The sequence below is a fragment of the Diabrotica virgifera genome, chromosome 6 (assembly GCF_917563875.1).
Source record: "Diabrotica virgifera virgifera chromosome 6, PGI_DIABVI_V3a".
NCBI classification, from domain to species: Eukaryota; Metazoa; Arthropoda; class Insecta; order Coleoptera; family Chrysomelidae; genus Diabrotica; species Diabrotica virgifera.
The window spans coordinates 79,277,503-79,421,681 of record NC_065448.1 but is presented as its reverse complement, the minus strand read 5'-3'; the positions used below and the strand labels follow the sequence as shown (position 1 = coordinate 79,421,681).

At 32.3% G+C, this 144,179-nt stretch overlaps 2 protein-coding genes and 3 long non-coding RNA genes across 8 annotated transcripts; 2 read left to right on the top strand and 3 right to left on the bottom strand.

Annotated features, from left to right (window-relative positions):
- Window positions 1-39,585: 39,585 nt before the first annotated feature.
- LOC126886460 (uncharacterized) lies at window positions 39,586-40,652 on the bottom strand. Its single transcript, XR_007698625.1, has 3 exons — window positions 40,551-40,652; window positions 40,222-40,488; window positions 39,586-40,158 (listed from the first exon to the last, which is right to left on the bottom strand). It is a non-coding gene; the product is annotated as an uncharacterized LOC126886460 (long non-coding RNA).
- Window positions 40,653-46,145: 5,493 nt separating this feature from the next.
- Window positions 46,146-143,332, top strand: LOC126886455 (zinc finger MYM-type protein 1-like). 3 transcript variants are annotated; one of them, XM_050653402.1, is made up of 5 exons: window positions 46,146-46,255; window positions 46,332-46,620; window positions 49,052-49,174; window positions 108,089-108,214; window positions 140,646-143,332. In XM_050653402.1, the coding sequence occupies exons 2-5, from the start codon at window positions 46,506-46,508 to the stop codon at window positions 143,060-143,062; spliced, it is 2,781 nt and encodes a 926-aa protein (XP_050509359.1). In that variant the 5' UTR covers window positions 46,146-46,255; window positions 46,332-46,505; the 3' UTR covers window positions 143,063-143,332. The 3 variants fall into 3 exon arrangements, with proteins under 3 accessions (XP_050509359.1, XP_050509357.1, XP_050509358.1); XM_050653401.1 differs by having other exon boundaries at window positions 46,149-46,259; XM_050653400.1 differs by having other exon boundaries at window positions 46,148-46,620.
- On the bottom strand, window positions 60,970-84,701 carry LOC126886457 (GILT-like protein 1). Its single transcript, XM_050653406.1, has 4 exons — window positions 84,565-84,701; window positions 71,138-71,275; window positions 70,143-70,337; window positions 60,970-61,338 (listed from the first exon to the last, which is right to left on the bottom strand). The coding sequence occupies exons 1-4, from the start codon at window positions 84,628-84,630 to the stop codon at window positions 61,081-61,083; spliced, it is 657 nt and encodes a 218-aa protein (XP_050509363.1). The 5' UTR covers window positions 84,631-84,701; the 3' UTR covers window positions 60,970-61,080.
- LOC126886461 (uncharacterized) lies at window positions 63,608-66,598 on the bottom strand. 2 transcript variants are annotated; one of them, XR_007698627.1, is made up of 3 exons: window positions 66,326-66,598; window positions 65,833-66,129; window positions 63,608-65,420 (listed from the first exon to the last, which is right to left on the bottom strand). It is a non-coding gene; the product is annotated as an uncharacterized LOC126886461 (long non-coding RNA). The 2 variants fall into 2 exon arrangements; XR_007698626.1 differs by having other exon boundaries at window positions 66,330-66,597.
- On the top strand, window positions 94,983-97,121 carry LOC126886459 (uncharacterized). The gene is made up of 3 exons (XR_007698624.1): window positions 94,983-95,484; window positions 95,545-95,741; window positions 95,804-97,121. It is a non-coding gene; the product is annotated as an uncharacterized LOC126886459 (long non-coding RNA).
- Window positions 143,333-144,179: the final 847 nt, after the last annotated feature.

Genomic DNA, 144,179 nt, shown 5'->3' with positions numbered 1-144,179 from the left:
CCTAGTTGGCTATGGCTTTGACACTAAATTTAATTAAACATTAGACATTGCATTATTTTTATAGTTCCAGTTGCTTTGTTACCATTACTAATATAATATTTTGTAATGAGGAACTGATTAATAAAGTTTTTGTTCTAGGAGAGTCTAACAAAAATGTACTACTTGCAATAAGAATTTATCATCTGCAACTCCCTGATAGACGACAACCAAGAAGAGAAACTTTTCAAAGTTTACTAGAATAGTTTCGACGTACAAAGACACTAGTAATGTACGAGACATTTAGATTACGAGAACGTTCATACTAATATGCAGATTCTCAGTGACACTAACATCTAAATAATTTTAATCATTTACAATAGTTTTTGTTCGATCAAATTTCTCGTAATCTAAATGTCCAGTTCGTTGAAACCGCTCTAGTAAATTTTGACAAGTTTCTCTTTTTGGTTGTCATCTATCATGGAATTGCTGATGATAAATTCGTATTGCTAGTAGTACATTTTTATTTGTTATACTCTTCTAGAACAAAAGACATCTGAATCAGTTCCTCAATAGAAAAATGCATATTAGTAATGGTAGCAAAGCAACTCGAACTTCAAAAATATTAGAATGTTTAAGCAAAGCAAATGTTTAAGCATATTTAGTGTCAAAGTCATAGCCAACTACTTAGACTATTGTATGTTTTTATTAATATTAAACACACCATTAATCATCATCATTCTCTTTGCCTTATCCCTATGCGGGGTCGGCTTCCTGTAAACCCTGTGTACTAAAATTAAACATTTCGCTATATTATTAATTTTTAATAATAATAGACTATATCAACAATCACTTGAACATAAATGGGGTTTTTGATACCAAATCAGTACAATTCTACAGGATGTGAAGTTTGCTACAAAATTAATAAAAAACCGTAATTATCTTATAAACTACCCTGTATAATATTACAAAACTTCATATTCTAAGAAAGAAGACATCGAGCAGAGCAGAATCCAAAACTGTAAAAATATATAGGGTGTCCCATTTAAAAAAACGAAGTTACAATCAACTTCCGGTATAACCGGAAGTAGCAAAGAGACCAAAATATTTTCATTAAATACTTCATACCTCAAAACCCCTGTATTCCCATTTTTATGATTCTCTTACCTTTAGTTCTTGAGATATTTCTAATAGGCCCTTTATCTGCCTCACCCTGTATAGCATCTTAATTTTTAAAAACAGTACTTCTTCGTTTGAGGAAATTTTGAGGATTCTCTGGCAGATCCACATTTCTAACACCAAGTTTCCACGTTTGATAAACGAAGTTGAATTTTGAGTTTTATTTGAGAATCGCATAGCAGTCTTTTGATTTTTTCGAACAATTTTCTGGCCTGTTCTATTCTCGATCTTATTTCTAGATCAGGATTTAAGCTGCTATCGATCCGACTCCCCAGGTACTTAAATTTATTGACCTGTTCTAAATTGTGCCCGTCACTTTGGTTTTCCTAATGTTTATTTTCATGTCGAATGCTTACAGATTGAGTTGGTCCTGTCATGAGTCGTTGTAGACCCAAATCGGAATCCGCAATCAACACCGTATCATCGGCGTATCTGATGCTGTTGATGTTTACGCCATTCACCTTGACTCCACCCTTGGAATCCTCCAGTGTCTCTTTAAATAGAAACTCGGAATAACGATTAAATAGCAGGGGTAACAAAACACATTGTTTAACTTCCCTCCCAATTTCTACTTCTGCAGACGTGGAACAGTCGATCCCAATTTTGGTTTTGGTTTCAGTAATGTTTTTTTAACTTCCTCAACATAAATAAAACAAAATAAATGCTGGTGAGTAAAACTCAAAAACCTGCCAGACAATTGAAAATAAAAAACCAATTAATTTAACACGTAGACTCATATGTACAAATACCTTGGAACAGTCGTCAACTCGAAATGGGATTAAACAACCAAAATACTATCTAGAGTGGAAAAAGTGAGAGCATAATTTAACAACATGATAAATATATTCACCCTTTGCGACCTATCTCTCCCACTAAAAATACGGCTCTAAAATGCTATGTAGGTATTTCCAGTCGTGATGTATGACGCAGAGGTCTGGACAATAAGGGAAATACTAATGAAAAGGCTAGAGGCATTCGAAATGTGGTTGTACCGACGTATCCTGGACGACTCACATCACCAACGTAGAGGTATTGCGCCGAATGGGAAAACAAAAAGAAATCTCTTTCACAATTAAGAAACGGAAACTTGAATACCTCGGTCATATAGTCATATTATGAGACATGATGAATATTGTATACTACAACTGATAATACAGGGTAAAATAGGGAGCAATCGCGGACCCGGAAGAAGAAGAACTCATAGCTTCAAAACTTATGCCAATGGTTTGGACTAATATCGATCGAGTTATTCAAAAATGCCGCAAACAAACTTAAAATCGCTATGATGATAGCCAACTTCTAGCTATCGAACTAATAGTAGATCGTGTCTTACTCTATCAAACGCTTTTTCGAAGTCTATGAAGCATAAAAATGTATCTTTCTGTTTTGGTCATAGCATTTTTGGGCCAGAACTGGTAAACTGAATAGGGCTTCTCTCGTTACCATAACGGCTCTGAATCCAAACTGATCGTCTCCGATTATTGTTTCGCACTTTTTGTAGATTCGGTTATGTACGACTTTTAATAGGACTTTTACTGCGTAACTCATAAGGCTTATCAGACGGAAGTCGAGACAGTGTTGTGGGTTTGGCTTTTTTGGTAGTGGGATGAATATTGATTCTAGCCGGTATTTTTCCTGTATCATAAAAATGCGATTGAATAAAGGAACAAATATTTTGATGTTTTCATTCTTCTCCCAATGACTGAAATTGTCTTAAGTGCCGCCCCTAACTTCATTTTCGTCAAACAGGTACACTTATGTGTCTAATATATAATTATTGCCATAGTATATTTCAAAGTTACACTTGTGTTATCTTATATATTTGACTGAGTAGTTGTTCTATTTTAATATTAAGACTCATTGGAATGTCAACTACATTTCGCGCCAAAATTAACGCATAATTTTAAAATTATAATCTCTGTCGTAATTAAAAAAACTGTTTGTTCTTTTGTTCGATGAGGTTACTTAGAACATCTGAAATAAAAAAACTTTTCTTTTCTTACGAAAAATATATTGCCATAAAACTAGCTAACATATACAAATACTAAATGACGGAATTGAAAATTTTTAGAGTTCAAGAAAATTAAACTAGAAGCGAGTATTGCCTCTTTTGGCATTTATTACTGCTTGACAACGATCTCTCATACTGAGAATTACCGTTAATATTTAATCTTAATCAGTTTGATCTCAAATTTCAACTAATCGCAATAACAGTTGATCTAATGTGTTTGGTGCATTGAGTAGTTATCGTAGTCGGCTCCCTACGATGCTCCAAACATGTTATATTGGGTTGAGGTTCCAAACTTGGGTTATAACCAAAATTGGGTAAATCGTCATGTGTGGCTTGGCATTATCTTGCATAAGCATAAAATTATCTCCAATAAATGGTGTAAATGGTACTACATGCTCTTCTAAAATGTCTGTAATGTACCCGTATGATGTAAGCCGACCATGATCTATTTAAACTAACTCCATACGAGCCTCCAAATTAATCTCACTCCACATCATTACTGAGCTGCCACGATACTGTACAGTGTTACAGTGTGCGTAGCGTTCCCCAGGCCTTCTGTATACTCTGTTCCGCCTGTCATCAAAAAAATGACAGTACAGATAAACAGATTTAACTGCAACCATCAAGGTCACTGGCACCGCATTAACGAACGTCTGCCGTGTCTTCTTTTTCCGGTTGCAGATAAATCGGTTTTACTGTACCTCGATTCGTCGGTGGAACAGTATTCTTCCCCAAACATTATTATTCCAAACATGTTCAATATTTGCCTTCTATGTCTCTGATCAGTAATGGGCCAGTGGGTACCCTTCCAGGGCACAGATTGTTTGCGGCAAGTCTTCTCATTATCGGATGTTGGCTGATTCTAAAATTATAACGATCCAAAAATTCATGTTGTAGAAAAGTACTCGTTACAAAACTTTGTCTCCTCAGTGTACGAAGTGTCAAAAACCTGTCTTGATTAGAAGTCGTAATCCTTTTACGGCCTTGACCGGATCATCTCGAGTTACTTCCAGTAACAGTAAAACGTGATAAGGCCCTTGTAATGGTCGACTTAGTGGCATTCAACCGTTCAGCGAGTTCAACTTGACGGTATCCTTCGTCACGAAGAGTAACAATTTTAATACGGTCACTTTCTGACAAATTTCGATTTTCTTGCTGCTGGTGGTTCATTTCAAAGGAAAAACAATAAACTCTAAACTTTGGACATTCATCACAACGTATTCCAAGCCAACTAAATCAAAGTTAAAGTGAAGCACAACTAGCATGTTTTTAATTTGTTTGCAAAAAATTACCAAAACACCACAATTTTTTACCGTTCTTTCGATAAATTTTACAATATACCGGAGGCAAGAATAATATCTTATGACAAAAATCGAAACATTAAACTTATTTGATTCATCAGGATTTTTAAAATTATGCGTATTTTTTTCTCGCAGTGTATTACTCAAAATAACTGTTTAATAGTTGACTATAAGTATCAGTAAACTGCTTGTTTCTGCTATCAGTAAACTGATTGTAAAAAAACAGTAACTACTAAATACGTATAAGGAAAAATATAACGCTTAGCCCTGATATAAAAAAACAAGCTCTGGTTGATACTGTGAATGTGAATTTTTCAGAAAAACATATTACTGCATTATATTGGTAAACTATGGTAGTACACGTAATATTTAACTGAAAAAATCGTAATTTTTTCAATGTTTTGAAGGTTTCGTTTAAAATCTTATAAACATTTGATTAAATCCAATGTCTTGTATATCTATTTCTTGAATTAGAGAAGATTTGCATTAACTTTAACTTATAATATCTGTTTTCGTTACATACCATGTAATTAAATTATCTTCTAGAATTAGGCGTTATTAATTATTATCAAAGATTTTCTCTGTATAACCATGAAATTTCATATACTGGTACATTGAAAGCTGTTATATCAAAGTAAATTGTAAAATATTCTTGTTGTTTGATACCTAGATTTCTAGATGAAAACAAAAGAGTTATAATGACCAAATTATATATATTTCTTAACACGAAGAATTGGTTGACACGAACTAATGTCTGTTTTTTTATGTTAAATACGAAGTAGTCCTTGTGCGTGTTGTGTTTAAAGAGAAAAACGAGAAAGTTAGGAAATAAGAACATGTCGAATGAATGTCGTGTAGTATTTGTGAAATTTTGATCTGAAACGTTAGATTCTGGAAATATTATTTATAATATAAATGGTTTTTGAATAAAATCTAAAAACACTACTTGCTTGTTTTATTTTGTGAATTATCCCTTATTTTAATTTGTCGGTCGACCACCTAGAAGATGGACTGATGCATATACATAGACATAATAATACCTACATGGACCACAAAACAGGATGTTTGGTAAAGAATGGGCCATAGCTTAACCGTATATTTCTGAGGTTAAAATAGGTCGATTTAAGCTAACTTACCTTAGTACGAAAGTTGATAATAACAGGGTGTCAAAGTTAAACTGTTATTTATTTTCGAATATTTCCTGACAAGCATGAGATAACACGAAATTTAGTAAGTAGGGGTTTTTGGGACGAGAAATTAAATTTTCCACCAAAAATTGTATATTACCCAGAGGGCTCCACATACGTCTTTCAGCGCTCATTTAATACATTCAATTTTTTTTATCCCCCATTCTACATAATTTTGAGATTAAAACTTGTATTCCCCATTCCCCTATTATTTTTACCTAAAAAAGGTATACTACATTCATCTTACTAAACTCGACCGTTTTCGAGATAGACGCATTTTAAATCTACGATGCAAAATTCAATTTTTTGCATTTTATTTTAGTGACTCAAAAACCATTTAACATATCCTTGTCATACTTGGCAGCAAGTGTAGGTACTGTACACTCTTGCTAAATTATGTTAAACAAACGTTTCTGGCTACTACCAGTGGCGTACGATAGGGGAAAGAGAATGGTTGACCCATCCCAAATTCTACGCCAATGGCGGAGTTGCTATTTTAGTGCAATTTTTAGATTCTCCAATACTTTCTATGCAAATAATATACTCTTCATTCGTAACGATAAAGTCATTAGTTTTCGAGATATTTGAAGTTAAAACGAAGTGGCAGAATACATTAATCAAAATAACTGTGCCGTTTCATTTTTAACTCCATATATCTCGAAAACCAACGACTTTATCGTTACGAATGAAGAGTACATTATTTACATACAAAGTATAGGAGAATCTAAAAATTAGGTTAAAATAGCAGTTCCGTCAGTGGCGTAGAATTTGGGAAGGGTCAACCATTACTTTCCCCTGTCGTATGCCTCTGGTAGTAGCCAGAAACGATTATTCAACATAAAGAGGAGTGCATATAGATTTTCACTTCGGAAAAAATCAAACAAGATAGAACTTTTTGTAATTTCATTAAGAAATGTTTAATAAACAACATATCAAAAAGTTCTACTCAAGAAGTGGGTGCTTCATTTTTTATTAAACAAATGAACTACGAAATTAGATGTTTTTTTAAATAACTCCGAAAATATAAATTTTATAAAAAAACTGACTTGACCATTGAAAAATTCAGAAAATTTTACGAAAAAAACCTTTTACAAAGAATTTTCTAAAATTAAATCTATATCTTCTATAATTTTTTATTTATAACGCTAATGTCACCCTTCTCACAAACATTGGCGCACTGTAAACTAACGTACGGCGAAGTGCACGGTTGAGTTATTTTAATGTAATTCTTTAACTAATCGATCAAATGAAATTTTACAAATTGAACATGAAAGAAGAATAATTAAGCTATCTTATGGTTATAATAGAAAGAAATAAAATGTATGGGCATAAGTACGGTGTGGGCGGAAAGTGAGCCTTATATGAATTTTGTTTAAAAATGATTTAAAAATGTGTAACTAATACGATTTTTCTTATAAAACTCTCAATTTTGCACAACTTACCTTTCAAGCACCTTACTAAGTGATGTTTCATTCAAAAAAAATCTCAAAAATTTCATTCAAATGATGTGACGTCTCAAAAATATAATTTTTGAAATCTTCGTAGTTTTATAGAATTACCACCACTTTAAGACGGTATTACTCAAGTTTGAACATATCTATTACAGTTTTATAAGTGCTTTTTGAAAGCTTAGGATGTAGTCTTTAAAATGCACTAAATTATTTTACTTTAGAAATGAAATAAACTGTTTCTTTTTGAGAAAATTAAGAAAGATAACCAAAAAGTAATACAAAAACCGAAAATTACCAGCTAAAACAATGTTTATACAAAGTGATCAAAACTTTTTTGTACCTAAAATACATTTAATAATAAGCTTCAACAATAATAAATGTTCAGCAAAAATTTTTTTTAGCTCTAATACAGTATGTCTGCGTAACTTGGAACCTATTGATAACTTTTTTATTATCAGTTTTACGAAAAAAAGTTATTCTTTATAAAATACTCTGCATCGTATATAATCTAAGATGCAATCATCAAATATCAAATTTAATTAATGTTATACGAGGTATGTCAAAAAATATGAATTTCACTCAAGAGTAAAGTACCTTTACATTTCACAATATCGAAAATTGTTATTAAGAAAAGTTGTTTGAAATTAAAAAATTAAAAAACACTGCAATTGTGGAAGAAACCGTCTCCAGGAGGTGCGAAATGTGAATATAAGTGAGAGAACGGTTAGAAGACACCTCAATGAAAAAGGAACAATGGCAAGAAGGCCGGCAATTCTTCCCGAATTATAACCCAGATACTGTAGGGATCGACTATTTTTTCTCGACATGAACACTGGGATATACAGGATTGGAGCCGAATCCTCTTTACTGATGAATCGCGGTTCTGTTTGAAGTCTGGCGATGGCCGTAAGAGGGTTTGGAGACGGAGAAATTAAAGATATACCTAAGCGTGTATGTACCAGAAAAGAAAGTTTGGCGGTGGTGGTGTCATGGTTTGGGCTGGAATCTCATTTAAAGTTCGAAGTGAACGTATTTTCATCAACGACTCCCTGAATGCTCACCGATCTATAGAGAATGTTTTGGCAGAAGCAGTAGTTCCATTTGGTCCATTTATTGGGGACAATTTCGTCTTTATGCATGTAGTCCTGTCGCCAGGGGGGGGGTACAACGGTCTCCTTAATTCAGATGGACTTACCCAAGTTTTTTTTTATGTATTTTGACCCGTAGAACAAGAATTTTTTGGGTAACAGTTAATCCGGATGTCGATAAGATTGTTATAAACAAAGAACTTGAGGAATTACATAGCAGCGATTTTTAGCAAAACTTAATATTTTTTTGTATTTTTTGGGTGATTCTCAGCAAAAAATGGTCTTATGGGCCATTCCACGAACATACGCCTGTTTTGGATTACTTCGACAACGAATATTTTACTGTGCAACATAATAAGTACGAAAGTAAATGGCGCTAATAATTATTCCAATAAACAACAATGTAATTTGCAATTTACTTTCGTTCTTCTTATTTTGCAAAGTAAAATATTGGTTGTCGAAGTAATCCAAAACAGGCGTATGTTGGTGGAATAGGGTATACATGTTTTTTCGTAGGATGCTTAGTTTTCGAGATAAACGCGGTTGAACTTTCAAAAAATCGAAAAAGTGCAATTTTTGAACCGGAATAACTTTTGATTAAAAAATAAAATAACAATTCTGCTTACTGCATTTGAAAGTTCTAATCAAATTCTATCCGTTTTGATTATTTGCATTGCTAAAAATTAAGTTTTTAGAGTGCCCAATGCATGCGTTTTAATGTACGTAATATACTAGAAATTCTGTATGCGCGCCTACTCCTTCGATTTCAAATTAGAAATGCATTGAAAACATCATTCAATCACTATGTGTTTATAGCTTTGTTAAACAATAAAAAAATTAATTTTTAGCAATGAAAATAATCAAAACCGATAGAATTTGACTTGAACTTTCAAATGCGGTAAGCAGAATTGCTATTTTATTTTTCAATCAAAAGTTATTCGGGTTCGAAAATTGCACTTTTTCGATTTTTTGAAAGTTCAACCGCGTTTATCTCGAAAACTATGCATCCTACGAAAAAACTTGTAAAAACATTTTTGCTTAGAATGGCCCAAAAAATACAAAAAAATGTTTTGTTTTGCGAAAAATCGCTGTTAAGTGATTCCTCAAGTTCTTTGTTTATAACAATCTTATCGACATCCGGATCGACTGTTACCCAAAAAATTCGTATTCTACGGGTCAAAATACATAAAGAAAACTTGGGTAAGTCCATCTGAATTAAGGAGGCCGTTGTACCCCTACTGGCGACAGGACTAATGATAATGCACGGCAGCATACTGCAAGAATCGTGACAAATTACTTGGGGGAAGTTGGAATTAATACTTTAGAATGGCCACCCTGCAGCCCTGATCTGAATAGCATCTAACATATTTGGGAAAAACTTCATTGCAGGGTTAGAAATCGACCAGGCTTGCAGAACTTTAAAACATGCTTCGTGTTACTCGTTTTTATTCAAAATTTGTTCCTGTCCCTTTCAAATAATCGTATGCAAACGGTTATTGATTTTTTAGGGCATAATACCCGATAGGTATTTGTTCAAGTTAATTTGTAATTTTTATGTTTGTAATTCGTTTCGATATTACACTATTTTTTTGTAGCCTTCTAATTAAATAAGTTTGCTAAGGAATCAAGCAGTAATGACCATTTTTTGTTTCAAAAATGAAAGATGTTGAGTATATATACAATATGAAATAGTGCAAAAAACTTTAATTAATTTTTATTTTCGGAAATTTATAGGGTGGCCACTTTTTTTGTCGGTCAGTGTATTATTTGTATTGTACCCGGTACTTGAAAATTATTTGACATAACATTATCTTTATCATTATTATTCAGAAAGTGTAGGTACTCTACGTACACCCTACTAAATTATGTTAAATAATGGTTTCTGGCTACTACCAGAGGCATAAGACAGGGGAAGTAAATGGTTGACCCTTCCCAGATTCTACGCCATTGGCGGAATTGCTATTTTAGTGTAATTTTTCGATTTTGCAATACTTTCTATGTAAATAATATACTCTTCATTTGTAACGATAAAGTCATTAGTTTTCGAAATATTTGTTAAAACTCGAAAACTCATGACTTTATCGTTACGAATGAAGAGTACATGATTTACATAGACAGTATTGGAGAATCCGAAAATTGCACTAAAATAGCAATTTCGCCAGTGGCGTAGAATTTGAAATGGGCCAACCATTCACTTTCCCTCATCGTACGCCACTGGTAGTAGCCAGAAACGTTTGTTTAACATAATTTAGTAGGGTGTACGTACAGTACCTACGCTGGCTGCCAAGTATGACAAGAATATGTCAAATGGTTTTTAGTAACTACAATGAAATGCAAAAAATTGAATTTTGCATTGTAGATTTAAAATGCATTTATCTCAAAAACGGTTGAATTTAGTGAGATGAATGTAGTATACCTTTTTTAAGTAAAAATAATAGGGGAATAAAAGTTTTGATCTCAAAATTATGTAGAATGGGGGATAAAAAAAATTGAACATATAAAATGAGCGCTGAAAGACGTATGTGGAGCCCTCTGGGTAATATACAATTTTTGGTGGAAAATTTAGGTTTATTGTAATAGGGACATTACTAATAGGAAATATTCAATAATAAATAAAATAAAAGTTTAACTTTGCCACCCTGTATTTCGGTTATTACCAACTTTCGTACTAAGGTAAACACTGGCGTAACAAACTCAGTCGCCCCCCCCCCCCGGAGAATTGGAAATGGGGCCCCTTTCAAAAATTACTAAATGTGGCTTGTGTAACAAAAACGTATATGTGTTAGTGTATTCATGCACTGTTTATAACAACTTACATTTTTGATCTTTATTTGTATAGGATAAAACAGAACAAAAATTAAGAGCGTAGACGCAAAATTTCGTGCCAATGCTTTTTAAATGCATATTTTTTACGAATCCTGAGAAAACTAGTAAGTATTTTTGAAAAGTTTAAAAGCAGAATGTAAGATTACATTATTACCGAGGGCCGAAAGTCCCTGAAAAGTTACAGTGGTGAAAAAAAAAGAGAATATTTAGTATGATTTTTAATTTCAAATATCTCCTTCAAAATAAACTTTTTGTTTATTCTAAGGCACTTTCAGCCTTCGGTAATAATATCTTTCATTCTACGTTTAAACTTTTCAAAAATATGTACTACTTTTCTCAGGATTTGAAAAAAATGCATGCATTTAAAAGGCATCAGTCCGAAATTTGGCGCCTACACTCTTTAAATGATTACATTATTACATAGTATTATTCTATGAGATGAACAATTTTCTTCGTGCACTGCAATCAGCAAATATATCTACAATTTTATTAATATCTATCTGATGGGCAACTTCGTTTTCAAATACTTATATAAGCTCTAGAGAAGATAACCGTGTTTCTAACAATGTACTACGAAGATATGGTTTTATTAATTTAAGTTTAGAAAAAGATCTCTCTGAACTAGCGATTGTGACGGGTAAAGTTGAAAACAAGATGTACGTATGACACACTTCTGGTATGCAACCAATAGTGCAATGAAAATCTATAAGAATAATTTTGACTGCATCATAAATAGAGTTCACCGATTACAACTATGTCCTTAATGATTTTCTGACAAATTGCAGTTGCTCCAAAAACTCATTACTTAAACTTACGACTGGCAGGTACGCAGCAACTAATTTAACTGGCTTCTGCAAAAACTTCTGGATCCGATTTGAAAAGATATCCAGTTCTAGGATCTAAGACTTTAAAATCGTTGTTCACTTTGTAAATACTTATAAATCCAGCTTGAATTTGTTCAATGACTATACATCGAGATTTCCAAAAAACAAGCCTACTCCATAATATATAATATTTTATTTCTTCTGGGTTTGAGATGCGTTGACCATGTAATAATTCATCAAAATGCTTCTTTATTCTACCAAACCAAACCTTTTGATTTTAAAAGTACAGGGAAAGCCACAGTTAGTAGCAACATCTTTGGATTCTTATAAAAATTACGTATAGTTTTGCCTAAAGATTTGGTAAAAATCCTTTACAGTTATGTAAAAGTACTACTTTATTTTGTAAAATAGGTGCGAAGTGCGAAGACAAATTCAAACTGTTCCATTTTACTTTTTAAATTATTAGCTGTCATTCTCTACCCACGATCTGTGGTAGTAAATATTATTTTAGACAGTGTTTTTAAAATTGATGTCTAGTTCTGCTTTACACCAAGCACAGTTTGAAATCAGAATGACCACCTAGTCACCGATAGCGTTTTTAGAGTAAGCGATTTTGGTTGAAAGTTTTTCTGCATTGATTGCTAAATCGAATCGAGAGAAGTTTTTGAAAATTTCCGGCACTAATTAAAAACGTTGCGTACGCATGCGTAAAATAATATATCAATAACACATTTTTACATTATATTAGACGACAAGATGGGGCCCCTGATATATTGGGGCCCCTTGCAAGCTTCATGCTGCGGGGGCCTCTGTTACGCCCCTGAAGGTAAATTAGCTTAAATCGACCTATTTTGCGTAAAGCCCTCGTAAAGCGATCTCGAGCACGTGACAGACAAAAATGGCTAGACCACTCAATCCTTAATATTGGCGTTACAACTCGATGTACAGAGCGGACCATACCTTGCCTAATCTACAGGTTATTTTATCTACGCCTATTTTAAGCGCAGGATAAAGCTAAGGTTAAGCTATGGCCCATTCATTACCAAACACTCTGTATAGACAACACGCTGCAAACTGCAATCTAGAATTGTTCATCCAGTACGACAGAGAAAAATTCTCTTTCATAATTCGGCATCTCTTTCTAATCGGCTAGGTTTATTCGCGATGTGAAGTCACAATGACGACCTCTAGTGGATTTCGGTGGAACTAGCTAGCTTTGAGGGTGTTTTCAATGTCAAACGATGAGCGCACATGCATTTGAAACAAGTACCTACATATAGACAAGGCGAAAACGGCGGGTTCGTTGGAAAAAGTATTCCTATGAGATTTTTGCATAATAGCATTCGTGAGACATCCCAGAATAAGGTTCAAGAAGTCGCCCACGCGAAAAGTGGTCCAAATTTTTTTGAACAATTTCTTTTTGTTCAAATTGCAAAAATCAATATTTTCGGTCCGGGCAATTTATTTAAAACTTTTTAGACCATTCTGGACAAAAAATATCTCTTATAATTTTTCTCTAAAGTTGACCTTTTTCGAGTTATAAGCAATTTAAAATTGAAAAGACGAAAAATGGCGATTTTCAAGACTTAATAACTCGGTTAAAAGTTATTATTATGAAAGACAGAAAGTGTCTAAATCAAAGTTTAAAGCCCCCCTACAAGATCCTGAAGAAATTTTTGTCATTATTTTATTACTAAGCTATTATTTTTAAGTAATAATAATGAGCGGTAAGATCGTATTGACGCGGCTGTAAATGTGAGTGCGAAAGAGGATGCCATTCCGGCAGTCCAATCGTGCATCTTACTCGCACTCACATTTTACAGCCACGTCAATACGATCTTACCGCTCATTATTATTACTTAAAAATAATACCTTAGTAATAAAATAATGGCAAAAATTTCTTCAGGATCTTGTAGGGGAGGGGGGGCTTTAAACTTTGATTTAGTTACTTTTTGACTTTCATAATAATCACTTTAAACCGAGTTATTAAGCCTTGAAAATCGCCATTTTTCGTTTTTTTTTTTAATTTTAAATTGCTTATAACTCGAAAACGATCAAGTTTAGAGAAAAATTATGAGATATGTTTTTGTCTAGAATAAATAATCCAAAAAACCTAAAAAAAAATTGTCCGGGCCAAAAAATATTGATTTTTGCAAGTTGAACAAAAAACATTGTTCAAAAAAATTTGGACCACTTTTCGTGTGGGCGACTTCATGAACCTTATTCTGGGATGTCTCACGAATGTGATTATGTAAAAAAATTTCATGGGAATATTTTTTCCAACGAACCCGCCGTTTTCACCTTGTCTAATAGGTAATATTGATTATTTATTTTTATATGTATTAAATTAATTATCGGATAATATAAAATGATTAACATGGAATCTTCACGTTTCAATAAAAGTTGGCGTCGATGTGCGTTCAGCGTTTGACATTGAACACACCCTCAAAGCTAGTTCAGCCGAAATCCACTAGAGATACAAGTAATAAGAACCCTAATCTAAAAATTAAAGAATACAAACACTCTTAAGCTATGATAGATTATGAGAAATCTTTGACTCCATCCATAGAAATTTGGGCAATCCAGCAAGAATAGGGTTGATAACCAATATACCTAAAAAATTATTAAGTCGCAAGTAAAGACAGAAAAATAAAACTACAGAGGGGTTAGACAAGGAGATTCTATCTCATTCAATCCCAAGCTATGTACTTTAGACGTAGAAGATCTGTTTCGAACTTTAGAATAAACCATAAAGGAGTGACGATAGACGAACCATCTGAGATTTTTAATCAACTAGTGATACCAATCATGATACTATAAATAACAAGATAATATATTGCACATCCGGAAGTCGTGACGTAACTGGAGACCGGCAAGTTCGTAATGGTTCGTAATCATTCGTAATGTCCGATTACTTTGAATTGTTCGCGGTTGTATTTTATATTTTATCTTTGACAGTTATTTTGACTGGAATCTCGACACTAAATTCTTTTCGAATACATTGAAGTTTAATGTTATTTTGCTAATTGAATAATTTCATCACATAATGCATACAAATCCCATTTAACTTTAACAAGAATTCAAATTCAACTTCCGGTCTCCAGTTACGTAATCAATGCGCGAACTCGGACGTATTTGAGCTATGGGAAAATACTATCTCTTTATTTATAGTATCATGATACCAATTACAACAAAAGTTTTTGACTTCGATGTTATTAGTTTCGAGTATTCCAGTTTTTTAAATCAGTTATCACATGGATGACGTAACTGCAAAAAAGCCATATTGCTCAAGAGAGAAAATATTTAAAAAACGATTTTTAAATATTTAAAATAGGGATTAAATGAGGAGTAATTATCCAGAAGCATCGGTATGGCGTTTATTCTTAAGGCCGCGTCTCACCATCAAATAATTTGATCAAACAGTTTGAGCAAACTGCGTAAGTACGTCAAAGTGACGTCACAATTGCAGTTTTTTTGAAATTCTAAGAATCTGTGCTCTCACTATCAGTCTAGTTTGATCAAATTTTTTGTATTGAGTTGTCTAACTTGTTTGTACTTTATTTAAAATTAAAATTTTTCATTATTATCCACAATGAACACTCAGGATGTGACGTCACTAACTGTCACTTTGTGTCACTAACTGTCAAGTTTGATCAAATTATTTGATGGTGGGACGCGGTCTTTACAATGATGACTTTTAGTTTCATGCCTATTGGTTCGAATTTCTTGATCTTAATTTAATCCTCCCATTTTCAACCCTATTTACAGTCGCGTCATTATTCATCTGAAACAATGGTGCGTATTTCAATAACGACGCACCTGCTGTCACAATATAAAGAGGGACAATAGAACCACTCTCCGAAAAATTGGAGGTAAAATCTTTAGTCGCGCATGGCGACCGCGCAATGTTGGCAGTCGCTTTTACTCCACTCTCGCATTACTAGTCGCATAGAAACGTACGGATTTTAACAGGGAAAACCAGAGATATGTAAAGAAAATAGATCAGGCAATCAGGCTAGTCATATGCCATTCAATGCATCGGGGTGTAACGCCGATATCAAGTACGGTGGTCTAGCTATCTTTATCTGTCGTGCGAGTGTGAGCGTATCTACCAAGAGGTGGGAATAACGGAAAGACAGTGACACACAGGCGACGGCCATCATATGCTAGAGAGAGAAAGCTAAGAGCCGGTAGAGAGAGATAGATAGACCACCGACCCGAACTGTTCCGCGTTACGCTATTTTTCGAACTGGCCTAATCTATTCTGTTATATCTATGGGGAAAACCCGCATCCACCACTGGTGGATTACCAATTGCGTACTGCCGGTATTACTTCTTGAGATCAAAGCGCCTACAGAAAAGTGATTTTACTGTGGAACCTCTATATACTGTGGCTCTGTAGTGGCTCAGCACTACAGTACACAGTATTTTAGAAGTTAGTTGCCTACGCAATAAACAGGAACTTCTTCCGGACCGGCGACAGCTTTCCCATCCTCTTTCCCGGATTATTTTAAGGACAATGCAACGATTCTGTCTAAATCCTTACCCACTACTTTGCGCCGTGTAATTTGGGTTGTCTATATAAACTTAAATCGGCTAAATGGGCCTTTGAGTTATTTAAAAAATAGTACATACAAATTGGAATAAAATAGAAATGGGAAAATTATTAATTTATAGATATTACAAAGAAAAGGTATCTAAATGGTTTTCGAGCAAGTCATGAAAGAATTTTATAAATAATAAAATTTTGCTATATATTACCTATAACCACTTTAAAAAATTCACATTTAGGCATGAATAAATTAAATTATGTAGGTATACTGAATTCGCTCTACCGAGATTCACTTTAACATATTCGGAATAGGAAACATACAACACAAAAATTCCTACCTCACACTATTAACTGCTACTGCTAAAATCAACTTAGGGCCGGTACTTTATGTCTCGATTAACAGCCCGTTAGTTAACGGAGGTTTGATCGGGACCTCTTTAGGGTCTCTTGCGTTGTAATAAATGCAATTACAAATTACAAGTATTATTATAATTATAATAATAATTATAATTGCATTTATTACAACGCAGTGGCGTAGCTAGCGTGGGTGACACCCGGGGCGGTAATCGATGGTGTCACCCCAAATCCTAAAAATAAATATTGTTAAAATCAACGAAAATCCGATAATGTTTTGAATAATGAAAAAATTAAGAAGTATAATTAACGAAACTGCAGTAATACATCATCATCATCGTCTAACCGCTATCGTCCACTGCTGAACTTAGACCTCTTTTAAGTTTCTCCATGTCTCCCTATATTGAGCTACCACTATTTAGTTCCCAGAAGTACTATATAATAGTTTATTTACTTTTTTGGTTTACACTATGTGAATGAATTAAAATATTTTTTTAGCTTTACTAGCGAAAAGTTCTGAAATCACATTTTCTATATTTATGTTTTGCGTTGCTTCATGTTCGATAGTTAATCATCATCATCCAGCCTCAAAAGTCCACTGCTGAACATAGGCCTCCTCCCCTCATTTCCACCCCCATCTATCCTGCTCCTCTCTGATCCAGTTTTTTTTTAGCTTTCTTAAGTCGTCAGTCCATCTTGTAGGTGGTCGACCGACGCTTCTCTTGTCTTCTCTTGACCTCCATTCCAGTAACCTCTTCGTCCATCGCCCATCTGTCGTTCTGGCTATGTGTCCTGCCCATCTCCACTTCAACCTGGCTATCCTTTCGATGACGTCAGTCACCTTTGTTCTTCTCCTGATTTCTTCGTTTTTGATTTTGTCTCGGATTGTTATTCCTAACATTGACCGCTCCATTCTCCTAACATTTACTGCTCCGTTCGATAGTTAACAAACCGAGGTTATTTAGCCTTGTTGACGTCATTGTTTCTCGCAAGTAATTCTTGATTGATTTTAGCTTCCCAAAACTTCTCTCACGAAGCAACCGATGCAAAAATCGTCATAAACAATTTTAAGGCGACCAAGTTTTAGAGAGATTCCATAAAATCCCATTCCACAATGAATTTTAAAAACTCTACAGCTAACCATTTAGATGCTGTAATATTGGCCGCTTGTAAAAGTCTTCTGAGCCTTGGTATTTCTAGCAGGAGGTTTTCTTCTGATAACTCTTATGGTAAAAGTCACAAAATGTTGAAACAGCTAATTTCAACTGTTCACTGTTCGTGGAAAAGCAAAGTGTGTCTGCACAGCCTCGAACAATGAAGCCATATGAATGGACTGATCTGGTTTCGAATTTAACATTGAATGTCAAAACATTTCAACATCATATTATCTTTTTGAAGTTCGGCTCGAAGTGTAATAAGTCCTATATAGGTAGCTCACTCACCATCCATTCGTTTTCTACGTCTAATTAGTTTTTAGGTGGAAATGTCGTCCTCATATTTTGTCGTTGCAAAATCTATGTATGTATTACTTTATTTTATAATATGATTACGTTTTTCTTCAATATAAAGACGAAGTGCCCCTATTTTAGTCGCTGATTGATCAATGCCTTTAATTATACAAAGCGGGCATAAGGTTATGTGCGCACCTCTGGTGTATAAATTTTCTTGTTGATGAGAGAATTTGTAAATTGAAGGAACAACACTATAAAAATGTTCTGCCATTACTTTAACTGCAGCCAGCATAGTGCGCAGTGACTTGAGAACTCCAACGCGTTGTGGAAAGTCGCTTAACAGATGTTTTGCTGTGTTTAATAAGCACTTCCTAGCAGCTAATGGAAACACATAAAAAAACTTAAAAATTGCTTCTTCAGTTCTGGAAAATGTTACACAAGATGTGTTTTGTGCAAAAGAGTGCTGGCCACATAAATTAATTAAATGATCAATAGATCCGAGGAAAATTGCCTTTTTGATTCTTGCTTTAATAATAGCTTGTATTCCTCCAAGTACGCCGCTCATAACAGCTGCATTATCGTATCCCTGTGAACGGTACTTCATAATATTTCTACATCATCAATTTCAAGCTTCTTGAGAATTTCGTTACTTAGATTAACTGTTTTTTCCTTTTAAAGGAAAAAAATCCAAGAAATGCTTCTTTGACCCCGACTTCTCTCGGTTTCATCACAGTATAAAGAGGAACAGTAAAATTTCTTCTATGTAGGCACTTTGATCTCAAGAAGTACTACCGGCAGTTAACCTGTACGTTTCTACGCGACCAGCAATGCGAGAGTGGTACTCTAGCGGTCTAGCGACTGGGAACCTTGCGCGGTCGCCATGCGCCTTTTTTACTTCTTACTTCTTTACTTCTTTTTACTATTTTACTTCCAAGTTCTAGTGTACCTATTTATATTGTGGTTTCGTGTGTTCACAAAATAATATCGAACTTTAGATTGATACGTGAGTAAAGTCACAAAGTAATGATTTATTCTTGTGTGATCGGGTCTCTCGGGTGTCACCCGAGCGGGTGGGGCGGACTGCCCCCCGCCCCAACCCTAGCTACGCCACTGTTACAACGCAAGAGACCCTAAAGAGGTCCCGATTAAACCTCCGTTAACTAACGGGCTGTTAATCGAGACATAAAGTACCGGGCCTTAGCCCCGTATTCATAGTCGGTACTCAAGTCTGAGTCGATGCTTAAGGTCGACCTTGAAAAAATTTGTATAGAAATTTGTATAAGAATTTGTTCAAGGTCGACCTTAAGCATCGACTCAGACTTGAGTACCGACTATGAATACGGGCCTTAATCTTTCATTAAAAAAAGAAGAATTATTAGAAATAGTGGGGAGTGTCTACTAATCTCATAAGATTTTGTGGAGTTTATTTCTACAAAATATTTTTATTTTGTACAATAAATAATTTTCTCATTTGTTATCAATACTTTATAATGGTGTAAATAAATAATTATTGATTGGCGTAAGGTTTATTGTATGTCTGTTTACTATTATTATATTATTTATATTGGTTATGAGCAGGTGCGTTGGTTGTGTAGTAATTTCCAGTCACTTCTGAGAACTGAACTTCCCAAAAAAGAAATTAGGGAGTTTTTGTGCACACAAATACGTAAACGTAACGCATCTTTTTGACATATACGCTTGCGCATTAATGGTTGAACTCCCGTATCGCGATACGTATTACCTAAGGTTACGGGCTGGTACGTTAGGTTCATACGCATCCCTATCGAGCCGAAAGTCACCGAATGCACACGAGGATCTTGCCCGATTAGCTACCAAATGAACATTTCATCAGAGTACTATCCGTTTATAAACATTTTAAGGTTATATTGGTTATTGGTTTAGTCTATTTGAGTAAAATTATTCTGTTTGTAATTGGAAATTGGAACTTCATAATAGATTTAAAATTTTATTGTTTTTAAGTTGTCTATTAATAAAGCAAAACAAACAAATCTTGTATTAATTTAAGAAATACAGTGATCACCACAATTAATTTCTAGATAAACAAATGACCTAGTTTCAGTAAAATTTTCAAATAAATATTACCACACTATTTACATTATACCTACTGGAATTCTGATGTAGGTATACAATAATTTACAACTAAAAAGTAGGTATAAACAAAAATAAAAAAATTTTAACCTAAGGAAAAATAATATTTTTATATTTAAATAGAAGCAATTAAAACCATACAATTTCATTATTCATTTATCTTTTTTTACATTTGTATATTAATTGTATATTGTGTGAACATTGTTTTATTTTTTAATGTCAACGGAATTTAAAAATGACTACGATTTGCTTTACGTTACGTTAAGGCAGTTACAAAAACTACCTATTTTAACATTCATCCTCTACGACACGTTAGTTGCTTTACGTATACGGAGATGCGTACGTTACGTAGCAACAAAAACTCCCTATTACTAACAGGGAGTTTTTGTGCACACAAATACGTAAACGTAACGCATCTTTTTGACATATACGCTTGCGCATTAATGGTTGAACTCCCGTATCGCGATACGTATTACCTAAGGTTACGGGCTGGTACGTTAGGTTCATACGCATCCCTATCGAGCCGAAAGTCACCGAATGCACACGAGGATCTTGCCCGATTACCTACCAAATGAACATTTCATCAGCGTACTAGTTTATAAACATTTTAAGGTTATATTGGTTATTGGTTCAGTCTATTTGAGTAAAATTATTCTGTGTTTGTAATTGGAAATTGGAACTTCATAATAGATTTAAAATTTTATTGTTTTTAAGTTGTCTATTAATAAAGCAAAACAAACAAATCTTGTATTAATTTAAGAAATACAGTAGTGATCACCACAATTAATAACTAGATAAACAAATTACCTAGTTTCAGTAAAATTTTCAAATAAATATTACCACACTATTTACATTATACCTACTGGAATTCTGATGTAGGTATACAATAATTTACAACTAAAAAGTAGGTATAAACAAAAATAAAAAAATTTTAACCTAAGGAAAAATAATATTTTTATATTTAAATAGAAGCAATTAAAACCATACAATTTCATCATTCATTTATCTTTTTTTACATTTGTATATTAATTGTATATTGTGTGAACATTGTTTTATTTTTTTGAATTTCAACGGAATTTAAAAATGACTTTACAATTTGCTTTACGTTACGTTAAGGCAGTTACAAAAACTACCTATTTTAATATTCATTCTCTACGACACGTTAGTTGCTTTACGTATACGGAGATGCGTACGTTACGTAGCAACAAAAACTCCCTAACGTCATCAAAGAGAATTTTGATAGAGCGAATTCAGTATATGTAATACCCGTAATACCTTTTTAGATGTATGTACATACTTAAAAATGAAACTGAAAAGTTATTACTATAAAGATTGATCTGTGGCTATGCTTGACTTAAATAAAACAACGATTAGATAATATAAAAAATCACAAATTTTATTAAATTTGGGAAAGTATAGACTCAAAATTAAAAATCAATTGATGAAAAGTCACTTGAAGGTCGGTGAAAAGCTAGGGCTGACTGTTTGAAATGTAGGTTTAGTTTTAGATATTATGTAAAAAGAAGACGAACATTCGGCTAACTTCACTTGTATCATGTCCATCTTGTATCTTGTATAAACCTTATATAAATAGAATATAAATAAACAGGAAGGAGTGTGTCATATATCAACAACACCCAAGGTTCATAAATGGTATAGGGACCTTGAACAACACCTAAAATTTCTAGCGGAACCGGCCATCTTGAACGTCTGTGGATGACTCATAAGTTTTTGTCAACGAGGTAGAAAGTGTTTGTGTATTGGATCAGCTGTGTGCATAGGCGTACCATCTGGTAAAGCTCCTGTATATGCAATCAATTAACTGAAGTTATTAGTATAATAAAATTTTATTTAACTGAATTTTCAACAAAATATTATATTAATACCTATTTTCTCTTGATCTATAGCTGTTTGTTTAACATCAAAGATGTAATAAAATCGTTAAGAATTTCTTTTCTTTCCTCTTTCAAAGGTACATCACTGGAGATAGAAAGCAAATCTGACAGCTGATCGCCATTTGCAACCTCCTTCCTGGCTCGGAGTCATTTCGCATTGTACTCCTACCTAGTTTCTTTATATTCTAAGGTATAAACATTCTAGTTTTAGTTCCCGTGTGAGTCGGACGTGTCAATTCGCGGTGTGCAAGTACTTGGAAAGGGAAACGAGAAACGACCGTGCGCGAGTCGCGGAGAAATATTGCAACTATCTTAAATAATTCATATTGTCAATTGAAATTGTCAAATTGACGTATATTTCATACCTTCTGTCATTGACTTAGAAAAATTATATATTGCTCCACAATATTGATATGATATGCAATTATTATATAAAGGTAAATTTAATTAATTGTATTTTGCTTGCAATACTGCATTTTAATAACGGATTTTATTTACTACATACAATTGTTTACGTTTGCTAAACATAACCTGCATCTTATTTTTTTCTTCTTATTATTTTTTTGAACTATGGCCTTGACAATTATCCAGCAACCAGGACTAATATAATTGGCCAATATAATTAAAAGTGCGAATAAAAGTACAGAGCGTAGAAATAGAGGTCGCTTTGCCGAACTTGCACGGTCCCAATAGCCGGTGCTGACGAGTAATCTAAACGCTTTACTAATACGAATAATAAGTATCGATAATTATTCAAATAATATATAGACTAATAACTCGCGTTTTTGTTTCTATTTTTTAATTAAATGAGTACGGACACGGGCGGTAAACCGCCCCCTGAACCTGATGGACCTCCCAATACCACCCTTAGTAGTCCAGATGTTGAAATGGAATCCCCTAGCAATTTTAAAGGTTTTAGTAAGGCTGAACTCAACCAAACTGTAAGTACTTCCGATCCTATTAAATCTAACGATGACAAACAAAAAGAAATTTTTAAGTATACCATAAATGACCGTGGACCGTTCCATATATATGTTGAAAATAAAGATAGCGATCTTAAAGGGAAACTTAATGCATTAAAAATTGGTGACATTATTCTTACAAAATTCCCAGAATTAGATAATAAAATAATTAGTATCGATACAATTGGCAGAAATAAATTAAGAATTAAATTTACGGATTCTAAAAACGCTAATTACCTTATCGACAAGAAAGACGATCCGGTTTTTGTTAAAAACAATTTGGATGTTTATATACCTAAATTTATTATTATTAGACAAGGTGTTATACGGGATGTCTCAACAGAATTCTCCGATGAATATCTTAAAAATAAAATTAAAAAATTCCAAATAAATTCTAATTTTGAGGTAGTAAACGTTTCTAGAATAAATAGAAAAACGGTTACCGATGATAAAATAAATTATGTTCCTACTAAATCGTGTGTAGTAAGCTTTAAAACACAAGTACTGCCAAAATACGTTACTATAAATAAGGTGTTGAAAGAAATTGAACCATATCAACAAAAAGTCCTGCTTTGTTTCAACTGTTTGCAATTTGGCCACCAGGGGAAGCATTGTAGGAGTAACCCCCGTTGTAACAATTGCCAGAAAGACCATAATACAAAAGAGTGTCAGGAAACAACATTAACCCCAAAATGTTTTAGTTGTATGGGAGACCACTTCACAACAAATCTTAAGTCATGTCCAGAATTCAAAAGACAGAAATTAATTAAAGAATGCATGACTAATAGTAATATTAATTACCATGATGCCAACAAACAAATTCCCCGCAAATATTATGCAGACGTAACATCAAATAACATTATTAAAGATTCTCATCAACAAAATTTGCCTTCTTCTAATTACCCTCTTGTTAACCAAAGTTTAAATAGCTCTTCTGTTACTCGTCCATTCACATTTTCGGCCAATAGTAATCATAATAAATATACAGTCGTCAAATCTTCTAAAGGCAGCAAAAGGCAGAGACCAAATAGTCCTGTCTTGACACAGTCAGATCCAGAATACACATTTAACTTTAGACAATCAGGAACTAATATTCCAATTATAAATAGCCCTTCATATAAAAATAATTTAAATTCAAATTCTCACACGCTACAAACAGAGTCAAACTCTGATATTTTAGATATAATTTTTACTATTGTTACCGAACTTTTTAAAAATTTTAGGGAAACTAATAATCCCAATGTTACTAAACAAGACTTACAGCAAATATTAATTAGTAAACAATTATTAAACGTGCACAATATACCAACTACTTCGTCGTCTTCTCAGCTATAAACAAACTCAACATTTTACAGTGGAACTGCAGATCTGCAGTTGGCAATAAAGAAAACTTAGAATATCTCTTAAATACAACAGAAACTACCATAGCAGCTTTGTCAGAGACCTGGTTCAAACAGGAAAGGTTTTATAACTTCCAAGGTTATAATATTGTTCGGTCAGATCGTATGGATGGTTACGGTGGGGTAGCCATACTAGTAAAATCCAATAGATTATTTTCAGAAGTCGTAGTACAGAAACTAGCAAGAATGATGTGTACATGCATCGAAGTGAAACTTCTACCTAATAACAAAGCAGTGTACATATTGTCAATATACATTGTGATGTATGTAAATAGGTAGTATTTGGAAGGCACTCAAGTTGGTAATATTGTAAGAGTGACGTGACAGTGACAAGGACAGTGAAACGGAAATAAAACCATTCTGAATCTAGACACGATAGATACAAGTTGTTTCATTATAACCTATCCTCCAAAGTTAACCTAGGAACCCTACCACGTGTTACATTATAACATTACATGGTGCCGAACAAGATCGAATACGTTAAGAAAAGATATAAGTGCAATGGAATTCAAGGCAGCTATAAACTCGATGCAAATGTCAGGTAACTTGTATGAAAATTGGAAATTCTTCATACAAAGATTCAAAAACTATTTACAAGCTACAGAATTAACAAAGAAACCTGAAATAACCCAGTGTGCACAGCTATTACAGTTAATAGGGGACGAAGGGTTCAAAATATATAACACGTTTAAGTTCTCAACAGAAGAAAAAGACAAGTTAGAACTGTTAATAAAAAAATTTGAAGCACATTTCAAGCCAAAAAGCAACGTGTCAAATGCAAGGTATTGCCTGTTCACCAGAAAACAAGAAGAAGGTGAGTCAGTTGACAAATTTATAACAGATATTATAAACAAGGCAAAAAATTGTGAGCTAGAGAATTTGGAGGACAGTCTGATTAAGACTTGCATAACTTGTGGGGTAGCAGATGAAACGATGAGACAGAGACTATTAGAAGAAGATGAGATGAGCTTGGAAAAAGCAATCAATCTGTGTAAAAGTATAGAAAGTTCGAAAATCCAGTCTGAAAAAATGAAGTCAGAGGAGGTGCACTACATAAAGAAAAGAAACTTCAATAAGAAATATGTAAATAGAGAACAGTGGGAAGACAGAAGAGTGAATCCAACTCATTCAAAGTCCCAAGACGGCCAGTTCAATGGTAAATCTGGAAGCAGTTCAGGGTGCAGTAGGTGCGGAATGGAGCACAGAGGCCAACCATGCAAAGCATATAAAGCTAAGTGTAATTTATGTAATAAAATAGGGCATTATGCAAAAAAATGTTTTCAAAAACAAATTAAGTATGTAGATGTAGATGATTCAGAATCAGATGATTTGTTTATAGGCTTGGTAAATACTAAAAATAGCAGTTTTGATGATGATTTCATGATAAATTTTGAAGTTAACAAGCGTAAATTAAGCTGTAGATTAGATACAGGGGCAATGGCAAACGTAATATCAATAAATAAGTTAAATTCTCTAGAAGTTAATGTTGAACTACAGAAAACAAACTGCAGGTTAACGACATTTTCGGATGAAACACTTAGGGTCATTGGAAAATGTAGTTTAGAATGCAAGTATAAAGATAACATGTACAACATAATGTTTTATGTGGTAGAAATTAATTCACCAACGGTATTAGGTCTTCCTACATGTAAAGCTTTAAATATTTTAAAAAGAATCAATACTATAGAAAAAATTGAAAATAATTTGAATTCTAGAGAAGTTACATTTAAAAATGATTACTCTGATGTGAAAAAAATATTTAAAGAAGTTTTTTCAGATATAGGCTGCTTGGATGAGCCATACAAAATCATGCTAAATGAAACTGCACAACCAGTTATACATCCTCCAAGAAAGATTCCACTACAATTAAAGGAGAAACTAAAACTTGAATTAGCTGAAATGGAGAAAAATGGAATAATTGAGAAGGTTGATGAACCTACAGATTGGGTCAACTCGATAGTCTTGGTAAGAAAACCAAAAAGTAATTCCATAAGAGTTTGTATAGATCCTAGAGACTTGAATAAAGCTATCAAAAGAGAGCACTTTCAACTCCCTACGATTGATGAAATAGCTGCAAATTTAAAAGGTAACGTTTATTTCAGCAAGCTTGATGCCTCAAAAGCATTTTGGAGCATAAAGCTTGATGAAGAAAGTAGTAAATTATGTACTTTTAACACTTGCTATGGTAGATATAAATTTTTAAGACTGCCTTATGGCATTAGTTCAGCAAGTGAAGTGTTTCACAAAAGATTCAGTAAAATATTTAATATGGAGGGTGTAGAAACATATATTGATGATTTAATTGTTTATGGCTCATCAAAACAACAACATGATAAATGTTTATATCAAGTTTTAGAAAGAGCTAGGATAAATAATGTCAAATTTAATTATGAAAAATGTAGTTTTGGTGTAAAAAATGTAAAATTTTTAGGATTTAATTACAATAAAGATGGTCAAAGTGTTGATAGTGATAAAATTAAAGCCATTCAAGATATGAAAAAGCCAGAAAATAAAAAAGACATACAGAGATTATTAGGAATGATAACGTATTTGTCTAAACACATAAAAAATTTGTCAGACTTAACCGCACCTCTTAGGGAATTAATTAAAAAAAATGTAGAATGGCATTGGTTACATAAACATGATGAATGTTTTAGTAAAATTAAGGAAATAATTTCAAAAAGCCCAGTATTAAGACATTTTGATATAAATGAAAAGTGTTTAATATCGGTTGACTGTTCAAAAGACTCAATAGGAGCTGTACTCTTACAAAAAGGTCAACCAGTAGCTTACATATCAAAGGCTTTAACTTTAACACAACAAAATTATGCACAAATTGAAAAAGAACTTCTTGGAGTTCTGGTGGCATGTGAGAAATTTCATAATTATATATATGCTTCCAAGTTTGATATAGAAACTGATCACAAACCATTGATATCCATAGTAAAGAAACCCTTAATGAATGCGCCACCACGACTTCAAAGAATGTTATTTAAATTGCAGAGGTATGACTATAATATGATGTATAAAAAAGGTAAAGAACTATATATTGGCCATGAGCCGATGGGTAGAGGGGATTTGACAGCTTTCGCCAGCGCTGTTAGTGGCAGTTTTGTGCATTTATCTGATAAATTTAAACGGCGCGCCATGGGTAGAGGAGAGGGGATTTGACGGTTTTCGCCACAGCTGTTAGTGCAGCGTTGCCACATTTAGTAGATTTCTACATTTTTGGTAGATTTTTGATATTTTTTAAAAAATTCTAGTAGGCAATATTTTTTAGTAGATTTTTGGTATATTTCAACATTTTCTTATGACTAAAATAAAATTTGCTTTTTAATAGTATTTACCCCATTTCTAAATTAATTTTTAGACATTTTGTTACAATTTCCCAATGTCATTACCGAAAATAAGATTCAGGGGTGGGATTCTGTGTACAATCGCTAACACCGCCGACCGCTTTCTATCAATGTCAATATATTTGAATTTTTAGTTTTAATTCAAATATTTTCTTGTTTTACAAGTGTCACTTCAGCATCAACTAGCAAAACTAGAAAATAATTCAATTAAAGCTAAAAATTCAAATATTTTCACGACAATTGACATCGATAGAAAGCGAAGTGTAGATATCTACAGTGCACGAAATCTAGCCCCAGGACGTAGATGATGAATATTAAACAGAAATGAAACTGGATTCTGGTGTAACAAACTTGCAGATTTCAAGTAGCAGTGCAATCAGTACCTATTTCAGGTGTTATTGAAGAGTTCTGGTATTCGGTGGTCGGTGAGCCTGTTAGAAGCTAACGATGGAAAACTAAAATGTCTATGTAACTTTGCAAAACAACAAATGTTGTGTTTGCGTGTTTCTAATGTAAAATGCGAAATAATTGTTTGAAGACTGTGATCCAGATATGCAGATGTTAAAATCAGTGGATGACAAAATATTATATACAAATATTAAATATGAAACTGATAAAAATTAATTATAGTTGGTCATTTTGTTCCCCAGTTAAAATATAAAAAAGTTTGGTTTTTGTTTACAAACAGTCATATTAATTTCTAGTTAAACTCCCTCTGTGGCTCAGTGGTAAGAGCGCCTACCTTTGGATCGAAAGGTCCGAATGGTCGTGAGTTCGAATCTCACCAGGGTAGAGAATTTTTCGTTTATTATAAATTAATAAATGAAAATAGTTTCTATCCTTGTGGGATCGGTACCCACTGGAGGGACTGCAGACGTTCGGATACAATTAGCGTCTCTGCAAAGACAATGACATCGACTTTGCAAAGTAACAAGACACTTACTCAACACACACACTACACATAACACTAGCTACCTAATTGGTAAAATCCACTGTACCATCACCATGCCAATGCCCATTATAGTTGTCGAGGCATTAGCTAAATAAAAAAATTTTCTAGTTAGTCAGCTGTTATTTTTATTATAAAAAGTCATAAATTATATGATATATTAATAAAGTTTTATAGTATATTTTAGTTTTTGATAAGTAGATTTTAGTAAGCTGAACTTGATTTTCTAAATAAAATGTGGCAACGCTGTGTTGGTGGCAGTTGGCAGTTTTGTTTTGTGCATTTGATAAACTTCACAAACTGAAATGGCGGGTAATATGGATTTTTCAAAAAAGAAAACAAGATATTGCAGCTGTTGTATTGATTCATGTAAAAATATTGAATATAACAGTACTGGATGCAGTTATTATATTCGGAAACATTGCGTACATGTCCTGTATCAACTAAATCCTTTCCTTTTTTGGTGTTGCTGATTGAAATTGGATATCATGGGAAATAAGACTGAATCCAGTATAATGTTTAATATCCATTTTGATAGAATTCAAACAAATTACAATTCATACAAATTACAAATTTTAATAAGCAAAGCAGTAAGCACACAAAAATAAACAGAGGTAACCTTTAAAATGTTAAATAATTCATATAAACTTATTCTTTTCTCAATGGTCTCTTGCGTAAGCAGTCATCCAGTCTCACGAACTTATATATTAAATATTAAAATTATAATGAATAAAATAAAAAAAACATAATTAATTTTACTATTAATTCTGTGTATTCGTTTAGTAATCAAGTTACAATAATATTTCAGTTCATAATTTGTGTCTTTCTAGATAAGTATCTATTTTTCTCGTTTTGTATATTTCACATACATAAATTTTATCAGAAAAGTATAAGTTTCAAACCGCGAGATAGCGCTACCGTCGAAACTCACAGCCAATAGCTGATACGCTATCGAGATATTGTTCGGAATTGCCTGTAATAAAGAATGATTTAGATATTGAACTAGAATCACAAATTTGTTTAGTAAGATTAAACATTAATGTTTCAAACAATCAACTGCAAAAAATCAAAGAAGAGACTAGCAAAGACAAAACTTTAATTGATCTAAAGACTTTCATAAAAAAAGGTTGGCCAAAAGAATTAAATAATGTACATAAAGATTTAAAAGCATTTTTTAAGATTAAAGATGAAATAACCTTCTTTGATAGTTTGTTGATGAGGAATAGTCAAATTATAATTCCTCATGTAATGAGAAAAGAAATGTTAAAAAGAATTCACTATGGCCATCAAGGAATAAATAAATGTAAAATGTTAGCTAGACAATCATTATATTGGCCTTCCATGACAGTTGACATTGAGAATGAAGTTAAAGGTTGTCCAATTTGCTCACAATTTGAAAATGCAAAGAGAGAACCTTTGACTCCACACAACATCCCAGAACTCCCCTGGGAGGAAGTTGGCTCTGATATATTTTACATAGGTCAAAAAAGTTATTTAATGGTGGTAGATTATTACAGTAAATATCCAGAAATTTGTCTGTTGAACGATACAACCAGTTCAACTATAATTACACATTTAAAATCGATATTTGCTCGTCATGGAATACCAAAAATGAATGGGTAAAGGGTGAATGAAACAATTGTGGAAATTTATAAATGTTTATTTAAAGATTTGTTAAAGAAAGTTATGTTTATTTTGTCATTATAAAAAGAGGGGGATGTTATGTATGTAAATAGGTAGTATTCGGAACGCACTCAAGTTGGTAATATTGTAAGAGTGACGTGACAGTGACAAGGACAGTGAAACGGAAATAAAACCATTCTGAATCTAGACACGATAGATACAAGTTGTTTCATTATAACTATGGAGACCTACACAGAGGAGAGGAATCGAGATAGGACGACCTTGAAATTTTTGTACACAATTTTGCCTGTTTGCTTGGTTTCTCGCTAGGGCGGCGGTGGCGTAGAAATAGATGCTACTTTTGCATTGGAGTGAATGTGAAAATTTCGAAAATAATTAATTATTCGTAGTTAATATAAGATTATTGGTTTTGGTGGTTAATATTATTTAAATATGAGTGCCAAGAAAGCTTACACTAAAAGAACTTGCTTCGTACCGGGATTTATATCGAGTTATCGTTCCGATAAAAAATTCAAAAGGGAACTTAACGAAGTTAATAAAGACTTTTTATAAAGATTTGTCTTTATGTTTTTTATAACGTTCGTGGATTAAACCTATTCGTTTGTATGTTATTTCCTTCGGTGTAAATAAAATTTGTGCCTATTATTGGTTTTTATTTTAACCTGAAAATTATAGTGATAATAGTAGGACGATCTTGAAAGTTTTTCTGTCGAAACAATGCATTTTTTGAGGCAAAATATTTCACAAAAATTAACATTAATTTTATAAAAGTCAGACTATCGTCTGCGTAGTTTATAGACATATATTTTTATTAACTAAATTTAAACATCTGATAGGTAAGCTTTCAGAATATACATAAATGAAGTATTCAAAAAAAAGCAGTTTAAATTTTGATAAAAAGAATAATTAAAAAAAATTGATCAATAAACTTCAAATTATTTAAATAACTTTTTAAACTTTTTAAAAACAATTACGTACAGTTAAGTCAATTTTTTCAACTAACAAACTTTTTGATATCAGTTACAAAGATATTAAAAAATTAATTTGCAGTTGAAATACCATTGGTATATAAATGTGGCAGTTAGATAATGTGACAAAATATTTCCGCTTCAAAATAAGCTGTCCTACATATTAAAGTAATGACAAATTTAAATTTGATGTCACATCTCCATCTACAATGGTATATAAAGAATACACTTTTTACCACACGTCGATATGTTATAAGGTTAAAATAATTTATTTTTGGCATAAAACATATTCAGCTACAATCCACCAATAAATTAATGTCTAATTACGCTAAAAACAAAAATAAAATGAGTTAAATATTAAATAAGTCCATAAGAGCTAATGTATTTGTAGCACCTATTCGAACACTTGCGCCTCTAGCGGCGATTGCTGAAAGTTGAATTAGAGGTTGAAAAGTTAGCCCACAAACGATGCATTGCGTTTCCACTCCTTCTTACAGGTCTCCATAATTATAACCTATCCTCCAAAGTTAACCTAGGAACCCTACCACGTGTTACATTATAACATTACATACATTAAACCAAAGACTCGGATAGAAGTAAGAGAATGGATAAAATTTTTCGAAAACTTACCACGACCTTTTATAATTGCTGGAGATTTCAACGCTCATCATCTTTCTTGGGGTTGTGAGTTTAATGATGTCTATGGTGTTTCTTTGCTCAATGCTATTAATCACTGCAATCTTGTGTATCTCAATGATGGTGCACCCACACTTGTTACGTCAGGTAGAAAAAGTGCCATTGATCTGTCTATTTGTACGCAAGACATAGTACATTTAATATCTTGGTCAGTCATACAGGATCCTCATGGATCCAATCACCTTCCTATATATATGAAGTTTAATAACTCTGACTCAGGCTTACAAACCTATGGTCCAGTTCACAACATATGGGTTCTTAAAAGAGCCAACTGGAATCGGTACACGACAACACTAGAGGAAATAAGCACCGCATGTAACTACAACAATTTCATAGACACGATAAACTCAGCTGCAAACATTTGTATCCCGAAAAAAACAATAATAAGAAATAAGTACTGGAAGCACAAACCAAAACAATGGTGGAATGAGACCTGCAACAACATTGCTCATAGGAGAAAAGAAGCTTTCAGATTATGGAAAGAAAACCCAAACATACAAAATTTACTTGAATTCAAACGAGTTGATGCCATCGCAAAAAAAACATTCAAAGAAACAAAAAGAATTCAGTGGAGGAAATATGTTGAGAGCCTAAATCAGACAACTCCCATCACTGAACTATGGAAAAAGGTAAATAGTTTTAAGAATCGTAAGCAGCAGAATAAGTTACCTATTGATCTGGAAGCGAATTGGATAGAAGAATTCCATGCCACAATCTCACCAGACTGGGCAAAAGAATGCATAGAATACAATCAGTTATCTTTAAAAAATGTTCCCAGAAACAACTTGTACTTACTTGAACGTTTTGAGATGTGGGAATTAGAAAGATCGTTGAAACTATCTAATAATACTTCACCAGGCGAGGACAATATAACTTACTCCATGCTGTTTCACCTCCCATTTAAACATAAAAAATCTCTGTTAGAAATCTATAATAGTATCTGGACTGGTGCAAGTCCTATTCCGGATAGCTGGAAGAACTATATAATATTACCTATTAAAAAGAAAGACAAACCGCTAGACCTCTCAAGTTCGTACAGACCTATATCCCTGGCATCTTGTATTCTTAAAACTCTGGAAAGAATAATAAAGAATCGATTAGAACAATGGCTAGAATTTGAACACATCCTACCAAACTCACAATATGGTTTCCGGAAATGTAGGTCCACTCTCGAAGCTATTACTGTTCTCGTTACAGATATACTGACAGGATATACAATAAAGAAACATACAGCTGCAGTTTTTATTGACCTTTCCTCGGCTTTTGATAACGTAAATTTAAACATTTTGTGCCATAAGCTGACATCAATAGGAATACCTCATGAAATATGTTCATTTTTAATTTCACTATACTCCGATAGACGACTTTCACTAAAATTAAACCAAAATCTTCGAGGATCCCGAACATCGAATTTAGGACTCCCTCAAGGCAGCATACTCAGCCCGCTACTTTTTATACTATATACAATGGACTTCGAAGTAAATTTGAATAACGTGAATATGATACAGTTTGCTGATGATATAGTTATCTACACCAACGGTACTACTATTTCAAATTGTCAGAACATTTTAAACACAAACCTATGGTCAGTTAAGCACTGGTTAGATTCAAACAACTTAATTCTTTCTGAAAAAAAATCTGAAGTGTGTATTTTTACTAAAAAAAGGGACATAACTCAAGTACAGTTACAACTGGGACCATATCTTCTTCCAATCAAAAATTGTGTTAAATACCTTGGACTCTATTTAGACAGAAAATTACTGTGGAAAGATACCATCCACCATGCAATAAAAAAAACCGAGAACGCTATGAATATTTTGAGAGCATTCTGTCATACCAAATGGGGAGCAGATCCAAATACCGCTTTACTGTTCTATAAAACAATGGTTAGAAGTATATTAGACTATGGCAGTCACCTATATGGAACAGCAGCACATATACTACTCACCGAAACAAAATAGAGACCCAGAAAAACACAAGTTTGAGAATATGTCTTGGTTATCTTAAATCTATCCCAATAAATATTATAGAAGTCGAATCTGTAGAACCTCCACTATCTTTCAGAAGGCAGCTAATTAGTCATAAATTTATGGCTAAAGCCATATCCAAAGAAGCCAGCTATCTTCGTAACATTCACGACCTCACTGTCCTAGTACTCACCCATCCATATTGGCACTCAAAAGCTACTCCACTCCTAGTAAACAGCTATACCACACTGGCACAAATCTCTAACTCCCTGTCTATCAACAAAACTATACCTATCTACACCGAACCTCCCCATGTTTTCTTTTCAAAACATATAAAAACATACTACCTGGACCCAAAAGAAAACTTTCTAGAAACCATTAATGGAAGATGGCCTGAACACCAATACATATATACTGACGGATCCAAGTTGAATGGAAAAGTAGGCTGTGCCTTTTATGACGCAAACTCTTCCCAATATTACAAGTTCAAGCTACCAGATGAGTGTTCCATATATACCGCCGAAACAATTGCCATAGCAAATGCATTTAGATACGTCCAGTCGAGAAACACACAGAATCATGTTATATTCACTGACAATAAAAGTGCAGTTGACCGAATAACAAACTTGAAATCATCGAAAAACCTTACTAACATAGAGGCAGAAATATTAAAACTGAACTTTGAAGCAACAAAACAAAGGAAAACAATAACTGTAGTGTGGATTAAAGGGCACTCAGGAATAAAAGGTAATGATGCAGTGGATACACTAGCCAAATCAGCCACTGACACAGGCTACCATCTAACCACCAATATTGTTCCATATACAGATCTTACCTCCAAGTTTACTTCACATTTAAAACAATTGTGGCAGCAAGAATATAATTCATCAGTCACAGGGCTTAACTATGTCGGCCACCAAAATAACATACCATTGAAAAGCTGGTTTCATGAATTAACCAAACGAAACTTCATTGTTACAATAAACAGAATAAGATCTAATCATGCTATGACTCCTTTGTACAAATATAAAATAGGACTGGATGAAAACCCATATTGTCCATGCGGAGAAGTTGGTGATATGAACCATGTAATCCTAGAATGTTCAAGAAATAAGAAGAGCATAGAATCATTTTTCGAAGAAATGGTAAATCTCAAATTCTGTTTGCCAACCAGTCTAAATTGTATAATTTTTAGTAATAATATTAACTTATATCAATGTTTGTATAATCATTTAATTCGTTGCAAAATGAAATTGTAAAAAACTAACACCATTGTAAGCAATTCTGCGATACAAAATATTATTGTGTGTTCACGAAAAAATTAACATAAAAAAAAAATAATTAAAAAAAAAAGTTAAAAAAAAAGTAAAATAATGATAAACAAATAAAAAAAAAACAAAAAAAACAATGAAAAAAAAGGAAATAAAACTAAATAAAATACTACATAAATAAAGCATTTAAAAAAAACAAAAATATAATTAAAAAAAATATACATATAAAAAAATGCACTAAACAGAAACACACATTTTACTAACACAATAACATTTATCCTAGGGTGTGAGAATTTGAAAAATCAATTTATTTATATTGGATCAAAAAAAATGCTCCCTTTATATTTCATAAATAAAAAATAAGTCTGGCTAATTGGTTCATGCCAAAGCCAATTATTAAAAAAAAAAAAGGTATAAACAGTAAGGTACGATTCATTACAGGGACCCGATCCGTCAAATGTCCGTAAACTGCGCATGTGCGAGGTGACGGAGTGTGAATGTGTCAAACCCTGGTCAAACCACAGTATCATAGATAAAGGATAACAAATTTTACAGAATACATCACCCAATGTATTCTGTGTTAATACTGTGGTTCAACACTTCAACTGAAATTTTTAATTAATTAAGGTGCATTTAAGGGGTATCTTATCTTGTAGTCGAAGATTTATTATTGTACTTTAATCTTTGATATTGTTATGTGTTTGTGTGTCTTTAAAAATCACAATATTTTTATTTTTATTATTTTATAATTTTATTATTTTATAACACAATAAAAAAGTTTATTAATAAAAAATTTAAAATATGTATTGTGATTATTTACAAATTTAATAACAATTTAACTACAAAGATATTTTATTCATATAGGTACCCCTAATTAAAAAAAAGTATTGTGATTATTCACTAATAACTACCAGGATATTTCATTCATCTACCATTAATTCCCCTCTGCTATTAGAGGGTACTGCAAATTTGTAAGTGCTGCACAAACTTGAAAAATAAAGCGAAGTTAGAATATTATCATGAATTGAAAAACATTTAATTCTTCTGATTGCTTGTTCTACATGAATTCTTCCTCTGGTCACTGTCCCAATACAAGAAGTTACTTGTTCTTTAGTAAACTGTGGTATCGTTTTAGAAATGAAGTGATAAAAACTAACATCTGGTGGTAATACGTTAGCTAATAAAAATCCCTTATCTGCAAGAATTAAATCACCAGGCCTCATTTGATTCACAATACCACCATCCTGGACATTTTTTTTGTTTGATGTAAAAATCACTACAAAACGTTACTACTCCATTAGGAGCTATTGCAAACAAACCTTTCAAACTATTTGTGTTTATAAACCTATAAGTTGGTTTTTGATGTGCCATTAATGTTGGTTTTTGGTATGTCACTTCTGTACAATCCACAATATCGACGGCGGAAAAACAGGACCTTGTAACTGAAAAATTTGTATAAAATGAGTTATTTGGTTTTCGCTTTAGAATAAGGCCCGGTCTTTTCACCTCCGAATAAATATTTATTAGGAAGTTTATCCGGCAGATTACATGTAAATCTGTCAAATAAACGTCCGAATAACTTTTCGGGTGAAAAGACCGGGCCTAAGTGTATTAGCACCTATTAAACAGCGGTTACAGCTGGGAAAATTTCCAGAAGGCTCTCCCAGCTGTAACCGCTGTTTATTAGGTTAAACTTATTTATTTATTTTACGGGCAAGCCCAATTCTACAAAAATACATAGTGTACAGAAAAAAAAACAATAACATAATATAATATAAAAAACAGACATACAGAAATATAAATACAATATTAGAAGTAAATATGTACTATGAAATAATATCATAAAACCAAGTTAACAAATTACAAAACCAAGTTAACAAATTATTCTAAAGTGAAAACTGAAATAACTCGTTTTATACAACTGTTTCAGTTGGAGGTCCTGCCTTTCTACCGTCGATCTGTAAAAGTGCTGTAAACTAGTAGGTGGACATAATTTATTTTTAAGTTGTGATGGTATATTTTTTATTAGCTGGATGAACAAAGTTTCATGCATAACGATTAACAATGTATACATAATATTTGCAATAATCCCTCTACTGCAGCCAGGTATGTCTGCAACAAATTTAAACGTAATTGCATCAATGTCATGAATAAGTTTATTGATCTTATTTAAAGTTATACATACTTCTTTAAGCACGATTGGGGAAAACGTTGAGGATGAATTTTTATAAAAATGACAGTACGAAGTACATGCACACACGGACAGTATAAAGTTAGTTCCTAAATCTTTCAAGTTAAGGCTATGGGTACATAATTCGCAAATATTTTACGTGTATCCCTACTTTTTCTGTCTTTACACGGCAAATTACGTGTAGTAAAATTCACACTGGTGTGGATATGTAAAAATTACTAGAATGTCATTCTACTTGAAAATGTCATAATTAATTTAAAGAGATGGCTTTTGAATGTTCTTGGATAACTGTTATTTTTATAATTGCAAATTATTAATTCAGTTAATAAATGTGATAATTTTTTCACTAACTATATTTTCAGTGATTGTAATAATTTATTTGTACAACAAAAACTAATAATCAATCGAGAAAAGAGGAAAAGTGTTAAAGTGATTTTTTAATAATATGTTGTTATTTTGGAACGCTTACAATTTTGAACATCTCTAACAACAAAATACTTGGATCACAGGATATATCAGGGCCCGGATTACGTACACTCGATACGCATCGTATCCGCCATGTTTTACTGTAGCGCCTTATGGGAAAACATGGCGGATACGATGCGTATCGAGTGTACGTAATCCGGGCCCTGATGTATTCTCTGCTTGGATCTTCCACAAATAATGCACAATAAATAACTTTTTATTAAGTTCACATCTTAAATCAATTATTTATCAAATACACTACATATCAATAATATTTAATCAATTTCTCAAAATATTCCCGATGCAATGTCAAATATAGTATTTTTACTACAAAAACGATATTACGTAGGTCAACATTTTTGACGTAAGAGAACTGTCAAAACATTAGAATGTGACTTTTCATTATTGCCGTGTTTATAATAAACATAGCAATAATGAAAAGTCACATTCTAATGTTTTGACAGTTCTCTTACGTCAAAAATTTTGACCTACGTAATAACGTTTTTGTAGTAAAAATACTATATTTAAAATTTTCACTGATTGTCAGTGTCTGACTGACAATATATGCTGACAATATTATATTCGGTTGAGTGCGTTGTAAGACAAAGACAGATTTGGAAAATATTACCACGGCATTGTGTTCATTTTTTTCAAATCCTGAAAAAACCAATAAATATTTTTGAAAAATTTAAACGCAGAATGAAAGACTAAATTATTACCGAGGGCCGAAAGTCCCTTAGAATAAATAAAAAGTTTATTTTGAATGAGATATTTGAAATTAAAAATCACACTAAATTTTCTCTTAGTCTTTTCACCCCTGTAACTTATTAAAATAAACATTATAGAAGTTCTCAGGGACTTTCGGCCCTCGCTAATAACGTAATCTTTCATTCTGCGTTTAAATTTTTCAAAAATACTTATCAGTTTTCTCAGGATTTGAAAAAAATGAATCCCCATTTGAATAGCATTGCAGCCGAAAATACGTACCGATCCTCTTAAGTAGATATCAATACAAATAAAGTGTGAAAAAGATATATCAGTGTTTTTAGTAAATATATTTGTATTTCTTGGTCTTTGGATTCGTCTTCTTCGGGAATATGATAATAAGTATTAAAATATGTTGAAAAGAAGATTAAAAATAATCTTAATATTATTTGTAAAATCATGTCAAAATAATTCATTTTCTTATCAATTTAACAGCCATAACACACTGACTTACACGGTTGTCATGATTGATAACTATAGTCAAGCAATGTTGGCCGCTGTTATATTTTGGATAGGTAATCACTTAGGAACGTCTTATGTTGTTGCTTTGCCTTACTTTTTTTGAATTTTTGGTATTTTAATAAAAAAATTGGTAAGTAATAAGTATTAAAATTAGTTTAATATGTAAATAAAATACAAATAAACTGTTTAAAATATGTTTATTTCATTGAAATCATATAATAGAAGTATATAGTATTTTTACTACAAAAGCGATATTACGTAGGTCAAAATTTTTGACGTAAGAGAACTGTCAAAACATTAGAATGTGACTTTTCATTATTGCCATGTTTATTATAAACATGGCAATTGAATATAGTCAATAATGAAAAGTCACATACTAATGTTTTGACAGTTCTCTTACGTCAAAAATTTTGACCTACGTAATATCGCTTTTGTAGTAAAAATACTATAACTTCTTAGGTGCGTACAAAATAAAACACATTCTTTTTTGTTAAAACTGTGATATTTCACCCATCCATGATAATATTACACAGTATATACATTAGTTATTATTCCCATGTACACTTCCACTAAATTATGATCATTCTTGATATGCTGAAATGGAAATCTATATTTGACAAATTATCTAATTTTAGTTTCAGCCGAGTATTCTCTTATTCAAGAAAATACATTTCTGTGTCTTGTTGTGCACTACTTGATGTGATACCACTTGAATGAGATGATTCTGGTTGACTTTCAAGTGGTAATTAAGATGTAGAGGGTCTAGATCTACAATCCATTAAATCATCCATTGAATAAAACCAAAAAAAACAGTGGTAAACATTTCTGAGATGTAATGTTCGTACTTGTAGTTTCACACTAAAACAAAACAAATAATATTTTATAGTTATCAAAAAAGACAATAATACATTATTATTGTACCTGTGATACACATTTTTTTTATAAAGACTTGTTGTTTTTATAAAGACTTGTTGTTTATAAAGACTCCTTGTTGGTCATATCATATTGCTTTCAATTTTATAAATTACACAAAATCAAGGATTTACACACAAGATAGTGCTACTGCATTTCTTCAGCATCTTCACCAGTCTTATTTGAAAATATGATTAGAGAAGATTTTCTTTATCTTCTTTATAAAAGTAGCAGGAACATAATATATGAGTAGTTTTACTCTGTTCTGCAGATTTCCTAAAAATATGGTGTCATTATACCCTTAATTTACAATTTTACAATTAAATAATAACGTGTACAAGCTATATTATATTATAAATATTCCATTCCACTCATCTATGATTCCATTTCTACAAACAAAAACAAAACTTGACGTAATCAAGTACAGTGGAACCTCGATAACTCGGATTAATCGGGACCGCGGCCGATCCGGGTTATCGAAAATCCGGGTTAGCCGGAGAATATAGTAAAAATTAATAAATAACCTCCATTACAATTACAAAAACATGAAACACATATGCACAGTACACATCTAAATTACGTATAGTTGTATAGAGTGTAGAGTTTTGTTCATTTCTTGGTAAAAAACTCAGTCATACTGTAGAGATGTACCGACACCATAATATGGTAGGTCTGGATCCTGCGTACAAAAAAAAATGATAAATAGCAAGCTGAAAATTTGTTATTAGCTTAAGGGTGTCTAGTCGGACAAACATTAATATATGGGAACACTGGAACAGGGGAAGTTTTAACTGTGGAACAGGTTAAAAATTTGGAACGGTCAGACCACGAAAACGGCACATGTATTTTTTCCGACAGAACAGACTTAAACTCTCCGAACAGAGATTAAACTCTCATGCAAAAATCAGACTGCCATTTTCGTGTTCTGACCGTTCCAAATTTTTGACCTGTTCCACAATTAAAACTGCCCCTGTTCCAGTGTTCTCATATATCAAAGTTTATCCGACTAGACACCCTTAAGCTATTAATAAATTTTTAGCTTGCTATTAATCAACTTTTTTTTCATACGCGGGATCCAGACCTATGGTAGCATAATATCATATTATGATGCTGCAATAAATTTATTTTAAAGATTCGTCTTTATCAATCCTAAATAATGTTTCTAGTTTCTTTTCCATTGTCACTGCAACATTTTTACGTTTTGTTACCATTACGTAGACAAAGCAAACACAATCTGAAGCACGATTACATTACAGAACGGAAGTGATTAATAGGCTGTACTACACACAATACAAGAATTTTTAAATAGTCACGTCTTTTTTAAACAATGCTAAGACAGTTTGACATAAATAAAGAAAAAGGAATACAGACAGGTGTCTGTTCTTTCCGATAAGCTGAGACGGTCGCTCTGGCTGCCGCCGTGTGCATGAATCATTTTTACTATTGTACTTATGTGTTCAAATTACACAAATACACATTATCTCTGAAATATTATTTGGCCTACATACATTTTTATTTGATAAAATTGTTAAATTGTTTATTTGTTAAATTTTTGTCTGATGAAAATCGGTCCGGGTTAGCCGGACTTCCGGGTTATCGGGGGCCGACTTATCGGGGTTCCACTGTATATTCAAATGGGAAAAAAGTACAGAACATTAAAACTTGACGTCTATCTCTATCAAATGTCACTGTCACAAATACCACGTGTGAATTTAACTGACACTGACAGTTGACGGATCGGGTCCCTGTAATAGGGCTTTTCATCGACTGTCATTTGTTTCGAGCTTCTGTCAAATGTCGTATAATCCGTGTATAATAATTAATATAAGGTTTGTTCCAATATGAACTTTTGGACGGTCCAGAAACCGTCACGAAACTACTTGTACCGTTTGTTGTGCGCATGTTCGTAATTGTATCGCCCAGTTATCGTCCCATGACGGTAATCATATATTTGTCATTTTTGTTGGTGACAGCTTGTGTGCTTTTAGTCGATCAAAGGCTCAAAAACTTTAAAGAATTAAATCCTAGTGCGCAAGTCAGTCCAACCAGCACATTATGCATTTGCCCGATTACTGAAATGATCATCACGAAACCGTCACTGAAAGATCACAATTCTTGTTGGAACAGTGGGAAGGACGATCCGATGACGATCATATTTTTGTTGGAACGGATTTTGTTTACTGCGCAGAAGCGTTACCGTTTCGTGACGGTTCTCGGTCGTGTTGGAATAAACCTATATACGGATTATACAACATATGACAGAAGCTCGAAACAAATGACTGTGAATGAAAAGCCCTATTAATCGTACCTGTAAACTAATTACAGTAATTACTAGTTTTATTATATTAATTTATAAAACAAATTTAATTAGTTGTTTAAACTCTAGATTTTAATTGCGAAGCGCATTCAATGAATCATATGATTTGCTTATATGTATACTCATGTGTGAATGATCATGTGACCGTTAAAATTGTTTTTAGAAAAACGCTGAAAAGACTATTTAGTGATAATAAAAATCGATATTTACTGCAGTTACATGATATTTAATATTAACATAGTATTGGATGTGGCGGAATGTAGACTCTTTGTAAAATTACCATTTGAACAGTGATAAAATTACCAGATAAAATTTCCGATTCAATCATTTCTACTGTTCACAGTTCTGTGTTTGCTTTTTGAGTAGGTATTTCATTTTCTTGACAACGAAAATGTTCGGTGTGGAAAGAATTAATAAGTGCGTGGAATGCGGAAAAGTGGATACACGTAAACATGATTTAAAAAGACAGTAAAAAGTTCGCAGTAGGCAACCCAAATTACACGGCGCAAAGTAGTAGGTCAGGATCTAGAATCGAGTCATGGCAACACTGCCAACCACCTTTTCGTTATGTCATTGTCATTCATCTTGTTTTGTGATTCTTTTGTGTATTCTTTTGTGATTTGTAGAGTAGATCCTTTATTCGCAAAATTCAATTCCAACAGAGGGCGCTCCAAATTTCAAAGATGGACGACAACGCTAGGAAAACAATTCATTTTGTCATTTGAATTCACAGTTCTAAAACGTTAAATTAAAATCATTTACAGGAGTGTTTTGCCAAAGTAACCACTAAGTTTTGCAACTAAGACATCTTATAAGTTAAAGACGACTCAAAATTATGTTTAATCTGTATGCATTCATTAAAATTTGATGCTAACTACTGATTTGTTTTTACCTTTTTTTCATAAAAAAAATCTGGCCCTCGATAATCACACAGCGTTCTAAAAATTATTAATCTATCTTAGGATTTCTAATTTTGTTTTTAATTTAATTAATAGGTGCACTACAGTTTATTTTACACCGGCAGATAACAATTTTTAATTAAATAAAAACTGGAAACTTGGAAACTAAGTAGGTGAATTTATTTTATAATAATTGTGTTCTGGAAATTACGAAGTGGTCGGGATATTTTTCATAACAATGTACATTATATGTACAAAATATATACTACATTTTATTCATTTATTTAATTTTGCAGTCGCTTAAACATTAAAAAATACTACGTTTAATACAAACGCTAAATTAATAAAATGTGTGGTTTGGCATCACGGTTATTAGACTTTATTACGGTTGTCTTGTCCGACGGTGGTGGGGAGACTTATATTTTTGACTTTACGTCACAAGAGTTTTCATTCCCATATTTTTAAATTATTTTCGATCATTGAATGTGTGTTATTGTGTATATATGTGTATTATTTGTGTTATTATGAAATAATAAGACAAATAGTACACATTTTATCTTATACCGAGTGGTGAGTCGTAAAAAGGGCCATAGGAAACTCAATGTAAAATTCTGAATTGTTGAATTCCTGCTTCCCTAATTATTCTACATCAAAAGTCATGAGAGAATACTTGTAGAGAATTAAAATCTGTATTAAAATCAAAAGTTAAAATTGTTCTACGATTTAAATGGATTCCAAAATTTTGAAAAATATGATACATTTGCCACAATAGGTATGCGTGTAAAAGTAAGGCCACACGTTACTATTTAACTGACAGTGTTCACACCATTGACTGAATAAAAAAATCTTTATTATTAATCCTTTCTCCGCAACTGAGGGTATCTTATCAACTGTATTGTTTTTAAACAATAGATGATAAAATAAAAATATTGACAGTTCAAAAATGTGAACATTATTGCATTGTGTGTGGCCTAAGTTTGGGCTGAAAACTAAAATGTATTACATTTTTACAAAATTTTGGAATATGTTTAATTACGTAGACCAATTTTAACAGTTATTTCCAATACAGATTTCAATCCTCTTCAAATAGTTTCTAATGTCTTTTGATGTAAAATAATTATTAGGGAAGCTGGAATTCAACAGTTCAGAATTTTACATTGAATTAATGCAAAACTTTGACGCATGTCAAAATTCTCAATGTGTTTTAATTGTATTCATTTTTTTCGAATCCTGAGAAAACTAATAAATATTTTTGAAAAATTTAAACTCAGAATGAAAGACTACATTATTACCGAGGGCTGAAAGTCCCTGAAAACCTCTATAATGTTTATTTTAATAAGTTACAGGGCTGAAAATAAAAGAGAAGTGTGATATTTAATTTCAAATATTTCATTCAATAGAATCTGCTTGTTTATTCTAAGGGGCTTTCCGCACTCGGTAATAATGTAATCTTGCATCCTGCGTTTAAATTTTTCTAAAATACTTGGTTTTCTCAGGATTCGAAAAAAATCATATTACGATTCAAACAAAATTCAAATGACAGTAAACTCTCGTGATGTAATCTCACCCTTAATGTTCATTGGTTAGTCGATTTAGGCAACCGCAGTAATGTCATGTCTAAGAACCGTGGTTTGGCATTAGTTAATTTAGGTCATTACGTAGAGTATAATAGGAATGAATACTGAGGAACACTGCAATTGGGACCGTGCAAGTTCGGCAAAGCGACCTCTATTTCTACGCTCTGTACTTTTATTCGCACTTTTAATTATATTGGCCAATTATATTAGTCCTGGTTGCTGGATAATTGTCAAGGCCATAGTCCAAAAAAATAATAAGAAGAAAAAATAAGATGCAGGTTATGATATGCAAACGTAAACAACTGTATGTAGTAAATAAAATTAGTTATTAAAATGCAGTACTGCAAGCAAAATACAATTAATTAAATTTACCTTTATATAATAATTGCATATCATATCAATATTGTGGAGCAATATATAATTTTTATGCTTCAATGACAGAAGGTATGAAATATACGTCAATTTGACAATTTCAATTGACAATATGAATTATTTAAGATAGTTGCAATATTTCTCCGCGACTCGCGCACGGTCGTTTCTCGTTTCCCTTCCAAGTACTTGCACACCGCGAATAGTTTTTTTAAGTCGAAATTATTGTTAATTACAACATAAACTGACCGCAAATATGTACACAAGTTAATGGCGCAAAGTCAATGTTTTCCTTGAGTTGATGCTTTTCAATTTCGCCACCAGGCGTCGCCCACTTTGCGGTTCCTCGCCAATTTGCTGTCATGTCATGTCAGGGTTACCATGTCTAGGGATTTTCCCCGAATCTAGGGATTTTTTGAAGCTTTTGGAGCTCTGGAGGGATTTTTTTTGAAATCTAGGGATTTATTAAACTGTGCTAGCGCCATTTTTTGTTGTTATTAAATATCTTTTTGTTCAAATATTATTATTATTGTCATTATTTATTGTTCCCTGACATAAATATTCCTAAGTAAACATTAAAACATTACCTAATCAATGATTAAAGTGGATTAAACATAGTGTTTAATAGGTTATAAATTAAATTGACAGCTGTCATCTGTCAATTTCTTCTTTTTTAGGTCAAATTAATACGATTTAGGGATTTCTAGGGGAAATTGAAGCTCCCGTCTAGGGATATTCTGAAATTTCATCTGGCAACCCTGTGTCATGTCATTCATAGAAGATGATGTCATTTTTGCTGTGGTTTTAAATTCCAACGGTTTCTTTTTTGTTTTCTTTTTCTTTGCATTCTTTGGTTTCTTTTTTGCATTCTGTCAAATTAAGTGTGTATGTTTATTTATATTTGCATTTTCATTTCTTCCATATTACAATAATTATAATATACACTTTACATTACAGATAGATTCTTTACCATTCCACTCTGGTTGTGAGGTTGGGGTACAAAAAGATATAAAATCCCCTTTCAACTTTTAAATTTAAAGACTCTGATGTTCTGATCCAAAAATTCAAATAGTTATAGTGTTTATCGACCTGTAAAGTACTTTTTGTTTTTATCCAGTTTACTTGTTAGTTATGGAATTTAATATAGAAAAGGAAGAGTTTGTTAACAATGACCAAAAACATCAGAATCAGCTTTCCACATCAGCAGATCTTGCTAATTTGAAGAGTGAACCAGAAGATAATTCAGGTAAGACAATAACAATAATTTAGTAGGTATAGTGCAGTCAGTGAGGGTATTTGGCTCCGAATTCCATCCTACTGTGTCAATTGACTTGATATTTTTACTGTAAGTGGGGAATAGCTCAAGAAACAAAGTCTATCCTATATCAGATGGCTATAATGAGGAGGAGAAAACCTCCACACATGTCCTCTGGGAATGCTTGCATTGGCCTATCAGAGGTGGCAGATCCTGGGATCAGCATATATGCAGCCAAGCCAGGTGAGGGAGTTGCCTTCTAAGAGACTTGTGGCTTTCTGTGAGGCCATAAGGTGTCTGGGGGATTAGATGTTCGGGGTGGCATCGGCAGGAGGAGCTCTGATTTGCAAATCCTGCTGATTCAACAGACATGGGAGCCCAGTGCAGTCTGGGCCCAAGAAACGTCGAATACCAGGTTCTTATGGACCTGGTCCATAAGATAGGGGTAATACAATGGACCCACCATAGGAGGTCTAGGTGTCTGAAGAGCTCACTAGTGAGCCCAGCCCGAAGTACCATAACCATATCCTATGGCGCTTATATCTTGGGGATGGTTCCCACGCCTTCTCGGGTGTGGAAAATTTTTTGGTCCAAATAACCACAGAAGTGACTAGAGAACCTAATTCTAAGCAAAAACTGTTTAGAATTTTTTTTGAAAACAGTACTTTTTGAGTTACTCGTGGCTGAAAATTTGCCATTTTCATTGAAAAATAACACCTTTTCGGACGGTTTTTTGGAAATACAGTAGAACCCCAATTATCCGGGTGAGGATTATCCGTGCTGCAGATTATCCGTGCTGCGGATTATCTGTGCTATGATTTTCTATTACTTAAGTTGCGTTTTTGAGGTTTTAACAAAATAGCGTCATCGTAAATCACTTGACGGAAACTCTATATGGCGAAAGAGAGACTAATAATGAAAGATTTATTTTTTTCCGTTATTTTTTATGGTAGGTACATATGTATGTGTATACGTACATATGTATTATACATAAGAAATACATGTTCGGATTACCCGTGCTTTTCAATTATTCGTGCCACCCTTCGGTCCCGAGGAGCACGGATAATCGGGTTCTACTGTACCTTCAAATTATACATCTAACAAAAAAAAAACTATAAAATACTTTTGTCGCTTATGAAAAATCAAAGAGATTTGTTTCTTCAGAGATCTTCTGTTCATAATACAAAAAGAAATATGGTAGGTGAAAAAAGATTTTTTTGCACATACTCAAATAGGTGTATTCAACTTAAAATAACAGAGAAATGATTGATTTTAATGGCATAATGCTACTTATATGAAAAAAGTTACAAAAATGTTTCTTTTTTTTTTCGTTAGGTGCATAATTTTTAAGGTATTTGCAAAAAACTGTCTGAGAAGGTGTCATTTTTCAATGAAAATTGGAAATTTTCAACAACGAATAACTCAAAATGTATTGAGTTTTCAAAAAAAAAAATATACTTACAACAGTTTTTGCTCAAAATTAGGCTCTAGCAACTTCCGTGGTTATTTTGTCAAAAAAATTTTCCATCCCTGAGGAGGGGTGGGAACCAACCCCAAGATAAAAGCGCACATTAGGATCAGAGCTGGGCAATACCTGGGTACAAGTACCCGAATTTTGTATTCATTTTGGGTACATTTCATATATTTCATACATTTGGGTATTCATGCATTTTGGGTACTCAGTACCCAGTACCTGAGTACATTTTCAATAAAGTACATATATACTCGGTACTCATACGCGTAGCGTATGGGTAAAATACCCGGCACCCACGTTTATTATACGAGTACATTTTCTGAGTACTTTTTGAAAGTCTAAACTTGTCGCTGCATGTGGGACAGCAAATTAATAGTAACACGCAAAAACGCCGTTTTCAGTATCAGTCCATTCGCAAAGTCAAGCAAACGCCTATTCTCTTATGCCATAATAATGAATAGCCCTTCAAGAAATGCTCTGAAGAACTGATGAAACTTTGAAAAATTAGTTATCTTAAAAGCCAATAAAATTAATCAGTGAGTGTGTGTGGTGTTATATTGATTACAGTAAAACCTGTGTTACCAACCACCTGCTCAAATGGGCCACCTGTCCTTACGGCCGGTTTCAAAATTCCCCAAACTAATTATACCTATGTATATTCGCTTATTTATGACCTGCTATTTACCATTATAATACGGATACGGCCAAATAATCACATATTTTTAAAGCCCATTTTATAGAAATTGAATGTGAATGTTGGCCAAAATAATTTTGTCTATTTATTAGGATAGGGTAGACTTTAAATTAAGAGGTAAGTAGAGGCTATTCTCAAAATTTCATTAAATTCCATGCAGTAGGATAGAATTCGGGGGTAATATCCTGTTCTTGCTCTCATTGACAGGCGTAGTACTAAATAATGTGATGTAGGTAATTCGTATCTTTTATTAGCTATGGAAATAAAAGCTGAAATTAAGGAAGATTTTATTGAGGATCATCCTATATATGTGGAAAATCAGCTTTCAACATCAACAGATCTTGCTGATTTGAAAAATGGACCAGAGGGTAACTCAGGTAAGACAATCAAAATTATGGTAATTACCCGATCAAAGAATACCAAACTTTCGAAAACCTCAAAAAAAATAAAGAAAGAATGAAAATTTGCAGATACGTAGTTGAAAGTATCTATTATTATACAGGGTGTTTCATTGGGAAAAACATATGTTAACTGTAGAAAGAGCACACTTAGGCGTTCTCAAAACTACCATACTTAATGGGTCTTACTTCATTAATAACAAAGATACTGGGTGTTTTATCTATTTTGCCATTTTTTATTTGGTTCCTAACTTTTTAACCACACTGTATATCTATACAGTACGTAAATCGTTCTGATGGACATAGGGCATATACATTGAGATCATTGTGGCAACTGCGCTAACCTGTGCTAGTTGAAACTTCTGTTCGAGTACGAGTTTCTGGTGCAATAGAACTGTTAGAACGAATAGAATGAGTGATTTTGAATGCAAGGCAGTCCATTAATAAATCAAAAACAAAGATTATGACTGATGAATTAATAATTTTACTTTAATTTTTAAAATATCTTTTATTTAAAAATTAATTTCCAAATTAAACAGACACTGTAGGTCTACTACAATGTCATGTTTTGACGTTTATTTGTATCACCCGAAATTAATTGTCAATTTTGAGGTTAATGCCCCTTAATGCTAACAACTATATTGTCATTGAGAGAGCGAAGTTGCCACAATTATCTTAATATAATACAATGTATGTATGTATTTATGTGCCTAAATATATATAATGTATGTTCCCTATGTCCAGCTGAACGATTTACGCACTGTATTATATTTGCCACGCAAATATTCTTTAAGGTATACAATCAATTAATTTATTTGCAATTGTAAAAAATCCAGGTCCGCATTAAAAAATATTGGAAAAATGTTCCGACCCAAAAACAACACCCTGTACTTTAATTTTTTTTTAAATGGATATTTGAAAAGTGGATGAAAAACTAAATTTAGTGGTATGTTTTGAATTTTCGGCAAAATGATTTTCTGGTAAAATTTTGAATTTGAATTCAGAAATTATGCGAATTGCGAGAGCTGGAAGTAGAAAAAAAAAATTGAAATATGACTTACAACTTGTTAAACACACTGTATATTTATTTTATATTTAACACCGAATATTATTTAAGGTGCCCATTCAATTAATTTATTTACAATTATAAAAAATCCAGTGCCGGATTAAAAAATATTGGAAAAAGGTTCCGACCCAAAAAACTTATATGTATACTTCCTGTCATAAAAAACTGGTACACTTTTTTTCCCAATGTAAACCTGTGTTCAGACTGGATACAATAGTTCGTGAATCACTTCGTTGTTGCCATAACAGATAAATTTGTTTTCATCAAAACACAAAGGCTGACAAATTGTTCTCCTGTAATACATATTAGCAATAGGACGTTGTTCTATAAGATGTAAATATTTTTATATTTACAAATATTTATTTACTTCAGTAGTGCGATAGGTAGAAAACGATTTTTAAGAAATTGTTTTCGTTTCGACCATTGGAGAAGATGGCGCTATTCGCATGACCACCGCTCGAGTGGGAAGCTCTCGGAGACGTTCTGGTGGCTTTTGTGTGTTGGTTGCATTCAGATATCCGTGGCTGACGATTTCTAATGAGAATGAAATGCATTCTGCGGTTCTGCTTTCAACCAAAACACAAAGGCTGACAAATCGTTCTCCTGTAATACATATATATGTATATATCCCCTGCCCTATAATATATTAATCAGCAGTCAAAAAGACAACCGGATCTGTTTCGGAAACTACAATTTACTGTCAATCATCAGGTCTTCGGTAAAGGTCCACTCAAAATGATGTCGGTTCAAGAGTATAGTAAAATAGACGGGTTTATAGCGCTTGTTTATGCTATGGTTCTGTCTAGTCGTTTTCAATTTCATTACAAATCGAAAAAGTGGGATGTATGTATATTGAGATGGTTGGGAAGCAAACTACTGTTTTTAAATTTAAGAAACTAATTGTAATATAAATTGTTTGTAACTCTGGTGGTATTGTTTTTAAAGTTATTTTTATTTAGAGAAAAGGACCTTTTTTAAATTAGGAACCATTTTTATATAACTACGATATAGGCAAAATTGACTATGTCGGACAGCAAAATTGACATAGTCATGACGTAGACCATGTCAATTTTGCCAAAATATGTCAATATGGTTATAAAAAGAGTGGTTCCTAATCGAAAAATACTCTTTTAATGGATATTTTTTATAAAGCTCCCAAATGTAGCTCAATCTACAATTTTTAAACTTTAAGTTTGTGTAGAGTCTTGTTTAGTGTTGTCCCGTTTTTTCTGTATTCATATCTGTTTGTTTCTGTATTCATATCTGTATTCGTATCTGTTTATAACCTCACAATTCTGTTCCACAATATATTAATAAAATATGGCTTTAGTTATATTTTATATCTTTACAAAACCACCTTAGACACTATTCACACCTGGAATATTTCTTTTCCACTTAGTGACCCATATTACATCAAGGTCATTTACAAAAAAAGTCAGTAAACAAATAAATTACGCATATTTCTAAAATATACCTTTACAATAAAAAAAAACTTTGAAAAACAACATTACATAGAGTTAGACTAACAATTCACAATAATTAATTTTCTTGAATATTAAAAAAATAATTTTCCTCCCAACTATCTCCTCAAGGTACATCCCACTTTTTCGATTTGTGATGTAGTTAAAAACTATTAGACAGCACCATAGCCAGTCTTGGCCGGTCAGGGTCGGCAGTGCCGACCCACACATTTATAGATACAGTTTCAGCGACCAAATTTCGGAACATACGCACTGACGACATGTACAGTTGAACTGCATTTAACATAGTGGACCAATATAAAACTTTGACACACAGAAATCCATACCACGTTGATAGACATTGTATAAAATTATCGTTCAACTATCTTTCTCCTTTGAGGACTATCTGTCCCCTTTGAGGAGGTGCCACAGCCCATATCGCTGCCCAAAGTTAATGTTGCCAAGTAATAAATATAATAATCCGATTTGCGGATCTTTCTGAGAGTTGTGTCTCTTTCATAATATCTTCGTAGCAATCGGATATTTGCCTATATTTTTCAGTGTAACTACCAATCTACTACAACAGACTAATAACAAAAATATACTTAATGGTTTGTAGTTATTTCCTTTCTTTCCTGTAAATATTTTATGGTTAAGCGGTATTATACCTTGTTTGAAATAAATATCTAGAGAAATGCGATTGACAACACTGCCCAAACGTCTGACTGCTTATTAGAAAAGGAACGATTCTTGTGGGCTGTCTAAGGAAACTTGCATATTCGCACAGCCCCAAGGATTATAACCAAACCGATAAGTACAAGCCGATTGCATATCTAACTTTCTACGCATACGCAGTACGAATAGAATAGATTATTATAAGTTTATGGATATGTACTTAAAACATAATTTTCACCTAAAATACATCAAAATTTTAATAATTCTATATAATAGGTAGGTACCTAAGTATACATTAACTCCTTCAGTCATATTCGTCGCAGATCTTTACATAATTATATGAAACTTCGTAAAAAGTCATGTTAATAGATTAAAATCTTTACCATTTATAAAAGCATACAGTCATACAGTCTTTTTCTATTAATTTATAAAATCAACTTATTATTTACATGAAATATATTGATTAATACTGACAACTAATATTTATAAAAATATTCATTCATTTTAGAGAAAACACTTTAAATAGAGGCCTTTTAAGGCCTTAAACAATAAAAAAGTTATTTTTACAATAAATAATGCAATGGCAAAAAACAGCCATGTTGGACATTTCGCGGGCTATTTTGCAACAACAAATTAACGAAATTAAACTTGCCGTAGCTCAAATTGTGGCTTTTTTAAATTTACTACAACTTTCTATACAGTTTTTCTCTAAAATGAAAGTTTTTTATAAATGTTAACTGTCAGTATTAAGAGGAAACAGTAGCGATCAACAGGTAGCAAAAACGCGTTCCAAGATTGCGGCTGTAATTTGGAATATTTTTTCGAGATATTTGGCACACGTATTCGTAATATAATAAAGAATGGCGGTACAGAGCCCAATTTGAAAAATATATTAATATGTGGAAATTACTCTGTAATTAAATACAATATTAAAAAAACGCGCCTGTACCGCCATTAAGAAGAACAAAAAAATACACTTTCTTCAAATAAACTTCTTTATCCGATGCCTAGATTTTGTGTCATTTTGGAACTACTAAAATTTTTTATTTCATTAGTAGTTCCAAAATGACACAAAATCTAGGCATCGGATAAAAAAGTTTATTTGAAGAAAGTGTATTTTTTTGTTCTTCTTAATGGCGATACAGGCTCGTTTTTTAATATTGTATTTAATTACAGAGTAATTTCCACATATTAATATATTTTTCAATTTGGGCTCTGTACCGCCATTCTTTATTATATTACGAATACGTGTGCCAAATATCTCGAAAAATATTCAAAATTACAGCCGTAATCTTGGAACGCGTTTTCGCTACCTGTTGATCGCTACTGTTTCCTCTTAATCAGGATTTCATGTAAAGTTGTTTTTATTCGCGATGTTAAATCACAATGACGACCTCTCGTGGATTTCGGCTCAACTAATATTTAGGGTGTGTTTCTTCTTTTTCTTAGGGGCGTTTTTAATGTCAAATCGTTGTCAAATTTTGTAATTTCAAACGCACGAAAAAATATTAATTGTTTATTTTTATAAATAATTGGTGGATATAATAATTATTAATATGTCGATTCGGTTATAATCCTTGAGGCTGTGCGGACGTGCAACTCTAAAGGAAGTGGTTTTCTGACGATTTTGACTAGTTACCTGTTTAGTTGTTAGTCAGGTTATGACTCCTGGGCCCTGATTCTAAATCAAATTTCGACCAAAAACAAGTCGCTTTCAATATGGCGACTGTCGAAATTATTTGACACGGAGATGAATGAATGGCCAAAAGCGAGGTTAGGTTTAGTTTAGATGTGTTTTGTTTATTTCTTGCAAGGAAAACTAAATCAAAAGGTATTATAATATAGCTGGGTTTAATTGAAATTTGCTTGTTTTGAGGAATTAGATAGAATAGTATTAAATTAGAAATATAATAATTGAGAATGTCCACAACATGAATCATCAACTCAATGAAAGATGTGAGGTAATAATCTGGGAAAATTAGTAAAAAACAAGGAAAATTAATTACCAGCTATTTTATTGCTGGACATGCTGAAATCAAATCTTAAGATTTCCTATATTAGTAATATAGCTGTGCAAAGTCCACAGAAAGTGTGCTATTTTGTTTATAAACAAATTAGCGCTCCGAAATCTTTTTTTTATTATTGCTCTATAACTCCGAAAATTTTAACTTTAAACCAAAACACTCACATAAAAATTGACAGTAATTTAATTCTGCACATTGATAATTTATTCCAATTTCCTTCGACGGAAATTTTCTTCGGAAAATTCGGGTTTTCCAAACAAAATCTTTAATTTTCAACTAAAATTTGAGGGAAGTAATTATTTATCAATAATTAAATAATTTGGTGACAGTGACATAAATCTTTTTTGTTATGAGTGTCTTGAAGATATGAAAATTTGTATGTACAAAGAGGACCGGAATTAAAAGGTATCTAATGGTTCAAAGATTAAAATCCTGTTGTTTATAACTCTGTCGCAAATGCCGGTCAAATTTGACCGGTTATACCTGGAATCACTCCTCGCAATTCAATTTGTTTTTCTTCGAAAAGGACACAGAAGCCGTGCTCTTTTCAACAGCGTTAACTTAATTTAATTTAATCTAATATTTTCTGAGGGGTTCTATTTGTTTATAAGCCAAAAAATTGTTTCTTTATAACATTCCTGAGACCGCTCAAATGGTCCAATTTCAATCCTGTAAGGTACGTTGAATAGGTATAGTGCTTTTTTATATGAAAATCATAGTTATTCTGGTGTATCATAATCTTTCTGGTTATTATTTCGACCGAAATTTTTTAATTAACATTTTAATTATTGCTAAACTATTGGTTAGATTGTCGCCGGTCTCCTGATATACAGAGAGGGGCTAAATTATGGAATAAATTCATTTTCTCTAAAATGGACGATTTTAGAGAAAAATCCCGAAACAGGTCGATTTTTATATTTAAATTAAATTTCTTGGCATATATTTCAAACTAGTGACGTCATCCATCCGAGCGTGATGACGTAATTATTTTTTTAAATAGGAATATGGGTTCGTGTTGTAGCTCATTTACAAAGGCGTTCAATTCTCTATTCAGTATTATAAACATTAATATCAATATTTATACAGGGAGGCCAAAAAAAATTTTGAATTAAATTAATTGACGCAAGAAGAAGAATGCATGTAATTTATTTAACTCAAAATACATTCTATTGCTGTCAGAAAATAGAACAAAATGTTTATTTTGCAAATAAACATTGCTTTTAGCTTAAATTAAAAGTTCAAACTGCCAATAGGTAGGAGGGAGGCTGTTTGTGATTTAATTTAAGCGAAAAGAAATGTTTATTTGTGAAATAAACCTTTTTTTCTATTTTCTGACAGCAGTACAATGTATTTTGAGTTAAATAAATTACATACATTCTTCTTTTTGCGCCAATTAATTTAATTCAAAATTTTTTTTTGGCAACCCTGTATAAATACCTAATGATATTAATGTTTATATTACTGAATAGAGAATTAAACGCCCTTTCAAATGACCTACCACACGACCCCTATTCCCATTAACAAAATTATCGATTACGTCATCACGCTCAGATGGATGACGTCACTAGTATGAAATATATGCCAAAAAATTGTAATTTAAAAATAAAAATCGACCTCTTTCGGGATTTTGCTCCAAAATCGTCCGTTTTAAAGAAATGAATTTATTCCATAATTTAGCCCCTCTGTATAATCTACTATAATAAATCTTTCATGTCTTCAATTATTTAATTATTGATAAATAATTAGGTACTTCCCTAAAATTTTAATTGAAAATGGCAGATTTTTTGGGAAAACTCGGATTTTCTGAGTAAAATTTTTGTTGAAGGAAATCGGAAAAAAAATAACTTTGTGCAGAACTAAATTACGGTGAATTTTTATTTGAGTGTTTTTGGCTCAAAGGAAAAATTATAGGAGTTACAGACCACTAATTGAAAAAAAAAGAAGATTTAGGAGTGCTAATTTGTTTATAAATAAAATAACACACTTTCTGCGGACTTGTCATACCCCATATTACTAATATATGCAATCTTAAGATTCGATTTTAGCAATAAAATAGCTGGTAAATAATTTTTCCCAAAAATGGTACTATTATTTCGATAATTTTCCCAGACTATCAACAAAATCCAAGAAACCGAAGCGCCAACCCAAATTCTGAGCAGTCTCAACATGATAAGGTTAATATCCCCAGTTGCTGTCATGGCGGTGTCGAAATGAAATTGCGACTGTCGAAATGAATTAGAATCAGGGCCCTGGCCGGCTGGCCCTCTGGAGCGATGGCCGTGTTGCCAGGTCGTAAAAAAATATTGCACGAGAAATAGTACTACAAAGCATGAGATGTTTTTATTTTTTGTTTGAAGCATAGGATTTATTTATTCAGTAATATTTGCAGGTTATTTGTTTACTAGCCTAATTTATATCGTGAAATTCAGTATAACAATGAGTAATTTGCCTTAAAATAGCAATTTAAAAAAACCAAAAATGTTTAATGTGTTACGCTTAATGGCCAAGCTGAAATAAAAAAAGAACTATAATTAGTCTGAATCCATTATTGCATCAGTTAACAATGCATTTAAAGCATCAGTTAATAAAATAATTGTAGACAGAATGACCGCCAATATTCGAAACGAATAGGCACTAAAAGAAGAAGAAGATTAATGCATGTTTTTTAATTGTAACTACCCTGCTCTAAACTTCAATAATTAATACTTAGCTAAGTACAAAGAAAGTACCAAACCAAATAAGACAATTTCGTTTGGTTTTCGACTATAATCTGTAATACTGTGATTCATACATAAGAAAAGAGAATAGGGATTCTCCGAAATACACCGATATTGAATTTGCCTATCGAATTTCATGACATGCGAATCTTCTCATCAAACGTGACATAAATAGATAAAAAAGGGAAATTTACCTCCGATTGGCAACACCGCTGAAATTTAAACAGAAGCAGCGTGGTCACAAATTTTTGTATGTAATAGGTGGGGCCAGGGCAACTATTTGGGTGGAGTTTAATTTCGACTTGTTCCCGAATGAGTTCAGAATCCAGCAGCCCAATGAAGTATTGGATTTTTGTATATATAATTATTTAAAATCTTTTGTTGGCCAACCGCCTAGAGCAGAATTGAGCCGAAGTACACGTAAAGTCAATGTTCCGAAATTTAATAAATGTATCTGTATAGATTTTTTTAATACTTGTATCTGTGAAGTAAAAAAAATCTGTCAGATAATACAGACTAAATTTTATTCATGGTTTTTAAAAGGATTTGATCAATCCGAGCGTTAAGTGATCCCTGCGCATAACATACTTCTCAAAAAATGAATGATCCGAGCCATTCATCTGACTTTTCGGCTAGCCGACCCCAACTCATCCGTAGCTTGACGATTTACACGTAAAACTCAACGAAATAACAAGTCTATGAGCAAGCGAACATACATTCTCTCCGTAGGCATTAAGCGGCAGGTACGGCACATTTAAATCTGCCGGTCGGTGTTTCATTTGGAAGCATCGGCAGAAATTGTCAAAAATAATCACGCCGTTTTACGTCGTTTAATTGATATTGTAACTTTTTAAATTGTCAGGAATTATCATTTAGTGGATATGTTGGATCGAAGCATTTGTTAAAAATCAAAGTAATTATAGAGAATTAATAAAATTGTTTTAGAAATATTTAGTTTCTGATTCGAAGTGTATTCGTAATACAGAATGAACTAATACATATAATCAAATAGTTACATTTTGAATAACGTTATTGAATCTGAGATTTAGAAAACCATTTGCTTTTCGCTGGAAGTAGATGAAACTTCTGATTATCATGTCATTCACAATTATCAATTATTGATGTTCGGTACGCGTTACGTGGTAATATTTATGAGAGGTTTTTAGGTTTTAGAGACGTGAGTAAAAGCAATAAGGCAGAATATATTTTTGGTGTTTTAAAGAACAGATTAAAATTTTTTGATATCAAAAATAAATTGGTTGGGCAAACTGGGGCAATCTTATGACGGCGTTGCTGTGATGTGTGGTGAATTGAATGGTCTCCAGGCAAAATAGTCCTGTCGCCAAGGGGGGTACAACGGCCTCCTTAATTCAGATGGACTTACCCAAGTTTTTTTTATATATTTTGACCCGTAGAATACGAATTTTTTGGGTAACAGTTGATCCGGATGTCGATAAGATTGTTATAGACAAAGAACTTGAGGAATTACTTAACAGCGATTTCTCGCAAAACAAAACATCTTTTGTATTTTTTGGGTTTTTTTAAGAAAAAAATATTTCTACAAGTTTTTTCGTAGAATGCATAGTTTTCGAGATAACCGCGGTTGAACTTTCAAAAAATCTAAAAATTGCAATTTTTGAACCCGAATAACTTTTTATTAAAAAATAAAGTAGCAATTCGGCTTACCGCGTTTGAAAGTTTAAGTCAAATTATATCGGTTTTGATTATTTGCATTGCTAAAAATTAATTTTTTTATTGTTAAATAAAGCTATAAACACATAGTGTTTCCCGTGCCTAATACATGCGTTTTAACGCATGCTACGTAGAAATTGCCTCGCTTGCACTTGTAGCTACTCTACCTACTCGTTCGATTTTAAATGAGAAATCATTGAAAATATCACTCACGCACTAGGTTTTTATAGCTTTGTTTAACAATAAAATAATAAATTTTTAGCAATACAAATAATCAAAACCGATATAATTTGACTTAAACTTTCAAATGCGGTAAGCAGAATTGCTACTTTATTTTTTAATCAAAAGTTATTCGGGTTCAAAAATTGCAATTTTTCGATTTTTTGAAAGTTTAACCGCGGTTATCTCGAAAACTATGCATCCTACAAAAAAACTTGTCAGAGCATTTTTTGCCTAGAATTACCCAAAAAATACAAAAAGATGTTTTGTTTTGCGAGAAATCACTGTTATGTAATTCCTCAAGTTCTTTGTCTATAACAATCTTATCGACATCCGGATCAACTGTTACCCAAAAAATTCGTATTCTGCGGGTCAAAATATATAAAAAAAACTTGGGTAAGTCCATCTGAATTAAGGAGGCCGTTGTACCCCCCTGGCGACAGGACTAAAAGTTAAGTTAAAACTATTGCATCAGAAGCTTTATTTACTCACTATTATGAGCATATAATGAATTTAGTTTTGCATGATACGTGTAAAAAAATAAAGAATATCGTATTTTCTTGCCAGTTTAGCTCACCTAAACGGATTACTGCTTTAGAACAAATTTATTTCGAAAAAAAGCAACCAGTTTGTCAGACTCGACGAAATTTGAAATCTCGGTTAGTTTTATCTAAGCAGATTATCTCTGGTAGTTTTAGTATCTGTAGCAGATTTTCGTGAACAGCTTTTGGAAGTTTTTGATTTTATTATCGAAGGCGACGATTTTGAAAGTGGCGATACCTCGATCCGTGAAGCAATCGGTTTGAGAACTTTATTAAATAATTACTCTTTTAATATTCTTTTAAATATTTTTAAGACAGAGTTTGCCCAAGATATTCATTGTTGTTCAAAATCAGTCAACTGACATTATTTATTCCAAAAATAGAATACGAAAGCTGGTGCAAAATCTCAGAGATTTTCGTAATGATAGTAGTTTCCAATATATACGCAGTGACGTTTTGGATTCGCTTGATATTTCCGAACCATCCCAAAAAAGACAACGACATGATACATATCTCGAAAAACGAGTAGGTACATATATCTTGAAATTTTGGATACCTACTATTATATGCAAATAGATACTCGTTTTTCGAATTTTGAAGATTTGCAAATTTTTGACCTCTTTGACGATTCAAAATTTAAAAGTTACCTTCGCCAAAGAATTTCCAAGATATTTATTATTACAAGTTAGGTACTTAAAAATTATGCCGATCCAAATATTTTCAGAAAGTGGGATAAGTTACAAAATATGTAGATATGTATAATTCTATGTAGTAAGTGCTGCAATTCATTACAACAAACTTTTTGTTTATTAATTATTTTTTTTTATTCATTACAAACAAACAAACAAACAAAATTTCCCATTTGAATATACTTGATTACAACAAACTGTTCATCAATTTTCTTATTACCACCAATTTCTGCCTCAAATAAACGGGATTTATCTTGTCTCAAAAGAATCAACACGTATTGTCGGAACACCATGAAACAAGAGAGAATGTCAAGTACATCAAATAAAAAAAAAACAAAACACAACAAAATCTATGATGATTTAAGCCTTTTAGTTTGATGGTACATATACCTATATGAGGAGACAAAAAAAACCTTGCCGACCCTGCCTCTAAGGCCACCAGCCGCCACTGACCATAGCATAAATGAGAGTACGCTTCTATTTTACTATATTTCTTGAGCCGACATTATTTTGAGTTGACCCTGACCAAAGACCTGAAGATGGAGAGTAAATTGTAGTGTCTGAAACGGGTCCGATCGTCTTTTTTACTCAATAAAACATACTTTAAGTCTGAATTTAATTTTTGCAAGCCGTTTTTAATTTGGAATAATATGTTTATATCAAAACATAAATAAAAATAATTAACAACTGTTAATGTAGCAATATTTAATGTATTATACTTCTAAAAGTTTGCCCGATAAGCATACGAATGAATACAAATTATTCACGTGCTAAAATTTTATAACGGTGAATAAAATCTTTCTATAATTTTATATTTTTTTGACACACTGTAGGTTTTTCACCTTCTATAAAACTACAGGTGTGCTGAATAAAAGCTTCTACGGTAAATATATCTTGATTACTTTCAAATATATCAAAAAATCTGAAATCAGGACTGTAGTATGGATTAGGTATAGCCTTAGCTTGTTCGTCTGCAAATGACAATAATACCTCGTCCCCAAGTGAGCCATTGACACATTGTTCAATATCATCGTAAGGTAAATTGCTGTCATCGGCACACTAAAAAAGTAAAATTAAAGTAAGACAAAAGTAAAAATAGAACAATAATTATTGTTTGTAAAGGAATTGCGAAAAATTTGTAATAGTATATGTGTTACAGTTCAAGTTGATTCTCAGTTAGAGTTGACTGTTCCTAGTTCGAGTCAACTCCAACTAAAACGAGCAGTAAAAGTTGATTTGAAAAATTTAATTCAACTTTTACTAGTTTGAGTTGACTATTCCTGGATCGATTCAGTAAATGTTGATTATACCTCACGTGCTTTATTGATGACTGTGCTGTGCGTCTCTTTGTTTGGCCGTTTCAACTACTTATGATTTGAACATATAGGCCAGGAAATGAAGCTGAAAAAATGAAAAAACCTCGCAATTTTTTCGTCCAGCATCCATTTGTGCAAAAAATTTGGGATTAGGCTCATTTTACTATCTAGGACATTTTCTATATTGAGCCGTTGTACGCTTTTGGTTTTTTAAGGGTGATAACTAGCCCTAATCATTGTAAAAAATTATAAAATAACATTTTAAACTTTAATATGGTCAACATTTAGTTTTTATTAGTTAAATCATCATTGTTTTATGCTTTAGGATATAATATTAAAATATTTCAACTCTTAAAACCACCCTTGTTGGAGATATATAAAAAAATATTTATCCTAAAAGAATGATTTCGGCTTGCATGGATTTGCATAAAAATTTGGGATTGGGATCATCTCACCCTGTACTTCATATTATATATCATGCCCAAGGATGATGATGATTTTTAGGGGTGTAAACTACCCTTTATTGTCAAGAATTATATAAATACATTGTAAACCTTAATATCGGTAAAATTTGGTTTTGATTGGTTAAATAATGACTGTTTTATGCTTTAGGATATAATATCATAATACTTCAAACCTTAAAAATCACCCTTAATAACATTGCAATTTTTATAAGTAATTTAATAGATCTATACAGAAAAAAAGTAGAATTACGTACAAAAACATTTATTTACACGAAAATACGAATTTACAAATACATATAGTTTTTTAAGTCATCTTCATCGAGATCGATGTCATCTTCGTCTTTTTCTATAACTGGTGGGCTATCTTATAGCTATAAGAGCTAGAGACCGACCGATTAATCGGCATCGGCTTCGGTCACCTTCGGCCAATATTTAAACCTTCGGCCAAAATTCGGCTTCGGCCAAAACGAAGCCGAAGGTTTCGCCGAAGGTGGAATAATAAAGTGCTCTGAGTATACACTAACTATACTATATAAATAATCTCTAAACAATATGCTTCGGCGAGCCTTTGATACTTTGAATAGTATTTACACCCTATTTTATACCCTAATAAACTAAAACGTTTTACAAACTTTCAGGTAGTAGGTAGGATATAAATTTTAACAATAGGCCAAGATGTCTCAAAGATCTTCATTTGAATATTTCTCACGTAGTAAAATTCTGAGAAACTATAATAATTTTATTGTATTTGTTAAAACTCAAGATTACTGGTATTTTGACTACCTAAATATTAATGGCAAAACATCGACCATCGACTATCCCGGGAGAGATTAAATGTCCAGCAAACGACGGCACTGTTGCCAGATTTACCTTTTTCCTTTTAGCGGGAATTTTAAAATTAGTCTAATGCCACTTTGGTTTTAAAAGAGAGTTCTGTATTCTTAAATTTATAACCTTACTTTTACAAGTAATTAGGATTATTTTATTTACATGTAAAAGTATTGTACTGTGTCATAATTTAAAACTCGTGTTACAGTATTTTGAAAAAAAAAATGAAGCTCAAAAGAAATATACTTATACAGTACAAATTATTTTAAGAAATATACTTATACAGTACAAATTATTTTTTAATGGGAATGGAAATTTACGATTTCAAAGGTGAAAATGTGTTGGGATAATAATATAGATGGACACTTTTTTATTTTAGTATTAAGTTGTTACATAATTATTCAGAATATTAATAAAATTACTAGTAATTTGAATTAGTTTTAATATGTATGATAATAGTATTAATTCTCATCATTTATCTGGCTAAATAGCTAAGCGCTAAAGCCGCAAAATAAAAAAAATTGAAAAAAACATTCTTAGCGAGGGCAAGTTAATAAATTCTATTTTCTTATTGCAGTCATTTTGTGACGGCTTAAGAAGTTACATAAATGATGTCTTTAGGCTGTGCAATTTTAACTGTAGAAAGACATCTTTATGACTTGTATTTACATGATATAGGGCTTTTCACTCAGTCATTTGTTTCGAGCCTCTGTCATGTGTTGTCTAATATTAATATATCTATGTCATATGTTATTGATATTGCCAATGATACAAACCAAAGACGTATGACGTAGATATATTAATATTGTGACACTTGACCGAAGCTCGAAACAAATGACAATCGATGAAAAGCCCTATTCAATAGGGCATTTCATTCACAGTCATTTGTTTCGAGCTTCTGTCATGTGTCACATAATATTAATATATCTACGTCGTACGTTATTGGTATATACCAATGATACAAACCAAAGACGTATGACGCAGATACATTAATATTATGTGACTCATGACAGAAGCTCGAAACAAATGACAATCGATGAAAAGCCCTATTGGCGTCTGCATATCAGGATCCGGTAATACTATATTATTTATCTATGATCAGGATATTGCTGGGTGTACACAAGTAAACAACACTTTTTTGATTAAAAGGTTTATTTCATTAAATCAAAACTTACATGGATACAATTTAAATAAGATATTTTTTCTATTTAAGGCAATATAATATAAGATATATAGTTTAGTATAACTCTCCTACATTAACAAGCTTTAACACATTCAGTGGCCATGACGTATGGGTAGCATCACGAAGGTTTTACGGAAGGTACTGATGACACATAAGTTATGTGAGTAGTACTGTGTAACTAAATAAATGATTTAAGTATGTGGTACCAGCCAAGTGGAGCTTGTTCGAGATGGGCACCAAACATGTTAATCTGGTCATGCACAGAGACTTATACTATAATATGTTATATCTCATATTGCTCACTATTGTAATGAGTGAGCCTGCATACACGAACTATAATATATTATTATGGTTCTGTGTATGCAGGCTCACTGATTACTACTGTAGTGAACAATATGAGATGTAATATGAGATATACCTATTATATATTATGGTATAGCTCTCCATGAGTGCCAAGTTTTAAACTTAACTGATAACAACTAATGGATACCCTTTTATCCAAAATTTTATGAAAATTTTGAAAGGTCATATTGGTATTAATTCCACAACCCCTTCCTATAACAATAGACCCATTGTTGGATGTTATTGCAGTAGTTCTACTGGAAATACTTACTAAAATTGTATGTATCTGCATCACTTAGAAGTCTACCCAAAAAGCTATTAATACTCTCTAAACCATCATTAATACATCTTGTATACATAATAGGATTTTTTCAGAATCAGATATTTTATTAAGATTTACTTACCATGACCTATCCATGTGCTAGGCACTTAACAGTCTATTAGGAGGAATACCCATTACATTTGACGAGGCGTTGTAAAAGGTGTCGCTTATGCCTGATATGAAAACATTTGACTATACATATAATACCAACACAGACATGTATTTAAAAAAATTGGTAAATTAAAGTAGGTATCTTTTCTATTTGAAAATAAAAAAGCAGTACAAAATCCATTCCCAAATTCATCTTTTACTAATACTGTCATAAGTTCAAAGTCATAGGAATTGAGCACATGAGTTCCATCGATTGCGATAAAGGATTTACCAAACTTAATTAACATTTCCTTTTGGCACAGTATTAAGGAAAATAAGACAAAAATCATAAATGTGAAATTCAGAATGAATATCCATTAGTATGCCCTGTTGTTTGTAAAATAATATTGGACATGAGTCTGTAAGCATTCACCCCAAAAATAAACACTGGTTGCATCGTCATTGTACATATACCCATCTTTCAAATCAATGCCATAAGAAAGTTTAATGTTTGTGATATCTTTTCTTGTAAGTAAATTAATTCTTTTTAATTCGCCTCCTATGCTATTATGCTATCCTGAACAGTCTGAAGTTTACTAAAAAAGTAAAATATAGGTATAGGAGAATCAAACACACTAGTTTGAAATTGTAAACTGTAGTAAATATTCATGAGTAATATTTAAAAAGTGGTTTAGTGGTAACATTCTTGTTTTAAATTATATTGTGTATATCGACGGCGGAAAGGCAGGACCACATAACTGAAAAATTTGTATAAAATGAGTTACTTCCGTTTTCACTTTAGAATAAGTGTATCAGCACCTATTAAACAGCCTTTAGAGCTGGGAAAGCCTTTTGGAAGCCTTCCGGAAACTTTCCCAGCTGTAATCGCTGTTTAATAGCTGCCGATACACTTATTCTAAAGCGAAAACTGAAGTAACTTATGTTATAAAAATTTTTCAGTTACGAAGTCCTGCCTTTCCGCTGTCGATATGCAAATATTTTACTTACATTTTTGAAGAAAGTCTCAAAATAAACTTTGAAGAGGTATTTATCTGATTTTGGTATTTATGTAAGTGCTCTATATCATCCTCATGCCCGTAATGTGTTTTAAAATAGTTTCAATATTTTTAGATACTATTATTCGACTAGTACACCAAATAAACATTTTGCAGGATCCTTGGGATTTTAAAGCTCTTTCTCTATCTTGTTTTGTAAAATCATTTTTTGAGGATCACATACATATACATTCATAATAAGATGTTTCATGTTCTTGTTCTCTTCCTGTGCCATCCATACAGTACAAATCTAAAAAAAAAAACAACATAACAGGTGATTACATTGGCAGTTATACTACTTACAGCTTACTTTGTATCTAATCTATTATCTAGTATTACTCTATTAGTATCTACCTACATAAAACTATCTTTAAAATCTAAATTTTTGATATCAATATCAACCTTTATACTTAAAAAATAAATAATAATGTGGAAGTTACACGTACCTACCTAAAAGTTTTTGCATTGCAATTTTATCAACTGGAAAAGACTGCAACATAATGAGTTTGAAATTATGACACAGCACAATATTTATTGTTTCAATTTACATGTAAATAAAATAATAATAATAATCCTAATCACTTGTAAAAGTGAGGTTAAGATTTTTGACTTGAGAAACAGAACTGTCAAATTTAAAACCAAACTGCTATAAAATTTTAAAATTCCCGCTAAAAGGAATCTGGCAACATTGGCGTCGTTTGCTGGACATTTAATCTCTCCCCGACTATCCCTACTATAAATGCAAATATTTAGTCACCTTCGGCTTCGGCCGAAGGTATCCTTCAGGCCGAACTTCGGCATCGGCTTCGGCTTCGGCCAAAAAAATCACATTCGGTCGGTCTCTAAGAGCTTTAAGACTTTGTAAATTAAATTCCGTAAGATCCCTTAGTTTTTAAGTAGGGTGAGTTTAAAGGGCTCGAATAATGAGTTGTTTGCTTGTAAAAATAGAGGTTTTAAGCAGCTATACCTCGCTAAATGTTCACTGCAAAGAAAATCTTTGCAAAGGTTAATTTTACTTAAAAAAAGATACAATTTAATACATACTATGTTATTTTTTTTGTATCTCTAATATTATTTTTGGAGATATTTTGAATAAAAGGGAGATATTTGACGAAATTTCAAAAAAAAATTATCTCTCCAATCTCCAATTTTATCTCTTTTAACTCGCAATTTTTCTAAATTTTAAATAGGTCAAACTTCTTGGGTGTATTAATAATACATATATAAAAATAATTACAGAAGGCCGAAGATCAATTTGAATTAGGAGAGTAGTTAGGGGTTGTTTTCACTGATTTTTTCGTAAAAAAGTAGGTATCGACCTTATTGTGATCATAAGTCGCTCAATTTTTATGCTAGAAACTTTTTTTGAAAGGTCTAATTTTATACTTAAAAAAATATTCTGTAAGTTTTCCTCGAAAAATGCAGAGTTTTTCCGTTATTTGGCTTTGAATATTTCAAATTATGCATTTAACGAAAAAAGCTAACCTTTAACATGCCGTTTCTCAGTTTGTATTGGTTGTAGAAAAATTATATATTTTAAAGCTACAGTTTTTTTATTCACTATATATTTTTTGAGTTATTCCCAAAAAACTCTCTAAACAGTCGATTTTTTTTGTGGAGAAACTGTTACTTTCAACCGCGATTTCAAGTAAATCCATGATAAACGAAAATATTGCGAGCCAAAATGCTTCATTTCCTGAACTAATATCCAGTAACATTTAATTTCTAAATAGAATCGGTTGTTTATGTAAATCAACTTTTACTAAATGGCATTGGGAAGTAACTGTAGACTGTAACTAGTATACTGTAACTAGTTGGAGTCTACTTTTACTAGTAAATGTTGAATAAAAATCTTCATTTTATATTTATAATCAACTGTTACTGAAACCAGCCGTTTGAGTTGACTCGAACTAGGTATAGTCAACTCCAACTGGATAATCAATTTGAACTGTAACATATGCATGATATTTAGTTAATTAGGTATTTCATTCATAGAGATTTTAACCCACAAAATCCTACAAAAATCGAAATTTCAGCGATTATTCTATTCATATAGAGTTTGATCAATAGAAACCTACAAAAATAATAATTTAAGCGTTCATCATTTTTGAAATGATCGGTCGTCAAGTAGCGCATCAGATGCCCTCCGCTGTTACGCAAATTTAACATTAAATGAATATTCAGTGACATTAATCACAATTAATGTTTTGCAACTTGTTAAATCAAATTTTTATAACAATTTTGTATTTAATGTACTCTACTAATTTATGCATAAATAAATCACAATAAAATTTTTGTTTTAAACAGTTTTATTCATAAAATAATATTACCGAATCACACTCGACCTCTTAAAATTAACCATTTTTATTGCTCTCATGACAATTTGACATAATTTACCCCTCCCCCCTTTGGGTCAAAATGTCACTCGGGATACAAATTGGTAATTTTAGAAGTGATAAGTGAAAATTTTTCATATTTAGTTTTATCCATAGCGTAATATTAAGTTTGGTCTGTGCTTGTATTTTTTTTAAATCTGCCGAAACCTTTAAGTTTTGATAACAAGGAAAAAAATGAGTACACTAGTTCCAATCTCGTTTTTATTAGCCTTCTTATCATTTCACCTTACTGAGAGTTCAAATCTATCGTTCTTGTCGATTGTTTTGTACCAGTATTGATTTAAAATTTTGTACTTATTCCGAATACATTTTAAAGGGAACAAAAGATGATTGGAGTATCGTTTAACCAGTATATCAATCTGCAATATTAGAAGACTCCTAATTTGAGATATCATAAACTCAGTACATTTGGTAAAATAATTCATTGTCACAAGAATTTTGTTATTTTCAGTATCCGTTTCCTTTATCTTTCAAAAGCTGGAGATTTGAAATACATGGTGATTCCATATAAGTTTGGTTGTGTATATGTTACGGTTAAACTTCGAAAATGGTTAATCTCGACATTAACCGGTTAATCTTGACTTTAACCGAAATGTAATGTTAATGTCGTACGAAATTCAGATATATTGACATTAACAGGTTAATGTCGAGTTTAACGATTCTCCTTGGTTAATGTTGAATAATGTGTTAGAAAATAATACAACGTTGCCAATTGTATAAAAATACCTGCTACATATTTATTCAAACATGACAAACTTGCGTGACACTTAGAGTTGCATAAAAAATATTAGCTGCCTTACAGCAGCACTTTTTTTAACCACATTTAGTTTTGCACGAGCATCTTTTGTATCCTTGACCACCACATAGAGATGAAGTCGCTGCAATCTCACGAAGAGATTTTTCAACAACTGAAACTTTTTCGACATCAATAAGGGGAGCCGGACATACACTGAACTGATTTCTTGTAAATAACTGTGGTAATGTGCCCTTTTCTGTCCCAATATTGTAATACATGTTATCTTCAACTATGGTAACAACGCCTAATATATTCCTTGCATCAACTTCTCTATCAATATCGGGGACAGGTAATCTAAAAGTATCACCAATTTTTGCAGCCGGTAATAATGTGTGCCAGTAAAATAAAAAAAAGTGTTACTACTTCTTGTGTTATATTTTTGAATTTATCATTTAAAAAATTTAACATTCTTGTTCTTTCTTCATGGTCAATACTTAAATGTACTTCATAAAGAATATCAAATAATTCCTATTTTTTACGTAATATAAAAATGTCTCCTTACTTTCTTGCAAAGGAGCAATAAGTTTGAAATGATTTGCCACATTCACTACATCGTATTTGGCCAAACGTCGATATGACAACGCTGTTTTCTTAGCTTGTCGTTTTGCTTCTTTCACTTGATTACAAATTAAATCATATTTTTCACGAGATAAATAAGCACTGTTGTCATCCCTTTTTGTGGAAATAATTTTATCCAGATTCTCGTAGAACCGGTCTTTAAATTCATTGGACATATTGAATACTTAAACTTTCACTTTCAAATAACTATACTTCTTGCACGAATTCCACTTGATTACGCAACAAAACAATGTGGACTTTAACAAGACGCATGTGTTAATGTCGAGATTAGCCGGTTAATGTCCGATTGAAGGCTGAAGATCGTTTAGCTTCGGACATTAACCAACTAGACTGGTGAATCTCGATATTAACTGGGTAATATTGAGATTAACCTGATTTCGGACGTTAACCGTAACATATATATTGCTAACAAAAATAATACCTTTGCAAAATTAGGGAGATCAAATTAGATCATCGACAAACAAAAATAAATTATGTTTTGTTCTTACTTACTTCTTTTGCGAATTCTAAAAGTTCATCATTTGTATTGAACATTGATTTTCTGAGGTCACACTCAATGAATTTTAATAGCTGTGCTTGTGGTGGAGATAAATTGATAGCACAAGCATGAATTCGGTTTACAAAGCATTCATAGTGGCCATGGCTGCATTTGAATTCGATTGACCCATTCGAATGTATCATGTACATCTGAAAATTAATTAACACTGGTTAAGTTCTCAGGTTTTGTTTTATAAGAATATATTTAATTTTCAAATTTTTAATTAATTAACTACAGATAGTTGACTCTAAAATAAAATCATTGTAATGGTGAATGGGTTGCATATGTGAGTCTATTTCAAACATCCTCTGACACGTGAGGATGGTAAGTGACCCGAATTTAATCAAAACGCAACCGTCTATGTTTATAGTCGGTTCGCTAAACTCGGACACAACTGGCTAGTGATTTTAGTAGGTAATTTTTTTTGTTTTTGGCAAATTTTGACAAAATTGGCAAAATTACTAACTATTTAGTAATTATTAACTATTTAGTAATTCTTTTTTTCTTTGCCAATTTTACCAAATTGGCAAAATTACTTACTAAAATAACAACTAACCAGTTGTGGCTGAGTTTAGTGAGGCGACTATATTTTGTTTCACGCTATACTCGGTGCAGAGTATAAAATGATAGCGATTTAGATGGGTAAACTGTTGATGCATTAGTGGAATAGATTCCTAACATCGTCCGATGGCTTGGTTAATCCTTGGGTTTATAATTTACTCTAATCGTTATCGACACAGTTTAACACATTGCGTGCCACGCTTTAATCGGGATACTACTCTCAGGGGCCATTCATATCCACGGCCATGAAAGTTAGTCATACGTGTATATCAAAAATGAGCGACGTGGCCCCTGGCAAAATATATGTGTCTCTCATATATGAACGACGTGGCACGCAATGTGTTAAATTAAATCTTTAAATTGCATATTAATCATTTTATTTACTTACTGCTCCTCCATAAGAGACTAAGTTTAATTTAAGAATATCTCCCAGCTTGGCATATGCAGGTATCAGGATATCTTCTATCATTTGTCGACTTGGGCCACAGTAAGTTTCATAATAAATTGTTAAATTTACTTCAGGTGACTAAAACAAGATTGGATTTTATTGAACATATGTCTACTTATACCTACTTTATAATATGAAAAAAATGTATAGAATATTTTATCAACCTTCACCTACAAAACTTAGATCCAATTTCAACGTAAGTTAAAAATAAAGAACATAAAGGTGTAAAAGCAATTGTTAGACTTGCAGTGTAATATAAAAAAATAACAAATTTCCAACATTGGCTAAAATTCTAAGTAGTTGGAATACAAAACGAAATTTTCAAAAAATAAATTAGTTTTATCTAAATTATAGGTATAACTAATTATATAACTAATAGTATAGACTAGAATAATATTCGGACCAAAATATGTAGTCCAAGTAATGAAGCTTAAAATAGGACAAAACCTCGCAATTTTTACAGAATGGATCGATTTGCATGAAAATTTTAAATTAAGTTCACCTTAACTTCTACTTCAAAATCTATATTGTGCTGACGGGGGTTTTTTATTTTTTAAGAGTGAAAACTACCCCTTATTGCTAAAACCTACAAAAAAGCTTAAAAAGGGTGAAATTTGTTCAGATCCACTTTGATCCATTTTGATTTTCTGTTAATTTTTATTTATTGAACTTTGACACATTATTGATTTATTTCTAAGGCGGTACGAAGTTCGCCGGGTCAGCTAGTATCGTGCTCTGAAATAATAAATACAGTTCTTTGCTTTTACTGAAAATATGTTGAGTGTGAAGTTAGCGGATATTGAAATTATACGACTCATATATTGAATTGGTTGTGTACACGACTTTCCCATACGGGTGGCCACCAGGGCCGGGGACGAGGGTAGTTTTAAGGGGTCAAAGTCTCGGATTTTATTATTATTTTTGCGACGCTCATGATCGAGATGTACACCAAAATTTGTGAATAAGTAGATCATTATGTAACTAAGCAAAATCTCCAGGGGCGGAAATCTGCGTGGAGGACAAAGGGGTGGTGAGCAGGGGTGAATATACATATAAATTTTAAAGGTTTTTTCGTGACGCTCATGATCGAGATCGTGCACCAAAATTTGGGAATAAGTAGATCATGACTTAGCTATGAGCTAAGAATGATAAAGAGCTCATGATAAATAATGCGTAATAATAAACACAATAAAAATAAGAAAGTTACAATATCTGGGACACGTAATGAGGGGACCGCGATATGAAATGCTAAGACTGATAATACAGGGAAAGATAAGAGGCGGAAGGAGTATAGGAAGAAGGAAAGTGTCTTTTTTTTATTACTCCAATTTATTTAACAATCTGTTCCGTTAGGAACAATCAGTTAAAGCTATGACTTTCTTAGGCTATGACATGTAGGTAAGAATTCCAATGAAAACTTTCCTTTCTAAATTATCAACAAATGTATAGATAGTACTACTAGTAAAATAAAGTAAAACTTAAAATAGTTCTAATTTATCTAAAATCTATTTGGTAAGTCAGTTGGTTTATAACGCTTAAGTCTGCGAACTTCACCCTCCGTGTTTAATAATTCACTCGCGAAATCATTTGGATGCGCACTAAGTCTTTCTTCATACTTTTCACTGTATTTGCTGATTTCTTCTTTGATGCTGGGAACTTTCAGGTCTCTCTCTATTATTGCGTTGGGGACGTACCATGGAGCGTTTACTATGGTTCTTAATGCCTTATTTTGAAAACGTTGTATAATTTCCAAGTTAGAGTTGCTGGCTGAGCCCCATAGCTGTATGCCATAGGTCCATATGGGTTTAAGTATGGCTTTGTATACCACTAATTTATTTTCAATTGACAGTCTTGAATGTCTACCCAGAATCCAGTACATTTGTTGAAGTTTGAGTCCAAGTTGCTTTCTTTTGGTGAATATGTGTTTTCTCCATGTTAGTCTTTTATCTAGATGTATGCCCAGGTATTTGGTTGTATCTACTTATAATAATTGTTTGTTGTTTATGTATACTGGTGGACAGCTCTCTCTTCGCATGGTAAATGTCATGTGGGTCGATTTCGTTTCATTAGCTCTTAGTTTCCATTTTTTTAACCATTTTTCTATTTTATTTAAGTGGGCTTGTAAGTTATGCGAAGCTCTTTGGGGGTCTGTGTGAGAGGAAAGTGTCATGGTTGAAGAATTTAAGGGACTGGTTTAAATGCAGTTCTATAGAACTCTTTAGAGCAGCGGTAGATAGAGTAAATATAGTGATGACATCCAACCTCCGATTAGGAGAAGGCACTTGAAGAAGAAGAAGACTTAGCTAAGCAAAATCTCTAGGGGCGGACAGCTACGTGGGGGACAAATATTTGAAAAATATAATAGAATTTTATTTTTTCTCTACATTTTTTATAAAAATATTGTTACCCCATTTTTAAGAAAAATGATCCCACCTAGCTCTCCGTCCTTTTGGATTTTGATTTTATACATATAAATAATTAATTGTGCAAGTTGCGGACATATTCTTGATGACGAGCATCACCCAAAAATTTTGCGTATTTACCCTTGTCCGCCCCTGGAGATTTTGCTTAGTTACGTCATGATGTACTCCTTCCCAAATTTTGTTACACTATCTCGATCACGACCATCACAGAAAAAAAACCCTTATAATTTTTTAATTTGAAGCGTTCGAGCCTTTGAGACGTGGATATACAGGCGAATCCTAGGGATATCATGGACGGACAAGATAACCAACGAGACCGTACTGTGAAGAATGATGAGGGAAAGAGAGGTGATGTATACGATTAAAAGAATAAAGTTTGAATATCTCTCACACATAATGAGAAACGACACTAATTACAGATTATATATATATATATATATATATATATATATATATATATATATATATATATATAATGGATTTCTACGGCTGTCGCCGCCTCTCCATACCCAGCTTCCAATTTTTTCTATCGTAACACGTATCTTCATCTAATTGCCTCGAATCCATTGCGTCCTGAATATTGTCCCTCCAGCTTCTCCGTGGTCGTCCCCTTCTTCTCTCCGGTGGGACCCACTCTAATATTTTTCTCGGCCAGCGAGTTTCATTCATTCTTTTAACGTGCCCGAACCATGTCAGCTGTCTCTTTTCAGTATCGTCCATTATAGTTTTTTCCACCTTCATACGTTCTCTAATTGTTTCATTTCTTACATGTTCTAATCTGGAAACCTGACAACTTCTCCTCAAGAAGTCCATTTCTGTACTAAGTAGCTTCTTTTTATTTCTTGCACTTATGTCCCAAACTTCTGCACCGTAGATTTTAGCGCTCTTCATTATACTTTCATATATTATTTTCTTTGTTTCCTTCCTGATATCTTTGTCCCATAACATTGAATTGAGGGATCTAGTGATGCTTCTACCTTTATTGATCCTGTGTTTTATTTCATCTTCACTATTTCCTCGTTTGTTAAATATAGCTCCCAAATATTTGCATTGTTTCACACCAACAATATGTCCTTGTTCCAATGGTAGGTTTTCAATGTCTTCGCTTCCCACTATGAAGTATTCTGACTTATCCATATTTATTACTAATCCTGCCTGTTGGTAATGCTCATTTAGCTTCCGTATCATATAGCTTAAGTCATCTTGATCTTGGCTATTACAACTTGGTCGTCCGCAAAGTATAATGTAAATAGGGAGTCATCTCCCACTTTCAGTCCCATCGGTTTTACTGCTTTTGTCCACCTCTGTAAGGATTGGTCAAGGTATATTTTAAAGAGAGTGGGAGATAGACAACATCCTGGTCGGAGGCCTCTTGAAGTATTAAATGCCTCAGTGAAATTTTTACCGTTTTTGATTCTGGTGTTAGTGGTCTCATACAACATTCTAGTTGCTTGTATGAGTTTTCCATCGATACCGATGTCTTTCATTGAATTCGATAGTTCTATAATGGGGACACTATCATAGGCTTTTTCTAGGTCGATAAGAGCGATGTGGGACTAATTACAGATTACTGAAGGTAATTCTTCAAGGCAAAGTATCCGGCAAAGCGAGGAATTGGGAGAAGAAGAATATCATGGTTAAAGAATCTGAGGAAATGATTCTCTACAAGTAATCTATTTAAAGCATCAGTTAATAAAACAATTATAGCCAGAATGATCGCCAATATTCGAAACGAATAGGCACCAAAAGACGAAGAAATTTTTATATTTACCCATGTCTCCACCTCTTTGTCCCCCATAGAGCTATCCGCCCCTGGAGATTTTGCTTAGTTACGTCAAGACAATAATAAAAACCGCGACTTTGGCCGCTTATAACTACCCTCGTCCCCAGCTCTGGTGTCCGCCCATATGGGAAAGTCATATACACAACTAATTCAACATATCCCCGTATAGTTTGTCTATATTACTTCATCATTCAACCCGGATCTATCCACTGCTGGATATAGGCCTCCCTCAGTCTTTTCCATGTATTTCTATTTTGTCCTCAGACCGTCCGTTTTTGTCATCAGACCATCTTGTTGGCGGACAACCTCTACTTCGATACGCTTCTGGTCTTGGTCTGTAGTGTATTATCCACTTGTCCATCTGTTACCCGACATTCTAGCTATTTGTCCAGCCCAGTTCCACTTTAGGGTCATAATTCTTTCTATGGCATCTGTCACTCCTGTTTTTCGTCTTATGTCCTTGTTCGTAATTCGATCCCTACGAGAAATGCCTTTAAGAACATTGAGCGTTCCATGACTCTTTAGGTAACACAAATTTTATTTCTTACTTTCTTGGTTATTGTTAAAGTTTCTGCACCGTGTGTAAGTACTGGCAACACACACCGATCAGACTTTTCTTTTGAGAAACATAGACAGTTCTGACTTAAGGAAATAGCTCAGCTTGCCGAATGCCACCCAAGTGAGTCCTATGCGGTGGCTTAGTTCGCACGTTTGATCATCTCTTCCTATACTTATCTCATACCCTAAGTACCTATAAGAGGTGAGACAAATCATGAGAAATATTTTCGCTTAACACAAGATTTGCCATGATTTATGTTTTTATATGGTTGATTTTTAATCCGACCTGTAGGGAGGCTAGGTATAATTTCTCCAGTTGCGATACTGCGTTATCAATGCTATCAGCAATAAGAACAATATCGTCAGAAAATATCACATGACTATTTCTCCGTTGACATTAACTCCTTTTTCACTCAGATTTGCGTTCTTAAACATATGCTCTAATAATGTTGTAAAGAATTTTGGCGATATTGTGTCTCCCTGTCGCACTCCCCGTTTTATTTTAAATGCGTTGGTCTTTTTATCTGCCAGTTTCACGCTTGCATTTTGATAGATATATTTGATTATGTTTATATAGCGATGATCTATACGGCACTCTGTTAAGGCTTTTAACATTTTTTGATGACTTGTGGTGTCAAAATTTTTTTCGTAGTCAACAAAAATCAGGACTAATGGCTTGTTATATTCAACACTCGTTTCTATTAAGTTCTTAATTACTTGTAAATGATCATTCGTGCCATATCCTGTTCTAAAACTTGCTTGCTCTTTTGGCTGATAGAAATCCAACACTTCCTAGTCTGTTGTCTATATTACCTACTTATCACGAGTAAAATCCGCTTCCAGCTCTTTGACTATTAGGCGAGCGGCAGGCACCCCCAAAATGACCAGGTACTAGAGTTGCACAAGTTTGACTTGAATGTTTGAACTTGACTTGAGTTTGACTTAATTTCAAGTCAAACAAAAGTCAATCCTTCTGACAAATAATTCAAGTCAAGTCAAACTGGTTAATCGTACAGGTTTGAAAATTCAGACTGTTTGTTAAACTAGTTTGAAAGAGTTTGAAAAATAATTTATTTAGTAGATACTTTTTTATCGAGATAGACGTTAGTTGCCAATTAAGATAAGAAAATTAATAATACAATGAGTGCCATATAAAAGTAACTTGAACTTGATACAGAAAGCCACCAGATATTTAAATCAAAATAGGGTCGTAAATTTGTTGAAAATGATTCCTGTATGCTTAGAATTGCTTGCCGGCAAGTTTCGTTTTATCCATACCACTTATTTATATTTTTATTTGAGTGTTACTAGATTAAAACAAAGAATTCGTTGGATTAGTTTTTTATCATACCAAGTGTAATTTAATCTACTTTAACAAAAATTTATGAAGGAACAACAAAATATTATATTTTTGATATAATAGAGTAGGTTTAATGAATTTTTTGCGACTTTGCAATGTCGTCTTAAAGAATTAGTTCACTATTTCATTTTATAACGCTGTTCTTTATTTTTACATACGAGTAATACAAGTATGCACTTTTCAATTTTCATTGTTTTGAAATCACCTGCCGGAACATCAAATAAATCAGTATATTTATTTTTCTTAATTAATTCCGCTTCGACTACAGATTTTTTTTCTCTTAATTTTTGCAGTGGGAATACCTTCAAAATCAGACTCAATTTGTTCTGGTACTTATTCTGAGCCGAAAAATATTCAGGTTTAGATATTATTTCACAAAGCACACACTTCAAAACGAACGTAATAACAAGGCAAGCATAAACTTTTTAATATGAACTACCAACTAATTTGCGGAATAGCAGAGTACAGATTCAGACCTATCCAAATAAGTCAAAACAAAAGTCGGTACGCTCTCAATTAAAATTGGAAATAATCACGTTGCGCAATATGATATTCAAACTTCAAACTGTTTGAAGAAGTTTGATTTCAAGTCAAACCCAAAGATATCGAAATCAAGTCAAGTCAAACTTTTTTACAAAAAAAATTTGGTTTTCAAATTAAGTCAAGTTTGTTGAATAAAATCAAACTAGTTTGACTTGATGCATCTCTACCAGGTACTGACCACGGAGAGGTGAATGGCCAATTTTAGTCGTACTGCATTTTTTTGATAGTGGTGAAACCGAAAATGAGGTTTATTTTGAATTTTATATGGGGGAACATTGTCAAAATCGCAATTTTACCCTAAAAATAAAAAACCACGTTTTTTGCGTTTACCTCGCTACAACTCTGTTCTGTTTGAATATTTTTTTCTGAAATTTTTACAATCTATAGAGCTAATATTGCTGAAGATAACGGTACCTGACTCAAGCTTTCAGTCTTAAGTTGGATTTATAGTTTGACGTAGCGTAGACGTAGACGCAACGTAGACGTAAGAAACGGACTGGAGACGGAAGAAAATATTATGTCAATTTATAGATCGACGTAGCGGAATTTTTGCGCATGAGTAGAAAGAGTAAACAATGACTTAATTCTAATTCAACAACATTACCTATAAATTATACGAACAGTAAACAAACTTTGTGTTTATTTATTTATACTTATACTATTATTTATTATAATATTTATCTGTTTTGTGTGTTACATGGATTAGGAAATAAACGAAAGTATGCTCTTTGGTGCCGCATGCCGTGGGATTTCCAACTATTTTGTTTCATTTCCTGGTCTTTAAATGTTTATTGGATTTACCTATCGTATAATATGTGTGGATAACCACGAATTAGGCTAATAAACAACTCATATTTATCTGAAATATTGAAATGACTCTATGATATATTTTTATTAAATTAATAACTTAACATCCATTCTATTAACCAAATAATTAACAAAATTCGAATATGTTGACAAACAACTTTTTACACAACACAAGGGATGAGGGGGCGGGTCCACTTTGAGTGACAGAACAAAATTCTGCCTTATGATTGGCCAGACGGAAGAAACGCACTGTAAAAGATGAAAGTTGGCCATCTCTTCCGTTACGTTACGTTTCTCTCGTTCCGTCAGGCGCTTGCGTTCATTTATAAACACGAGTACACAAAATTCGGTGTTGATCTTTTCCAGTGTGTCTCCGTTGCGTCTACGTCTACGCTACGTCAAACTATAAATCCAACTTTATTGTGATGAAGGTTATGCTTTTTTTTTAATAAAAGGTGCAGATTTGTGCGTTGCAAAGTTTAATCGTAAAAGTTGAGTGACGAAATTTGAAATTTATGTTTTTAATTATGTTTATATTAAAACATAGACTACAAAGAAGTTTTATAGAAAGTTTTAGATCAAAGTATTTTATAGAAAAAAAAGTGTGCCACTTTCAATATCGACATTAGAAATCCCCAAAATAACGCTTATTTTTCGAGTTACTGAGCATGTGTGATGAATGGCTAATTTTAGCCTTAGATTATGTTTTTGATGGTGTTAAAAACGAAAATGAAATTTATTTTAAATTTTGGGTGGGGGAATATTATCAAAATCGCAATTTTACCCTAAAAATAAAAAAATGAGGTTACGTTTTTTTGCCTTTAACTCGGTACGAGTCCGTTTTAATATTTTTTTCTAAAGTTGGTACTGTATATATCGCTCACTTTTCTGAATACAATGGTATCTGTTTCAAGCTTCTAGTCTTATTCTAGTAAAAGTTATGAATTTTTTAAAGTACAAGGTGCAGATTCGTGAGTTGCAAAGTTTGATCGCAAAAGTTGAATGACAAAATTTGAATTGTATCTTATTAATTACCTTTATGTTAAAAAAGAGAGTACAAAGAAGTTTTCTGGAAAGTTTTAGATACAAATGTTGTATAGAAAAAAAATGGTGGCACTTTTAATATCGACGTTATACATCCCCAAAATAACGCTTATTTTTCGAGATACTGACCATGGGCGGTGAATGGCTAATTTTGGTCTTACTTTATGTTTTGGATGGTACTGAAAATGATAATGAGATTTATTTTGAATTTTATGTGAGGGAACATTATCAAAATCTCAATTTTAACCTAAAAATGAAAAAAAAAAATGAAATCACCTTTTTTACGTTTAACTCGCTACAACTCTGTTTCATTTTAATATTTTTTTCTGAAATTTTTACAGCATGTATCTCCCATCTTTGTGAAGACTGTGAAAGCTATTGTAGTCTTTCAGAGTTTTTCTTATAAAAGTTATGCATTTTTTTAAATATAATGTGCAGATTCGTGAATTGAAAAGTTAAATCGCAAAAATTAAGTGACAAAATTTAAAATTTATCTATTTGATCACGTTTATGTTAAACTAGACAGTCCAAAGAAGTTTTATGGGGAGTTTTAGATATACATGTGGTAGAGAAAAAAAAATGGTGCAACTTTTAATTTTAAGAAAAACGTGATTTTTTTTTATTTTTATGGTAAAATTGCGATTTTGACAATGTTCCCCCACCTAAAATTCAAAATAAACTTTATTTTCGTTTTCACCACCATCAAAAACATAAAGTAAGACCAACATTAGCCATTCATCACCCATGGTCAGTATCTCGAAAAATTAGCGGTATTTTGGGGATTTATAACGTCGATGTTAAATGTTGCACCATTCGTTTTCTATTCTATAAAACATTTTGATTTAAAGTTTTCCAGAAAGCTTCTTTGTACTCTATGTTTTAACAAGAATGTAATCAAAAATCTAAACTTCAAATTTTGTCAGTCAACTTTTGCGATTAAACTTTGCAATTCACGAATCTGCACCTTTTACTTTAACAAATTCATAACTTTTATTATAATAAGACTAAAAGCTTGAAACAGATACCATTGTCTTTATAAGTGTGAGCAACATATACTGTACAATGTTTAGAAAAAAAAATATTAAAATGGAACAGAGTTGTAGCGAGCTAAACGCAAAAAACGTGATTTCATTTTTTTTATTTCTGGGTAAAATTGCTATTTTGACAATATTCCCTAACCTAAAATAAAATAAATTTAATTTTCGTTTTCAGCATCGTCAAAAACATAATATAAGACCAAAATTAGTCATTCACCACCCACGGTGAGTATCTCGAAAAATAAGCGTTATTTTGGGGATTGTTTAGGGCGATATTAAAAGTTACACTATTTTTTTTTCTTTAAAACATTTTGATCTCAGACTTTCCAGAAAACTTCTTTGTACTCTATGTTTTAACAAAAACGTGATTAAAAAGCTAAATTTCAAATTTCGTCACTTAACTTTTGCGATTAAACGTTACAATGCACCTTTTACTTTAAAAAATACATAACCTTTACCAGAATAAGACTGAAGGTTTAAGGTACTATACTAGTACACTTTAGAAGACCAAAAATAATAATTTTTTTTAAGAATTTTTTTCTGAGAACCATTATTAAAAATGAACATAAAACTTTTTACATATTAATATCTAACTCTTAGAGAGTTCAAAAAATATATTTTTTTTATTTACGCACGTACACTAATATTGTAGAGGGCGCAAAAGTCGAGGCCTCGAAAAATGATGGCGGACAGTTAATCTCAGGATCGGGATATCTGAAACAAAAAAAGCGTACTGCATTTGAAAAAGAAAGGTTTCTTACGTGACAATTTACCACAATTTGACCAAGAAATAAAAAATAAATATTTTTTAACCATGAAAAACTGAAGAAAAACGGGCGATTTTTTCACAAATTTTTTTAAAATTTCCGTAAAATCTTTTTTTTGCGGAATTTTTCACTAACGGTGGTAAATTGTCACGTAAGAAACCTTCCTTTTTCAAATGCCGTATGATTTTTTTGTTTCGGAGATCCCAATCCTGAGATTAACTGTCCGCCATCGGAACTACTTTTTTTCGAGGCCTCGACTTTGGCGTCCTCTACAATATTAGTGTACTTGCGTATATGAAGAAAGATATATATTTTGTATTCTCTCAGAGTTAAATATGAAAATGTAAAAAGTTTTATGTTCATTTTTAATAAAGGTTCTAAGAAAAAAAATCTTGAAAAAATGCTTATTTTTGGTCTTCTAAATACCGTTGTCTTCAGAAATGTTAGATCTATATACTGTAACAAAATAACACTTAAGAAAAAAATATTAAAACACAACAGAGTTGTAGCGAGGTAAACGCAAAAAACGTGATTTAATTTTTTTTATTTTTAGGGCAAAATTGTGATTTTGACAATGTTCCCCCACATAAAATTCAAAATAATCCTCATTTTCGTTTTCAGCACCATCAAGTACATACAGTATGACTTAAGTTTTCCATTCACCTCTCCGTGGTCAGTATCTCGAGAAATAAGCGTTTTTTGGGGGTGTGCCGCTCGTCTATATGTTATGCATGTTATGAACAAAAAGGGGTGAAACTAGTGGAGGAGGGAAATAATCAATATAAACCTATTAAATTGATATTATAATCAAAAATGAATAACCATTTTCAATTTCGTTGCAAAACGAAAACACAGCCGAACCTTATTCTAGTCCAATCAGAGAGTGCTGCAAGCACCCCTACCGGTTTCGCAACTTATTAGTCTCTCATCAGGAGGCACATATGCTGCTCTCCCTGATCCAACCAAAACAAACCCCAGCGTGCAGTCCCGGATTGCAACGAACGAAATGGCATAGATGCCCTAGCGGCAACTGCTAGCAAAAGACTAAGTTTTCACTCTAATGGCATATAAAACAACATAATGCTATTCTACATCCCACCAGAATGAAAACAATGGGAACCTTCTTTGGTTATACCTCCGAGGCTTCTACAATTTGCAAGCCATACGGATGCTGAGACTAAGGAAGATGAGGGAATTCTACAATTTACAATTCACGTCCCATCTGCTCAGCGCGGTAAAGTTCCAACGAGAACTGTTGGTTCCCGCGCTAAGCAGATGGGACGTGAATTGTAAATTGTAGAATTCCCTCATCTTCCTTAGTCTCAGCATCCGTATGGCTTGCAAATTGTAGAAGCCTCGGAGGTGTAACCAGAGAAGGTTCCCATTGTTTTCATTCTGGTAGGATGTAGAATAGCATTATGTTGTTTTATATGCCATTAGAGTGAAAACTTAGTCTTTTGATATTATAATGATAGTTTCCCACCTTTAGACATATCGGAGGAACTTGGCAACTGTCACTTTGACCGAAGAATTATATAAACTTCTCCTATGACAGTTTGACCCTGATACGTCTAAAGATGGGAAACTATCAATATATTGTAAATTTAATAGTTTGACCTCTTTTTATATCACAACGTATTATGTTTTCCGTCTTTTCCGCTATTTTGCCGGTTATTGGCGCACTTACCACTATATACTGTCCATAAAGTAACGCATAAATTCATTATTTCGTAAATCGGCGACTATCAGAAAAAATCCCGTAACAGGTCGATTTTTATTTTTAAATTACGATGTTTTGGCATATATATCATACTAGTGACGTCATCCGTCTGGGCGTGCTGACGTAATCGACTTTTTTTTTAAATGAGAATAGGGATCATGTAATAGCTCATTTGAAAGGGTATTTAATTATCAACATAAACATAATTATTTATGCAGGTTTTCCAAAAAAAAATTCTAAATTAAATTAATTGACACAAAAAGATGAATGTATGAAATTTATTTAATTCTAAATACATCTTATTTTACTGCTGTCAGAAAACATAAAAATGTTTTATTTAAAAAATAAGCATTGATTTTCGCTTAAGGGGAAAGGAACAAAATGCAAAATTTTGACGCCTGTCAAAATGTTAAATGTATTTTAAATGTAATCATTCTTTTCGCATCCTGAGAAAGCTAATAAGTATTTTTGAAAAATTTAAACGCAGAATGAAAGATTAGTTTATTACCGAGGACCAAACGTCCCTTAGGATGAATAAAAAGTTTCTTTTGAATGAGATATTTGAAATTAAAAATCACACTAAATTTTCTCGTTAGTTTTTCACCCTTGTAACTTATTAAAATAAACATTATAGAAGTTTTCAGGGACTTTCGGCCCTCTGTAATAACGTAATCTTTCATACTGCGTTTAAATTTTTCAAAAATACCTAATAGATTTTTCAGGATTCGAAAAAAAATCCCATTTAAATAGCATTGAAGCCGAAAGTTCGTACCCATCCCCTTAAATGAAATGTTACCCATTTTTCAAGAGGCTGGTGGGTGGCAACTTTAACATTGAATTTAAGCGAAAAGCAATATTTATTTGTCAAATAAACACGTTTTTCCTGTTTTCTGAGAACAGTAAAACGTATTTTGAAATAAATAAATTATATACCTACATTCTTATCTCATATCTCATCTCTACATATCTTGTCTCATATCATTTGTCAATTAATTTAATTAAATTTTTGTGTTTAACACCCTGTACAAATAATTATGTTAATATTTATATTAGTAAATAGAGAATTGAATACCCTTTCAAATGAGCTATCACGTGACCATTAATCTTATTTAAAAAAATCACCGATTACGTCATCAAGCCCAGATAGATGACGTCACGAGTTTGATAAATATGCCAAAAAGTTGTAATTTAAAAATAAAAATCGACCTGTTTCGGGACTTTTCGTAAAGGTTTACGAAATATTGAATTTATGCGTTACTTTATGGTTACTTTACGGACGCACTGTATTATGTATGTATAGAAATAGTGTATTTTTTTACACTTACTGTTTGGGTACTCAAACCAGCGCAGGCGAGAAAAGTGCAAATCAATAACAATTTGGAGACGTCCATACTGTTTGTTTAGTTGTTCACTTCTCTCAAATAAGACGATAATTGATATTTATATACAATACATCTCTATAAGTATTTTATTGATAAACCAGTATCATGGTTCAAGTAGATTTTTTTGTTATGCATATCTTAATAATCTTATTAAATTAAGATATACATTATTAAGTATGTTTAGATATAATTAGTAAATTAAGGATATTATTATTTATCGTGAGTTATGTCCGACGATCCAATTACACGGTCGTTATATTATCTCGAAACCAGAAACCAAAAGTCAATTAATCTTGTCAGATCCGTAAAAGACCGAATCCCCAATGAAGACCCTAGTGTCTACGAGATACCTTGTTCCAGTTGCCCATGGACATACATAGAACAGACAAAAACCGACGAATTCAAAACCGTATTTACAAACATTCCATATCTGTAAAACATTCCGACACTACTTTAGCCCTAGCCCAACATCATATTCAGACAGGTCACAAAATAGATTTCGAGAAAGCAAAAACCATCGCCCATGTCCGCTCCTTAAAATCGAGAATTATCCGTGAAGCCATCGAAATAGAAAAACGCCCTATGAGCCGAAACACACGCGATGACGCTAAAAGACTGCCGGCAACATGGCGACTGCTGCTTCAGCGACTCCCCGCGCCAATCAATCCCGCTCAGGCCTCTCCCGCGCATACAGATACAGTTCCCGCGCGTACTGAGAGTATAAAAGGAGCTACACAAGTACACAGGCGAAGACATCAAGTGGAAAAACGAAGCTAAATACCTAGGAGTCATCATGGACAAAGGATTAACCTTCCAAAAACATGTAGAAGCAACAGTCCAGAAGGCCAACATAGCGAGAGCAACACTAAGAGGACTTACAGGCAGAAAAAGCAAATTAAGACTAAAAACAAGGTTAAGATTGATAAACAGCATTATACTACCGGCATTAACATACGCATCTCTCGCATGGGGACAAGTATGTAACACCCACAAAAAGAAGATTCAAGCGGTCCACAACAGCAGCTTGAGAGAAGCCGCCAGAGTCCCAAGATACGTAGCAGAAAGATTCCTGTTCAGAGAACTCCAACAAGTGAAAGTCACCGAAATTATGACAGACAAGGCAAGGGTCAAATTCACGAACTGGAGCACCACCCAAGTCACATACTGCGAGAGATGCTAAGGTATGATGAGTTCCACCGATGGAAGCACAAACGTCCGAAACAGCAAATAGTGGAATAAAGTGAACAAAAATAAAAGTGAAAAGTGATAGTAGTCAGTTCGTAGCTCGAAAACAAGTGCCGAAGACAGCGTTACACACGAAGATCCAACACCACGATCAACTTCAAGGTAAGTCAATATAGAAAATTATAGAAGGGCGCAAGCCCTTAAAAAAATATATGAAATATAAAAAAGGCGTAAGCCCCCAAAAAAATATAATAAACCAAAAAAAACACATAAAAACTCGAGCAACAAGTCATTGGGCAGAACCCAATAGGGCTCGGCACAATGACTTGGGGCCCAAGCAAGCAATTTTAGTTACCGCGGATAAGTAAGTAAGACGATAAAGGCATAGAGCGCTTCACGCTGGCCTAGTTTTTTGCATTCGATTAGGGTACCACATGGAATCTTATTACCCAGGATTCCATTGTGAAGAGCATTTGGCTACGATAGTTGTGCCCTCATCGCGCATCAGCGTGCTATGGGGGGGAAAGGGATGGCCTGGGGCATTGGAGCGAGGTGGGGTGATCCCTGTTTATACTCGGGTCAAAACACCTCGCCCCAATGAATTGTTACACCCGAATGTACTGAATGTATGAATCAAATTGCTTGCTTGCTACAGGCGAAGACAAGTCGTCATTCGACACTGAGGAGTAGGCACTGAGGAGTAGACTCAGTGCCACTTGACCGTTCTCTTAGAACAAGACGCCACTGGTACGTCACGAGTGAGGGGAGTAGGCAGATTGAGACCCCGAACTTGAACGGAAACTTCTCTTGATAATGGCTCCAAAAAGGGTGCAGAAACGTCCAGTTTTAAATTCTCAACGAGGTTCTTCCTGAGAACTTGATAATTTTCTTTTACCTTACCGCGGAAATCTTTCCGAACACACATATATATACATATATATCTATATATATATATTTAAATCTGCGCACAAATTTGCTTCCGTTCAAAAAGCAAACATATTACATCCCCCATAAACAATGATCCTAGACAAAAACTAATGAAGTATACTATTTCTATAAAAAAATTAGTAATGTATACTGTATTTTTCTTATCATTATTTTGAAAAAATAATGTATTCAAATTTTTTATTTTCAGATTATTTTGCTTCTTTTTATATTATCTGAAATGAGTCAGTTCACTTATATACATCTCGTATATACAGGGTGAGGCAAATAAAGGGCCTATTAGAAATATCTCGAGAACTAAAGGCAACAAAATCATGAAAATTGGAATAAAGGGGTTTTGAAGGATGATCTATTAAATGAAAATATTTTCATCTCTTTGCAACTTCCGGTTATACCGGAAGTTGCTTATAACTTCGTTTTTTTAAATGGGACACCCTGTATATTTTTACATTTTTGGATTCTCTTCGATGTCTCCTTCCTTAAAATATGAGGTTTTGTAATATTATACAGGGTATTTTAAAAGATAATTACGTTTTTTTATTAATTTCGTAGCAAAATTAACACCCTGTAGAATTGTAGTAGTTTGACATCTAAAACTCTACTTACGTTCAAATGATTTTTAATATACTCTACTATTGTTAAGAATCATTAGTATAGCTAAATTTTTAATTTTAGTATACAGGGTTGGTCGAAACTCGGAATGAGTATTTTCTGAGTTTTCTTAAATGGAACACCCTGTATTTTAGTATTGTAATGAAATGATATTTTATGGTACTTTTTTATTTCTTAAGCATTCCCTATACCTAACTGCTTTAATTTGTGCTTAATTGTTAATCGCACCAACAATCTTAACTAAGTAGGTATTTCGATAGCTAAACCATTATTGGTAATTTTAAGGACCAGTCTGGATTAATATGTATTTATTTCTGAAAAATTATTTGGGATTGAGTATTTTCACGGCCAACCTAATACAATTTTACGTATTTTTTGTTGCAATTAATGTTTAGCTTGAATCACCAATAACTCACAAATTAAAGCAGTTAGGTATAAGGAATGCTTAAGAAATAAAAAAGTACTATAAAATATCATTTCACTACAATACAAAAATACAGGGTGTTCCATTTAAGAAAACTCAGAAAATACTCATTCCGAGTTTCGACCAACCCTGTATACTAAAATTAAAAATTTAGCTACACTAATGATTCTTAACAATATTAGACTATATGTATTAAAAATCATTTGAACGTAAGTAGAGTTTTATATGTCAAACTACTACAATTCTACAGGGTGTGAATGTTGCTACGAAATTAATACAAAAACGTAATTATCTTTTAAAATACCCTGTATAACATTACAAAACCTCATATTTTAAGAAAGAAGACATCGAAGAGAATCCAAAAATGTAAAAATATACAGGGTGTCCCGTTTAAAAAAACGAAGTTATAAGCAACTTCCGGTATAACCGGAAGTAGCAAATGGATGAAAATATTTTCATTAAATAGATGACTCTTCAAAACACCTAAATTCAAATTTTCATGATTCTGTTGCCTTTAGTTCTCCAGATATTTCTAATAGGCTCTTTATTTGCCTCACCCTGTATATATTATATATTCGGGGTGTTTCATTGGGAAACGGAAATACTTGAATGGTGAATAGAGGTCACTAAGGCGGTTCTAGATATACCACATTTATTGCCTCACTGATTTTTATAACCGAGTTACAGGATGTTTTATCGAAAAAAAACGAGCCTGTACCGCCATTAAGAAGAACAAAAAAATACACTTTCTTCAAATAAACTTTTTTATCCGATGCCTAGATTTTGTGTCATTTTGGAACTATGTTCTAATGAAATAAAAATTTTTAGTAGTTCCAAAATGACGCAAAATCTAGACATCGGATAAAAAAGTTTATTTGAAGAAAGTGTATTTTTTTGTTCTTCTTAATGGCAGCACAGGCTCGTTTTTTTAATATTGTATTTAATTAAAGAGTAATTTCCACATATTAATATATTTTTCAAATTGGGTCTGTACCGCCATTCTTTATTATATTACGAATACGTGTGCCAAATATCTCGAAAAAATATTCAAAATTACAGCCGCAATCTTGGAACGCGTTTTGGCTACCTGTTGATCGCTACTGTATCACCTTAACGGCCGGTTTCACAAAGTAAAGTTAACGTGTGGTTAAGAGATAACCTCAAAATTACCCCAAAATATGCGTTTCAGTTTCATAATTGTTACCCTTCTGGGTATACCCATAAGGGTAACCCACTCCAACTTTTGGTTAAAAATTCTGTGAGTTAACCATACTTCGCCGTTGACCTGAAACTAAAACGCATATTCTGGGGTAACCTCTGGTTATCTCTTCTTTTAGAATAAGCCTTCTTTTAAAACTTTACATTTTAAGAAAAGTCAACATAACTCAGAATGCTCTGTACATAGGTATAGGGAAGCCTTATGAAACTTTACCTTATTTTTTGCGGACAATTTAAAAATGCAATAAAATACAGGGTGTTCCATAAGAAAAATATAACTTTGATACGACGCCATTTATTGGAACACCCTGTATATTTTAAAGTAATTTTAAAATGTAGCTTTTATCAACTTACAAACTACTAATTTAATTTTTTTTTCAAATCTTTTACCATTTCGCTGTAATCTTGCGTCCCGTTAGAGGTGACTCACCCTGTATATATAGGGTGAGGCAGATAACTGGCCTATTAGAAATATCTCGAGAACTAAAGGCAACAGAATCATGAAAATTTGAATTAAGGGGTTTTGAAGAGTCATCTATTTAATGAAAATATTTTCATCTATTTGCAACTTCCGGTTATACCGGAAGTTGCTTATAACTTCGTTTTTTAAATGGGACACCCTGTATATTTTTACATTTTTGGATTCTCCTCAATATCTTCTTTTTTAAAATATGAGGTTTTGTAATATTATACAGGGTATTTTAAAAGATATTTACGTTTTTTATTAATTTCGTGTAGCAACATTCACACCCTGTAGAATTGTAACAGTTTGACATTAAAAACTCTGCTTACGTTCAAGTGATTTTTAATATAGTCTACTATTGTTAAGAATCATTAGTATAGCTAATTTTGAAATTTTAGTATACAGGGTTGGTCGAAACTCGGAATGAATATTTTCTGAGTTTTCTTAAATGGAACACCCTGTATTTTAGTATTGTAATGAAATGATATTTCATGGTACTTTTTTATTTTATAAGTATTCCCTATACCTAATTGCTTTAATTTGTGAGTTATTGGTGATTCAAGCTAAACTTTAATTGCAACAAAAAATACGTAAAATTTTATTAGGTTGGCCGTGAAAAAATTCAATCACAAATAATTTTTCAGAAATAAATACATATTAATCCAGACTGATCCTTAAAATTACCGATAATGGTTTAGCTTTAGCTATCAAAATACCTACGTAGTTAAGATTGTTGGTGCGATTAACAATTAAGCACAAATTAAAGCAGTTAGGTATAGGGAATGCTTAAGAAATAAAAAAGTAACATAAAATATCATTTCATTACAATACTAAAATACAGGTTGTTCAATTTAAGAAAACTCAGAAAATACTCATTCCGGGTTTCGACCAACCCTGTATACTAAAATTAAAAATTTAGCTATACTAATGATTCTTAACAATATTAGACTATATGTATTAAAAATCATTTGAACGTAAGTAGAGTTTTATATGTCCAAACTACTACAATTCTACAGGGTGTGAATGTTGCTACGAAATTAATACAAAAACGTAATTATCTTTTAAAATACCCTGTATAACATTACAAAACCTCATATTTTAAGAAAGAAGACATCGAAGAGAATCCAAAAATGTAAAAATATACAGGGTGTCCCGTTTAAAAAAACGAAGTTATAAGCAACTTCCGGTATAACCGGAAGTAGCAAATGGATGAAAATATTTTCATTAAATAGATGACTCTTCAAAACACCTAAATTCAAATTTTCATGATTCTGTTGCCTTTAGTTCTCCAGATATTTCTAATAGGCTCTTTATTTGCCTCACCCTGTATATATTATATATTCGGGGTGTTTCATTGGGAAACGGAAATACTTGAATGGTGAATAGAGGTCACTAAGGCGGTTCTAGATATACCACATTTATTGCCTCACTGATTTTTATAACCGAGTTACAGGATGTTTTATCGATTTTGACCATTTCTTTCTGGACCCATAACTTTAGAACCACCCTGTATATTTTTTTGATAATTGGTACACATATGTCTCATTTACAACTCAAACCATCCAACTACTAATCACAAGAAAAATCCAGGTCCGGACTAAAAAAATTATAAAGTCATTGTGACCTTAAAACAACACCCCGTATATTGAAATTTTCAAAATCCGTTTGCATATTTAAAAAGAGCACAAAAAACTAAGTTTAATGGTTCACTTAAATTCTCGGCCAGAGAATTTAATGACGTTAATTTTGAAATTATATTGAAATTTTTAAGAACTCTTAGATAGTAAGTAAGTATTAAGGGGCTGTCCTAGTGTAAAAATACGAAATTCATATACTTTTTTTGGGAATTTCTAAAATAAAACGTACTATACCAATTGTTTTGAAAATTTGCACGAACATTGATTATAAAAAGAAGTACATGTAAAACAATCTTCATAAAAAAATATCGAAAATTAAACAATTTATGCGCCATCTACTAACATCGTGAAAATAAAAACATGGCCCCACTGCTGCAGTGATTGGGACTAACAGATATCCTGAAACATAAAGTTTCAAAGTGATTATTGAAATATAAGTTATTTCCTATACCATCAACTAGGATTTTTGAAAAATATTAAAATTTGGAAAAACGAAGAAGTGTTGAAAATTTCTTTTAAAATTAGCTAAAACATTTTCAGTTTCAAAAACCGCTAAATTGACATTTTTTATCCGATCAAAAACCCCTAGTTGATGGTATAGAAAATAACTTATATTTCAATAATAACTTTGAAATTTTTTGTTTCAGGATCTCTATTAGTCCCAATCACTGCAGCAGTGGAGCAATGTTTTTATTTTCACGGTGCCAGTAGATGGCGCATAAATCGTTTAATTTTTAATATTTTGTTATGAAAATTGTGTTATATGTACTTCTTTATCCAATAAATGATCGTGCCAATTTTCAAAACAATTGATACAGTACTTTTTATTTTAGAAATTCCCAAAAAAGTATATGAATTTCGTACTTTTACACTAGGATAGCCCCTTAAAGTTAATGAACAAATACTTATTTTAAAAATATTCCATACTTATTTACTACATTAGAACGACCCATTTACTAATCACAAGAAAATCCAGGTCCGGATTAACAAAAAAAAAACATAAAATAATTGTGACCTTGAAACAACGCCCTGTATATTGAAATTTTTAAAATTCGTTTGCACATTTGAAAAGACCACAAAAACTGAGTTTATAGGTTTATAGTTTAAGTTTTTGCGCAGAAAATTTAATGACTTTAATTTCGAAATTAAATCTATTGAATTTTTTTAGAACTCTGAGATTAAAAAGCAGGTATTAGTAACTTTTAAAAAGAAATTAATAAAGTTAATGACCAAATATTTATTTTAAAAATAATCAATACTTATTAACTACATTGGAACGACCCACATACTGATCACAACAAAAATCCCGGTCCGGATTAACAAAAAAATATAAAGTAATAGTGACCTTGAAGCACAGGCCCGGCCCTAGGGATTTTGCCGTCCTGGTCAAGGTCGGCGACCGCCGCCCCCTTGGTAGACCGAAAAACTCAAAAATTTCACCATGGTGCTTAATTTGCTGAAATTTAACGGTTGTGTCTATAATTTTTAAATAAAAGTCAACTTTATATCGTGTCTCTAGATCTAGGTCCATACTTTCATCTTCAGCCTCATAGCCAAATTGTCTTTTCACTTTTCTCTTTTTTGCTATTACTGTGCCTCCGATTTTCGGGTTCTCAATTTCTAACTTGCGTCTGTCAAATAGCCCTGGAATTTTAAATCACTTCCGAGAGACTTGATACTGAAAGCTTGATGTACTCCCATATCAATACATATCCCATACCAGTGAGTTGCTAACTACGTTGATGTGAAGTAAAATGTCATGCCATATTACCACCGAGCAAAGAAAAGTCAAATCACGGATTTGATTTGCCAAACAGCTTGCCTCATGAGCAATCATTTTATCGTTGATTTTATTGACAGTGATTTCTATAAGAGCATCGTAGATTTCTTCAATTTGGTATATCATGGGAGTAATTGCATCAATTCTACTTTCCCATCTAGTTTCGGACAAAGATTACAATGTTAGGCTAGAAATATGATTTTTTAGTATAGCCCAACGATGAATAGATGCTGAGAAAAAGTTGTAAATTTTTGTCACTAAGGAAAAGAAAGAAAATGCACAGTGTGAGGCTTTAGCAGCATCGTTCACGACTAAGTTAAGTAAATGGCTAGAACATGGGATAAAAAATGCTCTAGGATTCATTTTCAAAATTCTGTTTTGAGCTCCCAAGTTCTTCCCTTTCATGTTTGCCCCATTATCATACTCTTGTCCTCTCAAATCTTCCAAAGGTATTCCCAGTTCATTCAGTTTTTGCAAAATAACTTCTGTTAAGTCCCAAGCCAGTAGATTCCAGTACAGGCACAAATCCAAGGAAATGTTCTGCACTTTTAACACTTTGTGAACAGGTACCTAAATCGACAAAACGTGCAACAATAGTCATTTGTTCCACCCCAGAAATATAAGATGTACAATCTAAAATAATTGAGGTGGTTAGAAGTAAAAGGGTTTAAGTGCACTTTTCTAAAAATATGCTCGAAGTACAGATTCGCTTATTTAAAAATGGATTTATAACTTGGTGGTAAAAGGATTCAATCATATTTCGCCGTACAGTCGTCAGCTATCGCCATTACATTTATTTTAATGAAAACAATTGCATTTTGCATTGGTAGTAAACGGGTTTAAGTGCGCTGGAACCATTTTACAACAAAACTATTTTTATAGTATTCCTATTCTGTAAAAACAAGTAGTAGTAAACGGGTTTAAGCACGCCTGAATCATTTTACCACAAAACTATTTTTAGTATTCTGTAAAAACCTCATGTTAATGCAGGATTACTTTTGCTTTAGGAAGAATTTAAAAAGTTGTGACTGGCTGAATGGCAAAAGCCTGTGCCAAAAAAAAAACAAAAAAATGCAGGATTAATTTCAAGTAAATAAATATTATATTTGTACCGAATTTCGAAGACTAATTATGCAAAAATATTATGCAACGTGCCAGTTGTAACTACACTGTGGATAACTTCTGTAATACAAGCTGGAATGAAAATGATTAGTACTTACCTAATAGTTAAAATCAGCACTTGAACCGTTTTAACAGTAACATTTATCAATACCATGTACCGATTCAAGTACATTTTCTTAGTATTTTAGAATTTATAAAACTCAACAACTTTTAAGCTGATTATCTAAGAACTCTCAAAACTGCACTTAAACCCATTTACGTCAGACCCCCTCAATTATGCTTAAAATTTTATTTTTGATTTGGTCATGGAGGAGCTGAATAATTTCGTTTTGAATACGTTTTCCCAAGTAGTGATGCTGCTTGTTACTACCATTCGTTGTTCTGCTAATGTGCTCTTGTAAGACAGAATCAAATTTTCGAAAGAGATCAACAAGCTTTAAAAAATTACCATTGTTACGAAATTTTTTATCAGAATCGCCCCTCACTATTCTTATCCCACTATTCTTAAGCGAGGAAGAAGAAGGCGGTGTTGTCAATTTGAAGCTTGTAATTGTTATTGTTTCGCTTAGGTATTTAATTCTCGTTTTTACAGTTGCATTTTTTCCGCTCTTTCTTTTTCTGTTCCGTTGATAATATTAAGAACTAATTTATATTTCTTCAATTTCAAAAATTGGCTGTCCTCTAAAATTTACCGCCCCTAAATTTGCCGCCCTAGGCAGCCGCCCAGTTCGCCCACCCCTGGGGCCGGGCCTGTGAAGCAACACCCTGTATATTGAAATTTTTAAAGTCCGTTTAAACATTTGAAAAGAGCACAAAAGCTAAGCTTCATGGTTCGCTTCCATTTTTTTCGCAGAAATTTTAATGACTTTAATTTTGAAATTATGCCGAAATTTTTAGGAACTCTACAAAAATTTCGATATAATTTCAAAAGCAATTTCATTAAATTGTCTGTGCAAAAAATTAAAGCGAACCAATAAACTTAGGCCCGTATTTATAGTCGAGTCTCAAGACAGCGTCGATGCTCAAGACCGACCTTGAACCAACTTTGTGTTTTATAAACCGATCTCGAGACCCGACGCAGTCTTGGGAAGTGTAAAATGACAGGCGAATCTCAAGTCATCGATCGACCTTCCTCAAGACCGCGATTCTAACCTAACTTTGTTTGTTATTGTTTGAATTTTGAATATTTTTAATTCAGTTCCAACATATATTTTTTGTTTTTCTAATTACAATAAAAATGTATGAAGAAGTAAAAGCATTTTTAGAGTTTATTGATAATATTGGAGAAGAAAATCGCCCAGGAAGTATACAAAAGCGATATATTCAAGATAAAAATATAATCTAAAATACAATGGAGTATTACAATATTGAAATTCATCAGCGAATCAGCGCATTAACTTAAACAACAAAGGTTTTATGCTACTTATAGGAATATAACCAGTTTTTATAAGGAAGCCCACTTTCCAAAAATGTACAGGTACTGTAAAGACATACAATATATGTTATTCAGGCTCTTATTATGTAAATGAATTTGTAGGTACTAGAAGAGAAATTATGTATATTATTGTATTGTTCAACAACAAGGTTATCAAGTCATTCAATATTTGATCTAAGAGCATTAAGAGTGAAATTGTGAAATGGAAAGAAGTGAAATTCCAGGATTATTAATAGGAATAGATGACAGTAGTGGGTATGCATACAGACACTATCTTTTTACCCCAGTATTACAGCCAGGTATTTATTGATAATTGCTAAATAAATAGTAGATTATTTAATAGACATAAATATCTTTTTAGGTAATGATCAAGAAAATAAGATATTTTTACCATAGTACTCATGTGAGAACAAGAAATGTAGAAAAGCTATTTGGAACCTGGAAAAGAGAGTTTCCTTGTCTTCAACAAGGTCTACAAACCAAATTATATACATGTCTTGCAATAATATGTGCTACAGCAGTACCTTATAATCTAGGTAAATAATGATCTGATGGTAAATAGACATGTTAATGATGTGGAACAATCTCTAAATTTTTGGTGACATTTTTTTCAACAATGTTTTGCATGAGAATACATTATTGAATACCTACTCTTATTGTGTTTGATTTTTTTGTCGTATTATTTCTCAAAATGTCATCATGATCATTGTTCGACAACCCTTTTTGTTTGAGTTTTGGTCTCTTGAGGAATACAGCTCCATTCCAGTCTATTTAAGGATTTCTTCTTACAATTTTTTATTTTTAAAATATCAATGTCTTATTCTATTTGTTCCTTATATCTAATCTATAGTCTTTCTCTCGTTATATGTCCAGCTGACATTTGTTTGTTTATTTTGGAAAGTATTTCATATGCTTCCATCCTTCCTCTTAGAATGTGGTCCTATTTTGATGAATGTATATGGATCGTGGTATGCCCTGAATAGTTCAAAATTATATTAAATATGCTTCCATCCTTCCTCTTAGAACGTGGTCCTATTTTGATGAATGTATATGGATCGTGGTATGCCCTGTATAGTTCAAAATTATATCTTCTCTGGTCTTCATATTTTAGATGCTATTTAGCCTGATTCTAGTGCTTTATCGTTATTTCCAGTGCTTTATCAATTTATCATCATTTATTTTACCTACCTGTCTACTGCTACTCTACTATTGCACTTTCACCATATATTTTTGGAATATAAATATATAGTAACCTTCTATCTTTCTCTTGTTCAACTGGAATTTGTTTATTTATTCTGAGAATACATTATTGAATCTGTATTATGTTAAATATATTATTTTTTATTTTATTTCTTAATATGTATTTTTTATATTTTATTTTAAAATAAATGAGTATGAGTTTCCCTCTTCTTAAATAAGTATTTATTTGACAAACCTTTCCTTACCAAATATAAAATTAATTACACATCTGGACCTCGGAGGTAAACTACACTATGTCATTTCGAGCAACTGTGTTTAGCATGTGTTTGCAACAAAGTTTAGAGCACTTAGGATGTTAATAAAAATCTGATATATCCCATAATTAGTTGAAAGACAATATGACTATATTTTAATGATAATATATAACCAATGTGTATAATCCAACTAATAAAAAAACACCATGTCGACATAGTGTAGATTACCTCCGAGGTCCAGGCGTGTAAACAGCAATACTTTGATGAGCACTCTAGTAACCAGCAAAATAGCGCAAAAAATGGAAAACATATGTTGTGAAATAAAGAGATGTAAAATTATCTATAGGAACCTATAAATTTACATTACATAGTTTGTCACCTTTAGATGTGTGGGAGGAGTATGGCAACTGTCACAGAGGTCTAAAGGTGGGAAATTAAGTAATGTAATGTAAATTTATAGGTTCCTATTGATAATTGTACACCTCTACTAGTTTCATCTCCTTTTATTTCACAACGTACTATATGTTTCCATCTTTTGTGTCATTTTTCCAGTTAATAGCACGCTCATCACTGTATACCATTATTTATGCAGATGACATAGTCCTCTTAACAAGAAAAAAAGCTGAAGTTGTTTAGAAACTTGAGAGGTGAAGCAAATTGCATGTCTATAAATGAAACAAAAATAAAATATTAAGTGTATTGAAATGTGTGAAGAGATGAAATAGAATAAATTTTTCACACTAAAAACAGGAACAAAGGCATACAAAATTGAAAATATCAACAAATTCAAGTATTTAGGAGTGGCAATAATTGATAAATGGGAAGAAGAAAAAGAAATAGAAAAGATACTACTAAGAGTAAGCTAGTAAGCAGATCGATGGTATATGATTGAAGTCAAAAATGTATGTAGGACAACTATAATGCAAAAATGTATTATGAAGCAGTTATTTTAAGTGGCATTGTATGCTTGTGGCACTTGAAACAATGAATAAGAAAGATGAAATGAAAATAGACATAGTACTGGTAGGGGCTGGCAGTTCTGAGTTAGGACTGGCAAAAATAATAGATATGGAAAGTCAGGTGGCTAGGTCAACATTACTTGAATGTAAGAGCGACATGTAAGAGATTATTTTTGGAGAGAAAAAAAGATAAAGACCATGAAAAGAGTTGTTCGAAGCAGTAAGGAGATTTGGATGATATAGAAGTGTAGAATTGGAGGAGGAGCGTTAATTTCCAGTAGAAATGGATAGGCTATATTTACTTTTGTGCTGTTATTTGGGTAAGATTAATATTTTATATCAATATTGTTGTTGCTTGATAAAAATTCTTCTAATAATTTAATTTTATCTGACTCATTCAGACATATATTTATACATTTTAGAGTAGATGACTTTAAAACAATATCGCCAATGAGTTGCATTCCTGGGACGATTTTATTAAAATATAGTTAATTCAATTACATAAAATCAACTTTAATTCAATAATATCCATCACAAAAAATTTATAGCATGTGATCTGTCTTTAAGAATTTAAACATTAAATAAATTTAATTTCAAACTTAAATTGAGGCTTATTCCCATGAAAATAGTAATTGCATTTTATACAAGTTCCACCTCTCATGGTTTCTTCTTTGTTGTTAGTCAGATGAAGAATATAAACATAGAAGAAAGCTTACACCATTAATAAAAAGGCAGGTAATACTAGGAAGTACCAGAGTTTTATTTGCTTTGCTTTCTCTCATAAGAAATAAACCATTACTCCCAACCAAGAATAAAGTAATATCACAGTATTCTGTTATACTGGGGTAATATCAAAGAATATATTTATACTTTCCTTTAATATGCAATCCTTTACCACAAAGAAAAGAAATCCTTTCTCATAATGGAAACAAATTATGAGAGGTCATTAACCTTTGAAAAAATAGCATGTAAGATTTAGAAAAAATAAAAATGTAAACTTTCAATCAATAAAATAAACTTTATTTAACTGAAAACATTTTAATAATCTATTTTCAAAAAACAAATTAAATATAAAAACATTGCAAAGATATTTAACTTGACGATTGACAGTTTTTAGTTGGTGTTCTATGTCAAAGTTGCTTAAAATCCATAATTTTCCAGCCTCGAGATCAATCTTGGCCGAGATTAGCCGAAGACTCGTTTATAAAACAGAACGTGGTCTTGAGCTCGACGTTGCCGTAAGATCGTCTTGGCTGAGACCGATCTCGAGATCAGTCTTGAGTACTGACTATAAATACGGGGCTTAGTTTTTTGTGCTCTTTTCAAATGTTCAAACGGATTTTGAAAATTTCAATATACAGGGTGTTTTTTCGAGGTAACTATTACTTTATATTTTTATTGTTAACCCGGACCTGGATTTTTCTTGTGATTAGTAAATGGGTCGTGCCAATGTAGTAAATAATTATTGATTATGTTTAAAATGAGTATTTAGTTATTAACTTAATATTAAACGTTACTAATACCAATACCTGATTTTTAATCTCAGTTAGAGGTATAAAAAAAGTTATAAAAAATTTCAATAGATTTAATTTTCAATTTGTTAGTTATAAACTCAGTTTTTATGCTCTTTTCAAATGTGCAAACGAATTTTGAAAATTTTAATACACAGGGTGTTGTTTCAAGGTCACAATTACTTTATGTTTTTTTTTTTTTTGTTAATGCGGACCTGTTCATTATTTGTTCATTAACGTTAATAATTTATTATTAAAAGTTAATATTACTTGCTTGTTCATCTAAGAGTTCTGAAAAACTGCAATATAATTTCAAACTTAAAGTCATTAATGCCTGGTTGCACCAACAGATCTTAAGCTCCAGATTAGCTAAGCTCTACTTATAAATAGGGCCTCCTTGAGTATCACTTACGTTGCACCATAATTTTAGATTCTTACCTTATTATCAATTATATCTATTATATTATATTATGGTATTCTTATTGTAATATCTTATAATTATATTATATTAATTCTTATGAAATTCTCGACTTAAGCTTAAGATCTGTTGGTGCAACCGGGCATAAATTGTCTGGCCGAAAAATTTAAGTGAACCAATAAACTTAGTTTTTTGTGCTCTCTTCAAATATGCAAACAGATTTTAAAAATTTCAATATATGTACAGGGTGTTGTTTCAAGGTCACAATGAATTTAATTTTTTTTTTAGTCCGGACCTGGATTTTTCTTGTGATTAGTAGCTGAATGGTTTGGGTTGTAAATAGGACATATTGTACCAAATATCAAACAAATATACAGGGTGGTTTTAAAGTACTGGGTTCAGAAAGAAATGGGCAAAGTCGATAAAACACCCTGTAACTCGGTTATAAAAATTGGTGAGGCAATAAATGTGGTATATCTAAACTTACGTGCATAGAAATCGGCCAACTTAAAAATTTGGTCATTTTTGCTGTCTCATATTTCCTAAACCTGTTGGCCGACTTAAGTGATTTTTTAAACATGTTATAGCCTGATTCTTTAAAAATACGATTGTAATAATATTGTTGCTAAACAGGTAAATTTTCATTGTATACTGGGTGTACCAATCAAGCTGTGTTTTTTCTCAAAGTTAGCATCACCCTGTGAAATATTCTAGCATTTATAAAACACTGAAATTAAAACCCAACTATAGCCTCAGGTTTTCTTAACATTCTGTTTTTTGATTCATTCGTTTATGTTGGTTCTTCATCAATACGCGGTGTTTCTAAATACCTGAGACAAACTTTAAGGGATAATTCTGCATGAAAAAATAATGACAGTTGGCTTTATAAACGTATGTCCGCAAATGTTTCGTTTCCGAGATACGGGATGTTGAATTTTTGCTTACAAACTGACGATTTTTATTTATTGCTTTAAAACCAGTTGAGATATGCACATCAAATTTGGTAGGTTTTAAGAGATAGTTATTGCGCATTTTTTGACATGCAACTAAAAATTTTATATTCACCATTCGCGTGCATACGGGTAATATGACCCGTATGCACGCCAATGGTGAATATTAAATTCTTAATTGTATGTCAAAAAATGTGCAATAACTACGTCTTAAAACCCATCAAATTTCATTGGTATATCTCAACCAGTTTTAAAGCAATAAAATAAATCGTCAGTTTGTAAGAAAAAATTCAACATCCCGTATCTCGGAAACGAAACGTTTGCGGACATACGTTTATAAAGCCAACTGTCATTATTTTTTCATGCAGAATTATCCCTTAAAGTTTGTCGCACTTATTTAGAAACACCGTATATTGATAAAGAACATGTCTATCCGACATAAACGAATGAATCAAAAAACAGGATGTTACGAAAATCTGAGGCTATAGTTAAGTTCTAATTTCAGGATTTTATAAATGCTAGAATATTCCACAGGGTGATGCGAACTTTGAGAAAAAACTCAGTTTGATTGGTACACCCGGTATACAATGAAAATTTACCTGTTTAACAACAATATTATTACAGTCGTATTTTTAAAGAATCAGGCTATAACATGTTTAAAAAATCACCCGTGTTGAGCTGCCCCCCCCCCCCCACTTGCAAAAATTAAAAAACAAATAGCCCTGATTTATGAGCTCTCATATTCCGCAAACTAAAAATTTTGAGCTCGTTCCACTGAGCAGGAATTTAATACCCTAGTGGGGGGGGGCTGAGTCAGCCCCCCCCCCACTACTTAAAAATAGGAATATTGAATCGGTTTTTGCGGCAGAATTACGAGCTATTTATGAGCTCTTGAAATTATATAATTTCGATTTTTGAGCTCATCCCCTTCACCCCCAAACAACCCTTTAATTGATTTAACTTAAGAGAAAGATGCTGAGAAAACTTAAAATATATCGTATTGCGAATATAATTCCTATAGCTTATATACTCTAAGAATAAACTATTAAATCCAGAGCATTTCGATTATTGAGCTACAACCCCTTCGCCAGAAAACCACCCTATCTTCCCGGCTTAAGAGAAAGTTGTATTTAAAATGCGTTAAACTAATTATTTGGCGACTACATATCATTTAATAATTTATAAGCTTCCAAATTACGCGCATTTAGATCAGTAAATTGCAATTTATTTTGTATAGTGCAGTCACTGAAGGTAAAAATCAACGATTACCTTCAATTTCGGTGAACCTTCATCGATTTTCACGAAAATTGGTCAGTGGTTAGAGGATACGTCAAGAAACAAAGGTGACATGGTACCACCTTGCGCCTTTACCCTGAGGGTGGATACCGCCCCTTCTCGGGGGTGAAAATTATTTTATAAAAAATAAATGCACAAATCAATAAAAGAACAAATTAAAAGCAAAATTTATTATATAAAGTCAATAAAATAAGTCAATACTTTTTAAGTTATTAAAGATCAAAGATTTTAATTATTTGTAAAAAAAATGCATGTTTTGAAAAGGTTTTTTGTAAATCACTGAAAAACTGTAAGTTTTTACAAAAAAGTTAATAGTAGTTTAATTCGTATAGCTTATATTCTAAGAATAAACTCTTAAATCACGCGTCTTTCGATTATAGAGCTACAACCCCTTCGCAAGAAAACGACCCCATATTCCCGGCTTAAGAGAGAGTTGTTCTTAAAATAATTTAAATTAATTATTTGGCGACTACATATCGTTTAATAATTTATGAGCTTGCAAAATATACGCATCTCAATTATTGAATTGCCATTTTCTTTCTATAGTGCAGTCACTGAAGGTAAAAATCAACTAGTACCTTCGATTTCGGTAAATCTCCATTCATTTTCACGAAAATTGGTGAGCGGATTTTGATACTATCAACTTTTTCTGCATCTTATTTTTCATAGGTATTTCTAAGTACTTTGACAAGTATTTAGTACCTAAGTGTTATAAAATGCATCTCTTTCCCGTTATTTAAGCTTGAACCCTTAGATTTTAACAGTCGCGGAAAAAAATATACATTTAATTACCAATAACTTACTTTAAATTAACATTAAAGGGTTTTTCAAGTAAGCAATTTATTATATTTTTTATTAGCTTCAATTTTATTGATGAAAACTTTTTTGTAAAAACTTACAGTTTTTGAGTCATTTATGAAAAATCGCTCTAAAGCATGCATTTTCTTTCCAAAAATTAAAATATTTGATCTTTAATAACTCAAAAAGTATTGATTTATTTTAATCACATTATATAACAAATTTTGCTTACAATTTGTCCCTCTCTCGATTTGTGGGGTTATTTTTAATAAAGTAATTTTCACTCCCGAGAAGGGGTGACATATACCCCAGGCTAAAACCCCAAGTTGTTATTGTCATTTCGTGAAAATAAATAGAGATTTACCGAAATCGAAGGTACTAGTTGATTTTTACCTTCAGTGACTGCACTATAGAAAGAAAATGGCAATTCAATAATTGAGATGCGTATATTTTGCAAGCTCATAAATTATTAAACGATATGTAGTCGCCAAATAATTAATTTAAATTATTTTAAGAACAACTCTCTCTTAAGCCGGAAATATGGGGTCGTTTTCTTGCGAAGGGGTTGTAGCTCTATAATCGAAAGACGCATGATTTAAGAGTTTATTCTTAGAATATAAGCTATACGAATTAAACTACTATTAACTTTTTTGTAAAAACTTAAAGTTTTTCAGTGATTTACAAAAAACCTTTTCAAAACATGCATTTTTTTCACAAATAATTAAAATCTTTGATCTTTAATAACTTAAAAAGTATTGACTTATTTTATTAACTTTATATAATAAATTTTGCTTTTAATTTGTTCTTTTATTGATTTGTGCATTTATTTTTTATAAAATAATTTTCACCCCCGAGAAGGGGCGGTATCCACCCTCAGGGTAAAGGCACAAGGTGGTACCATGTCACCTTTGTTTCTTGACGTATCCTCTAACTACTGACCAATTTTCGTGAAAATCGATGAAGGTTCACCGAAATTGAAGGTAATCGTTGATTTTTATCTTCAGTGACTGCACTATACAAAATAAATTGCAATCTACTGATCTAAATGCGCGTAATTTGGAAGCTTATAAATTATTAAATGATATGTAGTCGCCAAATAATTAGTTTAATGCATTTTAAGTACAACTTTCTCTTAAGCCGGGAAGATAGGGTGGTTTTCTTGCGAAGGGGTTGTAGATCAATAATCGAAATGCTCTTGATTTAATAGTTTATTCTTAGAGTATATGAGCTATATGAATTATATCCGCAATACGATATATTTTAAGTTTTCTCAGCATCTTTCTCTTAAGTTAAATCAATTAAAGGGTTGTTTGGGGGTGAAGGGGATGAGCTCAAAAATCGAAACTATATAATTTCAAGAGCTCATAAATAGCTCGTAATTCTGCCGCAAAAACCGATTCAATATTCCTATTTTTAAGTAGTGGGGGGCTGAGTCAGCCCCCCCCCCCCCCCACTAGGGTATTAAATTCCTGCTCAGTGGAACGAGCTCAAAATTTTTAGTTTGCGGAATATGAGAGCTCATAAATAGCTCATAAATCAGGGCTATTTGTTTTTTAATTTTTGCAAGTGGGGGGGGGGGCAGCTCAACACGGGTTAAAAAATCACTGAAATCGGCCCACAGGTTTAGGAAATATGAGACATCAAAAATGACCAAATTTTTAAGTGGGCCAATTTCTATGAACGTAAGTTTAGTACCGCCTCAGTGACCTTTATTCACCACTCAATATTTCCGTTTCCCAATGAAACACCCTGTATAATATAGAAATAAATAATTACATTTATATAACAAATATAACAAATTACAATTTATAAAGGTTTAACAAATAAACAACTTTACTTTAAAAAAAGATTTATTTTTGTTTTATTAGCATCCCAAATAAAATTACTTGTTACCGGTTCACAAGTTACTTTACTTGTGTATTATTTATATGATTTATAAGTTTCATTGGTTCAAAGTGCTCATTTTTGAAAAAATTTGTTTTTTAAGTATTTTTTTTTTAATTTTAAAAAGATTCCTTTTTTTTCCAAATAACTTAAAAATTATTAGTAATACCAACAATCTCAGAGAGTAATAAAATGTACATTTTGCTTTTCTGAATATTTTCAATTTTTTGTTTTCCTGTTAGACAAACATTGGTTATGCTATGGCTGTTCAAAATTTGTAGACACTCGTGATTAGTGACTCATCCAAGCCATTTTAACTACAGCCTTTTCAAAAATAAGTACTTTTAACCGATGAAACTTACAGGTCCATATATTATAAAGAATACATAAGCAAAGTAGCTTATGAAGCAGTAACGATTAATTTTATTTGGGATGCTAATTAGGGGGTGATTTTCGCGATTCTTTTTACTAAAAAATAAAAGGGATCAAAAATATTTTGAGCGTAACTCACTTACTTTAACGTTAGAAGTTTTTTTTATAAGTTGAAATATTCGATTTGGAATTTGGCGAATAAGAACCTATTTTTCGTTAGCTACATATCTGCTTCTAGTAGGTCTACAGACTTCATGCATACACGATTGTTTTCACTTTTTTATGAGTTACATTTTTGTTAAGAACATTTTTTCGATAAAATACTTAACTTTTTGAATTATTTGGGAAAAACCATCCAAAAACATGTTTTTTTTTGTCAAAATAGACATATTCGCTTGCAAATAACTCGAAAAGTATTAACTTAGTGAAAAAACTCTATAGAACAAAAGTTGCTTAGATTTAATCATTTTATCAAATTCCGGACTTTGAATGTGTTTTTTTCTCCAAGAAGGGGGTATTTCCTACTTTTTGTAAAATGGAGGGGATGTAGAATTGTAAACTTTTCAGGCTGCACCTACATTGGATCCGTATTTCTCCGATCAGATCCGATCCGACGTCGGATTGAAAACAAACTCAAGGTATTAAGGGGCTATCCTAGTGTAAAAGTACGACATACACATACTTTTTTATGAAATTCTAAAATAAAAAGTACTATACCAATTGTTTTGAAAATTTGCATGAGAATTTATTATAAAAAGAAGTACATGTAAAACAATTGTCTTAAAAAAATATTGAAAATCACACGATTTATGCGCCATTCTACAGGCACCGTGAAAATAAAAACATAGCTCCACTGTTGCAATGATTGGGACTAATAGAGATCCTAAAAGATAAAATTTCAAAGTTATTATTGACATATAAGTTATTTTCTATACCATCAACTAGGGGTTTTTTGATCGGATAAACATTGTCAATTTGGCGGTTTTTGAAACTGAAAATGTTTTAGAAAATTAAAAAGAAATTTGAACACATCGTCGTTTTTCCAAATTTTAATATTTTTCAAAAATCCTAGTTAGGAAATAACTTATATAAAATATATTTCAATAATCACTTTGAAATTTTATGTTTCAGGATCTCTATTAGTCCCAATCACCGCAGCAGTAGACCTACGTTTTTATTTTCACGGTGCCAGTAGATGGCGTATAAATCGTTTACTTTTCAATATTTTTTTATGAAAATTGTTTTACATAAATACTTCTTTTTATAGTAAATGATCATGCAAATTTTCAAAACAATTGGTACTGTGCTTTTTATTTTAGGAATTACCAAAAAAGTATATGAATTTCGTACTTTTACACTAGGATAGCCCCTTAAAGCGAAGTGCCTAGGGAACATCCATAAACTACGTCGTAAAAATTTTGGAGTTTTTAATACCCTCCACCCTTCCGTCGTAAAGCGTCGTTTGCAGTTGACCCCCCCCCCCTCATACCGACGTCGCAATTGCAACTCATGACACCCCTTTTTAGTGATTTTTTTTAATTCCATGTTATTCCTAGATTTTTAAAAGTTAGCTCTCAAAGTTTATTTACGAATGTATCCAAATCAGTATTACTATGAAGCTCATTAATATCCGCGTACTCTCTCAATTCACTGTACAACTAATAATTAGCTTTATAGGGACAAAAGACAACACTTTTATCGGAGTTCGTATACTTTCTTAACTGCATCATATAAATCTTGATACTTATTTTGTTTTGATTTCAATGCCATTTCTTTTTATTAAGTATAAATAGATACAATGTACTAACTACTAACTAATAAATAGAATGGAATATTTTATTTCTATTCATTCTTTTAGAAGTTTTTCACACAGAGTATTCAGTAAATAAGTGAACAGTTTAATATTTATTGCTTCCAGACGTTGTTCTGAAAAGAAGCATTTGTTTAAAGACATAGGACAATGTTTTATTGTTTGTTATTCTGTATAAAACTGCTAGCAATATTATTAAGGCTGTGAGTGATAAAAACGAAATGAAAAGTATGCGATAAAAGTAATATACAAATTCTTTTTCATTCTAAAATAGGGTATATTTTTTATATTCGTGAACTTGAAACGACGTCGGATGTGCACTTATGGCCCCCTCCCCCCTGTCGTATACCGTCGTAATAAGCAAAGTCCCCCCCTTCCCCTTTTCAACGACGTAGTTTATGGATGCTCCCCTACATTGCAGTGAAAAGCCCGATCCGATATCGGGCGATTGATAACAGAAGCTATTGGCATCTCGTCCTAAGCAATACGCCCTCTGGAGGATATTGCAGTAACCGAGCTAAGGGGCCATTGTTTATTTTCTTTCACGTTGACGGTTGAAGGCATGGCATCCGGCATATTGTTTAGGTTGGGAGAATTTGTTTGTTTATGGTTTAATCACGTTTAATTGTTGCTGTATATTACTCCTTTGTTGTTATTTATTTATTTTGTTTGTTGTTTCGCGTTAAAGGTTAATTGTGTTTTGTGTATAAAATATAATTAAATTTAAAAGAAAAACACAGATAAACGAACAAAACTAAACATACAACCAAATACAATATGTAAACAATGGGACGCGGCGCCGGTAGTTTCTCCACTTTCATCAATACGACTAACTTCACACTTCACAATGGCCCCTTAGCTCGGTTCAATTTGATACCACATTGGCGCTGCGATCTTAATCCGAATCGCCAATTCAGTTCGACGTCGGTCGGTCGATATCCGATCGGGCTTCCCACTGCAGTGTAGGTACTCCGCTTTAATATCTTGAGTTTGTTTTTCAAACCGACGCGACGTCTGATCGGATCGGAGAAATACGGATCCAATATAGGTGCAGCCTTATTGCTATATAAATAAACAATTTCAACTACTTACCTATTTCCAAATTTTTATCCTTTCTTTATTTTTTTGGGTCACATTGTTCTTTGATTGGGCTAAGTAAACAATGTGATGTAAGTAATTCATATTTTTTATTAGCTATGACAGTAAAAGCTGAGATTAAGGAAGATTTTATTGAAGATGATCCTAGATATCTAGATAGTCAGCAGTCCACTTTTCTTGATGTAGAAGACTTGAAGAATGAAGCAGATGATTATAACTCAGGTGAGATAAATGGTAAAATATGTTGATGGTTAAAAATGCAATTGCTATGTCAAAATATCTTAATTGTTAAGAAAAACGCTTTGAAGTTTTCTCGATATTTTTTGTTTGGTACTGGCGATATTAGTTTAAGTGTTATTAGATTCAACAAGCTGAAAATGTGATTATCATAACAAAAACTTCGTTTATTTATGTATTTAAATTCATTATATGGAAAATTGCTATTATGAAAAGTTGTTTAGAATGACTAAAAATTATGTTTTAATGTACATTATATCCTTCTAATTTAAATATTGTGAACTACTTGTGTATAAAGGTACTTTACTCTTGAGCGAAATTCATATTTTTGTACATACCTCGTATAAAATTGATAAAATTTAATATATGATGGTTGCATCTTAGATTTTACACCATGAACTGCTTTTTAGTGTTCTGAAGCTATATTTTCTTGTAGCATGTTTGCAATTACATAACTAGTTTTAATGGGAAATAAGCCATAATTTTACTAAAAAAATGATTTTATTAACGTTTCGACGCCCAAATCGGGTGTCGTTGTCAAAATACAAAAAATATTAATGAATAAAACAAAAATGTTGTTGCTTAGTAAAAAAGTTCTTCTAATAATTTATTTAATCTGACTCATTTATATCGGCAATTCAGACATATATGATACATTTTAAAGTAGAAGACATTACAATGATATTGCCAATATTTATGAGTTGCGTTCCTGGGACGACTTTACTGAAAGATAGTTCATTCGATTACATGAAATCAACCCCAACTCAAGAATATCCGTCACAAAAAAAATCATAACATGTGATCTGTCTTTTAAAAGACAGCCACATGCAATGGTGACAGTAAAATTCTCGCGTTAGAGATTTCATAGTAAATCACGAGGGAAAACCAGGAAAAATCCCGTGATACTATCCCGACATCGTAAGCATTAGGTCTTAATTTAGTTTACTCTCAAAACTAATACCAAATTCTGACCTTAATATGTACAATATGTTATTTTAATTTATAAATAATATTAATATACATAGATATATAAATAATACTAAAATATAAAATATGTACTAACTCGGTATGTTATTGACTTACTAATCGTGATATTTTCTTTCTATTGACTTCCTCTTTTAGTATGGGTAACCACATCCTACTGCATTCTACCGAAGAATTTGCGACACATTTGGTTTCATTTAGCATAATTAAAGCCGCTTCTTTGATTTTTCTCTTTTTGCTATATGTTTCTTTCAGGACTATACTTGAATCTCTCCACTGAACTCTATGTTTATTATCCCATGCGTGTTGATATATTTGAGATCTATCAAATTCTCTATTTTTAACATAAGACTGATGTTCACTTATTCTAACGTTTAATGGTCTTGATGTTTCACCTAAATAAAATTGTTCGCATTCACAAGGTATTTTATAAATACAATTCTTTGTTCTTTTTTGTTCACTATTAGGTTTAGTTTTAGATAGAAGCTATCTCAACGTGTTTGTTGTTTTGAATGTTGTTGAAATGTTGAATTTATTTCCTATTGTTTTTAAGTTTCTCGGATAGTCCTTTTATAGAGGGTGTTTCATTAATAATTGTCCATATAGTAACTGGAGAATCCTTAGCACCAAATACGAAGATTTAACCTAAAACACTTAAATAAAATGTGGTTCCTTACTGAGTTACACGGTGTTTTATCTAAAAATTTAAAAACTATTTTTGCTCAGCATTTTAAAACTATTCGACGTGTCCTTTTCATACTTGGCAGGAAGTATAGGTACTGTACAAGCTACTAAATTATGTTCAACAAACGTTTATGGCTATTACCAGAGGGGTACGACGGGGGAAAGTGAATGGTTGACATTTTTCAAATTCTACGCCACTGGCGAAATTGCTATTTTAGTTCAATTTTTGTATTCTCCAATAATTTCTATGAAAGTAATATACTTTTCATTCGTAACGATAAAGTCATTAGTTTTCGAGATATTTGAAGTTAAAAATGAAACGACACGGTTATTTTGATCAGTGTATTGTGAACCAAGGCTAAGACTATGTAAGGATAAGGAGGGGCACATAATCAATACAAAAGAAGAAATATTGAAAAGGTCGGTGGAACACCATAAAGAACTACTTACCATCGAAGTAGAAGATCCAAATCAACCGAACCCAAGAGCAACCAACAATACACCATTAGAGCCTCCATCAATTCAAGAAGTACGGGATGTAATAAAACACCTAAAAAATAATAAATCTCCAGGAAGTGATGGTATATATCCGCGGAACTTATTAAATATGGAGGTGCTACCCTGACTAATCAAATATATAAAATAATACTGAGAGCCTGGAATGAGGAACAAATCCCGGAAGAGTGGTGTATTGGAATCGTTTGCCCGCTACACAAAAATGGTGATCAATTGGAATGTAGAAACTATAGGGGAATAACCCTCTTAATACAGTTTACAAAATATTTTCGAGCATCTTATATGGTCGCCTAAGTGCATATTCAGAGGAGCTTCTTGGAGAATATCAAAGTGGCTTTAGGCCTGGTCGATCAACAACAGACCAGATCTTTGTGCTAAGGCAAATACTGGAAAAAACCAATGAATTCAATATCGACACATACCATCTTTTCGTTAGATTTTAAATCGGCCTATGATAGTGTCCTAAGAAATAAATTGTATGAAGCAATGGATGAATTCCAAATCCCTGACAAACTGATAAGATTGGTTAAGGCTACAATGCGTAACGTCGTTTGCAAAGTCGAAATACAGGGCGAACAATCACAGGCGTTTGAAACGAATGTTAAGCTGCGACACGGAGATGCGCTGGCGTGTCTCCTCTTCAACATAGCTCTGGAAAAGGCGGTCAGAGATGCCCGAATAGACAACAGAGGAAATATTTTTAATAAATCATCCCAAATTTTGGCATATGCCGATGACGTGGACCTTGTTGCCCGCACAACACGCAAACTAGAAGAAATGTATACCACCTTTTCAAATGCCTCAAAAAATATGGGCCTGAAAGTAAACGAGGAGAAAACTAAGATGATGGCATCAACACCCAACAATGGAGCCAGAAACATCGGTCACCAATTCTCTGTTGATAACTCTACCTTTGAAGTGGTGGACAAATTCACATACTTAGGCTCCCTGATCACCAAGGAGAACGTCATGACGGAAGAAATCAAGCGAACGATAATCCTAGCGAACAAATGCTATTTTGGACTGAGTAATATGAGAAGCAGAAACTTAAGCCAAAAAACAAAAATAACCATATACAAAACCCTTATACAACCAGTGTTGACATATGGATCGGAGACATGGACCATCTTCAAGGCAGATGAAAACCTTCTGCTTATATTTGAACGAAGGATCCTGGGAGGCATATTCGGTGGCATCTGTGAAAATGGTATTTGGAGGAGGAGGTACAACTACGAGGTATACCACAAATATAAACATATATTTGGTGGTAAAGACGTAGTATCTCTTATAAGAATAGGAATACTAAGATGGGCAGGACATCTAGCAAGATCACAGCATAACAACCCTCCTAGAAGAATCCTTATGTCACAACCTGTGGGAAGTAGAAATAGGGGTAGGCCAAAACTTAGATGGAAAGATGGTGTAGATGAGGATGGGAGAAAAATAGGCGCAGCAAACTGGCAACGGCCTTCTCCAACTGATTCTCCAAGGGAAGGTAAATGGTTAAAGGGGACCGGGAAGAAGACGCATTTCCTGGCTTCAAAATTTACGTAATTGGTATAACACGACTACCACTGAACTGTTCCGCGCTGCGGTAAACAAAGTCAAGATAGCCATGATGATCGCCAACATCCGGAACGGATAGGCACTTTAAGAAGAAGAAAACTGGCAACGGTTGGCAATGGATAGGACTGACTAGCGTAATAGACTTGGGAAGGTCGAGGCTCTTTCATAGGGCTGTAGCACCATTGATGATGATGATTGTGTCGCTTCATTTTTTATTTCAAATATCTCGAAAACTAATAATTTTATCGTTACGAATGAGGAGTATATTATTTACATAAAAACTATTGCAAAATCAAAAAGTTACACTAAAATAGCAATTTCGTCAGTGGCGTAGAATTTGGGAAGGGTCAACCAGCCACTATCCCCTGTCGTACGCCTCTGTTAGTAGCTATAAATGTTTATTTACCTTAATTTAGTAGGGTGTACAGTACCTACACTTTTTGCCAAGTATGATATGGATACGCCAAATAGTTTTAAAGCACTGGGTACAAATAATTTTTAAACTTTAATCATATATGAATCATAATATCAAAAATAATCAAAATAACTGTGCCGTTTCATATTTAGGATCTAAAAATGGCACTAAAATAGTAATTCCTCCAGTGGCGTAGAATTTGAGAAGGGTCAACCATTCACCATCCCCTGTCGTACGCCTCTGGTAGTAGCTAGAAACGTTTGTTTATCATAATTTAGTAGAGTGTCTAGTAGTCGCACTTTCTGCCAAGTACGAAAAGGATATGTCAAATAGTTTTAAAATGCTGAGCAAAAATAATTATTAAATTTTTATATAAAACACCCTGTAACTCAGTAAGGAACCACATTTTATTTAAGTGTTTTAGGTTAAATCTTCGAATTTTGTGATAAGGTTTCTCCAGTTACTATATGGACAATTATTGATTAAACACCCTGTATATGGTATTGATATTTTCCTCGTATTATTTCGTGTGAATGCTATACTACATTCGCTCTCGCGAGATTTTTTTTGACACTGACGTTAGTAATTTCTTTTTTGAAAAATTCAGTTGTCAGAAGTGACTGGAAATTACTACAAAACCAACGCACCTGCTCATATCCAATATTATGAATAGTAAACAGACATAAAAATAACATAAACCTTACGCCAATCAATATTTATTTATTTAAACCTTATAATGTATTGATAGCAAATGAGAAAATTATTTATTGTAGAAAATAAAAATATTTTGTAGAAATAAACTTCACAAAATTTTATGAGATTAGTAGACACTCTAACTATTTCTAATAATTCTTCTTTTTTTAATGAAAGATTAAGTTGATTTGAGTTGATTTTAGCAGTTAATAGTGTGAGGTAGGAATTTTTGTGTTGTACGTTTCCTATTCCGAATGTCTCAAAAAAAATCTCGCGAGAGCGAATGTAGTATATATGAAAATTAATATATTAACGAAAATTCATTCTTAGAAGAAAAACCATTGTTAACATCTGTTTTATTAAAAAATGATTATCCTTTATCGTTTATAAATAAGGAATTGTCAAGATTGCATCGAATGGAACAGAACAACTTAGAATGGGATCCTAATCCTTTTTTGCCCGGAAGAGGGTATGGGACTACTGATGATGGGGCAAAAAGCCCCGAAACCGGTATAGACCCTTCCTGCACTCTCCGATTGAACCAGAATATACTACTGCTGCGTTTTCGGGTTGCAACGAAATTGAAAATGTTTATAGATTTTTAATTTATTTACTCTTTTTGGAGTACTTAGGAAATCTTCTTGTTGGAACTTCACCACGCTGAGCAGATGGGACGTGAATTATTTAAAATTCCCTCATCTTGCTGTTCGTCTCGGCACCCGTATGGCTTATAATTTTTGAAAGCCGCGGAGGTAGTTACCAGAGGGATTTCCATCTGTTATCAATCTGGTAGTATGGAGAACGATATTATTTGTCGGCGTCTGTACTACTAGATTGAGAACTTAGTTTTTTTTTATTTTTCATTACAATGGTGTAATTGACTGCACGTCATTAGAGAACAGGCGGTAACGCGCAGTCACACATTATACTATAACCTCCCACCACAGGACTAATTTAGACATATCGCCACTTTATGCTAAGCCAGGACGTAAAGATCGGTTCATATTTAATTCACCTAATACTAGTAATCTAGTGCTCCATGTTCACATAACGATATCATTTAATTTCTTTGAAATGACAATAAGCAACTACAGAATTGTGATCCATCAGTTAATCATTTGGTCTAAAAAGAAATTCATTTAAATATTTTAATTTATGGTAATTATTAGCCTATGTTAAGTTTATTTGAGCCTGCCTATTATCATTTTTTTTCTGTCAATATTTTGAAAACCACAAACAGAGCCGCTTTATCCATTAGGCAATATAGGCAGTTGCCTAGGGCGGCAAAAATACTGTAAGGTCAGATGGGGAAAGTGTATCTACCTATTCGGGGTAAGTGTGTAAAGTCAAAATATCTTTTAATATGGTTATATACTAGTGTCGTCATCTATGATTCGTTAAAGAAGAATACAAATGCTTACAAGGTCAACTGAAACCAAGATTCACTTTGCTTTTATTTAACTAGAAAAGTGTCATTCGATCTGAACCTAACATTAAGTGCGCATTTCATGCGAGACATGCCATTTAAAATCAAGTACCATCGACATTCTGTGTTGAATTTTAAAACTTTTTTTGCACTTTTAAAGTACACACTTACCCAGATTCCATTTCTATTAATTCATGGCGAAAAATTAAATCATAGACACACATCCCCCATTTGAAGGGGGAAGTGTGTACTACGGACATATGTAGTTTAAAAAAAAATAAAATATGGTGACGTCATTGCCGTGGAAAGTTGTAAAAAGAAGCAGTTGTATGTAGGTAATACATATTAAAATATTAGCTTCAAATCTTACTTGGTCTCAAAATGCGGTATGTAAAAATACTAATTTTTAATATTTTGTTGCACACTTACCCCACCTGACCTTACAAAAAAATATTTGTATATAAAAATTAAAATCGAATAACAAGTACATCCATCAATGGAATCGAAGTAGGCATTCATTTCTAAATACATAGAATAAAACAAATGGCCTTCTCTCATCTTAACACTATTCATTCAAAAAGAACGGGAGTCATAAATTTAGGGATTATTGGGCCGCCGGCACCACGGCAAAGGCGATGGGCCATTGAACACTTCAATATAAATGTATTTTGCACATTTTGCAGAAACTAAAGACTTGACTTATTAGTTCAGAGAAATAAGGAAAAAAAATATCATGTTGGTGACACAACCCCCTCCAGGCCGAAACCAAATTTTTTGAGTAGTATGGACATCTATATTAATAACCTATATGTTTCCTGCAGCCGATTTTGATGATATACATAGTTATAAACAAATGAAGATCAAAAAACGGTAAATTTTCGCTTTTTTCGTCTATAACCAAAAATTTAAGCATTTTAAACAAATTTGAGAGTGAGAAACTCATAAATCGTATAAAAAACTTCAATATGGCGTCCGCTGAATATGTCTATCCTTATTGGTTGCTTAGAAACTTGCAAAATAATTCATAAATTTTTAGTTTTTTTTAATATTCATAAGTTATGTAAAAATTAACTTAGAACCTTCTTATGACACGGAATGCTGGGACTTCTGGTGCTTAAATTATTCACTAAATTTCATAACAATTGGTCAAATAGTTTAAAAGTTATTTAATTTGTTTATCCCAAATTAATTTTGTTTGCAACACTGTAAGTCAGAAAATGATGAAATTACATTAATACTTTGGATAGTTTATGAAAGTAGATGATTTATGCTAATAATTTAATTTAAAAAAAATGACATAAAATAATTCTAAGTATCGCAAAATTATTTTCCAAGAACAGTCGATTTTTTGCTTATAAACAATTAGAATAACTTTTTAACCATTACCCGTAGAAAAATTATTTTTTCATATTTAGAATGACTGAATTTTTATACAAATTTAAAAAAAGAAAAAAATGTCGTAGGACAGTTAGGGATGAAGTTGCCCCCCTCCCCTTTTTTTAAGTCACATCAGCTTTCTTTATAACAATTACGAAATCAAATCAGTCACATTTGAAAGAACATACTTCAAAGCTTTAATGTACCAAATATAAAAAATATATACTTTCAAACAAATCTTACACAAAGCTTCAAAATGTGAGCCTTAAAATCGGCCGGTTTTGAAACTTGGGTGATCGATGAGAAGGGGGAAGGAACTGTTAGCTGTATCTCTTGTTCTCGCCTATGGATTTTTCGACGTTTCTTTTTTAATTTGTTTGTACCTTTTGCGTATAGTACGAGTATGCATTATTTCAATAAATTAATTGTTATATACACCATCAAATTTGTTTAAACAATTTTTTTTTCAATTTTTTTTATAATATTTGAAGTAATTTTAATAACAAAACATGCATATTTATGAATAATATAATAATACATAGTTTTTTATTAAACTTAGTAATAATTTAAAGTATGAAAAAACAAATTATCCCATTCAATTGTTTGTAAAAATAGTATTGGTCTATGGAAATCAGAAAACGCAAAGTAACTAGGTTTTATTTTTTTGGTAAACATGCTATTAGATGAATGAAAAACTGAAGTTACAGAACCACCAAACAAGAGATAAACGTAATTGATTGGGGTTGGAAATTAAGCTAAGAACCGTTAGTACCAATCCGATCAACAGATCTTCTTTATACACGGGCGCCCATATAAAAATTTTCTATCTGCTCTTGCAAAACTGGTTGCACAGAGTACTTGTTAGTACAGAGATATAAATAGTGTATGGACTTCGATAACCAAAACCTCTATCTTTCTCTATTACCTATTTTGGAGTTTCTTTTTTTAATCTGTATGTACTCTTTGCGTACGTTACGGATATGTTTTTTGTTAATAAAGTGGTTATTTAAATAACTATGTAAAGTGTGTAAACAATTTTTGGAAATTCTTTTACGATATTTTTAGGATGACTTTGTTGGCAATCATAGGATTAGATCATATATGCACTTGACTTTACAATAACTTATAATAAATAGGTAACTGATAATTGTTACGTTTTTCATAAAAATACAAGTATTCCTAAATAAATCTCCTTTAATTTTATTTTAATAGTCTTGTTATAATACCAAAACGTATGAAATATCTTAATTTTTGTTTTTTTGCAATCTTAAAATTATAATGTTGTTCTGAAGCTATTTCCTTGTGGCATTTTTTATAATTAACTATTTTCTATGGGAAATAAGCCACAATTTTACTAAAAAAATGAATTTATTAACGTTTCGAAGCCCAAATCGGGTTTCGTTGTCAAAATACAAAATACTTCTAAAATAAACAAAAATACATACAGTCAGATTAAATAAATGATTAGAAGAATTTTTTTACTTAGCAACAACATTTTTGTTTATTTTAGAAGTATTTTGTATTTTGACAACGAAACCCGATTTGGGCTTCGAAACCTTAATAAATTCATTTTTTTAGTAATATTATGGCTTATTTCCCATAGAAAATAGTTAATTAAAATTATAACTTTCAATCTTGTAAGATACAATTATTACAATGTTGTAGAAAATTTCTGAAAATAATTTTGTTCTTTTTATCCTCTCTCTAATTTTGTTACATTTCATTTTTCGTTTTCTAGTAGCATGTTTATCAAGAAATAAAACCTAGTTTATTTGAGATTTTTTATTTTCAATTCAATATTATAAGCCAATGTTAGATTTAGGAATAATTGAATAGGATTAGTATATAATAATTACAGGGTGTAACAAAAATACAGGTCATAAATTTAATCGCATATTCTTGGACCAAAAATAGTTCGATTGAACCTAACTTACCTTAGTATAAATATGCACATAAAAAGTTACAGCCCTTTGAAGTTACAAAATGAAAATCGATTTTGTCCAATATATCGAAAATTCCGAGAGATTTTTTATTGAAAATAGACATGTGGTATTTTTATGGCAGGAGCATCTTACAAAAAAATTATAGTAACATTTTGACACCCCATAAAAATTTTATGGGGGTTTGTTCTTTTAAACCCCCCCCCCAATCTTTTGTGTACGTTCCAATTAAATTATTTTTGTGGTACCATTACTTAAACACAATGTTTTTAAAACTTTTTTGCCTCTCAGTACTTTTTCGAAAAGTCAGTTTTTATTGAGATATTTTGAATATTAGTCAAGTCCACCACATGTTTGTAAATATGGTTAAGTACGATTATGGAGACTTGGTAATTGTATGAAAATTTATTTATAATTTACATTTTTAGACATATTTTGAACCATATTAAAAAAGAAGCCAGATCTTGATAAAAGGTGCCTTATCGAAAAAATACTAAGAGACAAAAAAGTTTTAGAAACGTTGTGTTTAACTAATGGTACCGCAGTAATAGTTTAATTGGAACGTACACAAACATTTGGGGGGTGTAAAGGAAGAGGAAAGGGAAAACCCCCATAAAATTTTTATGTAAACATATTAAAAAAGAAGCCGCAACTCGATAAAAACTGCCTTATCGAAAAAATACTAAGCAAAAAAAGTTTTAAAACAGTGAGTTTAACTAATGGTACCACAATAATAATTTAATTGGAACGTACACAAATGTTTGGGGGGTTTAAGGGAACAAAACCCCCATAAATTTTTTATGGGATGCACAAATTTCACTATAGTTTTTCTTTAAGATCTTCCTGTCATAAGAATGATACATGTCCATTTTCAATAAAAAATCTCTAATAGTTTTAGATATATTGGAAAAAATCGATTTTCATTTTGTAAAGTCAAAGGGCTATAACTTTTTTTATGTGCACATTTGTATTAAGGTAAGTTAGGTCCAATCGATCTATTTTTGGTCCCAGAATATGTGATTTAATTTATAGCCTGTATTTTTGTTACGCCCTGTATAACTAATATGTACATTTTACAATAAAAGTTACATCAAATATTATTTAAAAAATTGAAAAAAAAAATTGTTTAAACAAATTTGATGATGTATATAACAATTAGTTTATTTAAATAACGCCTATTCGTAATGTACGTAAAAAGTACATACAAATTAAAAAAAGAAACAACGAAATAAATAATCGAGAACCAGAGATACAGTTAACAGCTCCTTCCCCCTCATCGCTATCAAAAGTTTCAACGCCGGCCGATTTTAAGGGCCACATTTTTAAACTTTGTGGACGATTTCCTTGAAAGGAAATCTTTTGTATACTTAGTAAGTTAAAACTTTGAAGTATGATTTTCAAATGCGGCTAATTTTATTTCTTAATTGTTATAAACAAAGCTGCTGTGAATTAAAAAAGAAGGGTGCTAACTTCGTCCCTAATTGTCCTAGGACAATTGTTTTTCTTTATAAATGTGTATAAAAATTCAGTTTTTCTAAATGTGGAAAAATAATTTTTCTACAGGTAACGGTTAAAAAGCTATTCTAATTGTTTATAAGCAAAAAATCGACATGTTCTTGCAAAATAATTTTACACTATTTAAAATTATTTTTTGTCATTTTTTTTTTTAATTAAGTTAATAGCATAAATCTTCTTCTTTCATAAACTGTCCGAAGTATTACTATAACCTCATCGTTTTCTAACTTATAGTGTCGCAAAAAATATTGATTTGGGATAAACAAATTAAATAACTTTTAAACTATTTAACCAATTGCTTTGAAATTTAGAATATAATTTAAGCACCAGAAGTTTCAGCATTCTGTGAAATAAGAAAGTTCTAACTTAATTTTTACATAAGTTATGAACATTTATAAAATCTCAAAATTTATGACTTATTTTGCAATTTTCTAAGCAACAAATAAGGATATACATATGCAGTGAACGCCATATTAAAGTTTTTTATATGATTTATTAGTTTCTTACTCTCAAATTTGTTTGAAATGCTTCACTTTTTATTAGTAGACGAAAAAAGCGAAAATTTAGCGTTTTTTGATTTTTATTTGTTTATAACTATGTATATCATCAAAATCGGCTGCTGGTAGGGGAGCCCAAGCGGGGATTTTTGCAGTTACTCGAGCGCGTCAGATTATCATATGGTGAGAAACCTGGTACCCTCCAGATGTACCTCTACCATATATTGGCTCTTAACACAGGGGAGTTCGTTAAGGGGGGCCCGAAAAAAAATCTATCCTTAAAAAAACTCGAAATTGTCAGATTAAGATACGGTACGTTAAGTACATGCAAAAGAGTATATATTTCAAAAATCTGACGATTTGAGCCGGACGTAAGGAAATGGGTGAGTCCCAAAGTTTCACAAGAAAAAAGCGAATATTTCGCGAAATGAATGACAGATCGAAAAACTAAAAAATACTTACTCAATATTTTTTAAAAATCTATCGAATGATACCAAACACGACTTACCAGGGAGAGGGGTGGGGGGTAAATTTATTATTTTAAATACGACTCCCGCGATATTTCGCGAAATGAACATCAGATCGAAAAACTGTAAAATACACTTATTCAATATTTTTAAAAAAATATATCTAATGGCACCAAACACCACCCCCCACGGAGGTGGGGAGGGGGGTTACTTTAAAATCTTAAATAGGAGCCCCCAATTTTTATTGCAGATTTGGATTCCTTACGTAAAAATAAGTAACTTTTATTCGAAACATTTTTTCGAATTATGGATAGATGGCGTTATAATCGGAAAAAACGATTGTTGGAAATGGAAAATTAAATTTAAAAATGGCAAGCGCCCGCTAAAATGGAAAACTTAACTTTTTTTGGTTTTAAGACCTACTCTTCACAACCCAATAGGTCCCCATAACGCTCGAGTGACTGCACATTTAGCATACTTTGCTCCCCTACCAGCAGGAAACATATAGGTTATTAATATAGATGTCCATACTACTCAAAAAATTTGGTTTCGGCCTGGAGGGGGATGTGTCACGAGAAAAATCTTATTTCTCTGGATTATATCTACATTTAGGACATCGAATTAGAGTTAGGATTTTCAAAATGTATTATTACAAGTACATAACGTTCGTCTCGTCGAACAGATATACTCCCTGGAAATAAGCAAGAAATAGACCATGTTCGGGACACTTAAATATCCAGGTAGCTGACAACTTTTTTAGTTATTGTTGACCTATAGGATGAAAACGTACATGTTTCCTGCCTAGAGTTCGCGTCCGTTTTTAATTATTAACATTTTAGTGCAATCAACGCGATTTTTTTCATTTTTTGCACTCAATTAAAAAGCTAAATAGTTGACATAAAATTACAAAATTATTTTTTTTTAGAACATTGAAAACCCTTCAAAATGATGATTTTTGAAAGTCAAAAAGTTAATTTGTTGCTTCGTAAAATGCTAACTAACTGAAAATCGTTATTTAATAAGTTATTTATTATTATATTAACTTTAACTAAAACTAACTTAGAACTGTAGTGTTTCACTCAAAGTTGGGTATTGTGGTACATAACAAACCCTCAAAATTTGAGACCGGTCCATTAATTAGTTTAAAAGTGATTCTATTTGTTTATCCCAGAGACCTTTGTTTTGCAATAACAAATGACAGAAAATAATGACGATAGGACAATTCTGCGTATGCCAAATGAAAGCAGAAAAGGGATACTATCAAAATGTATTAAGAAAAGATAAAAAATGATCTAATATAATCAAAAATCCTAGTTTATAAAAATTTAGAATAACTTTAACCCCTTAATGTATGCGCTCGACTCTGACACGAGCGATAAATTAAGTATACGACCATTAAATTTTAATCTTTCAATTTGGGGAACATCCATAAACTACGTCGTTGAAAAGGGGGAGGGGGGTCTTTGCTTATTACGACGGTATACGACAGGGGGAGGGGGCCATGAGTGCACATCCGACGTCGTTTGATGTTCACGAATATAAAAAATATACCCTTTTGTAGGATTAAAAAGAATTAGTAGGTATATTACTTTTATCGCATACTTTTCATTTCGTTTTTATCACTCACAACCTTAATAATATTGCTAGCAGTTTTGTACAGAACAAGAGAATAACGTTTTGTTCAAACGCTTCTATACAGAACAACGTCTGGAAGCAATAAATATTGGACTGTTAATTTATTTACTGAATACTCTGTGTGAAACAATTATTCTACAAGAATGAATAGAAATAAAATATTTGATTTTATTTAGTTAGTACATTGTATTTTACTTAATAAACGAAATAGTATTGAAATCAAAACAAAATAAGTATCAAGATTTATATGATGCAGTTAAGAAAGCATAGTAACTCCGATAAAAGTATTGTCTTTTGTCCCAATAAAGCTAATTAGTTTTAGTGAAATGAGAGAAAAAAGTACACGGATCTTAATGAGCTACATAGTAATACTGATTTGGACACATTCGTAAATAAACTTTGATAGCTAACTTTAAAAAATCCAGAAATATCATGGAATTTAAAAAAAATCACTAAAAGGGGGGTCATGAGTTGCAATGAGGGGGGGTCAACTGTAAACGACGCTTTACGACGGAGTGGGGGGAAGGGTATTAAAAAGTCCAAAATTTTTACGACGTAGTTTATGGATGTTCCCTTGTCAAGCACGTGCGAAGTTGGTTTTTGTATAAATATCTAAATAGCGGTAAAATCTTTTCTACATTTCTTCTTCTTCTTTTAGATTCATACCTTTCTTTATTGCCAAGACTGTGTTGTCATTGTAAAATGATATTTATTTATCTAACAACTTGCAGTCCGAACCTTTGACAATCGATACGAATTGAGTTTTGTAGAATTTTCAGTATTTTGTTTTTATACAAAGCATTTGAAGCAGTCTGAAGTGAATCGTGTTTTTTTAATCTTAGAAATATTCTTAGATTTTATTCTTAGAACTATGCCTTATATTAGAGATTTTATATAGATTATTTTTTGAAAATGTTATTAAGAAAATATAATTTGTTAACTCGCCTCATCCCCAGGTAAACTAAAGGTGCTACGACACTAAGAATGCTTTTTTTCAATTTAATTTACATAAACAAAACATTTTCACTTTAAAAAAATTCGATCATTTTTTGACCGAAACTTCAAAATTAATGTGTATCTACATTAAGGGGTTAAAAATAGCGTCCGTAGAAAAAATCTTTTTACATATTATTCGAAAAGGTGATATTTTACTCGAGTTTTTAAAAATGTAGTTCACATGGTGGCTAGTCATGGTAAGTAAAGGGGGAGCTGGGAGCCGACAAATGCACGAGTTCAAAAACTAAAAAAGCAACTTAAAACTACTTTCATTTTCTATATCTTGCGATCTACTCAATGGATTTTGATCTTTCGTCTTTTAATTTGTAGGGAACATTACAAATATGCAATTTGTCTAGACATTTATTAATTAATAAACAGTCTAAAACAGTTTTTGAAAAAATAATTTTTTTTAAAAATCCATTTTTTGTAATCATACTATCATTATTAAGCATAGAAAAAGTTAAGGTATACTTTAATAAATAAATTATGTTCAATAAATAATTATTTAATAAAAATAATTTGTTTATTAAAATATACTTTAACTTTTTCTATGATCATTAATGATATGATTAAAAAAATAGATTTTTGAAAAAGAATATTTTTTCAAGGAATATTTAAACAAATTAGACCGTTTATTAAGGCTATGGGTACATAATTCGCAAATATTTTACTTTTTATATTTATTTTATCCCTACTTTTTCTGTCTTTACACGGCAAATGACGTGTAGTAAAATTCACACTTTTATGGATATGTAAACATTACTAGAATGTCATTCTACTTGAAAATGTCATCATTAATTTAAAGAGATGGGTTTTGAATGTTCTTGGATAACTGTTATTTTTATAATTGCAAATTATTAATTCAGTTAATAAATGTGATAATTTTTTCACTAACTATGTATTCAGTGATTGTAATAATTTATTTGTACAAAAAAGACTAATACTCAATCGAGAAAAGAGGAAAAGTGTTAAAGTGATTTTTTAATAAAATATTGTTATGGAACGCTTACAATTTTGAACATCTTTAACAACAAAATACTTGGATCACATAATATATTATCCTGATGTATTCTCTGCTTGGATCTTCCACAAATAATACACAATAAATAACTTTTTATTAAGTTCACGTCTTAAATCAATTATTTATCAAATACACTATATATCAATAATATTTAAACAATAACTCAACATATTCCTAATGCAAAGTCAAATATTTAAAATTGTCACTGATTGTCAGTGTCTGACTGACAATGTATGCTGACAATATTATATTCGGCTGAGTGCGTTCTAAGACAAAGATAGATTTGGAAAATATTACCACTGCATTGTGTTCATTTTTTTCGAATCCTGAAAAAACCAATAAATATTTTTTAAAAATTTAAACGCAGAATGAAATAATAAATTATTACCGAGGGCCGAAAGTCCCTTAGAATAAATAAAAAGTTTATTTTGAATGACATATTTGAAATTAAAAATCACACTAAATTTTGTCTTAGTTTTTCACCCCTGTAACTTATTAAAATAAACATTATAGAAGTTCTCAGGGACTTTCGGCCCTCGCTAATAACGTAATCTTTCATTCTGCGTTTAAATTTTTCAAAAATACTTATTAGTTTTCTCAGGATTCGAAAAAAATGAATCCCCATTTGAATAGCATTGCAGCCGAAAATACGTACCGATCCTCTTAATTAATACATTTATAATAAAATTGCACATTTGTAATGTATGTAGAAATTACATAAGTACAGATTTAAAAAAGATTACATGCAAATTAAATTGTTAATAATTAAAAAACGGACGTGAACTCTAGATAGGAAACAGGTAGGTTTTCTTCCTATACCTAGATAACTAAAAAAGTAGTCAGCTACCTGAATATTTCAGTGTCCTGATACAATCCTTATTTCTCTGGACTAACTAGCCGAATTTCTCAGTTGATACGGACACAAACTCAATAGTCCAGAAAACCACTGCGCAGTGCGCATCCGCTAGGAAAAATATTCCGATTCGGATTTTTTGCACAATCTTACTCAAAAAGGACCCCTTTTAACAAATTTGCATGTTGCCAGGACCAAAAGTGGGTCAAAAATTTTTTAAACGTTTTTTTTTTCCTAAAATTATTTTTTTTTGCATATAACAAGGTTTTTTAAGTTTTTTTGGATCATTCCAAACAGAAAAGGTCTTTAGTGACTTTTCTCTAAAGTTGATAGTTTTTGACATATCTATAAGCGATTAAAAATTGAAAAATTGCGAAATCGGCCATTTTTAACCCTCAAAAACTCTGAAAAACTGAAATTTTGAATGTCGCCAAGGTAGGTAGATATTTTTTAAACATCGATTGATGAAATCCCGAAGACTTTTTTGCAATACAATATTCAAAACTCCTTTGTTTTTTAATTGCTAATCAAGCGTGCGCGACACTATTTTCCACCGTTGCATGTGTAAACAGTATCGTGCAAATGAAAGAAATAAATTCGTTATTTCGTAAATCGGCGACTTTAAGGAAAAATCCCTAATCAGGTCGATTTTTATTTTTAAGTTATGATATTGTGGCGTATATGGTATACTAGTGACGTCATCCATCTGGGGGTGATGACGAAATCGATGGTTTTTTTAAATGAGAATAGGAGTCGTGTGCTAGCTCATTTGAAAGGTTCTTCAATTCTCTATTCAGTGATATAAACATTTACATAATTATTTATACAGGTTGTCCAAAAAAAGTTTTTAATTAAATTATTTTGAAAAAAAAAAGAAGAATGTACGTAATTTATTTAATTCAAAATACATTTTACTGTTACCCCGAAAACTAAAAAATGTTTATTTCACAAATAAACATTGCTTTTCGTTTAAATTCAATATTCAAACCAGCTCCCGCCAGCCACCTGCCTCTTGGAAGTTTGAACATTTAATTTAAGCGAAAAGCAATGTTTATTTGTGAAATAAACTTTGTTTTCTGATTTGTGAAAGCAGTAAAATGTATTTTGAATTAAATAAATTACATACATTCTTCTTTTTTGTCAAATAATTTAATTTAATAAAAAATTTTTGGACACCCTGTATAAATACTTATGTAAATTTTTATATTACTGAATAGAGAATTGAAGAACCTTTCAAATGAGCTAGCACGACCCCTATTCTCATTTAAAAAAATCATCGATTACGTCATCACGCCCAGATGGATGACGTCACTAGTATACCATATATGCCACAATATCATAACTTAAAAATAAAAATCGACCTGTTTCGGGATTTTTCCTTAAAGTCGCCGGTTTACGAAATAACGAATTTATTTCTTTCATTTGCAACACATGCAACGCAACGGTGGAAAATAGTGTCGCACACGCTTGATTGGAAATTAAAAAATAAAGGAGTTTTAAATATTGTATTGCAAAAAACTTTTCGGGATTTCATCAATCGATGTTTAAAGAATATCTACCTACCTTGGCAACATTCAAATTTTCAGTTTTTCACATAATTTTTGAGGATTAAAAATGGCCGATTTCGCAATTTTTCAATTTTTAACCGCTTATATGTCAAAAACTATCAACTTTATAGAAAAGTCACTAGACCTTTTCTGTTTGGTATGATCCAAAAAACCTGAAAAAACTTTAGGAAAAAAACAAAAAAAAAACGTTTAAAAAATTTTTGACCAATTTTTGGTCCTGGCAACATGCAAATTTGTTAAAGGGGGTCCTTTTTGATTAAGATTGTGCAAAAAATCCGAATCGGAATATTTTTCCTAGCGGATGCGCAGTCTTTCTGGACTACAAGTGTACAGTATGAAGCAGTTATTATGAAAATGGTGTAACAGTGTGAAGCAGCTACAATGAAATAACAGTTAAAAAATAACGGCTACTGCTATCGCAACACATCCCTACCTTATTATACCAGTGCAAATTATTATTCATAATTATTTTTCATTATTAGTAATACGTAAAATATTTGTGTTCGCCGGTAAAAAGTGAATTCGTACAGTGATTTTTGTTCTTCTCACTTCTGTAAAATATTATTTTTTATAAATTCTACTTACCACATCTCGGCTCGGTAAGAAATATTCACATATACCTATATTATATTTATTATAACTACATTAAACGATAAAAGAAGTGTTCTTTTCCGACTGGCGATAGTCACAAATGATTAACTTTCCGGAAAAGTTAATAATTGTTTATCGTCATGTAATACAATAAGTCAGTTTTTAAATTTTTATGAAATGGGATTCAAACTCACTACCATTCGGAACTTTCGATCCAAAGGTTAGGCACTCTTACCACTGAGCCACAGAGGGGGTTAAGTTTTTATTTATTTACATTGAATACTAATTTGTTTTGCTATATAATCCACTTCCGCAAAAATTGTGTGATGTATTTGATTTAAAATGAATTCAAAAATTTTTTGTAATTGGGCAACAATGTCAACGTAGATCTCTAACGTAAATAATGACGTGCAACGGTAAGTAAATTAGACAGACTGTATATACAATAATGCACACAAAAAAAGTTACAGCCCTTTGAAGTTACAAAATGAAAATCGATTTTTTTTCATATATCGATAAATTTTAGAGATTTTTTGTTGAAAATCATTCTCATGGCAACAGCATCTTAAAAAAAATTAAAGTGAAATTTGTGCACCTCATAAAAATTTTATGGGGGTTTTGTTCACCTAAACCCCCCCAAATTTTTGTGTACGTTCCAATTAAATTATTATTGTGGCACCATTACTTAAATACAATATTTTTAAAACATTTTTGCCTCTTAGTACTTTTTCGATAAGGCAGTGTTTATCGAGATATTTTGAATATTTGTCGAATCCACCACATATTTGTATACGGTTAAGTACGATTATAGAGACATCGATTAATAATCTGAAAATTTATTTATAATTTACATTTTTAGGTATATTTTGAAAAAGACGCCACATCTCGATAAAAGGTGACTTGTCAAAAAAAGACTAGAAGGCAAAAAAGTTTTAAAAACACTGTGTTTAACTAATAGTACCACAATAATAGTTTAATTGGAACGTACACAAACATTTGGGAGGTTGAAAGGAACAAAACCCCCATACAATTTTTATGTCAATATATTAAAAAAGAAGCCGCATCTCGATAAAAACTGGCTTATCGAAAAAATACTAAGAGGCAAAAAAGTTTTAAAAGCGTTGTGTTTAACTAATGGTATCACAATAATGAATTAATTGGAACGTACACAAAAGTTTGGGGGATTTAAGGGAATAAAACCCCCATAAATTTTTTATGGCGTAGAGAAACTTAACTATAATTTTGTTTTAAGATGTTCCTGCCATAAGAATGATACAGGTCCATTTTCAATAAAAAATCTCTAATAGTTTTCGATATATTGAAAAAAATCGTTTTTCATTTTGTAACTTCAAAGGGCTGTAACTTTTTTTATGAGCCCATTTGTACTAAGGTAAGTTAGATTCAATCGAATTATTTTTGACCCGAGAATGTGTGGTATAATTTATGACCAATCTTTTCGGGACACCCTGTAAATATTTCAATTAAATGTTATACACTCTGGGCCAAAATTAACGGGCCACCTTAAAAATAGGTCATTTTTGATGTCTTATTTCTCCTAAACCTGTTGTCCGATTTAAGTGATTTTTTAATATGTTATAGCCTTATTCCTTGACAATATCGTTATAGTAATACTGTTGCTAAACAGGTAGATTTTCATTGTATACCGGGTGTACGAATCAAACTGTGTTTTTTTTCTTAAAGTTTGCATCATATCCCTGTGGAATATTCTAGCATTTGTAGAATACTGAAATTAAAACCTAACTATAGCCTCATGCTTTCTCAACATTTTGTTTTTTGATTGATTCGCTTATGTGGGATAATAAAAAAGTTAGGTGCTTTAACAACTAGACATGTTTTTTATCAATACAGGGTGTTTTTAAAAATTTTTGGAAAATTTTAAGGGGTAATTCTGCATGAAAAAACATTGACAGTTTGCTTTATAAACTTATGTCCGCAAATGCTTCGTTTCCGAGATAGGGGGTGTTGAAATTTTTTTGACAAACTGACGATTTATTTATTACTTTAAAACCGGTTGAGGTATGCAAATGCAATTTAGTGGGTGTTATGACGTATTTATTGCATATTTTTTGACATACAATTAAGAATTTAATTTTCACCATTGGCGCCCATACGGGTAATATGATGGCTCAAATTACCAGTATGGGCGTCAATGGTGAATATTAAATGCTTAATTGTATGCCAAGAAATGTGCAATAACTACATCTTAATACCCACCAAATTTCATGTGCATGTCTCGACCGGTTTTAAAGTAATAAATAAACTCACCTACAAAATTAACCGCCCACCTTGTATTTCTTTCAATTTGCAGAAATTGTTAACCTTGGACCACATTTTATGAAGGATACGGTGAAAACTACCTCCGCGGAAGAGAAATAATAATTTTTTTAAAAAAAGTCGTTTGTTACAGCAAATATCAAATGAAAAAAATCTTCTAAAAAAATTCAAATTAACAATATTTTGGAAATAAAAGTCTAATTGAAAAAAAAATTGGGTATCAATAATGAATGTTGCCGCCTCTAGCCCTTAGGACTTCTTGGAGCCGGTTTGGCAATCCATTCATGATATCCTGGATATCAGATTGGGGGATATTTTGCCACTCCTCTACCGCAGCTGTATTCAGCTTTTCAAGGGATGCAGGGGCTGGTACTCTCGCTCTTACCCGTCTTTTGAGGTTGTCCCAGATATGCTCAATTGGGTTAAGATCGGGACTGTGTGCTGACCATGGTAGAACTTGAATCCCGACTTCAGTAAAGTACTCACGGGTAGATCTTGCTGTATGGTAACGTGCATTGTCATGCATTAGTCTGAAGTTATCACCAATGAATGGTGCAAAAGGCATGACATGGTCTTGGAGAACTTCTTACACGTATACTTGGGCATTCACACTGCCTCTACCGAACACAACAAGATCAGTACGCGCTTCGTAAGAAATACCTCCCCAAATCATTATTGACCCTCCTCGGTAAGCTACTGTTTCGGTTATAGCGCATGGAGCAGACCTTTCATTTTGACGCCTATAGACACGTTGGCGTCCACCTGGACCTTTTAGGGCTATTCTGTTCTCATCTGAGAACAGTATATTCTTCCATTCCGCCATAGTCCAGTTAGCATATTCTCGCGCAAAATTAAGTCTAGCCCTACGGTGTTGTGGGAGCAGTTGTAGTGCGCGAGCTGGACGGAAAGCCCTCAAGTTTATTTCTGACAGTCTTCTTCTAATTGTTTGTCTACTCACACTAACGTTTCTCACATCAAAAAGAGACCTACGAGCTTCAGGAGCGGTGCAAAAGCGATTTCTCAATACTGTGGTGGCAATGAAGCGGTCATCTCGAACTGAAGTGCATCGTTGTCGGCCTTGACCTGGCCTGCGGTTGTACGATCCTGTCTCCCGAAATCGTTTGATGGCATTTTGTACCGTAGTTCTGGATAAATCGAGCGTACGGGCGATATGACGTTGACTGTAACCAGCATCAACTAAAGCCACTGCCCTGCAGCATCTTTTGGAGCGAGTGGCATTTTTAAAATCACAAACAATAAATAAGCACTAAAATTTTAACTTAAACAATATTCGCTCACAATGATATGAAATTAGAGGGATTGTTCAAGAATTGTTGTAAACACGCTTTTGTTGTTAATGATAGGGGAGTCAATGGAGTTTTTGGTTACGGAAAAAATGAAACAAGATATAACTTTTTGTAATATTATTAAGAAATGTTTAATAAACAACATATCAAAAAGTTCTACTCCAAAAGTGGGTACTTCATTTTTTGTTATACAAATGAAAGGCAAAATCATACCTGTTTTGTTTTTTTTAATACCTACCTATGAAAATATAAATTTTAGAAAAATAACTGATTTGGCTATTGAAAAATTCAGAAAATTTTACACAAAAACCTTATACAGGGTGAGTGGGAGGAACGCGCCAAACTTTAAGACTGTATATTATACGTAAAAATAATCAAAAATAACTCATATGTTCTTATTGGATTTTCATTTGTTCCGAGATACAGGGTTTTAAAGTTTTTCGTACAAACTCACGATTTATTTATTTCTCTAAAACCGGTTGAGGTGTGCAAATGAAATTTGGTGGGTTTTAAGATATAGTTATTGCACATGTTTTGACATACAATTAAGAATTTTATATTCACCATAGGCGCGCATACGGGTAATAGTCTCAAAATTTTTAAGATAAAAATGGTACACCACTGAAATATTTCAAATTAAAAATCTTTCTTGAATTCCTCGTTCAATTTGTGACAAAAAAAATCTTTCTTCCCATTTTTTTATGCGCCGCTTGGTTTTCATGCAAAAAATAAAACATCTTAACGCTTACAAAGTTTTCGACCAAGTTTCTATATGAATAATGAATGTGTAGAAACTTATTTCGAATACTTTGGAAGCGTGAGGATATTTTATTGGTACAGGTAGATTTTCATTGTATACCGGGTGTACGAATCAAACTGTGTTTTTTTTCTTAAAGTTTGCATCATATCCCTGTGGAATATTCTAGCATTTGTAGAATACTGAAATTAAAACCTAACTATAGCCTCATGCTTTCTCAACATTTTGTTTTTTGATTGATTCGCTTATGTGGGATAATAAAAAAGTTAGGTGCTTTAACAACTAGACATGTTTTTTATCAATACAGGGTGTTTTTAAAAATTTTTGGAAAATTTTAAGGGGTAATTCTGCATGAAAAACATTGACAGTTTGCTTTATAAACTTATGTCCGCAAATGCTTCGTTTCCGAGATAGGGGGTGTTGAAATTTTTTTGACAAACTGACGATTTATTTATTACTTTAAAACCGGTTGAGGTATGCAAATGCAATTTAGTGGGTGTTATGACGTATTTATTGCATATTTTTTGACATACAATTAAGAATTTAATTTTCACCATTGGCGCCCATACGGGTAATATGATGGCTCAAATTACCAGTATGGGCGTCAATGGTGAATATTAAATGCTTAATTGTATGCCAAGAAATGTGCAATAACTACATCTTAATACCCACCAAATTTCATGTGCATGTCTCGACCGGTTTTAAAGTAATAAATAAACTCACCTACAAAATTAACCGCCCACCTTGTATTTCTTTCAATTTGCAGAAATTGTTAACCTTGGACCACATTTTATGAAGGATACGGTGAAAACTACCTCCGCGGAAGAGAAATAATAATTTTTTTAAAAAAAGTCGTTTGTTACAGCAAATATCAAATGAAAAAAATCTTCTAAAAAAATTCAAATTAACAATATTTTGGAAATAAAAGTCTAATTGAAAAAAAAATTGGGTATCAATAATGAATGTTGCCGCCTCTAGCCCTTAGGACTTCTTGGAGCCGGTTTGGCAATCCATTCATGATATCCTGGATATCAGATTGGGGGATATTTTGCCACTCCTCTACCGCAGCTGTATTCAGCTTTTCAAGGGATGCAGGGGCTGGTACTCTCGCTCTTACCCGTCTTTTGAGGTTGTCCCAGATATGCTCAATTGGGTTAAGATCGGGACTGTGTGCTGACCATGGTAGAACTTGAATCCCGACTTCAGTAAAGTACTCACGGGTAGATCTTGCTGTATGGTAACGTGCATTGTCATGCATTAGTCTGAAGTTATCACCAATGAATGGTGCAAAAGGCATGACATGGTCTTGGAGAACTTCTTACACGTATACTTGGGCATTCACACTGCCTCTACCGAACACAACAAGATCAGTACGCGCTTCGTAAGAAATACCTCCCCAAATCATTATTGACCCTCCTCGGTAAGCTACTGTTTCGGTTATAGCGCATGGAGCAGACCTTTCATTTTGACGCCTATAGACACGTTGGCGTCCACCTGGACCTTTTAGGGCTATTCTGTTCTCATCTGAGAACAGTATATTCTTCCATTCCGCCATAGTCCAGTTAGCATATTCTCGCGCAAAATTAAGTCTAGCCCTACGGTGTTGTGGGAGCAGTTGTAGTGCGCGAGCTGGACGGAAAGCCCTCAAGTTTATTTCTGACAGTCTTCTTCTAATTGTTTGTCTACTCACACTAACGTTTCTCACATCAAAAAGAGACCTACGAGCTTCAGGAGCGGTGCAAAAGCGATTTCTCAATACTGTGGTGGCAATGAAGCGGTCATCTCGAACTGAAGTGCATCGTTGTCGGCCTTGACCTGGCCTGCGGTTGTACGATCCTGTCTCCCGAAATCGTTTGATGGCATTTTGTACCGTAGTTCTGGATAAATCGAGCGTACGGGCGATATGACGTTGACTGTAACCAGCATCAACTAAAGCCACTGCCCTGCAGCATCTTTTGGAGCGAGTGGCATTTTTAAAATCACAAACAATAAATAAGCACTAAAATTTTAACTTAAACAATATTCGCTCACAATGATATGAAATTAGAGGGATTGTTCAAGAATTGTTGTAAACACGCTTTTGTTGTTAATGATAGGGGAGTCAATGGAGTTTTTGGTTACGGAAAAAATGAAACAAGATATAACTTTTTGTAATATTATTAAGAAATGTTTAATAAACAACATATCAAAAAGTTCTACTCCAAAAGTGGGTACTTCATTTTTTGTTATACAAATGAAAGGCAAAATCATACCTGTTTTGTTTTTTTTAATACCTACCTATGAAAATATAAATTTTAGAAAAATAACTGATTTGGCTATTGAAAAATTCAGAAAATTTTACACAAAAACCTTATACAGGGTGAGTGGGAGGAACGCGCCAAACTTTAAGACTGTATATTATACGTAAAAATAATCAAAAATAACTCATATGTTCTTATTTGATTTTCATTTGTTCCGAGATACAGGGTTTTAAAGTTTTTCGTACAAACTCACGATTTATTTATTTCTCTAAAACCGGTTGAGGTGTGCAAATGAAATTTGGTGGGTTTTAAGATATAGTTATTGCACATGTTTTGACATACAATTAAGAATTTTATATTCACCATAGGCGCGCATACGGGTAATAGTCTCAAAATTTTTAAGATAAAAATGGTACACCACTGAAATATTTCAAATTAAAAATCTTTCTTGAATTCCTCGTTCAATTTGTGACAAAAAAAATCTTTCTTCCCATTTTTTTATGCGCCGCTTGGTTTTCATGCAAAAAATAAAACATCTTAACGCTTACAAAGTTTTCGACCAAGTTTCTATATGAATAATGAATGTGTAGAAACTTATTTCGAATACTTTGGAAGCGTGAGGATATTTTATTGGTACAGGTAGATTTTCATTGTATACCGGGTGTACGAATCAAACTGTGTTTTTTTTCTTAAAGTTTGCATCATATCCCTGTGGAATATTCTAGCATTTGTAGAATACTGAAATTAAAACCTAACTATAGCCTCATGCTTTCTCAACATTTTGTTTTTTGATTGATTCGCTTATGTGGGATAATAAAAAAGTTAGGTGCTTTAACAACTAGACATGTTTTTTATCAATACAGGGTGTTTTTAAAAATTTTTGGAAAATTTTAAGGGGTAATTCTGCATGAAAAAACATTGACAGTTTGCTTTATAAACTTATGTCCGCAAATGCTTCGTTTCCGAGATAGGGGGTGTTGAAATTTTTTTGACAAACTGACGATTTATTTATTACTTTAAAACCGGTTGAGGTATGCAAATGCAATTTAGTGGGTGTTATGACGTATTTATTGCATATTTTTTGACATACAATTAAGAATTTAATTTTCACCATTGGCGCCCATACGGGTAATATGATGGCTCAAATTACCAGTATGGGCGTCAATGGTGAATATTAAATGCTTAATTGTATGCCAAGAAATGTGCAATAACTACATCTTAATACCCACCAAATTTCATGTGCATGTCTCGACCGGTTTTAAAGTAATAAATAAACTCACCTACAAAATTAACCGCCCACCTTGTATTTCTTTCAATTTGCAGAAATTGTTAACCTTGGACCACATTTTATGAAGGATACGGTGAAAACTACCTCCGCGGAAGAGAAATAATAATTTTTTTAAAAAAAGTCGTTTGTTACAGCAAATATCAAATGAAAAAAATCTTCTAAAAAAATTCAAATTAACAATATTTTGGAAATAAAAGTCTAATTGAAAAAAAAATTGGGTATCAATAATGAATGTTGCCGCCTCTAGCCCTTAGGACTTCTTGGAGCCGGTTTGGCAATCCATTCATGATATCCTGGATATCAGATTGGGGGATATTTTGCCACTCCTCTACCGCAGCTGTATTCAGCTTTTCAAGGGATGCAGGGGCTGGTACTCTCGCTCTTACCCGTCTTTTGAGGTTGTCCCAGATATGCTCAATTGGGTTAAGATCGGGACTGTGTGCTGACCATGGTAGAACTTGAATCCCGACTTCAGTAAAGTACTCACGGGTAGATCTTGCTGTATGGTAACGTGCATTGTCATGCATTAGTCTGAAGTTATCACCAATGAATGGTGCAAAAGGCATGACATGGTCTTGGAGAACTTCTTACACGTATACTTGGGCATTCACACTGCCTCTACCGAACACAACAAGATCAGTACGCGCTTCGTAAGAAATACCTCCCCAAATCATTATTGACCCTCCTCGGTAAGCTACTGTTTCGGTTATAGCGCATGGAGCAGACCTTTCATTTTGACGCCTATAGACACGTTGGCGTCCACCTGGACCTTTTAGGGCTATTCTGTTCTCATCTGAGAACAGTATATTCTTCCATTCCGCCATAGTCCAGTTAGCATATTCTCGCGCAAAATTAAGTCTAGCCCTACGGTGTTGTGGGAGCAGTTGTAGTGCGCGAGCTGGACGGAAAGCCCTCAAGTTTATTTCTGACAGTCTTCTTCTAATTGTTTGTCTACTCACACTAACGTTTCTCACATCAAAAAGAGACCTACGAGCTTCAGGAGCGGTGCAAAAGCGATTTCTCAATACTGTGGTGGCAATGAAGCGGTCATCTCGAACTGAAGTGCATCGTTGTCGGCCTTGACCTGGCCTGCGGTTGTACGATCCTGTCTCCCGAAATCGTTTGATGGCATTTTGTACCGTAGTTCTGGATAAATCGAGCGTACGGGCGATATGACGTTGACTGTAACCAGCATCAACTAAAGCCACTGCCCTGCAGCATCTTTTGGAGCGAGTGGCATTTTTAAAATCACAAACAATAAATAAGCACTAAAATTTTAACTTAAACAATATTCGCTCACAATGATATGAAATTAGAGGGATTGTTCAAGAATTGTTGTAAACACGCTTTTGTTGTTAATGATAGGGGAGTCAATGGAGTTTTTGGTTACGGAAAAAATGAAACAAGATATAACTTTTTGTAATATTATTAAGAAATGTTTAATAAACAACATATCAAAAAGTTCTACTCCAAAAGTGGGTACTTCATTTTTTGTTATACAAATGAAAGGCAAAATCATACCTGTTTTGTTTTTTTTAATACCTACCTATGAAAATATAAATTTTAGAAAAATAACTGATTTGGCTATTGAAAAATTCAGAAAATTTTACACAAAAACCTTATACAGGGTGAGTGGGAGGAACGCGCCAAACTTTAAGACTGTATATTATACGTAAAAATAATCAAAAATAACTCATATGTTCTTATTTGATTTTCATTTGTTCCGAGATACAGGGTTTTAAAGTTTTTCGTACAAACTCACGATTTATTTATTTCTCTAAAACCGGTTGAGGTGTGCAAATGAAATTTGGTGGGTTTTAAGATATAGTTATTGCACATGTTTTGACATACAATTAAGAATTTTATATTCACCATAGGCGCGCATACGGGTAATAGTCTCAAAATTTTTAAAGATAAAAATGGTACACCACTGAAATATTTCAAATTAAAAATCTTTCTTGAATTCCTCGTTCAATTTGTGACAAAAAAAATCTTTCTTCCCATTTTTTTATGCGCCGCTTGGTTTTCATGCAAAAAATAAAACATCTTAACGCTTACAAAGTTTTCGACCAAGTTTCTATATGAATAATGAATGTGTAGAAACTTATTTCGAATACTTTGGAAGCGTGAGGATATTTTATTGAAGTTATACTTCTTTACGGGCGTAATGACGGTGAAATTTTATATGGTAAAACCTAGCGACCGGGCGCATGCGCATTATAACTTTGTTCTGATTGGATGTTCAAATGACATGACAAAAATTATCCAATATGGCAGCTGTGGCACAGCTGTGGGACTGTGGTTTGGTTATAATGTATGCTTGTTGCGTTTTAAAATTTGTAGGAAGAGAAACAACAAACAAAAAGTTAGTTAATGGTTATACTGCCTTTTTAAATAGTTTTCATATTATATTTTTGGACTTATTTACATAGAAGAGATGATTGTTGCATGCCAATGTGAAAGCTCATCAAACTGTAACTAGTATGAGTGCCGCAGATCTCGCTTATTCAAAGCTAAAGAATCTTTCACTGGTAAGTGTTTTATAAATAGTTAGTTGATCAAATTTTGTTATGATATTTGAACATAGCCACTTTGCACGACGCAAGTGACTGCGAAATTTATTAATCGTTATACGGGCTCCGATACCTACCTTGAACCTACCAAAATACATAAGTAGTATGTAATACTTTTATTTACATAATTTGATTACCATCAAAATTTCTATCAATATTCACCTAATATATTGTTTTCTTACTCTATGTTTTGTTGTATTTTTTCAGTTCTAAATCATTTCAATTCAAAATCAAAATAATTTGATTTACATAAGTTAAAAATGTCAAAAGGTTAATCTGTTTAGTTAGACGATCTTCGCACATAATGACAAGCTGTCTCTGTGGCGAAGTTTTAATGCGAGTGAATCCCAATACAACGCAAATACCAGCCGCGTGGTAAGTTGGTTCGAATCCCAATAGAAACTTTTATTTTTTTATTTTTTTTATACATTTTATGATTGTAAGTATATTTATTATATAATTTTATTTTCAGAAAATACGTATTTAGTTAAAAAATTTTCCGACAATTAATGTTCAGAAATCATTTGTGGCATTTATAATGTGTTTGTGTGTGTTTTATTTTTTTATTATTTTAATTTTTGGCACTGTTTTAATAAAAATGTTTGAGAAGTAGTAAGTATAAATTAGTTTAATATTTAAATAAAATATAAATAAAAAGTATATTAATTTCGTTTATAATCATATAATCATATAATAGAAGTATAACTTCTTACGTGCGTACAAAGTACACACACATTCTTTTTTTTTTGCATGAAAACGAAGCGTCGTATGAACAAACATGAAAATAGATGGTTTGTCAGAAATTGAACAAGGAATTCAAAAATAATTTTTAATTTGAAATATCTCAGTGGCGTACTATTTTTTCTTCTTTAAATAATTTCAAACCCTTACCCGTACGCGCTCCAATGGTGAATATAAAATTCTTAATTGTATGTCAAAACATGCGCAATAACCATGTCTTAATACCCACCAAATTTCATTTGCAAACCTCAACCGGTTTTAGAGCAACAAATAAATCCTCAGTTTGTTTGAAAAATTTTAACACCCCGTATCTCGGAAACAAATGAAAATCGAATAACATCATATAAGTTATTTTTGATTATTTATACGTATATTATACAGTCTTAAAGTTTGGCGCGTCCCTCCCCACTCACCCTGTATAAAATTTTTTCTAAAATTAAAACTACAGCTTTTATAATTTTTTATTTATAACGCTCAAGTGCCCACTCTCACAAACATTGGCGCACTATATTACAGCGTTCTGCGAAGCGCGCGATTAAATTAATTTACCATAAGTTTTTAACTAATTGATCAATCAAAATTTTGCAAATTGGAAATGAAAGAAAAACATTAAGGCTATCTTACAGTTATAATAAAAAGACAAAAAAATTATGGGCATAAGAAGTACGGTGTGAGCGGAAAGTGAGGAAAAAAAATTATTTTAAACGATTATTTTTAAAACGCATGATGTTTAAGTGATTTATACAATTTTACCTATAAAACTCTCAAATTTACACAACTTATTTTACACTACCTTTATTCAAAAAAAAACTCAAAAATTTAATTCGAATTACAATATAATCATATTATGATGTCTCCAAAAAATATAATTTTTGAAAACTTCGTAGTTTTACAGAATTACTACCACTGAGGATATTACTCAAGTTTAAATGGATATATTACAATTTTATAGGTCTTTTTTGAAAAGACAACAACTGAACAAATGAAATAAACAACTTCTTTTTGAGAAAATTACGATAGATGAAAAAATGTAATACGATAAACGAAAAATATCAGTTACAAAAAAATTTTTACGAAGTCATCAATACTTTTTTCTGTACAACTTAGCAAAAATATATTTATTAACAAGCTTCAAAAATATTAAATGTTAAAAATTTTTTTAATTCTTATACAGTATATCTGGGTAACATGGAACCTATTAAAACTTTTTTATTATCGACTTTACGAAAAAAAGTTATTCTTTATTAGATGCTCTGCATCATATACATGCAAGCATCAGCTATCACATTTTATTAATTTTGTACGATGTATGTTAAAAAAATATAAATTTAGCTCAGGAAAAAAGTACCTTTATATTTCACATTATCGAAAATTGTTATTGAAAAGTTATTTGGAATTAATTAAAACAATTGCATTCTTTTAGTTGATATATTGTCAACTGTAAAGGTAAAACTATTCTTGAGCGAAATTCATATTTTTCGACATAAGTACCTCGTATAAAATTGATAAAACGTGATATATTATGCTTGCATCTTAGTTTTAAGACTATGCAGGGATTTTTATAAAGAATAACGTTTTTTCGTAATATTAATAACAAAATAGTATAATTGTAATAAAATAATGATGTTGGTATCCGTATTTTGAGAAAAATTTGCAAAACCTATTTTTTATTAGAAGGATGTAATTTCATATCAAAATATAGTTCTTAATTACAAACAACTTTTCATAATAACAATTTTCGATATTGTTAAATATAAAAGTACTTTACTCATGAGCGAATTTCTTATTTTTTGATATAGGTATCTTGTATAATATTGATAAAATTTGATATCTGATGGTTGCATTTTAGATTTTAGACCATGCAGAGCATTTTATGAAGAATAATTTTTTTTTTGTCGTAAAATTCATAATAAAATTTTTTTCATATTAATCTAAGTTACGCAGACATTCTGTGTAAGCGCACAAAAAATTATTTTTGAATTTTCAAATTGTAATGTTAGATTCGGATTTAGCATAAAATCAAAAATAAAATAGAAACATTTTTGATCAAAACAAAATGATGAATTCACAGATATATTTTTAAAATTATTTATACAAAACAATTGTTATTGTTTAAACAATTAATAAACAATTTGCGGCAAAATCTGTGAGTAGAAATTTTTTACTTTAACATTATTATAAATTAACAAAAAAAGTTTTAGAAAAATATCAGCTTGTTTCATTTTTTCCCAGATAATGTAAGTTTTCGATCTACATTGACTCCCCTATGAAATAAATTTATCTCCCCTTATTGTTAAAGTACCCCTTAAGTGGTATATTCATTTAAGTTGACTACCGATCCAGTTTAACATCTGCTATAATATATATATATATATATATATATATATATATATATATATATATATATATATATATATATATTTTAATTTTCAAACATCATAAGTATACATGAATAATTCCTATTTTAGTTATGGACAAGAGAAAACGGCTTAGCGGAGCTGCATACAGAAAAAAAGCACCAGAAAACATAGAAGTTAAAAAATGTCTAATAAAGACTATCCCAAAAATTAACTCATTTTTCACTACAAGAAGTAATGATCATGATGAAGCTGGTGGATCCAGTTCTGCTAACACAGAAACTCCGTTGGCAGAACCACCAGAAAATGTTAATGCAGAAACAACTGAAGACTCTCCCACTGCAACGTTAACACCACCTGAAGAATTTTTTGTGTCTACCGATCCTGCTGATTGGACAAAAGATGACAGAACAATACAATATTTAATAATGAATCCGCCACAACAGGACCTGAATATTGACTTTTCATGTTCCGCCGTTAGAGAGCATTCGACTGGAACAAAGAGATCCCTAAGAAGGAATCATTTTTTCAGAAAAATGTTGAACGGTGAAATGAAGTTAAGGAATTGGCTACTTTATTCTATATCGAAGAAGAGTGTATTTTGTATTCCTTGCCGTCTATTTCGGGTGCAACCGACTTCTTTCACTACTGGTTTTAATAACTGGAAGAATGCTGTCATCAGATTAAAACAACATGAAGAATCAAAGGACCACATCGCAAATGTCTTGACTTTTTTCAATCGAGGTAAATTAAAAAACAGAATAGACTGTTCCATAACAAGTACGTTCAGAAGCGAAGTACAATACTGGCGCAACGTTTTGCAACGTATTGTTGCAACAATAATTACACTGACCACAAGGGGACTTTCCATTCAAGGAGATAATTCAGCTATAGGATCAGTTCAAAACGGCAACTTTTTAGGTTGTTCAGAACTCATAGCAGAATTTGATCCTTTTTTGCGCGAGCACCTTACTAAATTTGGAAATATTGGTCAGGGGAACTGTAATTATCTGCCAAACACTATATGCGAGGAACTAATAGTTTTGATGGGAAGAAAAGTAAGAAGAACGATTGTTGGCGAATTAAAGCAAGAAAAATACTATTCTATAATAGTTGATTCGACACCAGACGTTTCTCATGTTGATCAGCTAGCATTTTTAGTTCGCTATGTTTCTGGTGATGGTATGCCGACTGAAAGATTTATTAAATATATTCCATCTGAAGGTCACAACTCTGCTGCTTTGGAATCGACAGTTATTTCAACTTTAGAGGAATGTACCATTGATTTAAGTGATTGTCGTGGCCAGTCATATGATAACGCATCGAATATGTCTGGCAAATATTCAGAACTGCAGGCCAGAATAAAAAATCACAATAAACTTGCTGAATACGTACCTTGCTCTGGACATTCTCTCAATTTGGTAGGATCTTTAGCAGCAGAATTCTGTCTGAGCGCCACTTCCTTTTTCATTTTTGTACAAGAATTATATACATTTTTCTCGGCTTCCACATATAGATGGAAAATTTTGACTGACAACTTAAAGTCACCTGTTGTGAAATCCCTTAGTGAAACTAGGTGGTCTGCAAGGGCGGACGCAACTAAAGCGTTATACACTGGCTTCAGCGAAATAAAAGATGCGCTTTTTAATATCTGTAACGACGAATGTCAAACTGCAGTTGTAAAACATCAAGCACTTTCTATATTTGTAAAAATGGACACTTTTGAAGTGGCTTTATTAGCTGTCATTTGGCAACATATTTTAGAAAGAGTAAACCTATCCAATAATTATGTCCAGAGTCCTGCAACGGATCTGGGTTCTGTCGTTAAAGAGTATGAATCTCTTTTAAATTACTTTACCTCAATCAGAAATAATTTTGCCATTTATGAAGAGGAAGCCAAAAAATTATGCCCGGATAAAACATATAAAGAAATAAGAAAGAGAAAAAGAAAAATTCAATTTGACGAGGGGGCCGATGATGAACTAAACTGTTCAGCTAGTGATGAGATGAAAATACACACATTCTATATTATAATCGACACGCTTATGAGAGACCTGAATAGACGTCTGGAATCTTATCGACTTATTTATCAACGTTTTCGTGTTATAACAGATTTACCAAAATTAAACAATGAAGAAATTAATAAAGAAGCTGAAAATCTGATACAAATTTATAAAGACGACCTAGATGCATCATTCATACATGAATGCATTCTCTTAAAGGGCCAATTGGATATCACAATAAAGTCGCCAATTGATATATCTCACTATTTAAAGAAGAGTGGATTAAAAGATATTTTTCCTAATTTTGACATTGCTTTACGCATTTATTTGTGCATTCCAGTTGCCAACGTGTCCGCTGAAAGGTCATTTTCAAAAATTGAAAATAATTTCCGATCAAGTATGACGCAAGAACGTCTTAATAATTTGTCGATTTTGTCCATAGAAAGTGACGTAACAAAGGCGATAAATTATGACGACATTATAGATGATTTGGCCAAAGAAAAATCAAGAGAGAAATCTTTGTGATCGAACTGGAATGACAATTTTTTTCTGTGATATGTATATAAACATCGTAGTTTAAATCCATTTTTAGTGTATTCTTTGTTAGAGTACAGTGAATTGTGGGAACAAACCTTTGAAATGTTGTGTTGGCAGCAGTGAGTGACAAGTTCCTGTCCTTTGTAAGAATTGTCATATCACATAGTAATATTGTCAAAACAAAATGCAAGGCGCCTTTTTATAATAGTAATAATGTAACATTACGCCTGATATAAAATAAAGAATATTTTTAACACATTTCCAAACATTATTTTTGAAGAATCTAACATTGGTTATGGGCCCAGAAAGAGTAATGTGTTAAAGTTTATTTTTCAGTGTGAAGCTTGTGAGGGCATGCATCATCGTCTCCTCGTCAAAAGTTTCTGAAAATTAAATTCTGCTGCTAGGCGTGGTGTGTGAAAAAAAATAAAGTTGATAAGTACCTATGGAAAATAGACACGGGATTATTCCTTTCAATGGAATGAATTTGATATGTACTTGGAAATTTCGTCTGTATTCTGTGTTGAAAGAAATGGATTTAGAAGCTGTCTTACATGAGGTACCGGCTAGTACCCGAGATGATTGGATTAAGAAAAATCATAAAGCCATATCATATGGTGATAATTCAAAGTGTGGCAGACTCCCACTTAGAGTATGTAATAGAAACAGAAGTAGCCCTTGAAATTAATAACCAAATTAGAAGCCATTTTTAGCAAAAAAGGTATATGCTCTAACTTTTATTTACTGAAGGAAATAATAAATTTAAAATATATCTATGGTACTGATTTGCAAGAACATTTTACAAATTGTGATCGTGTTTTTCGAGAGCTAAAACGTCTGGGAAACTGTTTTGAAGAGGCAAATATCACATGTTTTTGTTGCTATCCATGCCACATGATTTTGAGGGGATTGTCACAGCTATACAAACCTTATCCGAAGCAGACCTGAAGGTTGAATTTGTAAAGAGTAGGCTATTAGAATTCAGCTCAAATAAAAATAAAAATGTAGCTAAAGTTATGCCACCATCATTTATTGTGACTCAAAAAGGTGTTAAATGCTTTAAATGTGGTAAGATGGACTATTTAAATAAATGTTTGTGGTATAA

Coding starts and splice junctions, on each gene's coding strand:
- LOC126886455 (XM_050653402.1), top strand. CDS start 46,506: ATGGAATTTAATATAGAAAAGGAAGAGTTTGTTAACAATGACCAAAAA. Junction 46,621..49,051: donor TGAACCAGAAGATAATTCAG/GTAAGACAATAA, acceptor ATCTTTTATTAG/CTATGGAAATAAAAGCTGAA. Junction 108,215..140,645: donor AGCAGATGATTATAACTCAG/GTGAGATAAATG, acceptor TTCCTATTTTAG/TTATGGACAAGAGAAAACGG.
- LOC126886457 (XM_050653406.1), bottom strand. CDS start 84,630: ATGGACGTCTCCAAATTGTTATTGATTTGCACTTTTCTCGCCTGCGCT. Junction 71,276..84,564: donor CTGGTTTGAGTACCCAAACA/GTAAGTGTAAAA, acceptor ATCTTGTTTTAG/TCACCTGAAGTAAATTTAAC. Junction 61,339..70,142: donor TTTTAGAATTCGCAAAAGAA/GTAAGTAAGAAC, acceptor TTACTTTTTTAG/TGTGCCGATGACAGCAATTT.